This window comes from Talpa occidentalis, unplaced genomic scaffold (genome assembly GCF_014898055.3).
Source record: "Talpa occidentalis isolate TD23 unplaced genomic scaffold, MPIMG_talOcc4v2.1 talOcc4.6, whole genome shotgun sequence".
NCBI classification, from domain to species: Eukaryota; Metazoa; Chordata; class Mammalia; order Eulipotyphla; family Talpidae; genus Talpa; species Talpa occidentalis.
Genome location: NW_023604972.1, coordinates 30751072 through 30870533, shown reverse-complemented (window position 1 = coordinate 30870533; position 119462 = coordinate 30751072). Strand labels below are relative to the sequence as shown.

General features: G+C 36.3%; 2 protein-coding genes and 2 pseudogenes across 7 annotated transcripts; 1 reads left to right on the top strand and 3 right to left on the bottom strand.

Moving 5' to 3' along the window:
* Positions 1 to 4092: 4092 nt before the first annotated feature.
* Positions 4093 to 97127, top strand: CLOCK (clock circadian regulator). 6 transcript variants are annotated; one of them, XM_054688251.1, is made up of 23 exons: positions 4093 to 4186; positions 5410 to 5494; positions 28809 to 28898; positions 34232 to 34321; positions 39623 to 39682; positions 43497 to 43645; positions 48540 to 48631; positions 53611 to 53700; positions 60576 to 60696; positions 61956 to 62069; positions 62208 to 62326; positions 64293 to 64375; positions 64617 to 64723; positions 66515 to 66662; positions 67404 to 67479; positions 71548 to 71689; positions 73377 to 73477; positions 75446 to 75535; positions 78270 to 78422; positions 79223 to 79432; positions 80076 to 80281; positions 84789 to 85059; positions 89489 to 97127. In XM_054688251.1, the coding sequence occupies exons 4-23, from the start codon at positions 34302 to 34304 to the stop codon at positions 89669 to 89671; spliced, it is 2535 nt and encodes an 844-aa protein (XP_054544226.1). In that variant the 5' UTR covers positions 4093 to 4186; positions 5410 to 5494; positions 28809 to 28898; positions 34232 to 34301; the 3' UTR covers positions 89672 to 97127. The 6 variants fall into 6 exon arrangements, with proteins under 6 accessions (XP_054544226.1, XP_037386532.1, XP_037386531.1 ...); XM_037530635.2 differs by lacking the exon at positions 4093 to 4186 and adding an exon at positions 4365 to 4480 and having other exon boundaries at positions 80079 to 80281; XM_037530634.2 differs by lacking the exon at positions 4093 to 4186 and adding an exon at positions 4365 to 4480.
* On the bottom strand, positions 19837 to 20433 carry LOC119260808 (GTP-binding nuclear protein Ran-like; annotated as a pseudogene).
* On the bottom strand, positions 74050 to 75115 carry LOC119261362 (heterogeneous nuclear ribonucleoprotein A3-like; annotated as a pseudogene).
* A 1008-nt stretch (positions 97128 to 98135) lies between the features above and the next one.
* TMEM165 (transmembrane protein 165) lies at positions 98136 to 111846 on the bottom strand (the record flags this gene model as incomplete). The annotated part of the gene is made up of 5 exons (XM_037529644.2): positions 98136 to 98961; positions 100185 to 100290; positions 103831 to 104013; positions 104505 to 104680; positions 111606 to 111846. Coding segments are annotated over 5 exons (783 nt in total), but the record flags the coding sequence as incomplete, so codon positions are not given.
* Positions 111847 to 119462: the final 7616 nt, after the last annotated feature.

The window sequence follows — 119462 nt, the reverse complement described above, 5'->3', positions numbered from 1 at the left end:
TACTAAAATCTTACTGCTTTAAAACTCTAATCTCAGTTCTAAGGGAAGCATCTATGACTAAGCTGATAGCTTAGGAAAGTGTTTTTTTTATTGTGATGACAACTTTTAAGATCTTCTTTAATAACTTTCAAATATACAATACAATATTATTAACTATAATCACCGTGTATGTTACACCCTCATAATGGTCTTTATTGTAGCATTATGCACAGCTATAATTAGTTATACTTCTAGCTCTTTAAATTCTCCTTGTAATGTAAGTTCACATCTTTGACCTTCACCCATTTTGCTGACCACTCAACCCCAATTCTAGGAATCATCACTATGAGTTCAGTTGTATGTTTCAATTTCCATGCAATAGTGAGAAAATATGGATGGTATTTGTATTTTTCTGTCTGATTTATTTCACTTAGCTTACTGCCCTCAGGTAAATAGACTCATGTTGTCCCATGTCAGAATTTCATAATGCTTATTCCTCTAAATTTGCAGATAAATACCCTGAAGCTCAGAGAAATTATTTAATTTGCTCAATGTCTCCAATTTGCCCAGTAGAATTTAAGTCTAAACTTTTAATTACAAGGTTCATAATGCCATCTCACATTATTGTACTTCCCTCCATTTAAAGGGATCTAGAAAGAATATGAATTTACTAAACCATAAAGTTTTCTTTAAAAATAAAACTTTTATGGCCTCCCAGGTGGCGCAGCAGTTGAGCGCTGGGTTGCAAAGCTGCCCACAGCCTCTGCAGCGCCGGTTCGATCCCTGGCTGCTCCCCGGCCACTGGAGGAGGGTCCCACATGGTGCGCAGACCTCTCCTGCCACCCACTGCTCCCCTCAGCAGTGTACTTTCTGCCTGCTCTGCTCCCCGCTCTGGCTCTGGTGAATTCTCTCACCCTCTCGTGCTTCTGACTATACCCAGTGCTTGTATAAATAAATAAATAAATATTTAAAAAAATTAAAAATAAAACTTATATTCCCTATTTGCATATCTTAAACTTTCCACGTTCCAATTCACTTTTTTTTTTTCAATTCACTTTAAATTATGGTGGTAAAAGTAGCAGTCAGTGAAAGAATGGTATCAGAGGTATTATAAAAAAAACAAGATTTTGTGAATGATGAGAATCTGAACAAACAGATGTAAGAATTATACAAAAAGGAATATAAATTAGTAATAGTCAACATTGAAATGTACTGGGTAGTATTTATGTACTCGGAACTTTTATACTCTCTCCATCCTTTATCTAACTACCTACGTACCTATCTCCTATATATTTACTCTCAATTATCCTGAGATGGGATTGTTGTTATCATCACTTTGCAGATGAGGAAACTCAAAAACAGAAATAACTTGCTGAAAGTCCTGCAGCTATTAGTGACAGGACTGGGATGTAAATCCAGCTATTTTAGTGCTTATTTTGTACACTATGTGATAATTCCTCTATGAAGATATTGACAGGAGAAATCAACTGAGAAGCGAGCTGGAAAAGCTCAGTTTAAATGGTAGCAAAGTATGTAAGAATGAATAGCAGTTGAAATACATAATTTATATTTAAGGAGATTTAGGCTGGGGGACACAAATTTAGGATCTATGAGATGGAGGGAAGATTTTTGTTTTAGGGAAAGTGGAATCTGGAAACTGGAAAAGTTATTAGAAATATCTGAAAGTTTTTCTACTTCGAGAGTGGGGGTAGCAGGAAGATAAGTTGGGAACTGTTGAAGCAATAGCAGAAGACTGAGAAGAAAAATGGTCTTGGTAAATGATTAAAGACAGAAAGTGTGAAAGTAGTCAAAGATGAACATGATCCCAGTGACTAAAAGGGCAATGGACCCATTAAAAAGGGCAAAGGTACTTTTGAAGATAGATGTTCCAGATGATGTACAATTTGCTATGAGGGATCACTTTCTCTAGAATAAAATCCAATCAGCCACATCCTAGGCAAAACATTCAAACCCTCTTGTCTTGACTGCAAACTACCGTGCCACTTCTCTTTTATTTTCAGGATTCATGATTACAAGTGACAGAAAACCTCTCTCTGGTTTAAGCAATAAAACACATGTAAGGATTTATTGACTGAAATGTCCAGTTATCTAGTCCACATTAGATTCAGGACATCTGACATGTTTCCAGGTCAAATCTCCACCTTTGAATTTGCTTTTTTTCCCATGCCTTTTCCCCCCTCAGTATCCATGAATGCAAAGATTCTTCAGGCCTCCATTTTTCCTGATTTAAATCCAGGTTGTAACTCCGGGCTAAGGCAGAGGAGTAACTCAAATATGCTTCCCACTGCAGTGTTGCCTAGGCCATATAAGAGTGAAAAAAGGATAGTTTTCCAAAGGAAATGATGAGAATAAGGAATGAATGCTGAACATGCAAAAAATGTCCACTAAAATTCCTTCTGCTATATGATGGTGTAAGCTAACGAATCATGCTTTTTCACTCTCAAAAGGGGAATAATCCTCATAAGTTCCTCAACTTTGATGTTTTCATTTCAAACATGTGAAATGTTTACCGAAGTGAATATTACCTTGAAAGATTTTACAGCTAAAAGTTATCTTTTTTTAATCTTACATCAGTTAGAATGTTTTTATTTATTTCATTTTTTTTACATCACTTTTCATTTTTGCACAATGTATGCATTTTCATCTAGGTTACAGTCCCTATACAATCCCCCTTTTTCTCCCCACCTCCCCCTTTATGGAAAGCTGTGTGGAGATTCCCCAACCTGCTAAAGATGGAGCTTCCATATGATCCAGCAGTTCCACTCCTAGGTATTTACCCAAAGGACACAGAAACATTAATTCAAAAGGGCACCTGCACCCCTATGTTTATAGCAGCACTATTTACAATAGCTAAGCTATGGAAACAACCCAAATGCCCAAAAATAGATGACGGGATCAAGAAGATGTGGTACATATACACAATGGAATATTACTCAGCCATCAAAAAGATAAACTCATGCAATTTGCAGCAACATGGATGGAGCTGGAAGGGATCACGCTCTGCGAAATAAGCCAGAAAGAAAAAGAAAAATATCGGATGGTCTCACTCATAGCAGGAATTTAGACCTAATTAAGGGACCAGGAAAAAGAATAATTATAACAAAGTAAAAAATCAAAATCAACAAGCAACTGAGAGTTATCTTTTGAAACAAGATGGCTATTTCAAATCCACAGCATATTAAAGACAGGAAAACTAGTAGCAATCAATACTGTCAAGCTCTCCTTCCCAATAACTTACAACTAGGATATGTGTTCTCCCATGTGGCCCAAGGGTGACTTAAGCATCAAGGAAAGTAACTCACCTCTCCCCTTCCCCTTGGCCAGGTTAAGCAGGGGCACTCACTTAGTTCCAATAAAAGAAACCCTACAAATTAGGGTCCAGCTTCGTCTCCACTGATTCCTCGCCCATCTCCCAATATAAAAGTCACCTGGCTTTAACGAAAGGCGCGGGGGGCCTGACCTGTGGCCTCCCTTCACCCACCGCAGGTGAGCAAGACCAGCCTTCCCCACTCCCACCCACCTGTGAGGAGCCACCTCAAGCCCTGCCCATCCTACCACCTCCGCACCCCTCCCAGCCCCGTCAAGGAAACGCGAGCGATGCCGCCTCAAGAGGATAAAGTCTTTCGTTTGCCAACACCCGAATATTGTCCTTGGCGTCAGCAAAGGGATTCTGTTTTCCAGAGCGCGATCCCTCATCCGCAGGAAGCTCCTTCTCCTCCGCCTCTCCGCATCCAGGGCGCGCGCCAAAGCCGCCCCGACCTACCGCTAGCGCTGCCCAGCCCGGCCGCACCCTCCGCCCGACTAGACCCCGCCCCCGCGGCTTTCCAGTAACCGGCGCCGGGCCGGGGGCGCCGAGGCGAGCGCGGCTTTTCTCCGCGCCCGGCGGCGGCCGGGGCCCGCGCGCGCGAGCGGCCGTCCCCGGAGCGCCCGGCTCCCCGGAGCGCGGCTCGGCGCTGCCTAACGGGGCAAGTCGCATGCGCAGCGGGCAGCGCCGGGGAAAGCGAGAGTGAGGGGCGGGGCCAGCGCCGGGCCCGGGCTGCCGTCGAAGCCCGCGGGGGTCACCGACGACGCATGCGCCGAGCGGCAGCGCAATCACAGACTGGACTGGCGGCGGCCGGCCTCAGAGAGGAAACCCCCGAGCGCGGGAGCGCCGAGAGATCTGGCGGCCGACGCGTGCGCGCTCCCGGTGAGTGGCGCCCCGCCGGGTGGGCCCGGGTTTGACGTTTGCCGGTAGGCTCGCCCCGGCGGCGCATGCGTGCTCCCGATGCCGGTGGAGGAGGGGAAGGGAAGGGAGGGGGAGGAGGAGCGGGCGGCTTAGCGGTGAATTTTGGGGGGGTGGGCGGGGGGCGCAACTCAGCCCTCGGTGCGGCTGGTGCTGGGAGCTGCGCTTCTCCCGCGCGCGGCCGGGTCCGTGGCTCCGAGTCTCCGCCAGACTCCGGGGTGGGGGAGAGAAGAAGCCCGAGCCGCCGCCAGCCACACGGTGAGGGCGCGGGGAAGGGGTGGGAGCGGGGGGCGGCGTGTGTGGGGCCGGGGGGCGGCGGCCAAGGCAGGGGAAGGCGGGAGCTGAAGCCCAAGTTTTGCCGTCGCCTCAGTGTGTCTTTTCCCGGGAGTTGCGGCGGAGGCCCGCCCTGCCTGGGGGGCCCCTGAGGGCAGCTGGGGTTACCTGCGGGGCAGGGGCCGGGTTGGGGTGCCCGCCGGGGCCGGGTGGCCCAAGCGCGCCCGCGGGCCGGGGCCGGCTCCTGCGCCAGGTTGGCGGGGACCGCCGGCGCCCCGGTGCTGAGAGGGCTTTCGCCGGGGACCCGCTAGGCCTTGTGACCCACTTTATTCCTGTCACAACTCGGGCACGTTTGGAGCGGCGCCCAATGGGGCGCCGGGGCGGCCAGCTCCTCCGGGGAACCCCCGCCCTCGCGGCGCCCGGCCCGCGCGCCGCGGTCTGCGGTCCGAGCGGCGGCTCCTGCCGCCCGTGGGCTGGTTCCGTTAGTGGCCGCGGTTCCGGGGCTCGGTCCCTGCGGAGCGCGCGGCTCGGCGCGTCCGGCCCCGGCCGAGCGCGGGTTCGAGGGCCGGCGGCGCCGGGGCTGCCTCCTGCAATCCGTCCTGTCCTCGCGGCGGCTGCCTCCTGCAGATCCTTCGCCGCCGGCGAGCTGCAGTCCAGCCGACTCGGGCGCCCTGGCCCTCGGCGTGTCATTTCCAACACGTAGCGCCGCAGAGCGTGTGTTCAGGGAGTGTTTTCTTCGCCCGTGCAGAAATCGTCCTGTTAACCATAATAGTAGGATCTTGAAAGAGCGACGCCTCGGCCTCTGACCCGACACATGAAAGATAAGATCAGGTTGTGGTTTCTCACTATTAGGATGTCATGCTAGACGGCTTTAAGGCTTTGCAGCCTTTAAAAAAAAATGTTTTCTTTTGCAGTGAAAGAGAAGCACCAGAAGTAAAGAAACTTTTACAGTCATTCTTGATTTGACTGTTAACGCTGATCCCCCAAGGCAAAGTAAAGGTAAATTCACCTGGAAGTTGCTTACTAATTTGGAGGTTTATGTTTAAGTGATGAAGGGGAGGAAACTGTGGCATGTTTTCCCTTTACCTGTTGAAAAACGTTTTAGGACTAGCATAATTTAGATAAGAGATTTGGCTGTTAAAGCTGATCCCCCAAGTCAAAGTAAATTCACCTGGAAGTTGCTTACTAATTTGGAGATTTATGTTTAAGTGATGAAGGGGAGGAAACTGTGGCATGTTTTCCCTTTACCTGTTGAAAAACGTTTTAGGACTAGTGTAATTTAGATAAGTGAGTTGCTTTCGCCCAAAGTTTTCCCTTTGGTCGCTTGAAATCTGGTTTAAAATCACCTTGAGGGAAGAAAACACACTCGGTGCTAAGTAGTTGACCAAACAGGATGCCATTAAACGTGAGTCTGAAGATGACAGATGAAAATTGTGGCGGAACTAGTGACCTGGTATTGACATGGCTCGAACTCCATAATATGTTAAAAAGTGAAGAAAGGGTGTGAATGATGCGCTACTTCATGTTAAGGGCAGAGGGGTGGAAAAAGAATGTAAACTTGTGTGTGCTGGTTTTTATTTAAAGAAACTTGGGGAGGATAAGGAAAACCAATAGCCATGGAGGAGAGAAGTGGTCTGATGATGTGATGGCGGGAAAGGAGATTATACACGGTGTTGATATTTAAATTTTTGTGTGTGACTAGATTATGGATTCAACAAACTACATTAAACAAAATCCTGTTCAAAAATCTGTTACGTGGTTTTGTCTGTCTTCTGTCTCTGTTCCCTAATTTATGATGATTTTGGCTATTTTCACAATGATCTCAAATTTTTTTGAAAAAATAAAGTAAAACTTAGGATAAATTTGTCTGCTTTTTAAGATGCTGAAGTCACAGACAAATTTAATTCTTAATGTTTAGTCGTATTTTGCTTTGCTAAGATTACATCTTTATTTGACATTTTGGATGGGTTATGCGGGTTTGTAGTACAGTTGGTGACCCCTTTTTTTCTTACTGCAGGAGTCATAAGTTGTATAAAATATTGCTATCATGCTTTTCAACCCTCAAGTTGTCATGACAAACAGTTGGGGAATTGGAATGATAGAATTGGTTATCCAGGTAGTTATATTTTCAGATTGGGTAGCTTTTTTCTCTTAAGGAAATTAGACAGGGTCTCCCCTGGTGGTGCAGCAGTTGAGTGCTGGGCTGCCAGGCTGTCCGGCAGCCTCTGCAGTGCCAGTTGGTTCCCCTGCCGCCGGTGAGGGTCCCACCAAAAAAAAAAAAAAGGAAATTACACAGTAATCCCAGTGAAATGTACGTTGTTACATGTATAGATAGAATTTTTCATAAGAACCATGTATTATGTATTTGGTTCTTAGGAAAAATAAGTATTGAGGCAATGTTCTGTTGGTAACAAAAACTAAAAACTTTTTTTTATGAATTATGGATTGCTGTAAACATGGTATTCAGATATTTTCAGCTCTGCCAGACTAACCTTTTAAATGAGGTTAAAATTGAAAAGGGGATATAATTTTGGGGATAGGCTATTCAGACTCCCTCTAGTGGTGACTAATACTGTATAATCAAAGTAGTGAATATTGCAGTTGGTGACATTTATTGGGCCATTTTTTGTTCCATTCTAGGTATTTTTGTATTGTAGGATAGAATAATTGTAGATCTCTGTTTGACCTATTGGTATCTTACTACCATCTTCTGCAAAATGGCATATATTTTTCATTTGAACTCCATGTAGATAGGTTCAATCTTTTGAAAAATGAAATCACATTTCAAAATTTTACTTACCACTTTGTTTTTAAAATTACATAAGTAAATTTGTGAACATAAAATTTAAACAATGCAATGTATATATAGTAAATGAAAATTCCTTCATGTACTTCCACTCCTCACATCCCTCCCAGAGATAACTGCTGTTTACACTGTTGTCTGACCGTTTAGATCTTTTTCTTTCTTTTTTAAAAATTTTATATTAATTTACAGATACTGAATTTTGAATTGTTTTTAACTGATCATCTGCTCTGTCAGTTTGCCTATACTGTTACTATCCACAGGAGGGGGAAATAATCTGGAGAAAGTTAGAAAGCTTAACATGTGGTATACAACTTAGGATAATACTTTGCACTTTGAGGGGCCAGTTAGATTTGGGGGCATTTGTAGAGTTTGCAATGAGATCATACTGGTGGTGAGCTTTGCCTGGTGTAGATTGAATTCAGGGTAAGGACTTGGATTCAGTGGATTTTATAGTCCACATTCTAGGGTTTTCCTTTGGATTTTGACCTTATCAATGACTCACAGGTAAAACTTAGAATTTATTCTCCTGTACCTGCAAACTACTGGAAAGCCCCCTAAATTATCACATCACGTCTCTCTAGGTCCCCTGAAGTGAACCTGGGCAGGCTCTGTCCTTAACTGACTTGGGTGGAATATGACCTTTGAAGGGGAAAGGGGGGAAGGCCCTTTGGTCTGGTTTCTGCTTAACAGACAGCAGACAAGGAGCATTCATCCCATCTGCACCCCTTGCCATCTCCCCACCTGCAGAGAGAACGTTACTTTTCTGATATGCCCAGAAGGTTTTATTTATTTAACCGAAGCTGCAAAGAATTACCAGCCCTTAATTCTTTTTCAGTGATAGTCTGCAGAATGTTCACAGTATTAATCAAGACTCTTTACTAAGCTATGTGAAATAGAGAGAAAGATGCTGTATAATTAACTCTGTCCCTAAGAGGGTTTAAAATCTGGTGTGGTTGAAAGAGAATGTATGTGATGATTATAACACAAGATAGGAAATGACTGTAGAAGAAACAGTAAAGATTTGTAAGAGTGAAACTATTTCCAGCTTTTATTTTTTTGCAGGTATGGGATTTAAAGAGTCAGTATACATATAAATGTTTTAAATAGTTGAAAACAAACTTAGAAAGCTCAAGTCTTAACTCTATCCCACTAGAAAGAGGCATTTGATACTTTATCTAACAATTATAATACATCAGTCTCTTAGATTTCGAGATTGTTAGAAATATTACATTAGGAAATATAATTCTGTTAGTTAACTATTATCTGCCATCTATATGTCAGGCAGTGTTAGTATTAAAAGTAAATTGTTTCTTCCTATCTCATTTCCTTTTCTCAGACTACATATTTAATGTATCCTCTGCCCCATTTTTATTTCTGGTTCTTTGTCAGATATTTATTGCTGTAAATATTTAAACTGTGAAAGCGAACAATCACACTGAAAAATCAAAGCTCACATTACAGCAAAACTACCTATAATAATTTGTGTCTTTTTCCTTTCAGTTCTTTGCAGCTGCATAAAATAAATTTTTAAAGTGTTGTTTCTTATAGGCATTGTACCAATAGACATTATATTTTCTTCTTTCCTGAGTCTCAAATTCTAGATGAAGTACTATGAACTATTTATAGAATATTTTTAAGTGCAAAGCAATATAATTTGTGCTAATTGACTATAATTATTATAATGGCCCTTATATTTATAGGTTGCTTTACAACCATTTGTCAGTCATTTTTATAGCTCTTTTACGTGTAACTTCTATGAATTAGATGGATAAAAGATTCTTGTTTTTCTCCATGTTTCTGATTATGCAAATATTAAATTACCTCGGCTCATCGTAAGTATAGAGTTAACTCTGCATTATTACTTGCTTAAGGTGTGTATTTCACAAAGGTATAATTCTGCTCATTAAGTCTTAGCAATCCACAGAAAAAAATTACTTGTAAAAAATAAATTTTTATGAATTGCTTTTCTCTTTCATAGTATAATATTTAGGATGTGATTTACATTTTAATTCTTAGAAATATTTTCCTTTTTACATTAATAATGTCAAATAATAAGATAAAAATTCCCATTTTTTTCAAAGTTCACATTTAATGTGGTAGCCAAATTTTTAATTCTCACCCAAAAACTTTTTGAATCTGGAAAATGAAAATATAGGTTGATTTGTGTTCAAAGGTTTTACATAAAAAAAAAAAAAATGGGGTTGTACCAGTGAGGGTGAAACCATATACCTAGCTGAGAATTTATCATATGTATTAAAATATGTCTATAATATAGTTTCCTTTCTTTCTTAATTTGTCCTCAGTTATAAAACTATTACATCCCAAATGTAGAAAGCTTGGGCAACAAAGTATAAAATAAATTTAAGTATCGCTGGAAATCCCACCACCCAGAGATGCCATTATTAAGTTTTTGCAGTACCTTCTTGCTGCATTTATTTTGCATTATATTTGCACACTTATAGACACAGTGTTTACACAATGAACTCATAATGCATCCACTGTAGTGCAGACTATTCACTTAATCTTGGACATTTTTATGTCAGTATTTTTCTATGATATTTTAAATAGTTATATAATATCTGTGTTTGTGTAATAATTTATTTACTGGTCTTTCAGGCACTTAAGTTTATAAATTTTTAACTCATTAGTGATACCATCACTTTTAGAAATGACAGTATTAATAATCAGGTAGAATTGATACTTGAAAATAAACTCAGTAGAATATTCTTAAAGAGAATTAAAATTTAGGGGCCTCCCTGGTGGCGCAAGGGGTTAAGCACCGCACTATGAAGCTGTCCACGGCCACTGCACCACAAGTTCAACCCCTGGCCCACCAGGGAGCAACCCACATGGCGCAGCAGACCTCTCCTGACTCGCCCTCTGGTCCTCTCAGCAGTGTATTTCAGTCAGTCTGCCTGTTCTGTTCCTCACTCTGTCTCTGGTGAATCCTCTCACCTCTACATCTCTGGCCTGTACCCCAGCTCTTGTATGCATAAATAAATCTGTTAAAAAAAAAGAATTAAAATTTAGGTAGAATGATACTGAATTTGTATTAATATCCAGATAAAACAAATTGCATGCTTTTCATTGAAAAAATATGCCACGAGACCCATAGAATAAATAATAATGAGGTGAGTCCAAGATTTTTATAATGGTTTATTTTCTTTCTAAGGTATGTTTTACTTTGAATTATTTTAAGCTAACTTTGCATTTCATGAACATAATCATTTGGATAGCAATGCTCTTAACCAAACCTAAGTGGGGTTGCAATCCATGAAGCAGTTCCCACACACAGCTAAAATTTGAATGATTTTTTTTTGTTTTTCCCCATCACCATCCCTTATATCCCCTTGGCCATTTCTCCTTCCCTCTTTACATCACTTTGTTTATTAATGTTCACATGTTTTTGTAAGTATTTTATTTCGTTGATTAATTTGGTTTGTAAATTTCCACTATTTGTCATTCTGACTTGCTTTATTACATTTAATTCTTCAAACTCCTTCTGTTTTGTAAATGGTAGCATTTTATCTTTCCTTATGGCAGAGTAGTATTTCATAGTGTGGATATAGCACATCTTCTCTTTTTTTGTGTGTGCTATAAAGGACAAAATTTAATTCATCATCTTAATTGATGCAAAAAAAAAAATTTCACAGGATTCAACATCTATTTATGATCTTTTTTTTTTTTTTTAAAGCACATCTTCTTGATCCAGTAGTCTATTCATGGGCATTTAGGTTGCGTCCATGTCCTAGCTATTATAAATAGTGCTTCAATAAATGATATAGAGTATTAACATCAAAATAGCAGGAGGAAAAAGACCAATTTAATTATGTATGTACAAAGCTATGGGAAATCTTCAATGACATTAGAATTCCAAAGATAGTGAGGCAGAATGGAGTATATACCCTAAACTAAGGAATTGGTTGGAGCCTTGGGCTTTCCAGAGAGTAAGGGAAGGAAACTCATGTGACAGTGAGGGGGCAATTCACATGATGTAGGGCAAATACTCTGTGACAGATATTTGCCCTGTCAGGTAGATAGGTTATTCAGATAGAAAGGTTATTGTTGGTAAAACCCTAATTCTGGGTAAGGCACCAATTTTCATTCTTCTAGGTAGTTAAAAGTTTCTCTTGAGCCTGTATGGACCTCCCTTGACCTCAGCTGCATGTCAAAGTGGCACATCTTGGGTATGCCTCTCCTGAACACCTTAAGATCAAAGAATTGACATTCAGGATATTTGTAACATTTTATATATTCAACTTGTATAGATATAAGGTATCTACACCCCTTGTAAACTGAGGAGAAAACTGTTATGTTAAACTTTTTTTTCCAGAGAAAATAGGTAAAATTTAATGCAATAATTTTAATGTCTTCTGTTAATTTTTGGAAAGTACACATTTCCTCAGGTTCTAAGAGTATTTTGAGAGTGACTGCTTTTTACTTTTTTTGTCATGAAATTGATATAATGTATTTGAAACTAGAGTTTTTAGATATTTATTATTCTATGTATTCTCAGAGACATAGCCATATTGTTAGAATACCTGGTTTTCGTCTAAATAAAACTTATTTATTGTCTGAAACTTATAACACACACAGCAAGTTACTTCAGCAAGGCCTAATTACTTATAGCATGGTGTAGCAATTAAGGATATAGGGCTCTATAGCTAGCATGCTTACTCAAAATCTGTCTCTATTGCTGGCTGGCTAGCTGATTGTCTGACCTTTGACAAGTGTCACCTCAATTTCTCATCTATAGTATAGAGATAATACCAATTCATATTATGTGAGGATTAAGTGAGATTATATATGCAAAATACGTAGAATAGTAGTTATTATATAGTTGAGTGTTCAATAAATGTTAGCCATATTGCTGCTGTTTTGTTAGTTTCATAGTTTGTACTAAATGTGGTAGGTTGTTTAGAGTTTTGTATTGCTATAGAGAGTTTGGGAGTACTTAACCTTTTCATGTGACTTAGAATAATAAAAAAGTTACAAAAGCATGTTTCCCAGATGTGTGATATTATATATTTCTTTGAAACCCCTTGGTCAAGTAAAAGTTTGATTTATGAAGACAATGATTTCTTCTGTGTTGAAAGTTAGGTTTTATAGTTTAAAAAATACAGAAGAAATAATTTAGGGGAAAAACCCATAAATTAAAGAAGTGTTAGGACTTAAATTATGTTTTACAACTTTAGCTTGTATAGTTCAATAGAAATTTCACAGATTTTTATTAGAAGAAAGAAGAGAAATGACAGAAACATTAGTTAATGGGAAAAACTATTTCTAACTCTTACCTGATTTTTGGTCTGCATCAGAAAAAATTGATATAATATATTTGTAATTATAAACGTGTCTTGGTTTTACCAGTAGTTTACTGTGTGATATAAGTTTACATTGTTTGGTTTCTTTTTAGACTTGATCATGTCCTTTTTTTTCTCTTAGTCTGTTACTTTATTGGAGCTGACCATTAGTAAAATTTGTAATACTTTTTCTTTTGAAAATAATTTTGAAGTTTTGTTAAAAATGAGACTTGCACTGAAAAAGTTAAAGTACCAGCAACCACAAAATGAAAGTATGAAAATTTTCCCTAAAATCTTTGGGATAAGCTCTGTTAAAATTTTTCAGCATTTTCAAAGGTATTTGTGGAGGGGGTGGGTATGTGGGTCTACCCTGTAGATGTCTATGTTCCAGTTTGTTTTATTGCAAGTAGAGTAGGTGCATTTTTATAAACTATTTTCATGTTGCTGGATATACTTGTTTGTGAATAGATTTTCATTATTTTAATCTATTTTGGTCTTTGAGTATTTAGTTCATTTAAGATTATATCTTCTCTTTGAAAATCATTTTTCCCTTTGAGTCCTCTGTTTTGCATTCCTTTTTGTGCTTTTTTGCTTTCTTTTGTGTTAAATCACTTTTCTTTCTTTTTCCTGCTATTAATTTGTTATATGTTCTTTCATTATATCTTTAGTGATTATTCCAAGATTACAATAAGTATACTGATTTATTAGTATAATATAAATTTCTACTTTTACCATTTTCTAATAAAACCTGTTTCTTAGACTTTAACTCCTGCAGACTTTCTGCATTTTTTTTCATTTTATTTATACATATTTTAAACTTGATTAGACATTATTAATATGGTTTTGGACTGTCAGTTTTTGATCCTGTATACCCTTGGTATGGCTCTTCTCTCCTACATTTCTGTGTTTCTCCCTGGGATTATTTTCCTTCTGAATAACAAATAACTATTTACAGTATGTATTTTAATTTGACCTACCTACTGACAGTGCAGTATTGTTTGAATATGTATTAATTTCACTTTTTTTGAATATTTTCACTGGATATAGAATTCTAAATTGATAGTTATTTAAAAAAATGTTTTGTCTTCATGGCCCAGAATTTGATCTCTATTGGTAAATGTTGTATGTGCACTTGAGAAGAATATGTACTTCATCACTGTTGAATGGAATTGTTAGGTAAATGTTAACTAGGTCAAGTTGGTTGATTGTTTTGTTTATATCTTATAATTTTTTATTGAACGCTAGACTTCATGAAATATAAAAGACAGTAAAGCAAACATTACCAAGTGTGTTCTGGCAGAGGGGCCTTAACCTTTTTTTTCACAGCACATAGAAATAGGAGCCAGTCATCTTGATTTATGAGGCAACTGGGTTTCTGTTTTAGTAGTTTGAACATACTCATCCTCTTATTTGGCTTGTTTATAGTTTTTCAATTCAAAGCCTGGTTCTTTCTGCCCTTAGTAATGCCCGAAGTGGGACTTCCACTTTGCCTTTCAGTTTTAAAAATGGGAGATTTTTAAAGCTGGGAGATTTAAAGCTGGGAGATTTCTTGACCTACTAAAGATAGAGCTTCCATATGATCCAGCAATTCCACTCCTAGGTATTTACCCAAATGACACAGAAACATTAATTCCAAAGGGCACCTGCATCCCTATGTTTATAGCAGCACTATTTATAATAGCTAAGCTATGGAAACAACTCAAATGCCCCAAAATAGATGACTGGATCAAGAAGATGTGGTACTTATACACGATGGAATATTACTCAGCAATCAAAAAAGATAAACACATGCAGTTTGCAGTAACGTGGATGGAGCTAGAAGGGATCATGCTCAGCGAAACAAGTCAGAAAGAAAAAGAAAAATGCCAGATGGTCTCACTCATAGCAGGAATTTAGAAAACCTAAATAAGGGACCAGGAAAAAGACTAATTAATACAAAGTAAAAATCAAAATCAAAAAGCAACTATAAACCAGAGACATACTGCAAGCGGGGGAGAGGCGAGGAGAGGAAGGACTAGGATCAAAATAAGGGGGTCGGGTGCAATTGTATGGGGAATATAGTCAAAATGAAAATGCATACATTGTGCAGAAATGAAAAATGATGTAAGAATTATATAAAATAAAGTATTAAAAAAAAATAAGCTGGTGTCTTGCAGGATATACTATCCTTGAGCTTGAGGTCCCTTTGTTTGCCCAGTTTTCTCATTCCAGCCCTGTGGGAGAATCAGATGTTCTCCTGGATTTTTATTTTCTCAGCAGCAATGTTTTACATAGGAGAAAAGCAAATCAGAATGAAGGAGGTGGAGTTTATGAGTGTGCATTGTGGGACTTGGTGGGATTTATCATATTTAAAGTGGGTGGCTAGAGAGATATTTGAGAAATCATTATTGGAACCTGCTGTCCCTAATAATATTATAACAAACACTGTTGGAGGAAAAGGGGGATCTTGATTATGTGTGCTAAGTGTGCTAGTTGCCTCCTATAATAACTAGGAAGTAATAGCACTTAAAATCAACAAGTGTAGCAATAGGCACATAACTAACGGCAGAAAGGTAAATATTAAGAAAGATGTTTTTGGTTGAACCGTAATGATGAGAAAAAGGAGGAAAAAGATATACATCTTAACATAGATTATAATAGAGAACTAATAGTCATGTGAAGAAATAGGGAACTAAGGTCACTATATATAGATATGGTTATAAAGGTATCCATTAATACAAAAATAAAAACCTTATTAAAATAACTAAAATACAAAGAGAAGTTAGTATTAAATGAGATAAAGATGGATACTTTATGATTATAAAGTTTATAAGTTACAATAAAAAGTGTCATATTTGTGCAAAAATATAATAAATAAACAGACAAAAAAAAAGATACTGGAGAATTTTTCAAAAAAGCCTTACTCTGGAGCCTCCCCTGTGGCACAGTGGATGAGTGCTGGGTTGCGAAGCTGCCTGTAGCCTCTGCAGCGTGGTTTCAATCCCTGGCTGCTCCCAGCCATCGGAGGAGGGTCCCACATGGCGCGCAGACCTCTCCTGCTGCCCGCTGCTCCCCTCAGCAGTGTACTTCGGTCCTTCTGCCTGCTCTGATCCCTGCTCTGGCTCTGGTGAATTCTCTCGCCCTCCTGCACGTCTGACTGTACCCAGTGCTTGTATAAATAAAAAATAAATAAATCTTTTAAAAAAAAAAAAAAAGCCTTACTCTGACAGAAGACCTTAATGGTTCCCGCTTAGATTTTTATATAGTAGTTTCTTATTTAAAAAACAAGTGAAAAACCTGCTTGTTTTATTCCCTTGCATAAAATGAAAAAAAACCCACACAAAACACTGTGCACTTTAGATTTATTTGATTACAATTAATTTATACTGAAAATATACTGAGTTTGGTTTGTTCCCCTTTGTTGAGGATTTTTGTGTCATTGTTCATTAGGGATATTGGTCTGTAGTTTGCTTTTATGTCTTTTTTTTCCGGTTTTGCTGTCAGCATAATGCTGGCCTGATAACAATGAGTTGGGAGCTGTTCCCTCCTCTTTAATTTTGTGGAAGTGTTGAGGAGGATTGGTGTTAATTCCTCTTTAAATGTTTTCGTGGAATTTTTCTGTGAAGCCATCTGGTCCCCAGGCTTTTCTTTTTTGTAATCTGCTTTTATTTCTTGATTATTTACTTCCAATTATGACTGTCTGCTAAGGAAATTGAGGATTTAGTTTACTTACACTCTCCTCTGTCTCCTTTTTTCTTCATTCCAAATTTTAAATCATATTACTTTATTTAGTTCTTTTAGTAACTTAATGAAACAAATGTAAAATAAAATACTTAAATTCCTTGAACATTGTCTTTTAAGTCCCTCTTATGTAGCTAAGGATAGTAGCACCTTTGTCCATTTTTCTATTTTGTCTTTCCTGCTCCCTCACTTCCATTTTCACCTTTTCTTTTGTGTTTGACCAGATTGTTAACATTTACATTCTGTTCTGTAATGAAAATTAAAATGTTCAAACTTGTCAATAGAGTGATTCTAAAAGCTGAACAGTATAAACTGCAATTAATCATTGACCTAATGTTAATTTTTCTTTTCAATGGGTCTGGAGTTCTAATGCTCATATAACTCAAAAGTATTTGATATCATGATAAGGTTTTCTGATCTTCAGTTACAGTTCACAAGTTTTTCAAAATCATGCTTTTGCTTTATATTGTTTATCTCCCTCCACCCGTGTGATCTCTAATTACCTTTTTTCCTTGATAGAGATATTCTCAAATGTTTCTTGTTTGGATCATAATATCTGCTATATATTGGATGGAATTCTCATTTCCTGGAGATAGCTCTTTCAGAGCACTCCTACTTCCTGCGTGAGTCTTGTTGGGTTGGAAGCCTGTTGTTAATCTGTCATTCTGAGATACTCCTTTTTGCATTTCTGCATTAGATTTGCTGTTTCTCAGATCTTCTGTTTTCTCTTTGCATTCTCGCCCTTTTTGCTAAAATGTGGTCTGAATTAACATCATTATACAGGGTACTCAAAATGTAAATGTTCTAAATTTCTCGCATGTCTGAAAATAGTTTTGGGGTGGCTCATAATTGCTTGATAGTTTGGCTGGATGTAGAGATTTGGAGTCACATTAATTTTCCCTTGGCACTTAAGAGTTTTACACTCTTCTGTAGAAATTTAATGATACTGTCAGTCTTGTTATTTTCCTAAATGTCCCTTTACTTTTCTCTTGGGAAGCTTCAGTACCTTATCTTTGTCCTTGTAATTCTGGAATTGTTAGTTATGTGTCTAGATATGAGTGTTTTTGTCTTTCTGACTAGACTCCAGGTCCTTTCAATTGAAATGTAAATGTCTTCCTCCAGGTATGGGAAATGCCCTTTTATTTTTTCTTGGGTAGTATTTCTTGGTTTTTTTGTGTTTTCGTACTTTGACATTTTGGAATGCTCCTCAACTGCTGCTTTCTGGATTGATCCTTATGTCTTTTTCTTTTTTTCTTTTTCCTGCTTAGAAGAACTGAGGGGTAGGCCACAGGTGTGAGGGGTGAGAGGACTGACCAGAATGGGGAGCAGAACAGGCGGATCTACTGAAATACACTGCTGAGGGGAGCAGGGGGTGAGACAGGAGAGGTCTGCTATGCCATGTGGGTTGCTCCTTGGCTGGGATCAAACTCAGTCTATAGAGGTGATAGTGCTACCAGGACTTAACCCCTAGGCTACCAGGGAGACCCCCTTTTGTCAATTCTTATGTTTTCTATCTTTGCCTTTTTATTTTGTATTCTAATAGATTAAGTTTACATTCTTGTTTTTCTATGAATGACTGTAAACACGTTGTTAATATTCTAGCAGCCTTGTGTATTTTCTGCTGACATCATTTCAGCAGGCAACATGTAGGAATTAAAAGCATGTACAGTAGAACCAGAGTGCCAGATTTTGGGTTTAGATCGCGATGTACTACTTAATAACTATGTGACCTTGGGCAAATTGTTTAACATCTGCACTTAATTTCTAATCTACAAAATGAGGATAATAACTACTTGTGGGTAAAGGTGTTTATATTTGTAAAGCATTTATAACAGTTCTGGTATGCCAAAATCTGTGTTATTCTTAAATATATAACACCTTCTTAAAATTTTTTAAATGAATTTTAATTTATTCAGGAGTGAGTGGAAGACATTTTCTTTTGTTTTTGAGTTTTCTTCTGTATCTGGGATAATCTGATTTTCCAGGGTTAGTTGGTTAGTTAATCTACTTGTTCAGTTTGGTCTCATTATTGTTGGTTTATGTTTATTGCTAAAGGATTATTTTGATTATTTTAGGTAGCTGCTGTAGCTTTCCTGGTTGGGAATTCCTTTATATAGATGGAACATCTTTTCTGCTGGTGAGTTTAGGTGTAGAGCAGAAGAGCATGGACCCTGTTATTAATCTCAGGAGCTTTACCATTGTCATTTTGTTATAGGAGAGGGAGAGGGGCCAGGGAGAGGGGCAGCCCAAGCCCCGCAAACCTGCCTATTCTAAATGGGTTCTGCCATCCGCCGCATCAACACAAAACATATGAGACTTTAATGGGAAGGAACTTTAATAAAACTAGGAAACAATACAGGTAAGGCAAAGAATCTAGTTTCTAAATGAAGCACCCAAAGCTACCCATCCCCTCGTGGGTAAAAGTCCATCCATATGGGATTGGCCCAGAACAAGGCCCCAAAGCCTGCTGCAAGTCTAAAGCATCTTCCAGTGGGGACCCACAGAAAAGGGTCAAAAACAACCAGACAAGGAAGGAAAGGAAACAACCAGGAAGGAAAAGAGCAAAATCAACATCAAGATAAAAGCTGCCATTGTCACCTCCCCATGGGTCTCACCCAGTCCACGAACAAAAGACAAGCGCAGTTTCTTCATGTGTCTCTAGGCTCCACGCGCCTCCTCCAGGTCTCCTGGCTCAATCCTGCTTCCTTCCTCAGTCTCTTCTGCAGCTTCTCCTCTTCCTACTCAGCTCCACCCTCCCTTGGGTGGGGCAGGGAACCTCCCCCTTTCCTGGGGACCACCCTGTTACAATTTGACATGGGCTCCATGGATATTAACATTCATGCCAGAAACCATGGCATGTTTGTGAGTAATGTGTTGGATTTCTTTAGAAAGAGTATTGCAGTTTGGGCCTAAGGGTGGGACTGGGCCTTGCTTAGAAATAAAGACAGTGGGGCTTTGCTTTCCTCAGTTCTGTTGAACCTGTTAACACATTTGGATCTGCTTGCTTTGTCTCGAAATCTTACTGTAGATTTCATCTTTTAATAACTTTCTTCTCCATTCTTTCCTTTCCTTTTTTTTTTTTTTTACTTTGCTGTCTTACTAGAAGATGAGGGAAACCTCAATGGTTGTCATCTTTCACCTCCAGGTTTCCTTTTTCCTTTTTTTTCTTTTTTCAAATACTTTGATTCTAAATGAAAAGGAATGGGATGACACAAATAAACCAGATTTCACCATTGACATTGCTATGTGACTGTAGCAGTGTTTTGAAACTCAAGAAGTAAACAACTGCATTCCAGATAGCTAAATAGTGCAGGTCCAAAAAAGAAAGTTGTTTTTTTTTTTTTAGCTACCACATTCACTTGGAAGCCCATTTCTCTCTTTCAGGATCCCAGAGATTTTATTACATGCTCTGCTTATCTATCTGATAAGGTGGCAAACATTCAGATATTCACCACTGACATTACTGGACAGTTGCCTATAAAACTAGACTTCTGACTCTGGATAGCTTCATCATCTCAGAGGTCATTTTCCTCATCCAGGAGAGCAGTCGTCTGAGCAGTCTCTAAATCCTGTTCATACTGCCAAACCTGGGTCCATGACAACCTCTTCTGGGGTAAGAGCAGGCATGATAATGAACACCAAGTTGAGGTTTCCAGTTAGTTTTCTAGCAAGCCAGAAGAAGGGATTTTCAGTTGTAGTTACTTTTGGCAGACATGTCATAGTATTGAAGATTCTTCTTTCAGTAGAAGACAATTGATTTTGGCTTAACTTTCCACTTTGTTGCCACACAGCACATTAACAAGCCATATCTCTATGTCATTGGGTATATTCTTATAACTTACTCTTGATGTTGCAACAGACATAATAATGGCATTCTGGACTTGGCTATAATAGCCATCTCTCAGACCATCAGGAATTTCCAGACCAGCCATAGACCATACATGGTACGTAATAGTCCTCTGTTTGTTTGGAGCACAAGGGAATAGACTTCATCACCCAAGGTAGCTGTGTACTTTCTCATATTCACCAGTCACGAATGTATTTTTTCCAGTACTACCATCACCAACAAATACAAACTGGAACTGAACTTGGGATTCTCTTTGGGTAGCCATCCTAATGTTACTTTCAAAGTGTCTTATCTGACTGAGGGCTGGGAATGTGGTTGAAACACAATTCAAATGCCTTGAGACATAGCCATGTAGATGAATGGGACACACAGGGCAATTGCACAGCATGTGGCCCGCATGAGGCAGGAATATGGGCCTGATACCCACAGATTTTCTATAAAAAGGAATCGAAAGAATGAAAGAAATTGCTGTTTCATCCCTCAACACTTGTATACTTTAAAAAGTATTTTCTTACATAACTTCACTATCTTTACCACATTTAGCTAAATTAATGATTATTTCTTGCTATTATATAATGTATTCTCCATACTCATATTTTTTCCAGTAGTTTCAAAAAATATCTTTTTGTTGGTTTGTTTGAATCAAGATTCAAGTGAGACACCTATATCCCAATTGGTTATATTTCTTAAGTCCTTTTTTTCCTTGTTACAATTTATTTGGAAGAGGAGTAGCATTAGTTTGTAGCTCATCTTTGATGGAAATGAACAAGTTCTATGTCATATCATTCTATATTAATTTCTGGTGAAAGTAAAATCTTCAATTGACATGTTTTAGTGGAGTATTTTTAAGCATTTACAAGAGTATATGGAATACAGTAATGATATCCCATCTGCCCACCAGCCAGCTTTAATAATTAGGTCCTGTCTGCCCTTGTCTAGCCCTCATCCACTTACCCTCTGCTACTGTTATTTTGAAACATATCTGTTAATATTTTTAAAGTGTGTTTCTAAAAATTAGACTCCAAATTTTAAAATTAAGAACAAATTGTTAAGCTTCCTCACCCTGCCCCCTCCCTTTTCCTCCATGTTGAAGGAACCTGGGTCACTTGTTCTGTGAAATATATTATTTTACATTCTGAATTTGTCTGATTGTTTTCCTCCTGATGTCCTTTTTCTTATTTCTTTCCCATATAAACAGCAGTTATTTCTAAAGCAATATTTCTCAAATTTTTTTTTCATTATTACTCCCTTAAAGGACCTTTTTAGACTTCCCCCATCCCCTTACTGTTGGCCCTCCCAGCTTTCTACTCCCTCCATCCACTCTTGCTCCCCCCCCCCCATAGATACAGCATTGTGCTTTGGGAAGGAGAAACTTTTTTTTGTCCCTTGAATGTGACATTGCTGCTGTTAAGATTATATGGCTGAAAGGTTTGATTTGAAAAAAGTTTCCAGTCTTTTTTAAAGCGTATTTTGTAAGCCGTACTATGTACTACATATTTCATTATGTCAACAGTTACATAATATCTTCACTTTTAGTGATAGTAAAATTGATCTTACTAGTAAGATTTTTTTATAGTTAGATTTATTTCATCATAATTCATGCAATTGGTAACACTATGATCCATTGTGAAATTCACTATCACTTTTTCTCCTAATGGTTTTAAAATCCATTCATAATTGTTGCCGATCTGTTTATGTAATTTCTTTTGTTTTTATTAGCTGAAATTCTTTGAGGGATTAGCCCTCACCAGTTAAATCTCTGGCTACTTGAAATACAACTTGACAGAACAGGCAAGAAAAATGCCTTACTTCCCTTTTACTTAACCAGTTTTTGATTAAACCCTTCATCTACCACCAATATCTATTGAATTTAATTTTAACTTTTTTACTTTTTTGAGCATTGCTAGCTACATATTTGTAAGGACTAGTATTTTATGATTTTTATTCTTTGACGTCTTCTAAAAAACAAAGGCAGATTCTTTTTAATTAAGAAAAAGCTCATTCTGTCTTGCATCACTTATATTCATTATTCATTTACCTTTAAACCTGCTATTTCATCATTCTAAGACTTACTTAATCATGACTCATCAGTTATTTTCATCTCCCTTAACAAGATAATAGAAGAATGATGGAATGATGGAAAAAGAATGATGAATGATAGAAGGGTGATACAATATAGAAAGATTGCCACTATTGCATGTTTACTCAGTTTTTGTTTTAATTTTTGTATTGCTCAATTTTGAAAGGATTTGGGTCTTTGTTTATAAGTTAATATTGTCCTCAGACAATTATCATTTTAGTTATAATATAAAATAGTAATCTGTAGAAGCAAGTTAGAATTTTTCATAAATGGTGATAAAAGTAGTTAAGGATTGTTGATTGGGCTTTGTATTATACCAGTCAATTAAGTTTCAGCACTACTTTATATTAATGTTAATAGACCTATCAGTCCCCAGAATATCTGAGATATCAGATTTAACTAGCCTAGATTCCAAAGTAGGTCAGTGGGTCAATAGGTTATTAGGTTGGAAAAAGATTTATTGTAGTTTCCATTTTTTTTTAATTTTTTTTTTTTTAATAGAGGCATGTTTTATTTATTTATTTATTTATTTATTTATTTGTGTGTTTTGTTTATACATGCACTGGGCACAGTCAGAAGCACGGGAGGGTGAGAGAATTCACCAGAGCCAGAGCAGGGAGCAGAGCAGGCAGAAGGACCGAAGTACACTGCTGAGGGAAGCAGCGGGCAGCAGGAGAGGTCTGCGCGCCATGTGGGACCCTCCTCTGGTGGCCGGGGAGCAGCCGGGGATCTCACCGGCGCCGCAGAGGCCGCAGGCAGCTTCACAACCCAGCACTCAACTGCTGCGCCACCTGGGAGGCCCTGTAGTTTCCATTTTTTAAACCCATGTTCTTGACTTAACCTTTTTGAATTAATCACTTAAAATTATTAATAATTAAATGAAATTAGAATTTTCCATTAAATTATGTGAACAGTACATAGGAAAGTAGTCTGTTATTCATGTTTTATAGTTGTAATGTATTGTTCTGTTACTCATGTTCTTCTGTTTTGTTTCCTGAAATGGATAACGTATATTTTTATGCTCCTTAGGTACAGCTAGGGCCATATTATTGGCTACTTAAGAGAAAGAAAAAAGGCAGCATTTAAGTTGTTCATACTGTAAAAATAATATATATTAATTGGTGAAATTTTCAAAAGTACAATGGAAGAGGTAAAAGATAAGCTAATTACATAGGATTATCAATGTTGATATTTTGAATTTATGTGTGATATATTTTTGATGCCAGTGTTACTGCCATTGCTGTTGGATGCCTAAATTCCAGCTTTACTATTTTAAATAATGGTGGAATGAATATAAAACTTTGGATTCATTTCAGGTCATTTCCTTTTTATTAAAGAAAATTTTTTAGTACAGTGGGCATATATATTTTCAAGCTATTGGTGTACCTCATCAAACTTTTTTCTTTTTTATATATTTTTTTCACTCATCAAAATTTTTTGAGAGATTCCTAATTTATCCAAAGTAGTGCTCAGTTTCTGTTTCAAATCACTTTCACCAAAGTTACCAAATTTTTTGTAATTAAATGTAATGAACACTATTTTTTTATTATTATTTTCAGGTAACATTAGTTTGCAAATAGGCTTCAAGATTACATTTTCTCCCCATGCCTAGCACCAGATTTTTAATCACAGTCCACCACCATCCAGTGGACCCCTTTTTTCATATTCCCCTTCTCTCTCCTTCACCTTTGGAAACCATAAATAAGGGTGTCATTAGAGTCGAAGGGTTTGTTTTCCTTTATATTCTACAAGCGAGTGAGATTGAGTGAGATTGTATAGCGTTTGTCTTTCTTTTTCTTACTTATTTCACTTTAGCATAATCCCCTCAAGGCCTGATGGACACTTTATAGTCATCTTATCCTCACTGCAGTGTTAATGTTGTCCACTTACTTAGACATTCTTTTCCTTTAATGTTAGTGACTGTTGATTTTTCTTTTCTCTGTTTGGTCCTTTTTCATATTATTACTAGTCATACTTAAAACATTTGCTATTTTCTATGTACTGTCTCAAACATGTAACATACTGAATTCAGTCCTCAAAACAACTGTATGTGGCGGGTACATGATTATCTTTACTTTAGAATTAATTAAAAAAATGCATAGAGATGAAGTGACTATCTGTAAGAGCCACAGCTAGTAAAGGGACTAATCCATAACTGTTTCCAGAGCCCATGTCTTTAAATTCTCTTCCTCTCTGCCTCCTCCCCATTTTACTAGCTACTTTTCTGCCTGTCTCTAAAATACTAATTTTTCATCAAATATCAATGTTAACTTTTTTTTCTCACTTTATATTTTCTTACTAGAGAAGACCATACAATAACTTACATAGTTTTGTTGATGTCTCTCGGTTTATATTGTCTCCTGTTATTTCCTGAATGCCAAGCCCTCACCTCCCACTGCTTACTAGACATTTATTTTCTTGCATATGTCAGAGGAATCTTGAACACAACATATCAAAGTAAGTCCATCATCTAAAGTACTTCTGGAGGTATCTAACGTAGTGATTAAGGGCATAGTTCAAGCTGAACTGTCAGTTTTTAATCTCAGTTTTACTGCTGACCTTGGCCATCTGACCTACTTTGTGTTTCAGTTTCCTCCTGTGTAAATGGAGATAATAGAGCATACCTTGTATGATTGTTGAGCCTCTTAAATGAAGAAAAACTGAAGAATGCCTGGCACATACTAAAGTTCAATAAATGTCAGCCATTGCTTTCAGCTCTCCTCTGCCCCCCCCCCAATTTATTCCTCCCGAGTTTCCTTTCCAACTCCCAGATAGGTCCAAACTTAGGTGATACTCCTGACTGCTCTTTTGTCCTCACTTGGATCCATCTCAGCATCTGTAATACATTCCTGTATTTCTTTCTATAACCTCTACCTATATATTACATTGCCTCTCCCTAACTCTAATACTATCTCCTTCCATTTCAGTCTTTCTTGTAGCTGGAATGATCTGTCAGTGTCTTCATGTTGCCAAGGCACCGTCTGCAGTGGCTTTTTTTTTTTTTTTTTAACCTTCATATAGCCTTTCATGATCTACTTCATGAGCTTTTATTTATCCTTCAGATCACAGCTTAGATATCACTTCTTTTAGAAGGCTTCCTTAACTTCTTTCTGTGTCCCACTTGTATATTCACAGAACATTTTGTGCATGTCTCTGGGATGCACCTCAAATATAGTGGCTATGACTGTTTCACCACTTTTAAACTACCATCAGCCTTGTGTTGGATACTTGTATTGGTTCTCAGTAAATATTTGCTGAATGATAGATATATGAAGTATAATTTTTAAAGAATCACTAATATTTAATTAGAATGTAATTTTACTTAAGTTTCTTTGATTTCTAGCCAGGGGTAACTTTTATATCTGCTAACCATTTGTGGGTTTTTTTTTTTTTTTTAACTCTTACATTTTTTGCTGTTTTTAATTTTCTTGGTAGAATTTTAACCTTTTACTGGATAACTTTTAGAAACTCTTATATGGTGAAGATACTAATAGTTAGTCATGCTGCAACTGTTTATTTAAACCTTCCTTTTAGCTTTTTAGAGGATTAGTTGCCCTTTGTGTTTATTTTGTTAATAAATAATAATAGATATTCCTGTACATTATATCCTTTCTACTTCACAGTAAACCTCCTTAGTAAGACTTCTGAGGCTTAGGATAATTAAGTAAATTAGTCCAAAGATTTCCATGCCTGATTGCTCTAGCTGTATCTTCCAGTGCTGTATTGAGCAGAAGTGATGAGATTACACTTTCTTGATTGTTTCTTATCTTAGGGGAAATTTGTCACTTTGCTGAGCATGATGTTAGCTATATATATCTCATATAGACCTTTTATTATTTAAGAAATTTTTATTTTTTGTTCGTTGAGTATTTTTATTATGAAAAGGTATTGAATTATGTTACATGTTTTTTCTGCATTGAGATGAACAAGTCCTTTTTAGCTTTTGGTGTATCATATTGACTTATTTTTGTATGTTGAGCCATTTTTGCATCTCACTTGATCATGGTGTATGGAGCTTTTAAATGTGCTGTCAAATTTTGTTTGTTAATTTGTTGAGGGTTTCTGCAGCTGTATACATTGGAAATATTGTCCTATGTTTTTTTTTAGTTGTGGAGTTCCTCCTGGCTTTAGATCGAGGTAATAATTGGCTTAAGAAAATGAGTTTTTTTGTTCTCTGTCTTGTTTATATCTGCTTTGATATTTATTTCCTTCCTTATAGTAACTTGGGGCTTAATCCCCTTCCGCCCACCCCCCCATTCCTTGAGGTGTAAATTCAAGATCTTTTGAGATCTTTTCTTCTAACATAGTATTTACCATTATAAACTTCCACCTAAGTATGGCTTTTGCTGCATTTTATAGGTTTTGATGTGTTTGTTTTGTCTCAACATAGTTTCTGCTTTGATTTCTTCTTTGACCCATTGATTGTTCAAGAGTATGTTCTTTAATTTGCATATGTTTGTGAATTTTCTACTTTTCTTTGTGTTACTTGATTTCTGGTTTCATCCCATCTTGGTCAGAAAAGATACATGATATGATTTCAGTCTTCTTAAATTTGATAAGACTTTTTGTGTGTGTGACCCATTATGTGATGTGTCCTGAATATTTCATGTGTACTTGAGAAGAGTGTGTATTCTGCTGCAATTGAATGTAATGTTCTGTGTACATCTGGTAAAACCATTTGGTCTATAGTGTTGTTCAAATTTACTTGTTTGCTTATCTGTCTTCTATTCATTATTGACATTGGGTTTATTGACTGTGTTGCTATTTCTTACTTCATTTCCATGAATGTTTGCTTCAAATATTTGAATGCTTTGATGTTGGCTGTGTATAGACGTATGATTGTGATATTTTCCTGATGAATTCACCTTTTAATCGTTATATAATACCCTTTTTTTTAAAGATTTATTTATTTATGCATACAAGAGCTGGGGTACAGGTCAGAGATGCAGGGGGGTAAGAGGATCCACCAGAGACAGAGTGGGGGACAGAAACAGGCAGACTGACTGAAATACACTGCTGAAGGGAGCAGCGGGTGAGACAGGAGCGGTCTACTCACCCTGTGGGTTTCTACCTGCCTGGCCGGGTATCGAACTCATGCTGCAGAGGCTACAGATTGCTTCATAGTGCAGTGCTTAACCCCTTGAGCCACCAGGGAGGCCCTATATAATATCCTTTTTGTCTCTTGTGACAGTTTTTGATTTAAAATCTATTTTGGCTTATATAAGTATGTCCACACCTGCTCTCTTCTGATTACCAGTTGTGTGGGCTATCTTTTTCCAGTCTTTCACTTTTCTGTATCACTAAATCCAAAATGAGTGTCTTGCAGGTAGCATATATAGTTTCAGTCAGTGACCCATAACATTTCAGTCAAAGATGACCACATAAGTGACAGTGCTCCCTGTATACTGCCTATGTGTGAAGTAGGCTAACTAGTTTTAAGTACATTCTATGATGTTTGCATAATGGTAAAACTGCCCAACAAAGCAAAACATTTCTGTTAATGTATTCCACCCATAAGCTACAGAAAGACCATAGTGGATATTGGGTTTTTTTTTTGTTTTTTTTAAGCAGTATGTGGAATTTATTTTTTAAATATTTTTATATATTTTTATTTTATGTATTTTTTTTTTACATCGTTCTTCATTTTTATACTATGTATGCTTTCTCCTCTCAGGTGTAGTTCCTGTAAAATTCCTACCACCAATTCTCCTGTGTGCCATCACCATAGTCCCTTGTGCTCCCCTCTTTTGATCCCTTTCCCTCCTGCAGAATGTCTCTGGTTTATAGTTGCCTTTTGATTTTGATTTTTACTCTATTATAATTACTTTTACTTCTTTTTCTTCCTGATCCCTTATTTGGATCCCTTACATTCCTCCTGTAAGTGAAAGCATCCAGTATTTTTCTTTTTCCTTCTGGCTTTTTTCACTGAGCAAGATCCCTTGCAGCTCCATCCATGCTGCTGAGGTTGGGTTATTTTTAAACCTCTTTCCCAGTCTGTATCTTTTGATTTGGTGACTTTAACCCATTTGTGTTTAAAGTACTCACTCTGATAGGGAGGGACCTACCTATGGCCATTTTGTAATTGTATTTGTTTTCTAGCTGTTTGTCACTTGTTTCCCATTTTGTCTTCCTCTGTGTTTTGTTGATTTTTGTTTTTTTGTGGTGACATGCTACAAAAAACTGTTTTCTCTGTGCCTACTGTGGGCCTTATTTATATAAAATAGTTTAGTTTTAACAATCTATTTTAAACCAATAACTTTAAAAAGTCTACTCTTTGACTTTCCTATACCACAGTTTGTTATTAATGTTACAAATTGCTTCTTTTATATTGTTACCATTAACATACTTTTATTTGAGGGAATTATTTTTATACTTTTGTCTTTTGACTTCTATACTAAAGTGTTTTCATTTTTTCTCTATTTTAAAATTAGTTTCTTTTAGAAACATTGTGAAAAGTTGTATATTTTGTTACTTTAAAAGTTGCTTTAAAACCTTCATGTTAACATTCTATATAAGTTCAATAAATCTAATATGTCTCGTTCTTTTCCTTTTTAAAACAGAATTCTGAAGCTGATGGTCATCCGTTTAGAAGAACACATTGAACTTAAAATTTTCTGAAGAATCAGTTCAAAATACCAAAAAAAAAAAAGGTGATTAAAGGGTTGTAGCTTGGACTTCACTTTGAATGACATTTTTCCAGAAAAATATGTAAATTAACCCATAAGCTCATTGACATACAAATTTGAGCAATATTTTATTTAATTTTTTTTTTCTGTTGTATTTATCCTAAAACATGTATGGTGCCAGCTGTGTTCAGATAGCACTTTGGATCCTCAGAATACAGTGATGAAAAAGACAGACGCTGACCTTGCTGTAATGAGCATGCTAAAGGAAATGAGGACAAATTCTATGCAGAGAATTAGAATGGGTAATGCGATAGGTACTGGGGTGCTTTTACTAGGAAATCAGAGAAGCCCTCATCATAGAAGAGTATTTCAGTCAAGATCTGAATGGCAAGAATGTGCCAGCCCTGTGAAGATCCTAAAGAGGAGTTTGACAGGCAGAGAACAGAAGTGATCATGGCATGCCTGGGGAACAAAAGAACAAATGTGGCAGGTGTAAGTGAGGGGAAGAGTATATGATTTCAGGTTGGGGAAGAAAACTGGAAGAGGAACAAATGTATGTGGTATTTTAGACACCTATAAAATCTGTAGAAATAAAAAAAAAATAGTGCGATATATAACTGTGAAGTTGAGTTTCTGGTTAGGGGTGTGAATTTAGGAGTTATTCGCATAGAAGTCAGAGGACATCTGATTTTTTAAAATTAAGTCTTAAAAACTGTATTCCTTGAACTTTGAACATGCATATCTTAGTAAAAAAGATATAAACACTAAATTCTAAAATAAGACAGAAAACCATTGAAACAGGAACTACCATATCTGACAAGCAGCTTTCCTATGAAAGGGAGCAGAAAAGTAGGGCGGTATCTCAGGGGGATTAGTGGATCGAGAAGGTTTTTGTTTCTGTTTTGTTAATTTTTAAGGTAAGTTACTAAGATGTTGATCAGACTAATCTAGTTAAAGAGGGAGAAATTAATGATGAGGAATAGGATACCTTGAGGGGTGACAGCACATAGGATTCATAGGACAAGTAGTATGTCACTAGATACTACACACTTTATTTTTAATACAAAAAGTATTGTTTTATGTATAAGCGTTCTTTTTCAAAGTTGGACTGTCTGGCACAGATCTTCTGTTAATTATGTCTGATGTTACATGCTGAATTAAAAGCATATCTGCTTCTGTATTTGGTAAAGTTGAAATTGATTTACAAAGTTTTTTGATTGCCAGTATCTTCCCATTTAAACATATTTTTTAAAGCTTGTTTTAAAAATGAAGTTTATAATAGAATTATCCTACCCTTACCTGCCATTGTCACTTAATAACTGTGAACTCAAGTTACTTATGTAAAGGAGTATTTGATTCCTGTATGTAATTTGATCCTTTAAAATTTAATTTGTGATCTGTGTATTCCCATGACTGATTCTTTAAGACATATACCATCTAGTCTGTTAATGTCCATATTTAATAAAAAAGACTTTTAATAATAAAATTTAATCTCTGTTAGATTGTATACTTGAAAGTCAACTCTACGACATCACATGTCTTCTGAAACTGGGTCCTTATAATCCATAATTTGGGCTAATGTGACTTTGGCTCGAAGCATGCATTCTAGGATAGTCTCTAAATAAGACCTTTTAGCTAGTCCCCCACTATCACCTTTTTTAAATTAAAGTTAATATGACACTGCTCAAAGAAGTTAAAAGGAATTTTTCCAACAGTTTCTCTAGCATACTTAGTTTGGCTTATTTCATCTTATCTTTCCCTTTAATATAGCTTGTCTATCAGTGGGCTAGAGAAGTAGAGAAAATATCTTATAACAAAACAGCTAGAGATATATGGTTTTCACTTAATTAGAGATATATGGTTTTCCTTTCAATTAGAGTCCTGTGATTTTCAGTTAGCTGGACAACAAATAATATTTGAAAATACTTTGTTAACAGTAGTAAAATAACCTAGTAGATCATCAGTCTGTATCTTCTAGACAATTTGGAATGGACTCTTTTTATAGTCAGTGTGGACTTTCCTATAGTCTAAAACCTAATTCTTGGGGTTCTTTCCCCCCCACCATAGTTTGCCCTCTTTTCTATCTTTTGATGATTAAACAAGCTTATAATCAGTGCCATGTAAGGCTCAGAACTAGTCTTTTAAATTTTAATCTGAAACTGCTCTGTTTAAATTCACTCAAATTGATTGTTACTTTTTGTGTTATTGTTTTTCTAGTGGTAGAAACTTCTGTTATTACATGATGATGAACATATATGTTGGAACAGAGGATGGTACTTAGGTCTTCTATAAAGTCTCTTCTCACTCTAAAATACTGTATTTCTGTGTTCCATCTGCTGATGCTGACCCAGGCACTTAAAACCAGTGCTACTTCTTTTATTTTTACCTCTGACTCCCCCACTCATTTTCTTTTAAAAATTCCTCATTTTTCACTATCCCACTTGTGCAACTTTAACCATTTGGCAATGCAGTATCTTTTATCTAGGGTTATTCTTTCTTCCTCTTATGAATGTACATTTGAAAACAGTGATAGCGTATTTTAGAATCTCATGTTCTTAGAACACCTTTAATCTTTACTGGTTTAGTTAGAGTTACACATTAATTTATACTATTGTCTAAATTTTGAAGGAAAAACATGGTAGTTAAGGTAGAATGTCTTATGCCTTAGAACTACTAGGATGTATATTAGAATTAAGGTGATTACTCATTATTTAATCCATGATTATAGGACATAAGTATCTTGGATGGATAAAACCTTCCTTACATTTTAGAAAAACTGATATAGAGAATATAGAGAGATAAACTTTAGACTTAAGAATCATTTCTAAGGGGAGGGAGATAAGGAAAAAAAGCATTTTTAAGGCAGTACAATTTGTTTTATTTTCAGTACTTATCAGTAGTTCATTTTTATTAGTGAGTAGTATCCCATTATATAAATATACATTTAGCTTATCATTTCACTGGTTCATGCGAATTTTGAGGGTTACCAATTTTTGTCTATAATTGCCAAAGCTGTATCATTATACATTTCAACCAGTAATGTTTGAAGGACCCATTTTCTCTACATGCTTGCCAATGTTCATATCTTTTTTTTTATAATTAATGACATATTATTGTTTCACTTCCTTGTTCGTTTTTTCACAACATAGGATTTTTTCCTTCAGGTATGTTCACTATACTTTTCCCACCACCAGAGCACCTATAGCCCTGCATCATAGTCCCTTGTGCTCTTCTGCCTCCGTTTCCTTCCCTCCCCCTCCTCTCCTGGATGGCTCAGCTTTCAAGAGTTGGTTTTAAAGTTTCTTTGATCCTTCTGATCTTTTGTTTGCTTTCTCTATATTACACTTATAAAAGAAACCATCGGTATTTATCTTTTTATTTCTGGCTCGCTTTACTTATGATAATTCCTTCCAGTTTCATCTCTGTTGCCACAAATGAGATGAGGTTGTTTTTTTTTTTTTTGATCACTGAGTAGTATTCCATTTTGTGTGTGTGTATGTGCACGGGTGCACGCATGCGCATGCACCGTGTTTTCTCTATCCACTCGTCTGTTCTAGGGTATTTAGTTGTTTCCATATCTTGGCTATTGTAAATAGTGCTGCTATAAGCATGTGAGTACAGATTTTCTTTTGAATTAGCATTTTTTTAAAGATTTATTTTACTTATTTATGCATACAAGAGCTGGAATGTAGGCCAAAGGTATGGAGAAGAGAGGGGGTGAGCCTATTCAACAGAGATAGAGTGGGGAACAGAATAGGTGGATTGACTGAAATACACTGCTGAGGGGAGCAGCGGGTCTGACAGGAGAGGTCTGCTCCCCTATGTGGGTCAGCTCCCTGGCCAAGGATTGAACTTAAGCTGCAGTGGCTTACAATAACTTCATAGTGCTGAGACTTAATCCCTTGTGCCATCAGGGAGGCCCTGAATTAGTATTTTTATGTTCTTTGGGTAGATACCTAGTAATGGAATTGCTGGATCATATAAGAGATCCATTTTTAGTATTTTGAGGAATCTCTGCACTTCAGAAGTGTGTTCCAGGGGCTGGACAATTCCACATTCCCAACAATAGTAAAAGAAGGTTCCTTTTTCTCCATATCCTTACTGGTTCTGGTTTTGGTTTTTTTGTTTGTTTGTTTTTAATGTGAGCCATGCTTACTGGTCTGAGTAGCTCATTGTGGTTTTGATTTGCATTTCCCTGTTGACTAGTGATGATGAACATTTTTTTCATATGCCTGTTGGCCATCTACATGTCTTTTTTGGAGAAGTGCCTGTTTAGTTCTTCTGACCATTTTTGTTTTCTTTTTGTTGAGTTGTACGAACTCTTTGAAGAATTTTGGTATCAGTCCCTTGTCAGATGTATAGTGAAGGCAGTACATTTTAATTCCTCCAGTGTGGGGTTAAGATGTTTTGATGTAAGGCTTATCTCTACTTGACTTACTACCTTCACTACTCTACCACTCCTTTTCTCACTTTGTGATTTGGTAAATAAAAGCTTTGTTGTACCATGCCTAGATTTTTCTCTAAAGGAAATGTTAAGCCTCTTAGTTACTCAAATATGATGCTCTCTCACCTCATAGTTTTGTGCCTTTGCAAATTGCTCTTCTTGTGCCTTAGAATTTGTTCCTTCCTTTCCTGTAGGCTGTTATTTCTCAAATTTAAATGTTTGAACAGATCACATGGGATCTTGTTAAAATGTAAATTATTATTTAGTATTATTATTATTATTTAGTAGGACTGAGTTGGGATCCAAGATTTGGTCTTTTAAAAGTTCTCCGATGATGCTGTGGTCTCTGGACCGTATTTTCAGTAAGAATCTTAGATCACCTGACAAACTCGTCATCAAGAATATTTCCTCTGATTATCCCTTATCTGCTTTTCTTAACTTGTTTATTAATAATTATTTAGGCATCTGTCTCCCTACTCAATTTCTCATATAGTATTTCTCAGGATTACTGTGTTGGACTACATGAACTGTCTTTCATCCTTGTATCCCTAAATCTTAACATCATGTTTAATAAAATAGACTTAATAACAACTGTTTGTTGTCAAGTAGTTGATGTTATTACCGCCTGTTTACAGTTACATAGTCTAGCATACATACTGAATATTGAGTGTCTTTTTTAACTTTGGTTTTATAGTAGGAAAAAAATGATCAGCCTGAATTTTTTCCTCTATACTTTCTTTGGAGGACATAAAACTTCTAATGTGCTATAGGTATTTGCTTGACAATAATGATCCAGTCTTCGGTAGAAACAAAAACATATGAAGTCTCTATGATAGCAGTGTTTCTCAGGATTACTATGTAAAAATAAGATTTTTAGAAAACTAATGACTGTTTATTTTTCCTTTCACCCAAGGAGAAGTACAAATGTCTACCACAAGACGAAAACGTAATATGTTACGTTGTTCACCGTAAGCTGTAATAAAATGAGCTCGATTGTCGACAGGTATGTTTTTAGAGAATCTTTTATTTTTAATTATATAAATCTATTTTATAATTTGCCATTACAGCAGTGGTCTATATCAAGCTGATAAAAAGAGTTTTGCGCTTAAAAATGATTACTACTATGTTTGATTTCTGTAATGAAGTAAGATATGTTAATATTATCTAGAGTCAGCGTTTGAAATGGGCTATAATTTTGAGTGATTTGGTCAGCGCTGCTCTGAAGGAAGTGATAAAATGTTTGCTCGGTACTCTGTAATCTCTGTACTTCTTGTCCTTTTTCTCCTTATCTATTGGTGCTAACTCCATACTTTTATTTATTTATTTATTTTTATTTTACACATATTTTTCATCATTTTTGTATAGTGTATGCTCTCTCCTCTCAAGTGTATAGTCCCCGTGTAAGTCCCACCACCAATTCACCCATGCACTGTCCCCCTAGTCCCTTGTGCTCTTCTCTTCCCTGTTTTAATCCCTTTCCCTCCCCATCCCCGGCAGAGTGTCTCTGATTTATAGTTGCCTATAAATTTTGTTTTTTATTATCTTTTTTTTTTTCCTAATCCTTTATTTTGGTTCCCCTACATTTCTCCTTTAAATGAAACTATCCAATATTTTTCTTTTTCTTTCTGGGTTATTTCACTGAGCATGATCCCTTCCAGTTCCAGCCATGTTGCTGTGAATGGCATGAGTTTATCTTTTTTGATGTTGAGTAATATTTCACTGTGTACATATACCATGTCTTCTTTTTTTTTTTTTAAGGATTTATTTTTATTTATTTATACGAGCACTGGGTACAGTCAGAAGTGCAGGAGGGTGAGAGAATTCATCAGAGCCAGATTGGGGAGCAGAGCAGGCAGAAGGACCAAAGTACACTGCTGAGGGGAGCAGCAGGCGGCAGGAGACGTCTGCGCGCCATGTGGGACCCTCCTCAGGTGGCCGGGGAGCAGCTGGGGATTGAACTGGTGCTGCAGAGGCTGTGAGCAGCTTCGCAACCCAGCGCTCAACCGCTGCGCCACCAGGGAGGCCCTATACCATGTCTTCTTGATCTACTCATCTATTTTTGGACATTTGGGTTGTTTCCATATCTTAGATATTGTAAATAGTGCTGCAGTAAACATAGGGGTGCAGGTATCCTTTTGAATTAATGATTTTGTGTCCTTTGGGTAGATTCCTAGGAGTGGAATTGCTGGGTCATATGGAAGCTCTGTTTTTAGTAGTTTCAGGAACCTACACATGGTTTTCCATAGTGACTGGACCAGTTTGCATTCCTACTACCAGCGTAGAAGAGTTCCTTTTTCTCCACATCCTCGCTAACATTTGTTGTTTCCTGTTTTGTTGTTTGTTTTTTTTTTAAGATTTATTTATTTATGCATACAAGAGCTGGGTATAGGCCAGAGGTGTGGGGGTGAGAGGATTCACCAGAGACAGAGTGGGGAACAGAACAGGCAGACTGAAGCACACTGCTGAGGGGAGCTGTGGGCGAGACAGGAGAGGTCTGCTTCATCATATGGGTTGCTCCCTGGCCGGTCAGGGGGATTGAACTTGTGCTACAGAGGCTGGGGACTGCTTCACAGTGCGGTGCTTAACCCTTTGCTCCACCAGGGAGGCCCTGTTTCCTGTTTTTTTAAATATGAGCCATTCTCACTGGTGTAAGGTGGTATCTCAGTGTGGTTTTGATTTGCATTTCCCTGATTAAAAGTGATGTTGAACATTTCTTCATATACCTGTTGGCCATTTGCAATTTCCTCTTTGGGGAAGTGTCTTTTTAGCACTTCTGCCCAGTTTTTGACTGTTTATTTACTTTGTTTTTGCTTAGTTGCAATCAGCTCTTTGTAAATCTTTGTGATCAGTCCCTTATTAGTAGTATTGTGTGCCAGAATTTTCTCGCAGTCAGTAGGGTGTCTCTTTGTTTTGGTTAATGTCTTTTTTGCTGTACAGAAGCTTTTTTTTTTTTTAAAGATTTATTTATTTATTTATACAAGAACCGGGGCACAGGCAGACACGCGGGAGGGTGAGAGGATTCACCAGAGATAGAGTGGAGAACAGAACAGGCAGACTGATGAAATACACTGCTGAGGGGAGCAGTGGGCGAGACAGGAGACGTCTGCCATGCCCAGAAGCTTTTTAATTTGATGTAGTCCCAGCTGTTCATCTTTTCCTTCACTTTCTTTGCTTTGGGGGATATGTCTTTAAAGATGTTACTGAGTTGTATGTCATGTAGTGTTTTGCCTGTATTTTCTTCTATATCTTTTATGGTTTTAAGTCTTATGTCCAATTCGTTTGTCCATTTTGAGTTGGCTTTTGTGCATGATGTGAAGTAGTAGTCGAGCTTCATTCTTTTGCATGTAGCAGTCCAGTTTTCCCAGCACCACTTATTGAAAAAGCTGTCCTTGTTCCATTGCATAGTCTTTGCTCCTTTGTCAAAGATTTGTTGGCCATAAATATGTAGGTTTGTTTCTGGGTTTTCTATTCAATTTCATTGGTCTATGTATCTGTTTTTGTTCCCATACCATGCAGTTTTAATTATTATGACTTTGTAGTATAGTTTGAAGTCTGGGAGTGTGACACCTCCATTTTTGTTTTTAGTCAGGAGACTTTGCCTATTTGAGGTTTTTTTATGGTTCCATATGAATTTCATCCATATTTGTTCTATTTCTTTGAAGAATGTCATTGACATTTTTATTGGAATAACATTGAAACTGTAAATTGCTTTCGGTAGGATTGCCATTTTGATGATGTTAATTCTTCCAATCCAAGAGCAGGGGATGTCTTTCCATTTCTTTGTGTCTTCTTCTATTTTAACAATGTTTTATAATTTTCTTTGTATATGTCCTTCATCTCTTTTGTTAGGTTTATTCCCAGTATTTGACTTTTTTGTTTTAGTGATGAAAGGGATAGTTTTCTTGATTTCTTCTTCTTCGTATTGATTGTTTGCATTTAGGGAGGCTACTGATTTTTTGTGTGTTGATTTTGTATCCTACTTTACTAAACTGGTTATTTTGATTAATTTTTCTGTGGAGTTTTTAGGATTCCCTGTGTATATTATCATATTGTCTGCAAATGGATGTTGAACTTTTTCAAATGCTTTCTTAGCATCTATTGATATGATCATATGGTTTTTCTTTTTCTTTTTTTTTGATGTGTTGGATTACATTAATTGATTTTCAAATGTTGAATCACCCTTAAGCCCCTGGTATAAGTCCCAGTTGGTCATGGTGAATTATCTTTCTGATTCATTGTTGGATTCTGTTGGCTAGGATTTTATTGAGGATCTTTGCATCAGTGTTCTTTAGAGTAACTGCATATCTTTAAGCATCTTTGCTTTTGTGGCTAATATAATGTAACTATTTTTAGGATTTCATTAGTTGAAATTGTAATTTAAAGTCTTACTCTTTGGAAAAGGATAAGCCCCCTTGCTGCTTTGATATTTAAGAGTCCTATGGTTTTTATATTTATTTATTTTTTAAACATCTTTGACATTGGGGTCATCTAACAATTGACTTATCATAGTTTAACTGTTCACATGTTTTAGTCTTTCTTAGTGGTACATAAAATAGTAAGTCTTACATTTAATAGTGCCTTAAATTTGTTTCAATACAGAAACTTTTTAAAGTACCTACTCTTTTGGTAGCTAATGTATAGCATGCTTTCTATATGTTGTTGCACTTAACCTCACAATATTCCATGAGATTTTACAGATAAGAAACCATAGGTCAGAGTAGTTAAATATCTTGTTGAAGGTCATGTAATTAGTGAGAATTTCTAACTATGATCTCTGTTGCTCTGATGCTAATAACTTTTATTATACTATACTGTGTGGTTCTTCCACAGGAAATTTTTTAAAGAATTTTGTGGCCAGTGTTGTATCTAGCAGTGGCTTTGACATCTGGGGCCTATGTGTCTCCCTTTTGTAGGAGAATAAGCAGTGTAGATCTATACTATACCAGAACTTAAGACCTAAGGCCCAGGGTATTAACTTAAAGAGACCTGCTTGCAGCACAGCCATAGATTTTGGGCTGTGCCATATTTTCAGGCAGGATCTATGTGTAGTCTTCTCAGAAAAGATGTTCACTGGGGGAATAAATATGACTTTGGCATTGTGCTTCTGGAATGATTGCCAATTCTAGACAATATACTCTCTAGGGATGACATCTGTGTTCATACATAAAACAGTAAGTAGTTCTTAATCTCTGTATATGGTGAAAGCTATAGACTTTCTCATTAATAAAATACATATGCATACAGAATTTTTCATAAATTTCATTGCCTACATGGAATCTGAACCTGCTGGACCTGCGCAATACAGAATTTGCAGATGATTTCAATAGTGTGTCCAGCAGGCACTTTAGTGCCACAGACAGTTGTGTTTCATGGACTGTAAGTCACCTAAAAGTAACTTGCTTTGTAGGTTAAGGGGTTAGACACCTGTGCTCTTGACTTCATTTGTTAGAATGACCAACCCCGCTTCTGTTCACTTAGATCTCAGATCAGAATGTCCCCTCCTCAGCAAGTCCTTCTCTTACCACCCAGAGTTAAGCAACCACCACATAACTAAAATATTACCCCTTTAAAAAAGAATTTCATTATTACTTACTTTCATGTTGGTTTCTTTCTACTAGAAAATAAGCTGTAGGATAGTAGGGATGTGTATGAATAGTTAACTGCTCTATAACCATGTCCAGAACAGAGCCTAGCACACTAGTGCTAATAATTATTTGTCAATAAACAATGAAGTATATGTAATACAAATATAGCTGTAATATAAATATATATAAGTGCATTTAATATAAATAAACATGTATTTAATACATATTATTTTTCAATAATGAAAGTATTAATATAAGTTAATATGCTAGATATTGGCATGTTTATGAGTGATTAGTGGTTTGCTAAAGTGAATGTCTCAGAAAATGTTTTTAAAGCTATGCTATTATAATTAAGTGAATAATTTTATGTAATGGGCAAATACACTGGCTTCCTGTAGTTTTTGCTGATTACTAAAGATTTGAAACAAGATATTTAATTTAGGATTAAGTTAAATTCTTGTTTTGCATATTATTTACATAGTACCACTAAGCAGTTTTAAATTCACATGTAATAAAGTTTGAATATTTAATTAAATATAGCCAAACTTTAATTTTCAAGTATTTATTAGAAAACAAGTGAGTAGCTACTGAATTTGAATTTGTACAATCCATCCTACATAAATCTTAGATCAGTAATGATTTGATTCATATCATTGAGAATTTAGTATTGATGTTGCTAAGTCTCTCATATTCTTTATCAACTTCCTTTTTTTTTTTAGAGATGATGGTAGTATTTTTGACGGGTTGGTGGAAGAAGATGACAAGGACAAAGCAAAAAGGTATTTCAACTTAAGATGTAAATGAATAATGAATAAATTTCATAGTAACCAAATAGTAAATCATTAATTTCCAAAGGCTATCTGCCTTAAGAACCTCAATATCTAGATATATTAGTAAAGTGAAAGAGCTTAGACTGTCAGATAAAGTTTATCAATTAAATAAAACTACCCTCTAAAAGTTCCCTCTCTTCATATCATTATTGATGACATTACTGGGGACATTTTGTTAAGGTAGGGTTTGCCTGAATTCATCACTGTAGTTGCTGTTTTTCTCTTACTCTATTTTTTGGAAGCAAGTTAGTGTTGGAATGGCAGGAGATTGGAGTATCTCCTTTTGGAAGAGGGGGTAACCTACAATATTTGAAATTCTTCTATAAGAAAAATTATCTCATATCTGCATGGACTATATATATTCTATCCTTTAGGTTATACTCCATTGGCATATTTTTTATTTTTTGCTCAACTTGTTTTAATTTTGACCATTGGAAGGTCTTGTGTGATTGGCTTCTGTGTCCTTTGATATGCTTTTGTTGTCCAGTAAAAAGGGACATAAAGGAAGGAGGATTTTGGGAATGATATTATCAAGTAAGTGAGGGAATAGGATCTAGAGCTATGGTGGTAGTAGTGAGGGCTCCAACCCTTAAATAGGAGCCTTCACAGTTATAGTATCAGGAGAGAGTGTCCAGGTAGCTTTACAGCCAAGTTTGTAGTCACTGAGAGTGAATAATAAATACTTCTACATCCTGCAGGGGAAGGGGAGGGAGAGGGATTGAAGGCGGGAAGGAGGAGCACAGGGGACTGTGATGATGGTGCACAGGTGAATTGATGGTGGAAATTCTATGGGGACTACGCCTGAGCAAAGAAAGCAAACATTGTTTGAAAATGAACAATGATGTAAAAAATATATAAATAAATAAAATTTGAAAAAAATAAACACTTCGTGTTTTTCCCCTAGCACCATTGAACTGCATGGCGTTTGAACGATGGTAGAGGAATTAGAACATTACACGGGGAAAGGAGGGATCGGGGTCAAAATAAGGGGGTTGCAATTGTATGGGGAATATAAAAATAAAATTAAAATTAAAAAAAAGAAACATAATAAGGAATTGTTTTTGAATGTCTATCTTTAGCAGAATAAAAGGTACTAAAGTATAAGACAAGCCCTTACAGTAACCAGGATTTGCTAAATAGTTAAATAAGTGATTTAGAGTATATTTTTGAAGATTCTGAGTAAAGCTATACAACATTATTCAAGGAAATGAAAAGATTTAGACTTAAAGCTAAAACAAATATACAGGATAATCCCTTAACAAAAACCTTAATCTAATGGGAGTGGGTAGACTTCTTACAAAATCTTTAGGGCAGAGATAAGGTCTCTGATAAGATGGAAAGAATGTCTTGCTTGAATGAAGAGGCAGAACACTAAGGAGTTGGCTTAGAGTCTTAAAGACCAAGTTTATAAATGCATAAAGTGAGCTATGGATATTCTGTTTGTGGAGATTCTGAAGATTTGTTTGATCATGATTTTGAGAAACCAGGATTACTGTGTCTGTAGAAAATCTTGGAGAAAGAATGAATCTCATAACTATGCTGTAAAAATGAAAAACCACCACATTAAACTCTAACAGCAGTGAGGAGTTAAAGACCTTCGTGTTGAACCTAGAACAAAGGGAGTTTTGTACCTACCCCCAAAATGACACATCTGTGATTTGTTATCAGTGGGGCCATTCATTACAAGGTCTGAATACTTTCAACTTGAGTCTAATGTGAATTAAAGTTTGTTTTTAAATGAGATTTGTAAACATTTATAGTAGTGCCTAGCACATAAGTATACAACAAATATTGGCTGTTATTTTTTTAACTTGTGTTAAAGTACTTCATATATACTAATTCTCAGATACTTATTTCTGACTCATCTCTAGAGGAAAGTAATGAAAGCTATATATCTAAGTGCCTCTCATATATGCCCTTTAAAATATCAAATGGACAATTTCACCATATCTCAATTCTTCCCTGAATCATCTGTCCACCAAAACCAGTATCACATGTTGTATTTTACCTTAAGAAACAGCATTAACAGTATTGGGGATCCTCTTAGATTCTTTGATCTCCCCACCAAAATCTAATCCAATCTACCTAAAATTGTCAGTTCTGTCTCTTAACCTTCAACCCACATTGCTCCATTAACACTGACACTGTGGTTTAAAGGAGTGGTGTGACAGCGGTCCCCTAAATGGTTACGTGGCTCCTCAGTCCTATGTGGCATACAGTAACTAATTAGTAGTATTTGCTAAATGAATTTGTTTTGCCAATCATGATCTTTTCATCATGGATGCCAGAATGGTCTTATTAACAAGCAATCTATTCATGTCATTTCTTTGCCTAAAACCTTTAAGTGCCTTCCACGGCTTTCAGGATTAAATTAAAATCCTATTACATAGCATAAAAACTTTCATGATTTTTTTCAGTATTTATTATTTTCACTTCACCCCGACCCTAGAATGCCATCCTTGCTTCCTCCAAGTTTCCATAGGAATTACATGAATTTCTTGAAAGGGCTTGTCTTTCCCATTTTCCCTAGCCCTCATTAGCATAGTCTGTCTTTATGACAAGCTTTCCATGTTTGAAGAAGTTAGTTAATATCTGTTATGTTACTTAAGAGGTTTGAACAGTTAAACTTTTTTTTATTAATACAGAATAAATAAAGTTATCCAATGACACTTTGAGAAAGTAGTATACTTTGTTTAAACAAAAGCTGAATTTGGAAATCTGATTTTACAAAGCAGGTATTCACGGTATTACAGAATGGTTAATTTCTACTTACATAATTGTATTTACTTATCTCAAAAGCTCTCAGTGCAGCTAAGTATTTATTTACTGGCTATTGCTTCACATAGGATAGTAATAATTATTCATTTTAGATTTACATTTTGAGTGCTTACTGTTTATTAGTTATTATGTGACATTTAAATGAAAAAAATTGGCTATATAATGAAGGAGCTGAGAGACAAATGGAAAGGTTGAGATTGGGATGTAGAATAAATGAGAAGAACAATCTGTGATTAAGCTGGGAGGTAGGGGAGTTTTCTACTGTTAGATTTGTTTGTAATTTAAAACTTACAGGCAATGGTAAAGTTTTCCCTATTCAATAATTTTTAACAATTTGTCATCACACATAATAGTATTTGCACAAAATATTTCTGTGATATTCTTAGTAACCATTGAGGAAAATACAATTCTTGGTAAAAAATAGATTAAATAAAGCCTAAGGGCCTCCCTGCTGGTCTCGGGTTTAAAGACACAGCTCTCTCTGTCTATATCCAGCCACTGCCAAGAGTTAGATCCGATCCGAGGCTACGTTGCTTACCTGCATGGCACGGCAGACCTCTCCTGTAGAGCCCACTGCCCCCCTCAGCAGTGTATTTCAGTAGATCTGCCTGTCCTGCTCCCAACTCTGTCTGTGGTGAATCCTCCCACCCTCCCCTCTTCTGGCCTACACCCCAGTTCTTGTATGCATAAATAAATAAATATTTAAAATAAATAACTAAAGCCTGAGATTTAAATACAGTTTGTATTGTTGGCATTTTTTTATAAAAACATCTGTGTAACAGATTCTTATTATGTAAAAGTTCCTTTAGTGATAAACTGGGAAGAAAAATTATTGCCCAAATTAATTGCATATTATTGGTAACTTAGGAGATAAATGTTACTATCGATATCAACAGACAGTGCTCTGTGGTTGTGACAACTTTAGCATTGTTATTTGTGTAATTAAATGGATTGTTTGAAACTGCTTGTTTTTTTATTTCACTAGAGTATCTAGAAACAAATCTGAAAAGAAACGTAGAGATCAATTTAATGTTCTCATTAAAGAACTGGGATCCATGCTTCCTGGTAATGCTAGAAAGATGGACAAGTCTACTGTTCTACAGAAGAGCATTGATTTTTTACGAAAACATAAAGGTAAATTTTTAACTTGTAAAATCCTTTTTTTTTTTTTAAATAGTAGACTCTTAAACCAAATGTAATACAGTCTTGGCAATGATGCTTAAGACTGACTGTTTTTTTAAATTTTTAATGAGGAAGAAATCAATTGCCTAGGAAGTATGTTCTTTCATTCAACAAGCATTTATTTAGTACATACTATATCCTAGATTCTTGTGATGCAAGGTAACATTTCTCACCCTTATATAACTTAAGTCAAGGGAGACAAGCTTGTAAACAGCTAATTACAATGCAGATAATTACAACGTGAGAAGTGCTTGTAAGCTGTATATTTACTGTGAGAACAAAGAGAAAAGGATGTATCAGGGAAGACTTAAAAATAGTTGATTTTCAGCTGAGTTTTCCATTTATGAGGAAACTAGTTATTCATACAGAGAAAATACTGTGTGCAAAAACAGAAGTAGGAGAGTTCAGTGTAACTGGAGCATAATTTGAATTGGAAAGTTATGGGTGTATGTGAAAGAATAAGAGCTAGATCATGAGGGCTTTGTCATTTTAAAAACTTGTTTCAGTGTATATCCAGGGAATAAACACTATATTTTAAAATAAGATGATTATATGTTGGAGACAATGACTTTGACTAAATGGGTCATGAAAAGAAAGAATTGTAAAGAAAAGAAAGAATTGTATTTTGGTAGCAAAGATAATAGATGAAGAACTTGTAAAAAGATACTTCCTTTATCGGATGCAAATGAAACTGGAAGACTTCTCAGGAGAATTTATGACTAGTGCCTCTCTTTACTTCTCCCTAGCTCACTTGATAATGCATGTCCAACCTGGCTTAGGCTTCACCATTCTTTGAAAGTATTTTTGTTGGTTTCACTAATGCCATTACCCTTTCACCATCTCTGTCACCAATAAAGCAATAGCTTATTCTTTTACCTCTTCTTCTGCATGTTTGAAACAGTAGAAATTTTAATCCATCTTCCCCTGGCTGCTTTTTTCTTTGCATTGTGCTGTACTGTACTTACTCATTTACCTCCTCCTTAACTGAAACAAACTTCTTTCCTCTTTATTTTCCTGCCTTTAAGTCAGACTTTCCAAGGTCTTATATTTTTTTTTAAATAATAAATTTTATTTTTATATTCCCCATACAATTGCAACCCCCCCATTCTGACCCCAATCCCTTCTCTCCCGCCCCCCACCCCCAAAAAGTGTCTCTGGTTCATAGTTTTTTGTTGATTTTGATTTTCACTTTCTTATAGTTATTCATTTTCCTGGTCCCTTATTTAAGTTTTCTAGATTCCTGCTATGAGTGAGACCATCCGGTATTTTTCTTTTTCTTTTTGGCTTATTTCGCTGAGCATGATCCCTTCCAGCGCCATCCATGTTGCTGCAAATTGCATGTGTTTATCTTTTTTGAATGCTGAGTAATATTCCATGGTATATATGTACCACATCTTCTTGATCCAGTCATCTATTTTTGGGCATTTGGGCTGTTTCCAAAGCTTAGCTATTGTAAATAGTGCTGCTATAAACATAGGGGTGCAGGTGTTCTTTGGAATTGATGTTTCTGTGTCCTTTGGGTAAATACCTAGGAGTGGAATTGCTGGATCATATGGAAGCTCTATGTTTAGTAGGTCCAGAAATCTCCACACAGCTCTCCATAGTGGTTGGACCAGTTTGCACTCCCACCAACAGTGCAGAAGAGTTCCTTTTTCTCCACACCCTCGCCAACATTTGTTGTTGCTAGTTTTTTTAATATGTGCCATTCTCACTGGTATAAGATGGTATCTCATGGTAGTTTTGACTTGCATTTCCCTGATTGCAAGTGATGTTGAACATTTTTTCATATGCCTGTTGGCCATTCGCATTTCCTCTTCAGAGAAGTTTCTTTTTAGCTCTTCTGCCCATTTTTTGACAGGATTATTTTCTTTGTTGTTGTTGAGTCTCATCAGCTCTTTGCAGATTTTTGTGATCAGTCCTTTATCATTAGTGTTGTGTGCAAAAATGTTCTCCCAGTTGGTGGGGTTTCTCTTTGTTTTTGTTATTGTCTCTTTTGCTGTGCAGAAGCTCTTTAATTTGATGTAGTCCCAGCTGTTTATCTTTGCCTTCACTATCACTGCTTTGGGTGATGTGTCTGTAAAGATGTCTTTGATGTGCAAATCACGTAGTGTTTCGCCTATATTTCCTTCTATGTATTTTATGGTTTCAGGTCTTATGTCTAGTTCTTTAATCCATTTTGAGTTGATTTTTGTGTATGGTGTGAGGTAGTGGTCAAGCTTCATTCTTTTGCATGTAGCGACCCAGTTTTCCCAGCACCATTTATTGAACAAACTTTCTTTGCTCCAATGCATAGTCTTTGCTCCTTTGTCAAATATTAGTTGACCATAAATCTGTGGGTTTATTTCTGGATTTTCTATTCGATTCCATTGGTCTGTATGTCTGTTCTTGTTCCAATACCATGCAGTTTTGATGATTATGGCTTTGTAGTAGAGTTTGAAGTCTGGGAGTGTGATGCCTCCATTCCCTTCTTTTTTTTTCAGGAGAGCTTTGGCTATTCGGGGTTTTTTGTGATTCCATATGAATTTCATCAATAATTGTTCTATTTCTTTGAAGAATGACATTGAAATTTTGATTGGAATAGCATTGAATCTGTATATTGCTTTTGGTAGGATGGCCATTTTAATAATGTTTATTCTCCCAATCCATGAGCAGGGGATGTCTTTCCATTTCTTTGTGTCTTCTTCTATTTCTTTTAACAGTGTTTTATAGTTTTCTTTGTATAGGTCCTTTACCTCTTTTGTTAGATTTATTCCCAAATATTTGATTTTTTTTGTTTCAATAATAAAAGGGATGGTTTTTTTGATTTCTTCTTCAGATTTATTGTTTGTGTATAGGAAGGCTACTGACTTGTGTGTTGATTTTGTATCCTGCCACTTTACTGAACTGATTGATGAGTTGAATTAGTTTTTCTGTGGAGTTTTTGGGGTTCTCTATGTATATTATCATATCATCTGCAAATAGTGATAGTTTGACTTCTTCTTTTCCTATTTGGATTCCTTGTATGTCTTTCTCTTGTCTTACTGCTCTGGCTAGGACTTCCAGTATTATATTGAAAAACAGTGGCGAAAGTGGACATCCCAAGGTCTTATATTTTGTATTTACTTTCTTTACGTTCTTTCCCTTGGTTATCTCATTTCATAACTTCAGCTATTACCCTCTTAAAAACTACTAAATCTGCATTTTTTGATGCAAACTTTTCAGTCTTTGATTTCAGATAACTTCAGGATCTTTCTTTTGCATGTCCTCAAACTCAGTGCTAAAACTGAATTTGTTTTAATGGTGGTGTCAAGTCACCAAAAAAAAATTTTTTTTTTTTTACCATTTTCCACCAACCACCTTTCAGACTGTAGGACTCAAACCTAAAGACTTTTGCATATTTTTCATATTTCTTAGTACAATGTTGCCAAAATCCTTTTGATTCTTTTGTAAATGTGTCAGAATTGCTTGTCTTCATTTTTATTGCCATATTACTATCGTTACATTTCATCTTTATAGACAGTAGTACCATTAGAGTTGTCATTGTCAGATAGCATGTTCAGTCCCTCTGACATTGTAGCTCAATAAATGATTGTTGAATGAAATGAAATAATATGACATGCATGCATTTGCCCTTGACAACAGAAGATTAATTTTGTCATTAAGCTGGTCAGGATTTTTTCAAACCAGGTATATAATTCGTATAAAAATAATTTGAACAAGATTTATACTTATTTCTCCAAAACCTGTTTAAACTTGATGGAATTTGCTGATGGATTTAAATCTTTTTTTCGGAATGTATATAATTGATGTGAATTTGAAAAAGCATGGCTTTTACTTTATGGATTAGTTACCTATACTATTAGTTACTCTAAATAGTCTACAATAAACATTTCTGTTATAGCAGATTTTATGTGACAGGTTAATGTGCTTTATTTGTGTACCTGGTAGCAAAAAAAATCAGAACAATTTGGTCTATACTTTTCACTGCAAAGTAGAATATTTTTTGTGCAATAATGTCTATGACAATTTTTATTTTGCTTGGTTGTTTTAATATGTCTGCATTAAAAGTAGAAATACATTGGTTACTTAAACAGTTTAGATTTCATCAGTTATGAATAGCTTTTTCATAAGTAAATCCATTAGATATATGTAGCAAAATAAACTATAATAGTGTTAAATATGTGCCCCAAGTTAGGGATCTCCAAATATTTGACCATCTCTCTACTACTAAGAAAACGTGTAAGAGGACACTAAGCAGAATTACTCTGGGGTTTTGTCTATAATGGCTTTCCTAAAATCTTAAATTAGGCTCCTTGTTTATTTAAGATAGAGCAGCTCACTCTGCAAAGAATCTTTCTGCCTGACTCTATGCAGGCCTAAAGTCTTCTCTGCTAAAAGGGCAGATTGACTCACCTCCTTGGTTCCTTTTTTTCCAGGTTCACATCTTTATGTCTGCTCTAGGTACTACCATTTCAGTGGCAAGGAAAGGAAGAAGAAAGAGAATTTCTTCATAATACTTGATCTAATATGTTTGTTTTGATTTTTGTTTGGTTATTTTGTCAAGCAGGAAGCACTCATAGGCCTATCAGCAACACAGGCTATCAAGCCTCCCCAGAGAACAATCAAGACTGGTTTTACCAAGAGACCAAATCCAAGAAAATAATTTGTCACATTAGGACAAATATTTCATCAGACCAAAATCTAGACCTCCTGATACCTACCACGACCAATAGATACCTACAGAGCTCATCTTTAGAGTGGGAAGAGAAGAGGCAGTTTGTAGGACTTCCGTGAATACCACCCCACTCCCCAACCCTAGCCCGGGGCTTGGAGTATGCCACTAATGTGTCAAATAATCTGTTTACAGAAATCACTGCACAGTCAGATGCTAGTGAAATTCGACAGGACTGGAAACCTACATTCCTTAGTAATGAAGAGTTTACACAGTTAATGTTAGAGGTATGTCCAGATTTAATTTTTGAAAAGTTTTATTTTCCTCAAAAGTGAAATCATAGGGGTGAATGATTTTAGTATAATTTTAACAATATTAATTTAATACTGAAAACTCTTAATGTAAATCTGTAAACTATATTTTCAATTAAAATTTATAGATGTAAGTATTGTAAACAAATAGTACTTTGTGATAAAGTAATGCAATTTTTCATATTTTCAGTATTATCTACATTTCTGAGAAACTTAATAAAAGTTAGACACCTATAGCTATGAAGTTCTCTACCTGAGGCCACACCGTTAATGTTCAAATGGAGAATAATAAAAAAATTTTCATCCTATTACAGGTTAATACTCTGAAATGTATCCTACTGGACAATAGGATTTTTAAAAACAAATTAACAAAAAAAAATTAATTAAAAATTGAAATTCACCTATAAAAACAATATAAAATGATAACAAATTCAGTATTTTGAAAATAGTAAAACTGAAATATACTTTGAAAGGCAGCTCTTTTTAAGTAGACACTTTCAAAAGAAAATAAGTAAATATTCTTTTTTGACAAAATGATTTTTGAAAACAATTCAGAGCATATTTGCTTAAATTGGAGCTTAGTACCTCAATCAGCTATAAAATCCACAAATGTTTTGAATCATTCATACTTTATCAATTTTATTTTTTCTATTTACTAATCATTTCCTATATTGAGCAATATTGATGTTATGTACATATTTACATATTTAAGTTCTCAAATTTCCATGAGAACTTAAATATGAAATAGAGGTGGTATACTTTAAGGGCAAGAAAAATAGATACATAACAAAAAGTAAACATAGAAGGTATACAGGAAAGCAGCTGAGATGGGAATGTAATATCATTATATACCCTACATCTCTTGTTTGAGTCTAATATATTTTAGACTATAAGTTTTTATGTGTGCCACGTGCATATATATAATGGCCATACCTTAGGTGTCTGTATATAGACTAAAGTCTAAAGTAACACCGAGTGTTTTGCAAATTAATGAGTTATTTTTCTGTTTATACTTTAGATGGAACAGTTAATTACTGGATAAGTAAATCTATATGTATTCAGCAGAAATGTTACTTTATGAAAATTTGTTGGAATATAAATATTTTTTATATATTTAAACCTGTACTTAAAATCTGAAAGATGGGCACTTTTTACATACTAACTTGGTGAATTATTGCAATAATCTTATGAACAGAGGGATTATGAAATTTGCCAAAAGTAACATAGTAAGTAGCTCAGGCTTCATTGCAGATAGACTAGTCAAAAGTCTCTAATCCCATGGCCTCAGCCCCTGTGCATACTGCTGCTCGTGAAACTCCTTGTCAGTAAAAGCTGAGCACGGCACAGAAGTTTTAGCTTAGTAACCAGCAATGAGGACTTTAAGTTAGCAGACATTTAGGTTACAAACCAAAAAATAGTTCCTAATTTTGTCAATTTTTCTCCCTAAAAAGTAGTTTGGTTTTGACCAAAATAATCTCTCTAGATGAAGAAATATGTTTATGGAATGGTGAACGCAAGTTACTGTCCACAGAGGAAGGAAATAACTCATTTAATTACTCTTTATTTTATGTTTCTGTTCTCAGTGCAATTGACTGAGACCCTTTGTGTTAATCATAAACTACTGCTTTACTGATATGAAAAAGTTCTTATAATTTCACTAATTGGTATAGTACCTACACTCATTTAATAACCTTCATGAAGGTAAATTATCTTTTTACTAGTTAGGTAAATAGAAAAGCATTGTGTTTAAATTTTATTTCATAATGGACAGGTTTTTTTTTTTATTAATTGCCAAAACATGTAATACATACAAAGGTATCTAAGAAAGAAATGTTATAAAATTTATAACAATATTTATAATATACCACAGAGAAAATGTACATGTATTTAAATTTTTGAAAATATAAATTGTCTCATGATTTTCCTCACATCTTTTAAGATTCTATTACTGAAAAACATTATATTTATTTTTAATATGTTAAATTTTTTTTTACTTTCAATGAGTATTTACAACTTCTAAGTAAATATATGTTCTAACATTAATATACCAAGATTTTATAAATGTGTGTATATATTATAATATAGATCCTTCTAACCTATAGAAGGTTTGTTACTTTTGGCTAGTCGTGTTGATCAGGTTATAGTTAAGCAGTCCAGATGCCATTTTCAGCAGAATTTCAGATATAGGCTGTATCTTGGGATGTTCTACTAGAGCTGCTAGTAGAAAAGATTATGTATTCAACTCAATGCCTTCATTTTATGGATGAGGCCCGGAAAACTTGCAACTTGTCTAGGGTCAGATAGCTAAGAAATAAAAGAACTGGGATTGAGAGCTTGAAATTCACTTACATTTGCATCTCTTTCCATTCCTCCACTGCCACTTGTCTCTCCCTCTTAAGTCTGTTGTCTGAGGAATATTCCTTGCTATCCTGTTTGTGTGTGTGTAGGTGGGAGGTGGGGGTGGGATATGGGGAGGGAGATGTGGTTGACAGAAGTCAAGGCAGAAAGTAAGTTTAGCCTGGGCAGATCTCTGAACAAAGTGATCTCTTTGTCAAGTCTTCTGGTATGTAGTTCTCCACCTTGGCAGCTGGCAGCTCTCTCTTATTCTCCAAGGGAAGGACTAATGCCCACTAGTGTAGTCTTAGATATGGATCCACAAGAGATACTGTTCTGGATCTACAAAGTACTTCTATTCCATCCTTAAACACTAAGGTATTTAATTCTCAAACAATGAAAGTTTATAGTCATTCGTTATGGGTCAAGTATATATAAAATAGGAAGGCAGTGACTTTTAACTGATGAATCATTTTGATGATATCATTCAGTGAGGAGAAGGAATAGCTTCACATTGTTAGTCTGGGGATGAGGATGTCCTTTTCTGTCTTCTATTCCACATCTCTGATCTTCCTCCTCCAGGCCCCTTTGGTTTTGATGTACCCACTTTCTTAAATAGTCTACTCAAAGAAGTCTGGTCTCTGGGTCCTTTCCTCTGTTAAAGACTTTGGTGAAATGCTGGAAGAGGTTATTCTCTGTTTAGTCTGCCTGCTTTCAAAGAGTGAAACTCATGCTCTGGTTCTGGGAGTGGGATTAAATAAAAGAGTTTTATTTAATTCAAATTTCAGTTCATTCTCTTCACAAAAGAGTGTTATATGCCAATTACTAGCGAATATCCTGGGAACAAATAAAACATAGTAAATATTAATTTGCTTTCAAAGATAATGTAATCTAGCTTCACATGAGAAAAGCATGTTCTCCTTAACATTGTTTTGATTCTTTTCCTTGTGAAATAATAATACAAGCATCATTGTAGTAAGAAGTTTTGATGATGATAATTTCTTGAGTTTGCTGAAATTAAAAGGTAACAAGAGTGGGTTTGTCTGGGCTCTTGTAGAAGATAGTCCTCTATTCACAATAAGTTCTTTTTGATACCCAAATCTCTCCTCCATAGAAGGGGAGGTGAAGTGGTGGGTTGCCTTTTCCTGTACATTCAACACATGTTTCAACAATTACTTTGAATTAGAGGGGAGGTTTTTCTAACTCCCAGATTCATAAATGATGTACTATGGATATTTTTTAATCTACGTATGCTAAGTATTGCAGATACAGTGTGAAGAAGATATATATGGTTCTTATCAGAGATTGTTATCCTTTGAGTGAGCCCTGAAATTCAACAGGCATTCAAATTTAGTGTGATAACTGTCTTGGTAGGAGAACAGGAACACCTCTTACAGTATATCTTTTCTGCTATACATCTTCAACATCTTGTTCACTGGGTCTTCCTTTCCCTCAGCCTACAAATATACTTCAGTTACTTTTTTTAAAAATGCCTTTCCTTGACCCTTGTTATTTACTTGCCTTTCTTTGATTGCTCCTTAAACTTGTCCGTCTTCTAAAGTTCACACAACACTGTTTATCATAGCTTTCCAGTTAATCACTTATCTCTAAACTTATTGTAGTCCAACTCACCTTCTTATCAACACACTCTTTTGAAAATCACCAAATTCATTTCTCATTCTCTTGTTCCTATCCTCTGATCTTATTTTACAATGAACCATCTCTTTTCTTCCTGATTCACCTTGTCATTCTCTTTTCCATTGACTTCCCTGATGACATTATATTCTGTCTTCTCATCGTTATCTCTGACATTTTTTTTTTTCTGCTCTTCATCCTCATGTGCTTCTCTTTTTTGCGGAGCTCATTTCTTCAGTTGTCATAAGATTCTTAATTGAAGATACTTTGTAATATATAAAGTTTGCTTTATTATTAAATATTGTATTAAACTCTGACTTCACATTTCTCAGTATTTGCCTAAGTCTTTTCTTCTCTGTGTTTGCTACTACATATTTCATTCAGTCTCATTAATTTCCCTGAGTATTCCAAAAGTCACTGAGATTTTGCTTATTTAGTTCTTTTTTCCTTCTTAATCAATAGAGTGCTTCCAAATTATTCTTGAGTACTCCTTATGTCTTAATCTCATTTTTAATGTCTTTCTTGATCTCACCTCTATCTACCATTTTAGATTAATTTCCCTTTCACTTTATTCCCCCATATACTTACATCATACGCCTCTCTGTTAACATATCCAAAAGGTGATAACATGTTCTTTTGTGTGCTAAAGACATGCTATTGATGGTGTGTATGCTTTGAAGATATAAACACATTCAAATAATGTCATTTTCAGAAAAAAAAAATATTTTTATATATATATATATGATAAAGGTAGAACAGTGTCTTAAAAACCTATTGTCAAATAGATAGCCATAGAGTAGAGTTCCCCAAAGCATTTAAAAATGCACAAAGATGTAAACTAAAGTATTGTAAAGGGGAAAGTAGTGTTTTGACAATGCTCTGGACATTTCCATATTAAGTCCTTTGTTGTTTATCTTAGATTTTTATTTCTGTCCCGTGAAATACTTTTTTCTTTTCATTTAACTGACCATTATGTTTAATTTCAGGCTCTTGATGGTTTTTTTTTAGCAATCATGACAGATGGAAGCATAATATATGTGTCTGAGAGTGTAACTTCATTACTTGAACATTTACCAGTAAGTATACAAATCTTATGATTTCTTTTATTTAATGCCTACTTTAAAGGTTCCAAGGTACTAGGAAGTAGACCTCTTGAGCAGTGGTTAGAGTAGGGATGAATACACTACGTATGTCTTTGGTTTAGGCTGGACATGTTTTCTGGTCAGTCTTGACTTTAATCTATAGTAGGTAAATATTTAGCCACTCTTCCTCTTGATTCTAATACCAAGTTTTCCGTGTTTCCTTTTTTTAATCAGCCTGATTAAGATGTTGCTAAATCACTGAGACTATTTTGAAAATGACTAAATTTCTACTGCCATACCTGTTGTAGCTAGAGAAACTCAAATTTTTTCTAAAGGATGACTTAAGAACTCAGTAAAAATAATGGATACAGAACTTTTATGCTATGTGACTTGAATTGATAATGTTATAATGGCCATATTTAATTTATTACCAAGATAATTGAAAAGGTAGAGACTTACAAAAAAATTATGTTGCATAATTTTGACTAGGATGGTGAATACCTGAATTATGTGTTTGCTGTTTTATTTACCATATATTTATTGAATTCTGTACCAGACACTGCTAACTGCTCTACTGCAGTTGATGATTTTTATGAATTTTAAGTTTTTACGTAATATGTAATGGTCTTATCTGAGATGGAACTTGTGATATGTATATTCTAAAGTTATTTATAAATTACTCCTAAAATGCCTTATCTTTTGAAAATTTATAACAGCACAAAGCAAATGGTTTTGTAAAGGTCTTTTAAGAGATATTGAAAAGCACTATCTCCTGCCTTCTGATTACTCTGCTTCTTCAATCTTTATAAAGAGAATGGACTTACTGCCATTAAAAGTCAAGATTCTCAAAGAGTAATTTCCTACTAAAATTGAAATTGTAGTAGTTTTCTAATTAACATAAAGTAATTTGCTAATTTCTTTGGGTAACAGAAAATTACTTGACTTTACTGCTTTTTCTAGGGACGGTAAAATAATAAGTTATTAGCCCAATTTTTAAAAATCTTTTTGAAAGTTAACAGTGAGATTATGGCAACATGTAAGTAAACTCCTTTAGACAGAGACAAGGACATACTGATTAACTGAATTTCCTGGCCAACTCTTTTTAAAATGTATGTATACAGTATGGAAAAAAAGATGGGGAAAAAAACCTTTTATAGGATAAAGATAAGATTAAATAAATAAAGGTATACTTATGCCTTTAAACCATATATACGATTGTATTGATTTTCAGTTATTAAAGAAACAATGTAATTTTTAATTTAGTGATAATCAGAACATCATTTGCAATGTGGTCACACTTACAAGCCTGCTTCTTGGGCACTTTCCTGAAACTCCATTCAGAGTAAAATGTCCCTCCTCTCTGTTCTGTTACCTTATATATTGCCATCAGGACACTTACAGTGTTTATTTGGATAATTACTGGATAATTAGGGTCAGCTTCTTAAGGTCAAGAACTAGTGTAGTTAGTTTCTCAGAGAAACACTAATCACTTATGGAATGTGTGAAAATGAGTCTTCTATTTGATGTTTTTGGTTTAAAAATTCTTTCTTGTGAAGTCTAATTGCATTTGAAATAGCTACATGTAGAGACATCTAGTGGGGGTCCAAGTGTTTGATCATTAACATTCCCCTTCAATGAAAGCCTTCTTTATCTTCCCATTTCCTTTTGGATTTGTTTTTGAAACTTTTTTTAGACTTAAAAAAAAAATTGCAGAAAATTCAAGAAGAATAATACAAAGACTGCCCATCTGCCTCAGGCCTAGTTTCCTCTGTTAATAACATCTTCTGAATCTTTTTGTTTGTGTCAGTCAAAGCAAGTAGACTGGCATGTAAATTTTTGGACAAGGAGATTGCTCTGATCCAGTAAACCCATTTCATTCCATACTGAGTTAATAATATTCTTTATTTAAAGACATTTTACTGTTCTGTTGCCATGGATACTTTTCTTTATGTCACTGACATCGCTGAATTGTGTGTTATTTGATGGTTTGAAAACAAACACAAGCTAGTTTTGAGAAAATGAAATAATACTTGGTTAGGATACAACACAATAAGGGAAAAAATGGAATTTTTCTGGTTTGAATTGTCATTAACAAACTGTAACAGATGCTAAACAAAAGATAAAAAATAGTGTGTCCCATTCTTTGTGTTTTAATATATAGAATTATTTTTTCTAATATAATTTTAGCTATTTCCCAGATGGAAAAAATATTAGCAAATCCCTAAGTTAGGCATTAGAGTTTGTATTTCCCTTTATCAGTAGATAAAGGAAATTTTAAATCTATTTGAGATCAAGATCCCTAAGTTAGGCAATTTATGGATTTTGTAATTTGTCTTCATATTAGAAAACTTAAATATCAGTAGTCAATATACCTTAAAGTTTTTATTTAAATTTTAAATCTATAATCTAAATTACAAGACTGATTTTATTGGTCCTACAAAAAATTGTTTTCTTAATGTCATTCATACTTATGAAATTAATTTAGGCACAATTGTGCCTATTTGTGGCTAATAATCAGGTACACAGCTTTATCCATTTTGAGATTAAAAAGGAAATTTATGGATTTTTTTTCCCTCCTAATCAGGTTTTCTGTGACATAATTGTAGGGTCATACTGCTTCAGTGCCGAAAGGGAATTTAGACATCCTTAGACCAGCAAGAAATATGAAACCCAGAGAAATTGGACACAATTATTCGACAGTTTAGTGGAAGTGCCAAGACATGAAAGGGTCTCATTCTCCATTTTAAATTTAAAATTTGCCAAATTTTACAACTTAAGATTGATTTGTTTATGCTTGCTTAAATGTGCTGCAGAGAGTTTATTAAATTTTTTTTAAGAACTCTTTTTTAACTTTTTTTTTTTTAAGATTTTTATTTTATTTATACAAGTGCTGGGGTACAGGCCAGATGCGCAGGAGGGTGAGAGGATTCACCAGAGACAGAGCAGGAAACAGAACAGGCAGACTAACGAAATACACTGCTGAGGGAAGCAGTGGGTGAGACAGGAGAGATCTGCCGCTCCATGTGGGCTTCTTGCGGGCTGGCCGCGATTGAACCTGTGCTGAAGCGGCCTGGCTGCGATTGAACCTGTGCTGTAGAGGCTGCGAACAGCTTCACAGCTTCACAGTATGGCGCTCAACTACCTGAGCCACCACAGAGGCCTGAGTTTATTAAATTTGTAACTATGTAATATAGGGAAGATTGTTAACCACATTCTACAGCCTAACAAAGGCAAGGACTAAAGTTTCCTTACTAAGATACTGAATGAAACTTTTCCTTTCCTACTCTCCTTAATTGAGTAAATTGGAAAATAGAAAAACAAGTATGTCTTAACAAAGCCAGTACTGTCTTTTCTGGTATAAAAAAATATAATTTAGAAATTCTTGAATAGTTAAATGCAGATAAATTTTCTGGTGTGGTTACCCCTTAAACCTTAATCAGATAACTCCTTAATTTAAAATTATTTACTGTGCTAATAACTTACATGATTTGGAAGAAGGATGATAAAGGTGTTAGACATATGATCTTTTGTTCATTTATGGCCCTACACCAGAAATCTAGCCTTTTCCTTTCTGCTACATAAATGAACAAAAAGGTCATGTCTCTAACACCTTTATCATCCTTCCTCCAAATTATGTAAGAGAGTGTGTGTGTGTATAATTTTTTTTTTATATCATTGTTCACTTTTGTGCAATGTATGCTTTCTCCTCTCAGGTGCAGTCCCTATAAAATTCTCACTACCAATTCACCAATGCACCATCACCATAGTCCCTTGTGCTCTTGCCTGCCTTGTTTTGATCCTTTTCCTTACCCCTGCCCTGCAGAATGTATCTGATTTGTAGTTGCAAGCTAATTTTGTTTTTCTATTTATTATTATTTTTTCCTGATCCCTTATTTCATTCCCCTGTATTCCTCCTGTAAGTGAAACCATTTGATATTTTTCTTTTTCCTTCTGGCTTATATCACTGAGCATAATCCCTTCCGGTTCCATCCATGATGCTGCAAATGGCATGAGTTTATCTTTTTTTGATTGCTGAATAGTGTTCCATTGTGTATATCTACCATGTCTTAATTGGTCCAGTCATCTGTTTTTGGGCATTTGGGTTGTTTCCATATCTTAACCTATTGTAAATCAAAAACAAAGTAAACAATTCAGTCAAAAAATGGAAAGAAGAGCTTAAAGGACACTTCTTTAAAGAGAAAATGCATATGGCCAACAGGTATATGAAAAAATGTTCAACATCACTTGTAATCAGGGAAATGTAAATCAAAACCATAACGAAATGCCACCTTATACCTGTGAGAATAGCTCATATTAAAAAAGCAGGAAACTGGGGCCTCCCTGGTGGCGCAAGGGGTTAAAACACAACCTATGAAGCGATATGCAGCCACTGCAGCACAAGTTCGATTCCCCCGCCAGCCAGGGAGCAACCCACATGGCGCAGCAGATCTCTCCTGTCTCTCCCACTGCTCCCCTCAGCAGTGTATTTCACTTAGTCTGCCTGTTCTGCTTCCCACTCTTGTCTCTGGTGAATTCTTTCACCCCCCCACACCTCTGGCCTGTACCCCAATTCTTGTATGAATAAATAAATAAATCTTTAAAAAAAAATAAAAAGCAGGAAACAACAAATGTTGACAAGGATGTGGAGAAAAAGGAACTCTTCTACACTGCTGGCCCAACGTTGGACACTATGAAAAGAAAGCTGTGTGGAGGTTCCTCAAACTACTGAAAATGGAGCTACCACATGACCCAGCAATTTCACTCCTCTTTTCTTTTTTTAAAAAACCTCCTTTATAGGATAAACACTCAAGTAATTTATTTTCTCCACCACCATTCCTAATATTCCCTTTGACTCCTTCTCCCTCACCCTTCCCTCTTAAACTCAGAAAACTGACTTTGTTTATTAACAGCTGCTAATTTTTATTTTACCTTATCAAATCATGTACTCAATAAATATCCAGTATTTGACCTTGTCATTCTGACTTGCTTTACTTCACATAATAATAGGAATTTTTTTAATGGGAAATGAATATGTAATACTTTCTAAAGGAATATTATTATTTTCCTATGGATTATGGTGTTAAGAGAGTGATTTTGGGAGGAAGTAATTTGAACTGGTCTTTGAAAGATAGTGAGAGAGGGAAGGATGGGTATTCCCTCAAGCTGCAGAAGAAACTGAAAAAAGAATGTGAATTTATGGCTTGAGTTTACCTCTTTACTATCTCCTATCATCCCAATGACTGTTGTTGAGGTGTTTTGTTTTGCTTTGTTTTTAAGTAGTGGAGCCTCTTCAAACAAAATCTTAACAGTGTTTAAAATGTAATCACAATGACAGTGGAACTGGAAAGAGAAGGACTCTTCACAATGCCTTCACAGCTCCTTTTTTACTTCCCTTGTCTTCCACCCAACTTGCACAGACTTCATGATACCACCTCAGTTCCCCACACCTCAGGGTTCCTCAGAGCAGCTTGAAAATGTAGAGAAGCCAAATACATGTAAAATGGACTGAATTCAGGAAATCTAAAGTCTCTAAAGTCATTGAGTTAATTGTCAGTGGTTCTTAAGGCTAGGAGCTGTCTTACTCATCTTTGATTCCATAGTCATGGCACATTGTAGGCCAGTAGCCTAATATTGGTCAAGTAATTGTTGATTAATGAATCATAATTAAAGTCACATTTTAGCAATAATTAAATAATGCTCAATGCTTAATACATTCCTCACCTTTCTTTTCTTTCCCTTTTTTATTTTAAGGATTGATTTTCATTTATTTATGCATACAAGAGCTGGGGTATAGGCCAGAAGTGCGGGGGATGAGAAGACTCATCAGAGACAGAGTGAGGAGCAGAACAGGCAGACTGACTGAAATATACTGCTGAGGGGAGCAGGAGAGGTCTGCTGCACCCCGTGGGTCAGCCCCCTAGCCAGGAATCAAACTCATGCTGCAGTGGCTGGCAACAGTTTGGTAGCACTGAGACTTTAACCTCTGCACCACCAGGGAGGCGCTCTTTTTTTTTTTTTTTTTTTTTGTTATCTAAAAGCCAGGCTTGTTGACATTGGGGTACAGGATAGATGCCTGGAAAAGATAAAAGAAAGGACATGACACCAAGGACAGTGGACATGACAATCTTTTCATTTAGCCCGTGGCTGGTCCTTTGTTACATTGTGCACCACCATAGATTACTAGAGGTTTAAATATATGATAAGGCTACATCTGTAGCCCAAGATTTTTTTTTAACTTTGATTGTCTTTTATTCATTCATTCATTTATTTATTTATTTTTACTTTATTTATGCATACAAGAACTGGGGCATAAGTAAGAAGTGTGGGGTGGGTGGGGTGAGAGGATTCACCAGAAACAGAGGGGAGCAGAACAGGTGGATCTACTGAGATACACTGCTGAGAGAAGCAGTGGGCAAGATAGGAGAGCCCTACCTTGCCATGTGGGATAGCTCCCTGGCCGGGGATAGAATTCATGCTGCAGTAACTGGTGATAGCTTGATAGCACTGGAACTTTAACCTCTGTGCCACCAGGGAGGCCAAAGATTTTTTTAATCAACTTTTTTCATCCTGTTATATTTTTAAATGTTCAAATTTGGTGACACCAAGCTTGGCAAGTAATTTATCAGATTTTCTAGGTCATATAGATCTTGAGTCTGATTATACTAGTATCAGAGGCATGGAGATAATGTGAATCTTCTTTTCACTCTCATTTTTTTGAGTTGTGCTCTGTTAAGTTTGCATTTGTCAGTTTTTATAGATAATAAAAAGCTGGTAACGGTATGCTCATCTAATGTTTAAGTCATTATATATTTTTAAAGTAAATGTCTCTTTAAGTCATTAAAATTTGTTTGTTTTAATGTCTTTTTCAGTCTGATCTTGTGGATCAAAGCATATTTAATTTTATCCCAGAGGGGGAACATTCAGAAGTTTATAAAATACTCTCTACTCATCTGCTGGAAAGTGATTCATTAACTCCTGAATATTTAAAATGTAAGTAGTACATTTTAAAAATAAAAAGTTAAATGTTATATTTGATACCATCATCCTTAACTTTTGTAGTTTGTGACAGACTAGATATGCTGAACCAAATCAAAACCACACCGTACTATATACCTTACTTTTTTTGGAGATTGAGAGGAAAGCACATATGTAAGTGTTGAGCAGATAAACTTGGTAGAACTTGGTGTTAGGCACATGTGATCAAGTGGTTAAGGTTTTAAGAAGACAGTTAAATTTTGAACCTGTCTTCAAAAATAATAACAAAAAATCATGAGATTGTTGTTATGAGTGAAGAGCGGTATACTAGTTCTTTAACTAATGTCAGTATTATGTGAATTAATGTTGAAGGAAAGGACCTATTCAAGGACCTGCTGTACTAATATTGGTAATCTTTAGAAGAACAATTTCAGTAAATTTAAGGGTGGAAATTACAGTGCTTGAAGTTAGAGGAAATGAATATATTGAATTCAAAGCATGTAATGAAAAGTAGGGTGATTTATGGTAATAGGAAGAGTTCCGTGAAAAACTCTTTGTTCCATCTTATTTGAAAGACTTAAAAACAAATTTCAAGGTAGAGTGTAAGGACCCAAAGAGTATGCGGATGCTAACAGATAATGTAGCCGTGGTTGGCCATGGTCCCGGAGAAGATAGGAGTGCCTGTTCAAGGCAGAGACAGAAACACTGGATTTAGAGTGGGAAGCAAACCTTTCTCTGAAAGGAGAATAGAAAATAAGAAGGAAGGGCAGGGCCTCCTCTGGTGGCGCAGGTGGTTGAGTGCTGCATTGTGAAGCTGTCCCGCAGCTTCTGCATAGCCGGTTTGATCCCCAGCCAGCTGGCGAGGGTCCCACATGGCGCGGCAGACCTCTCCTGTCGCAACCACTGCTCCCCTCAGCAGTGTATTTCATCAGTCTCTGTTCCCCGCTCTGTCTCTGGTAAATCCTCTCACCCTCCCGCGCATCTGACTTGTACCCAGTTCTCCTATAAATAAATAAATCTTAAAAAAACAAAAAAACAAAAAAAGGAAGGACAGGTAGAAACAGGGAAACATGGAGTTGCTCATATCTGTTTTCTCTATTTAGCACAAGGTAAAATCATCTCCCAAAGGTACTCTATTTTCGTGCACTTAGAAAAGTTTCTGAGGAAGTTCTGTTGGAGAAAGTAATGATTGTGAACTTATTCAACTTTTACAAATTTATTTCATGAGATGTTTCATTCATTGTTATATAGCATAAACTTTTTTTTCCCTTCAGCAAAAAATCAGCTAGAATTCTGTTGTCATATGCTTCGAGGAACAATAGACCCAAAGGATCCATCGACCTATGAATATGTGAAATTTATAGGAAATTTCAAATCATTAAACAGTGGTGAGTTAAAATACTTCTATTACAGTATATTTTAATGTGATTTTTTTTGACCTCTGAAAGACACAGATGTTTAAACATAATAAAAACTAGGTTTTACAGGAGGAACAGATATGAGTATTTATTTCCTTGTTGTTTTAGTGTCCAGTTCAGCACACAATGGTTTTGAAGGAACTATACAACGCACACATAGACCTTCTTATGAAGACAGAGTTTGTTTTGTAGCTACTGTTAGATTAGCTACACCTCAGTTCATCAAGGTATGTTTCTGATTTTATTTTTCTGATTTTCTAATGTATGTCCTTTGCATTATAAATCAGCAATTTATGTATATAAATTATATATAATAAATATAAGATCTGATTATAAATCAGCATTTTCCCATTTTTGTGCATAATTTTAGGATGCTGTTTTCTATAGCTCACAATCTGAATTAAAGGGGAAAGGGCAAAAAATAAGTAATTAAGACAGTTTTTGAAGTGTGCAAGTGGCTTTTTACTGCACATAATTTACCTTTTCAAATTTCAAATTTAAATAAATATTATTATTTTCTGAGCTCAAACAAATGATTAGAAGGAAAGTGGAAAGTAAAATAATTCAACTGATAGAACATAACTGAAAATAAATTAGACTAAGATTTTCATTTTATGGAGACACCATAGTACAGGTCACAGTTTCAAATTTAGCAGTCAAGGATATTAAACAGGTCTTGCTCTGCTTCTTTTGATCTTAGGAAATAATACCTAACATTTATTGAGTACTTTCTGCATGCTGTATGCTTTCACATGCATGATCTCACTTAATTCTGATAGCAACTCTGTAAGAGGCTAGAATGATCCCCATTTTATATATAAGGAAACTGAGGCTTTGAGAAGGTAAAGTTACTTGCCCGAAGTCTCAGCTATCAAGTGATAGAACTGGGATTTGATTCTACATATTCTTCTCTCAAAGTCCAAGCTTTTAATCACTACATTGTACTACAGAAGGTCATTTAAGGACACAGTGGCAGGTTGGAATACATAACTGAATATGACCAGCATCTAGGGTCACTGTGAGTGGGAGGGGATAGGGATATGAGATGAGATGAGATTAGAAAAGTAAGCAGAACACAGAACTGAAAATTGTTTTTCTTTGTTGTTCTTTCTTCATGCTAAAGAGTTTGAACTTTATCCTAGTAATGAGGAGCTATTAAGGTGTTTTTTTTTTAATTAAAAAAAAATTTATTCTGATTTCAGGGTTAAGTTAGATTTTTCCTTTTCCATATGAACACATGTTCCACTTACCCTCTACCAAACCACCTGTGCCAATACCCGCTCCGTATTCCTCTTTCATCCCTCCTGAGTCCTTCCTGTCCCTCTGGTAATCATTAAATTCTTTCACTGAACTCAAGATTTATTACTACTGTATTTTGATCTGTTTTTTTTTTTTTGTTATTTATAGTCTGCAATGAGTAAAGCCATCAGATAATCTGTCACATTCTGACTTCTTTCACTTATTTCACCTTGAGGTCCATTCATTTTGACCCAAAGCCACTATTTTCATCTTTTTCCACAGCTATTTAGTTAAAGTTCTTAAATAGGAAAGTTATGTAATAATACTCGAGTATTAGAAATTAATTGTGGCCCCAGAATAGATGATGAGTTGAAAGACAAGGAAATTTGTTTGGGAGATACTTTGTTAATAATGTGATATGTTGTTGGCATGGGTCTGGAATCTAAAACACTGAAGATGAAGGGGATCAAATAAGTTTTTAAAAAACAGAAGGTAGAATTGAAAGGATTCAGTAGTAACCTTTTACATGTAAGCTGAAAGGTGAAAATATAAGAATGTGCTGTGACTATCAGATTTTTAGACTAATGGTACAACATAGGCATCCCTCCATTATTGAGATAGAAAATTTTATAACTGGGCATGGGAAATAAGGCAGTTAGTTCATTTTTATGACACTGAGTTTGGAAACATCCAGTTAGAAATACAATTGTAATTCAGGAGAGTGATTTGAACTCAGAGTTTGTAGATATGTGAGTGAATGGAGAAATGTGTCAAGTAAGAAGTATTCTCCCTAAAGTTTGCATGTAAAGGTTATTTGTTTTTACATTCTCTAGTACTAGAAAACTAAAATGTGAAAATTGTTCAATGACATTGTGGCTAACAGTATTTAGGATTCTCTAAGGACACAGAAGAGTGTTTCCAAATTTTAATTATTACTAACTTGTTTATTTATAGGAAATGTGCACTGTTGAAGAACCTAATGAAGAGTTTACATCTAGACATAGTTTAGAATGGAAGTTCTTATTTCTAGATCACAGGTAACTCAACTATTAAATTCGTAAAAGTTAATGTTATATAAATTATAAATTTGTGTAAATTTTATACATTATACAAATCTTGAAACTAGATGGATTTCAAGGGCAAATGTTAAAAATCAGGATATTCAAGTCCATTATATAGTCATTAAAAAAAAGAAGGTTCCCCCAAAACTGATTTCTAGTTGCAGTATTTCTTATTATGGAAAACATTATAATATTGATTGTCTTATATGTAATTTAGGGCACCTCCCATAATAGGATATTTGCCATTTGAAGTTCTGGGAACATCAGGCTATGATTACTATCATGTGGATGACCTAGAAAATTTGGCAAAATGTCATGAGCACTGTAAGTAGATTTTAATATTTCCAGTGGGAACTGTTTTTTAATCATATAAACACAATTGTATTAGTAGAAGGTGGTAAAATACAGATTTATAACCATTTTTATGTTTTTAGATATACTGGAAGATTTTACTTTATGTATAAAAACAATCCAGTGGGAATCATAGATAAATTTAAATTACACTTATCCCTACTTTACAAATTTTAGTCTTTAGTAGTAAATAACAGTTTTATAATCTGGCATCTAATAAATCTTGCTCTGAATTGTGTAAGTTCTGCATCTGGAATAAGGTAGAGTCCTTTGAAAATTATAATATATCAAACTATTAGAATACTTCTTCATAACTTTTGATTTCCAGGCATGTAAATCCGCCTAGATGCACATTTAAAGACTCTCTTAGAAAGCTCATAGTGAGTGCTTAATAATGTTACTTACCTTTATTGGTATCATGACAGAAGCTTTCTCATATCATTGTGCCAGGCACTATTCTAAACAATTTACATATAGTATCTATATTATTAATCTTCACAGTGAGGCTAAGTAATATACTTTTAATCCCATAATTTATTGGTGGCAGAGAAAGGATTAGTCTATTCTTACCCTTATAGACATACTATTCATTCTTTGTTGCAGGGATTTGTTTTAATAACACGTTTTATTTACTACTCTGATCCTTCTCCCAAAATCCTACCCTCTTGGGCTTTCTCTAAAGCTTAATTAGATCTTTAAGATACTTTCATGTCTTAGACTGGTCTGTCATTCTCTTTATATGAAAATCAATTGTGTTGTGTAATAGCATCAACTATAAGGAAATTTTTCAGAGTAAAGTCATTTCATTACAAAAGAAAACATTATTAGTGATATGGACATTAAGCTCCATTATATATTGAAAAGATCTGATACTTTTATTAACTGGCTAGGTAATTTTGGACAAGCAATTTCAAGTTTGTACATCTTGACTTCCTCATTAAAAGCATGAGAGAGAGAGAGAGAAAGAGAGAGAGAGAGAGAGACAGAAAGACCGAGACCTAACCAGCATTTCCTAAGGTTTGTTTTCACTGAATAGCAGTCCATTTAAAAAAAGATTTTGTGGTCAAGGAAGACTGGGAAATACTCCATAGTCAAACACCCCGAATCCCTCAAGAATCTTGACATATATTGGAATACTCAAGATTTTGGGAAGACTGCTTAAAACCTATTTAGCAAAGTCTTCCAACTTTAATCTCATAACCCACTTTTTGCTTCATTTCTATTAAAAGACTTCAAAACTTAAAATCAACAGGGAATGTTTTGGGAAACACTGCATATATCAGTTACCTCAAACAATTAAGTTAGTCTGATTTTGGTTAGTTATGATTTAGAATTAAGAGCGCCAAAGAAGCTGCACCTGCCCAGGATTCCTGTGGGGAAAACACAGGTGTTATTACTAATTGCTGTTACACTCAGTATATTTTGGTAATAATTTGAGTCATTTATTTGTGAGTATTTACCAATTTATTATGTATGAAAAGCATGTAAAGTTGCACTATAAGTTAGGTACTGTGGAAGAGCTGTTAATTGCTTGGGATCTTAAGCAGTCTCTACAGAGTAGCATTTTCTTAAAATTGATATACATATAATTTTATGCATAATTATATGTATATGTCAATTATATATAATTGATATATAATTGTTAATGTTACTTGAAAATCCAGGAGAATTGTATATATAGATTTAAATATAAGTAGCTTCGGCTAAAATATGATTCATAACTAACAATATGAATCAAAGAATATTTTTCTCTTTTCTTCTTAGTAATGCAATATGGGAAAGGCAAATCATGTTACTATAGGTTCCTGACCAAAGGACAACAGTGGATTTGGCTTCAAACTCATTATTATATTACTTATCATCAGTGGAATTCAAGACCAGAGTTTATTGTTTGTACTCACACTGTAGTAAGGTAATAATTCTTTTATAGAAGTTCTGAATTACAGAATCATCTATAATTTGCCAATGTAATTTTTATGTGTGACTTGTTAATGAATTACAAACCGATTTTCCTCTATTTTAATACATTAAATTTTATTTGCAGGCATCATATAGAAATATATAGGTACTAAGTAAACATAATTCTTGACATAAATTTCATTTTAATAACTCATTTATGTACCAGAATAGATAAACATATTCTTCCTTAATTGAATTGCCTTTTAACTTACATTAAAACTTTAGATATAGGGCCTCCCTGGTGGTACAGGGGTTAAAGTCTCAGTGCTATCAAGCGATCGCCAGCCACTGCAGCATGATTTTGATCCCCAGCCAGGTGAGAGCTAACCCACATGGCGCAGCAGACCTCTCCTGTCTCGCCCACTGCTCCCTTCAGCAGGATATTCAGTAGCTCCGCCCGCTCTGCTCCCCACTCTGTTTCTGGTAAATCCTCTCACACCCTGCACCTCTGGCCTATATCCCAGTTCTTGTCTGCATAAATAAATAAAAATAAATCTTTAAAAAAAACTTTCAGATATAGAAAAATGCAACCTAGTTAAGGCAGAACACACTATATAGTTAAGATGAGAACATAGAAAATAGTCTGGTATTAGTGATGAACAAGTAAAACACGTAACAGAAACTTAGTGGTTGCACTTATGCAATATTTTAAATGAACAATCAAACACTAAATTCTGTTTTTTTCCAATCATAGTTATGCAGAAGTTCGTGCTGAAAGACGACGAGAACTTGGCATTGAAGAGTCTCTTCCTGAGACAGCTGCTGACAAAGTATATATCCTACAGTTTTTCATTTTTTCCCCAATGATCAAGAAAACACAGTAATTTATAGAAAAATTATTTTTCAAATATTTCATTTCCTCACTTGTGACAGGGTTATAATTATACTATTTATTTTCATTTTAAATTAAAGATTTTAAAACTACCTGCTTTTAAAAAGGAGTCAAAGGGCCTGCTGTTTAGTGATAATTGGATAGGAAACATAGAGGATCTCAGCTAACCTGCCACTTAATTATTGCCTATGTTGTGCTAAGCTCTGGCTAAGTTCTTTGTATGAGTTACAAAATGTCATTTATTCCTCATACATCTTTATCTGGTAGGTAATATGCCCACTTAGAAAATACTGAAACTAAGACTTAGGGGGAGGGGAGACAAAAACTTCCCCTGAAGACACATAGCTGGGAAGTTATAGTCAGAATTTGAAGTCTGGTTTCTCCTTAAAGTAAAAGTGCAGTGTGCTAGTTACTTATTGCTATGCAACAAATTACTCCTAAACTTAAGGTATAAAACAATCAGAATCTTGGCACAGATTAGTTAGACTTTAGATTCAGGCTCTGCTCAAAACTGGCCATGACACTGCATTCAGGGTGCCATCCCAGGGTTCTCACAAAGCTGTCATCAAGGTGTTGATGGGGTCAGTCATCTCAAGGTTCTGTTGGGACAGTCTATTTCCAAGCTCATTCTGGTTGTTGGAAGGATTATGTTCCTTGTGGGCATTTGAACTAAGATCCTTGGTTCCTTGCTGGGTGATGACCAGAGACCACAGCCTCTTTCCAGTTGGTCCTTTCCTTCAGAACAACTATGTAAGAACCTCCAGGGAAAGAAAAAACCAGCAAGGTGAAAGTCAGAGTCTTTTGTAACTCAATCACAAAAGTGATATCCCATCACTTTTGTCTGTTCTGTTCATTAGAAACAAATCACTAGGTCCAGCCTAAACTCAAGGAGAGGGATTATATAAGGGTACAAATACCATTAGAAGTTTGCCCAACATGGGCATTTTTGAATTGTAGAAAATAAGTTAAATAAAGAGACTCAAGTCTCTGTAATTCATTCTCTGTAATTCACACAAAAAGTGAATTACATATGGCGGCATACCCGGGGACAATATGGAGGATATCATTCTGTCAATTCAACAAACCTTATTAAGGACTATCCATGTGCCAGTATTTGAGATAGCCCTTAGCACTGAGAATACAGCATTGACCGACACAGACAAGTTCTCTGCTTTCTTGGTTCCTATATGAAAGAACTTTTCCAGTATCTTTGTGTGCTTAGAGGAGGTAAATCCAATATGTTTTTTAAAGAAGATTTCTAAAAATAAGTGTTTGAAATCTAGGGCTCCTTGAAAGGAGAACCATTATAGAAACTGAAGTAACGTAGAGCTTGTTCCTCCTTAGTTCTTCTTTTTTCCTCACACCAGTATCCAACCCTGCTTTCAAAATATGCTCTAATAGGTCTACTTTCTCACCAAGTTTACCACTACCATGATGATCCACCAGGAGCATAAGGAAGAGATCCATTTGCAAAGTATTTTTGAGAAGCTGGAACCACCAAGGGCAAAGATGTAGACAAGAGAAAATGACTAAGAATCGGGACACCCAACATTAAGAGATGAGGGAGATAAGGAAGAACCAATCACAGAGGAGACCAAGAGACAATAGTGGAAGGACTCCCTGAGAAGGACAGATTTTTTTCAACTATAGAAGGGATTGGCAGACTGTGACCTGTAAATGAAATCTGTCAGAACAACTATTCAGGGTGTATTATACAAGTCTTAATTGATTGAAAAAAATCAAAGTAGTGGTTTGTGATACATGAAAATATTACCAAATGCCATATCTATACTGAACTATTTATAAATTTCCTTTGGCTGCTTTTGTGCTACAATAGTAGGTGGAATCATTATAAACAGAGCCTATATGTCTCTCAAAGCATAAAATACTGACTTCCTGACTTCTATAGAAAGATTTTGGATCCCTGATCTATAGTAACATGAAGAGAGGTAGACTATGTGAGTACAAGTGCTGATAGGTAGGTTGAATTATAACAGTGGGGGCCTGTAGCAATCTCCTCACTCAAAAAGGAAGCATAGCTACCACCTAAGAATGAAATTAGAAGAGGAGCAGTTGGAGGAATGAAAAGATGGAAAAAGTGTTCAGTATTGGCCTAGGAGAGTTGGAAAGTGAATGGAGGAGGGAATTTTTGTGTGTTTGGCTGGCAGGATTAAGAGTCCATTTTTAGTCATTCATGTAAAGTCAGAATATTGTGTTTCTAAAGTCATGTTCAGCTGTGTAGGAATAGATGTAAAATACAAAATTTGGATTTAACTAGCATTTGGAATTTTTCCAAGGAAGTATGATGAAAGAGATAAGGGAGTTGATGATATACACAGGGGTGTGATTGTGATAAATAGTCATGAATGTCAACTAGTTAAGAAAAGCTATGAAATGAGAGAGTAATTGTGAAAATATAGTAGATACATATATTTTAGCTTCCATGAAAGGATTATTAGAGTTGGGAATCTAAAGAGAATGAAAAGAAAATATGGGAGATGGTAATCAAAGAGTAGGAAAAAGGGCAGTTTGAGTGAAGAGAATGATTTTGAGCAGTTCAATGCTGAATTCCAAAGATGCTTATAGGATCTTGTCTTTAAACCAAAGTGTCATCTTTGTTTCTTTTGCTTTTTATACCTTTTTAAAATGTAATATATACATAATAAGAAAGTTAACATTTTAGCCAATTTTAAGCATCCAGGGCATTAAGTACATTCAGACTGTCATGTAACCATCACTAACATCCATCATGAAGACTTCCATTTTCCCAAACTGAAATTTTGTGCCCATTAAACTGTATCTCCTGATTCCTCCCCTCTCTAGCCACGGGCAGCTGTCACTCTGTTGTTCTGTCTTTGTGACTTTGACTCTATAGGTACCAAATATAAATGGAATTATGCATTATGTGTCCTATTGTGACTGGCATATTTCACCTGACATTATTGTCCTAAAGATTCATCATGTTGTATCATGTAATAGAATTTCCTTCCTTTCTGAGGTTGAATATAACACTCCATTGTGTATATATACATTTTGTTTATCCATTCATCTGTTGAAGGACACTTGATTACATTTACCTTTTAGCTGCTATGAATAGTACAGCTATAAACATGAATATTCTCTTTGAATCCTTGCTTTCAATTCCTTTGAGTATATACCCAAGCATGGAATAGTTGTATCATAGCAATTCTATGTTTCATTTTTTTTTTTTACATGTAGTATTTCATATTCCCACCAGCAGGTGCCAATTTCTCAGGTGCCGAAGTTGCCAGTTTCTCCATATTCTTGCCAACACATCCTGATGGGTGTGAAGTAGTAGTATCACATTTTAGTTTTGATTTACATTTTCCTAATGATACTGAACATCTTTTCGTGTATGTATTGACCATTTCTGTATCTTTGGAGAAATGCTTATGCAAGATTTTAGACCATTTTTTAATTGAGTTATTTTTGCTGCTGAGTTGTAGGAATTCTTTATGTGCTCTAGGTATTAATTCTGTACCATACATACGATTTGCACATGTTTTCTCCCATTCCATGGGTTGCTTTCCCACTGTTTATAGTGTCCTTTGATGCATCAAAGTTTTTAATTTTTATTAACTTCACTTTGATTTATCTGTTTTCCTTTTGTTGCCTTATCTTTTACTTTTCACATATCCAAGAAATCATTGCCCAACAAAGTCATTGCCAACAAAGAGCTTTCCCCCCTTTTCTTCTAGAGTTTTTATTTTTAACACTTATATTTAGGTCTTTGGTCCGTTTACTTTTTGTATATGCTGTAAGGTAAGATTCTAACTTCATTCTTTTGCATCTGTTGCTTCTTTATTCAAGAATGAAACCAAAACTTTGTGGCCATAAATTAAACTTGTACTTCTTTACTAATATATACACAGGTACTTTTGCCTTGTTATGAGTAAAGATTGGTGGGGGAGGCAGCTAGCCTGTAGTATGCTGAATGGAATCTCTAATCCACAAGAAAATTTTTATTTTACTCTGTCTTCCATAGAGCCAAGATTCTGGGTCTGATAATAGAATAAATACAGTGAGTCTCAAGGAAGCACTGGAAAGGTTTGATCACAGCCCAACACCTTCTGCTTCTTCCCGGAGTTCAAGAAAATCATCTCACACAGCAGTCTCAGACCCTTCCTGTGAGTATCCTAGTTTGAAATCAGACTTATCAGACTTCCTTTAAGAGACTGCTTCTAAAATGGTTTGTGCTACTGTTTCAGCTTTTTTCATGAAATGCTACTTAGCATAAATTTTTACATTTCTGAAATAATTAACTTTCCCAGTAAAAGGCACATTGTTTGCACTTAGCTAGGCTAAGCTTATTAAGTTTATGAAATAGCCTGTAAAATATGTAGGTAATTATGTTGTTATTGTTTAAGTTGTTTTTAATCCCTCAAAAAGAAAACAAAACTATTCTTTTTTTATTGGTAAAGCTAATAATTGTTCTTTAAATTTGCTTTTTGAAGGTTTTTTTGTGTGTCTTTATGAAGACTTATATAATTATCATTTGTAATTTTTTAAAAACTTTAGCACCCTTATTTCTGAGGATTTTAAAACTGTAATAAAGAAAAAAATGGGTTATGGTGATCTATTCAATATCTTGGGTAGAACATCAGGAAGATTCTTTTTCTTAGGAAAAGATTTCCCCCTCATAAGTATTTCCTTTTGAAATTTTATTTCATTGTGGTAAGAATACTTAAAATGAGATCTACCCTCTTAAATCTTTAACTGTACAATATGTTATTGTTGATTGGATACAATGTTGTATTGCAGATCTCTAGAGCATGATACTGTGCTTAGTTGAAACTTCGCTGGCTACTCATTTTCTGCCCCACCCCTTGTATTTACCATCCTATTCTTTGATTCAGTGAATTTAACTGCCTTAGATATGTTCGTGTAAATGGAGTCATGCACTATGCTTCTGTCTTTCTGTCATTGACTTATTTCTCTTCACATGTTGTCCTCAAGGTTCATCTGTGTTGTCACATATGGCAAGATTTCTTTTTTTAGGGTTGAATAGTATTCCATGGTTTGTATATACCAAGTTTTGTTAATTCATACACCGGTCAATCTGTTTGATGATTGTAAATAAAGCTGTCGTGAATATGGAGAGCAAATATCTCTTCAAGATCCCAATTTCAATTCTTTTCACTTCAATCTAGAAGTGGATATATGTATCTAGAAGCTAGGTCATGTACAGTAACTCTACTTTTAATTTTTTGAAAAACCTCTATGCTGTTTTCCACAGTGGCCACACTATTAGCATCCTCACCAGTATTGCACACCAGTTTCTCCACATTCTTGCCCACACTTGTTGTCTTTTGGATAATAGCCATCCTGATAGGTGTGAGGTGATACCACATTGTGGTTTTGATAGGCATTTCCCTGATGGTCGTGATGTTGAGTAATTTTTCATATGGACAATTTCAGAAATTTTCTACTTCGTCTTTTTTGGAGAAATGTCTTATTCAAGTCCTATGACCAACTTTTTCCCCCCCTTTTTAAAAAGTTTTTAATTTTTACTTTATACATTTTTTTACATCGTTCATTCTCCTCTCAGGTGTAATCCCTATAAAATTCCTACCACCAAGACACCATGAACCATCACCATAGTCTCTTGTACTCTTCCGTGCCCTACTTTGATCCTTCTCCCTTCCCGTTCCCACTGAATGGCACCACTATGACCAACTTTTAATTGAGTTATTACCTTTATTTATACTATTAGGTTATAAGACAGTTTTTATTTCTAAGTGTCTTTTGAGTTTAATCTTTGAGAACAGTTTTTTAAAAAGTGCTTATGCCATTGTTTTTGTTGACTAACCTCAGCAACACCAACAAAGATCCCAACAGATAATAGCACTCCTCCCAGACAACATTTACCAACTCATGAAAAGATGGCACAAAGGAGGTCATCATTTAGTAGTCAGGTAAGCTTTTTGGTTAATATTCTTCTGAATAAAGACTTTTTCTTTGTTTTTGTTTTTTTTTTTAATAACGATTTATTAAAAGAAAAAAAAATTTAAATCTTTAAAAATTCATTATCACTTTAATGATTTCCTCAGGTAAAATGTTAGATATACAATGAATAACTGATAATCGAGAGCTATTTTATAACAAAGTTTAAATGTCAACGTTGCAGTTAAATCCAATCATCTTTTTTTAATTGAAAATTCCTTGAATTTTTATTTCTGGTACCATTACCACAATTTACAGGGCAATGTACCCCATATAATGAAAAGGAAAAGATAAAGCTACAACAGATGAAAGACTTCAGGGATATACATGACTCTATATTTCATTAATCAATAGCTTCACTTTTTTGCAAACTGTAGCTATGACAGTCCTAAATAAGAAAGTTTTCCTATTTAAGCTACTGCAACTTTCTGGCTGTGGATCAGCATACCACTTGTGGCAGTATTTTACAATTCCTCTAATGGATTTGGGGCAGCTGTCTCAAAGTAACATGCAGCTTTCCTGACAACTCCTCATTGCTCTACCACTAAGAACTGTCACCCTTTTCTGCTGAAGTTTTAGAACCTTCTGCTACCACAGTCACCACATCTATCAGCAGATCCATAACCACCAGCACGGGAAATACCTGAGCTTCTTTCACTTGTCCCTCTTTGTGGGTTCATAATTTGATTGCTATTGTCCATATAATTTCCAAAATCATTGTAGTTCCCACCACCTTCATAGTTACTGCTGCCAACATTTCCTCTGTGGTTAACCATTATGTACTCCACCACTGCCACCATGTCTGTAACCTTAGTTTCCATATCCTGGTCCACCACTACCATAGTTTCTTCTAATACTTTAACCAGGACCACTATCAAAATTGCCACCATCACCTTCAAATCTACTATATCCATCTTCTATAACTACCTCCACTGCCACCACCTCAACCACCATATCCTCCTCTTTCACCAAAGTTTCTACCATGGCCAAAGTTACTTCCACCACCTCCAAAATTTCCTCCATGATCCAAAAGTTGTCAGATCCACCTCTCTGACCCTTTGTGATTGAGAAGACTGCATTTCTTGCTTAGATAGGACCTTTTTGACATCACAATTATGCCCACTAATAGTGTGCTATTTCTGAACAATTTTGTCACTCTATCACCTAAAGTTACAAAAGCAAATCCTCTTTTTATCCCACCCTACCTGTCTATGGTTTCAGTCTTGCCATACTTGTCAAAGTAGTCTCTCAAATTATATTCTTCTGTATCTTCTTCAGCACCACCAACAAAAATTTTCTTCACTGTTAAATGGGCATCAGGCTTTACAGGATCCTCTCTAGAAATAGCTTTCTTTGGTTCCTCTACACACACACCAACCTTGTGTGGTTGAGCACACTTGCTGTGTCCTCCACTTCTTCAACACAAGAATAAGCCACAAAACTAAAGCCCCTGGGATGTTTTGTTTGGGGATCTCCATTACCACATAATCTGTAAGTGTCCCCTGGTTCTCAAAATGTTCTTTAGAACAATCATTTATAGTCTCAAAACTCAGACCACCAATGAACAGTTTTCTCAATTCTTCTGGTTCCTTTAGATTATGGTTGTCCTTTCCCTGGTAGTCCTGGGGCTAGGGATAACTGGGTGGCAGTTTTTCTCCTTTAGGGACAGATTTGTCTTTTCCAGCTCAAGTTTTATGTGGGAATGTTCAGTCATCTTTATTGGGAGTCCATACAACATAATGTGGTGGGTCACTTGGAAGATATAAATAGGGAGCAGTTATTTCCAGTGGAGAGGGGAAGCCTTGCCTGTATTCAGCTAAAAAAAGAATGAGTCAAATAGTGATTCAGTAATAAAGATATGTTATATTTCTGGTTGAAGCACTCATGTATGGGAACAATTATCACTTCAGTGTTTTGTTTTGTTTTTTATTTTACTCTAGTCCATAAATTCCCAGTCTGTTGGTCAATCGTTAACTCAGCCAGTGATGTCTCAAGCTGCAAATTTACCAATTCCACAAGGCATGTCCCAGGTATTTTTGTTTGTTGTTTCAGTTGATAAATTGTACTGAAGATAATACAGATTTTTAAAACATACATGTACTTATAGATGCAGTGAATCTCAACTGTAGGCAGTTAGAACATCCAGGTATATTTTTGGTTGTCAGTGTTCGGTTACCACTGGCTCCTAATAGGTTAGGATCAGGGATATTCAGTGTCTTTCAGGATGCCTGACAGTCTTACACAACAAAGAATTATCCTGCTTAATATGCTCTAACACCACCCCCATATAGAAGAAGGATACTAAAGATGAAATACAGCTGTTCATTTTGTTGTTCTATGGATATTGGAGGAATTGAATAATTTTTAATTTATATAACTACTCATGACGTATAAGGATGTCTATTGAGTTCCTTGTATATCATCTGCAATCCTTGTATTGCAGCTGTTGGGTATACAAGGATATCTATGCTAAAAGACTTTATTATATAGTTAAGACGTAATGATATAAGTACAGTATAATATTGTGTATTCTGCACTCAAGGTACCCAAGTTCATATGTGAGCACATTAGATGGACGCTTAACGCAGCCTAAGGAAGCGAAGAAAAGTTTTCTAAAAGAATGAAGTCCTGAAGCAGGCCTAAATATAGAAATTAACAAGACAAGGAGCGACATTACAGAAGTGACTAAGTTACTTTTGATTATAGCTTCCCAACTTGTAATTTATGACTGTGTACCCCTTCAGTGATTCAAACACATTAAAAATACTACTGAGTAGTTGTAAAAATAATCCAAAATTTTCTGTTTTCTTTGTATCAAATATATCAGTATCTTAATATCAAATAATGATAAGTTAACCACTAGGTAAAAATATCTTTATAAAGATAACTTTACTTTATATGATTATTGTTTAAATTTTACATATATTTGTAATTATCATACAATGATACTTGTATAAATATATTGATGATGCTAAAAATTAAATGTCACCCTGATTTCTAGCAACATGTGGTCATATAGTGTTTATAACAGCACTATATTATTAAATATAATAGTTGCAACATTTTTTATCAGCATTGAGTCCTCAAATCCTTTTTATCTGTAGGTTAACAGAATTAGAGTGTGCATATATAGACAGTCACTCAATATTATTAGCTTACTAATCTCAAGATACAGAATAGGCATTGCTTAACATTTTAAAGGGATAGTTTCATGGAATAAGTAATAGATGTTCTGCTAAAATGATAATCAGTATTCAAACATATTTCTTTTCAGTGATAGTCAATCTTTTTGCCTTTTTCTTCTCATGTATTTTTTATTTTGCCTGTGTTTATATCTGTTTTCTTATTTGTACCTGATGGAAATCCTTTAAATTACAATGTTATATTTACCCTAAAGTATAAATAACTTTAGTTGGGATAATATGCTTTTGCTTGCCAAATATTTTGAATGATACAAAAAAAAAAAATAAAGGCATGAGGGAGTTGAGATATAAATTTGTAATCTGGTAATTGTCAGCTTTAGAAGGAAGTGTTTTATACTTTGACAAGTAATATTCATTGTTTCCTCAGTATATACTTTTGAAAATAGAATTAAAAAACCTTGGCGGGGGGCATATTTCTCACTCAGATTAAGGCAGATTTCCAATAAAATGAAATTTTCTATTCTCATGCTGTATCTTGTGCTGAACATTCATGAATACAATGAGCCTATATATATTTAAGTGGTGAGCCATCAAATTTGGCTGAATTTCAAGGAGTAAGAAATAGAAACTGCTTTTGACTCAAGCAAAACACATAAGATTGAAAACCCCAAGAATAAAATAACTGTTCATTCACATATGCTTTCATTCACTCATGATTGTCTGGTCTTAAAAGTCTATGTTTCGTACTTGTCTAAGAAGCAGTTTAGTTGACAATATGAGTTAAAAAGATATTCTGTTATCTCTCAGATTTTCTAAGTTTCTAATGATGTGCTCAAGATGACAGAATTTGATGTGAATAACTTGCTGTAGGCTACTTTTTCCTCTGTTTAAGGGTAGAAATGAAGTCAAGTTTCTTGTTATAGCAAGTGTTAGAACCACAGTATAAGCTCAGGTCTTCTAATACCAGTTTGTACTTATAATCAGTTAAGATCCATTCAGAAGTCGTAAAGGGATTTACTACTGCAAGTAGTTGAGAAATTCTAAAACAATACAGGAATAACAGATGTAGAGATCAGCCACTAGCCAATCCTAAATCAGAGATAAAGTACTCCAGAAAGAACAAGTTGACCCCTCACCCCCATGGGGCAGGCTTAACTATAGCCACTGGATGATAGAGAATTTCACTAAGGTTCTACAGGCCAGGGCTGCCAAACAAGAAGCTACCTGTTGAGGTATCAGTAAGACTTGTTGGGTTGGGGAGATGCTCACTAGGATGGATGTGAGACTTTCTAGAAAGCCACCTACTGTGGTTGCTAGTGATGACTAGCAAGAAGGAAAAGCACCAGAATTAGAAAGATAAGCATCTTCTTTTGCAGCACTCCTTGAGCACCACCTACTGACATGACTAAATTTGTGCCTGCTGGCAAAGAATATATCGGATCCAGCTCCAGTATCACAAAGCCAAGCAAAAGATGGGTGAATTAGATGCTGAGAGGCAATATATTGATAACTGGCATAACATTCTTAGCTCGTGAGACACTGCTTACTTTTCACATTACACAATTATGAGGAATAAGTAATTCTAAAATATGTTATACTTTTTCCATACATGGTACTTCAGTTTCAGTTTTCAGCTCAATTAGGAGCCATGCAGCATCTTAAAGACCAGTTGGAACAACGGACACGGATGATAGAGGCAAATATTCATCGACAACAAGAAGAACTAAGAAAAATTCAAGAACAGCTTCAAATGGTTCATGGTCAAGGGCTCCAGGTAAATTACATAGTTGAATATAAACAAAGCATACCACTCACATTTTGGTTTTTTAGAAAATTTTACCTTTTTAATTAAAAGTGACTTGAGATATATCTTTCCAATTTAGTGCAATACTCATTGTCTACTCAGTATTTTTGCATTAATAATCTTTAAAGAAATTAATTTCTAAGAGTAGTTCTGTCAGCATCCTTGTTTCTCAATATTAGAGTCATTTCTCAGTAGTCTGATTTTTAGTAAGCTTAAATCCATGTTATAAAAATTATATTTTACATTGATTTTTAGTTACATGTAGGCATAGCACTTATAAATCAATCATTTTGTCTTAATAAAATATTCTAGTAGGTATAATTTGACTTAGTCTTACTTAATCCATCATAAGGCCACCCTAAAGTTATGTTTATCATAGGAGACTAGGACTTTGTTAAGGGAAACTTCAACAAAGGGGATGTGAGAACTGCTTTCTAATGCTATAAATTATAAATGATGAGATGCAGAGCTGCCATACCAAAGGACATTGAGTAGCACTGAATTAGCTGATATAACAAACAGTCCCCCAAATGTGAAATGCTCAGCCAAGTAGAGATTTTGAATTTTATAGCATTTTTTCTAACATTAGAATGACTGGAGAACAAATAGTAAGGATCATGTTTTATTTAGGAGTCATTTCTTGTTAATTGTTCATTCAAAATAATTTAGTTGTTCTGTTACTCTTAAAATTTAATTTGTAGCTTGTTTTTGCTTTCATTCTTTGTTTTTAACCTAGAAAGATCACTATAATGTAATCTTTATTTTTAAAGATGTTTTTACAGCAATCAGCCTCTGGATTGAATTTTGGTTCTGTTCAACTTTCTTCTGGAAATTCATCTAGCATCCAGCAACTCACACCTATAAATATGCAAGGTCAGGTTGTTCAAACTAACCAAATTCAAAGTGGAATGAATACTGGACACATTGGTGCAACTCAGCATATGATTCAACAGCAGACTTTACAAAGTACATCAAGTCAGGTAATGAATGATTGAAATGGAGTTCTCTCTCGAACAATATCATATTTAAAAAATTAACATTACTAGTTAGTACAGAATTGAGAGTGATAATGAAAATGTTTTCTGCAAAATTATTAATTGCTAAATTCTTGAATGTTAAATGTTTTAACTATTTTGACACAAAATTTTGTCATTTGCTTAAAATGAGAATACACACTACTTCTGTATGTTAAGAAGGTTTGACTTGTAAAAGAGGCTGACTTGTAAAAGAGGCTGTAAAACAAAACAGTTTAGCACATGTGAAGATTAGATTGTTGGGGCAATGATGGATTAATCAGTATTACAGAAAAACTTGGTAATTGGTATATGATCTATGACTGTAATTCCCAAGGCTTCAGTGAAATATGTAAAAATGTCTAGCGTTGGTCACTCACTTTGGGCAGCAGGATTTTTCAGCTGTTTTATATCATCCTTGTTATGATGTTCTTCTAAAATCATAGCTTATCTTCCAACAAGAGGTTGAAGACCAGTTATTCTCAGTTCCTACAGGTCATTCCTTTGTGGTTAGATTTTTCCCAGGGGGATGTGTCCTGCTACTTATTTCTCTGTCATACTTTCTGAATCAATTTTTTCAGTTTATGTATTAAATCTTCTCTTTTTCCAGCAGAGTCAACAGAATGTACTGAGTGGGCACAGTCAACAAACATCTCTTCCCAGTCAGACACAGAGTACTCTTGCAGCCCCACTGTATAACACAATGGTGATTTCGCAGCCAGCAGCCGGAAGCATGGTCCAGATTCCATCTAGTGTGCCACAAAACAGCACCCCGAGTGCTGCCGTAACTACATTCACTCAGGACAGACAGATAAGGTAGTTTTCATATTCCTTAATCATTCCAGAGTTGTAAATTGGTAAACTGAAAAACCACCATTTAGTCTTTAAAAATATGATTTTAGTTTGTTGCTCACTGCAGCCAGCATTCTTGAATTTGGGATTAAAATTCAGAATTTACCTATTAAGGATTTTATATAAAAATGAGTAGCAACAAATTTTGTTTCCTGTCCAAAAATGTGCTACCAACATTGTAGAATCTACTGTAGCACACACTGTTAAACAGGATTTATGACAAACGTCACTGAAATCTTTTGAATATAAATGCTGGTGAGTTTTATATAGGCAGTGGTTAGGGTGTATACTGCCATAGTCTACGTGTTACGGAATAAAAGTAGATTTCCTTTCTTGAGTTTAAGTACCATACTAAATGTTCAAAATTTATGTCTCATTTAGGGGTTGTTTTTATTAGTTTGTTTTGTTTTTAATATGTGTTACAGTCTCTTTATCTCCCAGCTATGAGAAAAGTGAGCTTTTAGTAGTTTGGCCAACGACCAATAGCTAGTTCAGGGGATGATGAGAATTCTGAATTTAAGCCTCAATATGTGATTCAGAGCTCAACAGCTTAAACATATGCTATTCTGAACTTTTGTGGACCACTCTAGAAAAACAGCCTTGCATGACTTATTTTAATGGGATGTCCCAATAGGAGCCTAGAAACAAAGTTTCTGAAGAAATACCTTTTCCCCTTAATTAGGAAGCTATCTTTTTTTTACAACTGTCAGTTTTTAAGCTGAAACTGTCAGTTGTTTACAACAAGTAGGATCTTTATAGTCTTAAAATCTTTCCTAAATACAATTTATATTTTTACAAAAGTTGCTATTTTGTAATAGAATTTTGCTTTTGTATTAGATGGTGTAATAGATTTTATTAAATTCCTGTTTTCCAGATAGTAAAGAAGCTGCAGGATTACAGAGACAAGGATGGCAGGGAAAGCTCATTGCTTCTCTTGGGAATAATTCCTTCAAGTTATGAAGTCCAGCTTTTAGCTCTAACATTTTGAAAGGAAGTATCAAGAATGTGCTCTATAGAAATGCAGAGAACTAGTTTCAAAGCCTGAGGGAAACTTTTGTGATACTGATGAGCATTTTGGATGATGCAGTTTAGTAGCTGTCTGTAAGCATGTTTTTTGAGGAGGAAAACACATTTTTCAGCAAACATTTGAGAGCCTAGTTAGATGAATACTACATATTTGCCCCAAGAAAAAAATATCACCAGTAAAAGCCATAGAATGCAAATCAGTATTATTTGGTGTGATAAATGCTTACTAGATCTCTAGAAAGCAGGAAGAGAGCATTATATGTGTTGAAGCAAGTAAATGAAGGGAGAACTTTGTCAGTGGAGAGCTTCACAGAAGAGAGGGGTACTGCAACTGAGTCTTAAAGGGCTTGACTTTGGGTGTGCTTGTGGAAAAGGGTATTCTAGACTTTGCAGAGGGGACAGTAGATAGAAAACCACAGAAGTGAGAGTTAAATGGAAATAGATTGTGAATGTGCCTTGGGACCAGAGCAAATGAAGTATTATCACCATATTTTACCAGTAAGCAGTTGGAGAATTCAGGTGTAACTTTGAAAGATTATAGAGAAATTAGCACTCAGCACTGTAAATTTTTTTTTTTTTTTAGCACTGTAAATTTTTTATCCTTTTATGTACGTATTTTTCCATTAAATAATGCATTTGGTCTTAAAATATATAAAAAATAGTCCTTTATTTTCAAGAGTGGCATGGATTAAAGATAAACTTGTCTTGTGGAAAATAATATAATAAGGTATGTGTATAAGTTTACTATTGTTAGGTACTTTTAACAGTTTTATTTGCAGTTTTGTCATATAGTAGAGTATGTCTTGATTTTTTCACTATAATGGTCATTGCTAGAAACTAACTTTATCTCACAGAAAAGACAAATAGGAATAATATTGTTCCCTGAAGAGGCATCATTTCTGTTGTTCTTTTGTTTTTTATTTTAAGATGTATTTATTTATGCATATAAGAGCTGGGCTACAGGCCAGAAATGCAGGGGGTGAGAGGATCCACCAGAGACAGAGTGGGGAACAGAACAGGCAGGCAGACTGACTGAAATATGCTGCTGAGGGGAGCAGCAGGAGAGACAGGAGAGGTCTGCCTCGCCTTGTGGGTTTCTCCCTCGCCGCCTGGGGATCGAACTTGTGCTGCAGAGGCTGCGGATTGCTTCACAGTGTAGTGCTTAATCCCTTGTGCCACAAGGCAGGCTCTTTTATTTTTTTTAAGTTTTTTTAATTTATGCATACAAGAATTGGGGTACAGGCCAGATGTGTTGGGGGTGAGAGGATTCACCAGAGACAGAGTGGGAACGAAACAGGCAGATCAACTCAAATACACTGCTGAGGGGAGCAGCGGGCAAGACAGGAGAGGTCTGCTGCACCATGTGGGTTCCTCCCTGACTGGGGATCGAACTCGTGCTGCAGTGGCTGTGGACAGCTTCATAGGTTTCATCTTAACCCTTTGCGCCACCAGGGAGGCCCCTCTGTTGTTCTTTTATTAAGGAAAATAGTAGGAGGTGTAGCGAGGGAATGTTAGTGAATTCTAACACAGTGGGTACTATACTGTAGTAATAAATTTATAAATTGAAGGTATTTTTATTCATTTTTGGAATGTCATTTTGTTTCAATTATATTTATAACTTTCAGTGTACATCTCTTCTATAAACTAGTTCTAAAAAATTCCCTTGTAATAGCTTTAAGTTAATTCATGATTAACAATGCCACTTACATCTGACTCCCAAGTACCTAGTAATTTTTAAAGAAAAAGTTGATATTTTTTAACAGGTTTAAAATTTTTTATTGTGGTAAGAAAAAGATTAACCATTAAGCATTTTTAAATGTAAACTTCATTGGCACTGAGTACCATCACACCATCATAGCAATCACTGCCAATCAATCTCCAGTACTTTTTTTATCTTCCCAAACTGAACCTCTTCCCATTGAGCAATAGTTCCTCATTCCTCTTACCTCTAACTCTCTAAAACCACCATTCTGCTTTCTAAGCATATAATTCTCTGAGTTTGACTACTCATATACATCATAAAAGTAGAATATACAGTATGTTGCTTGTGACTACCTCTTTTTTTTTTTTTTAAGATTTATTTATTTATTTATGCAAGCACTGGGTACGGTCAGAAGCACGGGAGGGTGAGAGAATTCACCAGAGCCAGAGTGGGGACCAGAACAGGTTGGCTGACGAAATACACTGCTGAGGGGAGCAGTGGGAGTGGCAGGAAAGGTCTGTCGCGCCCTGTGGGACCCTCGCCAGTGGCCGGGGATTGCAGAGGCTGCGGGCAGCTTCGCAGCCCAGTGCTCAACCGCTGAGCCACCTGGGGAGGCCTGTGACTACCTCATTTTATGTGACATAATGTCCTCAAGGTTGTAAGAAGTGTCAACATTTCCTTTTTTAAAGGCTGAATACTATTCCATTGTGTTGATAACACCACATTTTTTGTTTGTTCATCCAGACACGTCATTTCTGTTCATCTTTTGGCTATCATGAGTAATGCTGCTCTGAATATGGGTGTTCAAGTATCTGATAGCTGCTTTCAGTTCTTTTGATATATCCAGAAATGCAATTGCTGGATCAAATGTTAATTCTATATTAACTTTTTGAGGAACCATAATACTGTTTTCCTTAGTATCTGCCTATTTTCTGACCACACCAGTAGTAGACAAGGGTTCCACTTTCTACATATATTCATTAATACTGTGTTGTTTTTTTTTTTTTAAATGATAACCATCCTAATAGATCTGAAGTGGTGCATAGTATTGATTCACAGTTGCTAATGCTTAGTGATATTGATCATCATCTTATGTGCCTACTGCCCATTTGTATGTCTTCTTTGGAGAAATGTCTATTCAAGACCCTTGCCCATTTTTTAGTTGATTGTCTGTTGTTGAATTTAGGATTGATTTATATATTATGGTTATTAACTCCTTATCAGATACCTGACTTGCAAGTATTTTCTCTCATTCAGTGGGTTGCCCCTTCACTCTATCGATATTGTCCTTTGATGCACTTTTTTTTTTTTTTATGAATTCCAGTTTATTTTTTCTTTTGTTGCCCATGCTTTTAGTTCATATCTAAAAAAATCATTGCTCAATCTAGTGTCATGGTACTTACCCTCTGTGTTTTACTCTAAGAGTTTTGTAGTTTTAGCTCTTCTATTTAAATCTTTAATTCATTTTGAGTTCTTTCTTGCAAGGGTTCAACTTTGTTTGCATATGGATATACAAAAGTTTATATTTTTGTTGTGATCATTTCATTTTGCTGTATACATTTCTGTTTTAGTAGGACCCCAGAGGAGCTCTTTAAAAACATGAAACAAAATTGGAACATACAGCTTTCTAAAAACTAAATGGGCAATATCTCTGGGTGTTATCTTAGTGTAGTATTTATTTTCAACCCACTCACTGCCTTTTATAAAGTATTATACTTCTGACTCTTTCTCTTTCCTTTACAGATTTTCTCAAGGTCAGCAACTTGTGACCAAATTAGTAACTGCTCCTGTAGCCTGTGGGGCAGTCATGGTACCTAGCACTATGCTGATGGGTCAGGTGGTGACTGCCTACCCTACTTTTGCTACACAACAGCAGCAGTCACAGACATTGCCAGTTACATCACCACAGCAGCAGCAACAGCAGCAGCAGAATTCCCAGGAACAGCAGCTTACTTCAGTTCAGCAACCATCTCAGGCTCAGCTGACCCAAACACCACAGCAGCAATTTTTACAGGTAATCCACCCCATGGGGAAGTTACTCCAGACTTGTTTATGAACATATATAAAATGAAATTTGCAATAAATGGACAGTTTGTAAGTGGTCTGAAAAATCTTAAAAGCTTATTTTACAAGTTAAATTTCAACAAAGAGAAAACTTGTCTGTATTAGCTATTTTTTCTTCTCTTATACAATCATTGGAAGACTTTTAACCCTGCCATGGACAAATTAATAACGGCTCTGTAGAATAAGTGTCACATCCTGTTCACATCAAGATGCTTGAACTTTACTATGTGGAGCTCAGTTTCTCTCTCTGACCAATTTCTGGAATTCAAGAAAAGGCACCTTTTCCCCCCTTCTCTTCTCTCTACAAGGCAGAACTATCAAAGGGGTTTCCTAAAAATTAGTATAGACATTAAGTTATTTTGTCAGATTAAATGTTGCAAATTTTTCAGAAATAAATTAATATCAGAGGGAAACACTATGAAGCATATGTTGTAGTTAAGAACCTGGGCACAAAGTACTTTGTGACTTGTGGCAGATGACTAAACTTGAGTTTCCTCATGTATATTATAGAGGTGCTAATAGCTTGTAAATCACTGCACATGCTAGAAGGCATATATAACTAGCTGTCATTTATGAGCACTAATTTCAATAAATGTAAGATATTCAGATTAACCAAAATGCAGTCACAAATATGTGGGTGTAGCAGGACTGCTTATCTGAAAGCTACATATAGCAGAAAGTCACCTAGGTTGTCAAATTAAGACAAATTTCTGAACCTTATTACCCACTGGGATGCACTGTAGCAGATAATGACATCTGGAAAGGAAGCTTTTTCCCCTCTGGCCTCATTGGAGCAATTTTGAATGTAGGGTAGCCTAGTTTTGTGTTAGATACTATAAACCAGGGACATGTTACCAGTTTTAGAATTATACAACATCTATACAGTATGATTAGAAGATTCAAAACATACTGTATATTTAGGCATACTCCAGTGTTAATTATATTATCCTTGGTGTCCTCTGCAAACAAAATTCTCTACTTGGTGATGTGAAATACTAAAACTAAATATCTCTCAGTTAAACTCAGTTCACTAAAGCCTTAAGCCTTTATTGCAGCCACTAATGATTGGGTTAGCTGTGTTATAAATGAATTAATAATGAGAAGTTATAGCAAGTTATGAACTATTTTCTAGGAGAATATATTCAAGGAGAATCAAGCAAAAACTTAAAAAGCAAAAAACTTGCCTTAAGATCTCAGTCTTCTAGTCTATCACAGAACAAGGGCCTTTAAAAGTATGAACATTTCATTCTCCCACTTTTAAAAAAAAAAAGCAAGCCATAGAGGAAAATATTTGCCCGTCATACATCTGACAAAGGACTTATAGTCAAGATCTATAAAGAACTCATACAACCCAAAAAAATAAAACCACCCAATTCAAAAATGGGCAGAAGAGCTAAATAGACACTTATCCAAAGAAAACATTCAGATAGCCAACAGGCACATGAAAAAATGCTCATCTTCACTTATCATCAGGGAAATACAAATCAGAGCCACAATGAGATACCACCTCCTACCTGTGAAAATGGCCCATATGAAAAAAACCAGGAACAGGTGTTAGTAAGGATGTGGAGATAAAGGAACCCTCTTAAATTGTTGGTAGGGTTGTAGACTAGTAAAGTCCTTATGGAAAATATAGAGGTTTCTCAAAATATTAAAAATAGATCTACTATCTAACAGCTCCACTCCTAGGTATCTTTTTGAAGAATGTAGCATTATTTACAATAGCCAAGTTATGTAAACAACCTAAATGCCCAAGGACAGATGAGTGGATTAAGAAGATGTGGTATATACATGGATACTACTCAGTGATTTAAAAAAAAAAAAAAAAAAAAGACGCTTGCCATTTGTGTCAGTGATGGACTGAAGGGGATAATGCTAAGCTTAAGTCAAAAGGAGAAAGACAGGGCCTCCCTGGTGGCGCAGCAGTTGAGCGCTGGGTTGCGAAGCTGCCCGCAGCCTCTGCAGCGCCGGTTCGATCCCCGGCTGCTCCCCGGCCACCGGAGGAGGGTCCCACATGGCGCGCTCTGGCTCTGGTGAATTCTCTCGCCCTCCTGCACTTCTTACTGTACCCAGTGCTTGTATAAATAAATAAAATAAATCTTTAAAATAAATAAATAAATCTTAAAAAAAAAAAGGAGAAAGACAAATGTTGTTTGTGGAATATGAAGAAATAAAACAAAGGGTCAGTTAAAATGAAACAAATAAAGCAAATCATCAAAATCTGTAGAATTAAGGTAACCAAAGGGGGATGTGGAGGGAGAAGATGGAGAGCAAAATATGGAGGGTCCCAGTAGGCTGTGGTGGACTGTGGGAGCCTTGGTGGGGGTATGGTGTGAGGGCAGGCACTTCAGGGGTGTGAATCTTTGCCTCTAAGTCATATACACAATCATTGGTGTTACCTTGATTACCACAAAAACATATTTTAAGACATGAGACCCCTAAAGAAATACCATAGACAATGCCCTTCAGAAATGCACTTGCGTGTAGACAGTAAATACACAATTTGGCTTTTCTGTTTTATAACACCTAGTTCCAAAATGTACCACTAATGTAACCCTGTAAGACTCGTAAACATCCTGAATTCTTTATTACAAAATTTTTCCTAATAGTCAAGAGAGAAAGAAAACTCTTAGGTGTCTTGGTAAGGCTTAATGGTCCTTTGTGAGTATGTGTGCATGTGTCCTTTATATATATTCTGAAAAACTCTCCCATTACAAGACCGCTTTAAAATTAGGAGCCCTGCATTAATTTGCAGTAGTAAAGGCTATGTTTTTAAATTCATTTTCTTTTGTAGTAAAAATTAGGTGAAAGAAACCAAAGCTCATAAAGTTGAAACTTGGCCAAGGTCTCACAGCTAATAAATTACAGAGCCCAACTCAAATCCTGGGTGTCTGACTTCAGATCTTGTACCTTTTTTTGTTTTGAGTTTTTTGTTACATCACTCTGCTGCATATAGGATTTAAGTCTCTAATTTTGCCTTTACTTTATGATATTTTAAAATAATAATGTTAATATTTATGTGCATAAATACTGTCTTCATTAAAAAACACACACACACAACTAATAAAGAGCAGAGAACAACTCCAAATCTGGGCTTCTAACTTTTTGTTTTGGTTTGGCATTTTGTTACATCACACTGTTACATATGGCTTGTAAATCTCCAACTTTGCCCTCATTTTTATAGTATTTTAAGACAATAATGTTAATATTTAATCTTCATTAAAGTCCAATATAGCAGGCAATGTGATTGCACTGTTTTGTAAATGAACAAACTGATGTCCACAGAGGCAATAAACTTGAGCAAATCATCCATCTAGTAAATGAGATAGTATGAGATAGAGTTTGAAATCAGACCATGTACCACAGGGCCCAAGCTCCAGCTACTGAATTGCTACTGTAACCAACCAAATGTAGAGGACATTGCTATTTGACCTCAGAGTAGCCTATATCATACATTCTCAGCTATGCTGAAATTTTATTATCTGTTTCAATAGTATGGTCTTTAGGACATATAAAGTGAAGGAATATGTGTGGTTTGTCTCAAAACATGGATTGCTTCCCCCCCCCCCCAAAGATATATTTATTTATAGAAGCACTGGGTACAGTCAGAAGAGCAGGAGGGTGAGAGAATTCACCAGAGCCAGAGTAGGGAGCAGAACAGGCAGAAGAACCGAAGTACACTGCTGAGGGAAGCAGCGGGCGCATCAGGAGAGGTCTGCACGCCATGTGGGACCCTCACCTGTGGCCTGGGATAGAACCGGCGCTGCAGAGGCTGCGGGCAGCTTCGCAACCCAGCGCTCAACTGCTGTGCCACCCGGGAGGCCCTGGATTGCTTTTTGTACTTTAAAATCTGTGGCTCAGGGTGACCCTGGTGGCCTAGGGCTAAGTCTTACCACTACCTCCTGAGTTTGATTCCTGGCCAGGGAGCTAACTCACACAAGGCACAGCAGACCTCTCCTGTCTCTCCCACTGCTCCCCTCAGCAGTGTATTTCAGTCAGTCCTCCTGTTCTCCTCCCCACTCTGTCTCTAGTGAATCCTTCCCCCCACCCCCGCCAAACACACACACCTCTGGCCTATACACCAGTTCTTCTATACAAAAATTAAAAAAAAAAAAAAAACTAAACTAAAAAAATCTGTAGCTCAGGTGCCTTAAAAAATTAAATTGTCATACTTTCCAAAAGAGGTTGTCTCCTTTTGAGAGACAATTTTCAAAGTATTTTTATATGAGAAAGTAAAAATTATGTAAGTTATATGAAACGTAAGGATCTTGTCCCTGTGGAGAGTGGAAAACTTGAGTAACATCAAATGTAGACTGTAGAAAGGTAGGAAAGCAGTAATCCATTCTATAGTCCATTTGCATGATTCATTTGTTTTTTAGACTTCTAGGTTGCTCCACGGGAATCCTTCAACACAGCTTATCCTCTCTGCTGCATTTCCACTACAACAGAGCACTTTCCCTCAATCTCATCACCAGCAACACCAGTCTCAGCAGCAGCAGCAGCAGCTGAATCGACACAGGACTGACAGTTTGACCGACCCTTCCAAGGTTCAACCACAGTAGCACATGTGCCACCTCTCCGACCTCAAGGGAGGAAGGGGTTGGTCCATAAAAAGTTGCTCAGCTGATCTGAGGATAGAAGTTAAAGTCCCAGCAGTTTCATGAGATGCAGTATTGAGTGTACTTTTTCCTGGAATCCGTTAGCAGGAAAAATACTGCCTAGTGCTGTAGATGTACATTGAATACCAGCCAGCAGATGATCATAGGGCGGTAGCCAATTCTGACAGTGTTTTACTTGCCCAGATATTTTCTTTTGATGGAAAAAAGAGTATATTGCCAAATGTTAAGCTCAGCTATGTAACATGACCTCCAGTTAATCAGAGAGGCGCTAACAATGTTAGTGACTTTTAGTGGTTCTGTGCCTGTTTTCAAGTGTTACAGAGGATACGCCACTGCCATGTCAGGGTTTGCTTACAATGATGCCATGAAGACAGTCCAGTAGACTCAGTAGGTCCCCTGCCCCTGCCCCTGTCCGTTTTCAGATAATGATGGAATAGTAGTTTCAGAATGTTGTGTAGGTTCAAATTCTCTATGTGTAGATGCTGTAAAAATACTATGTATGTGTCTGGATAAAAGGTGAGGAAAGCAAAACATTTTGTATGCTGCATGAAAGCATAATCTCCTCATAGGTATGAGTACATTTCCTTAGATTCTGACACTATGTACAAACAAATATATCCTCTGTTTTTCCTTTTGTTTACAACATATAGTATTCTATTTACTTTTCCAGGGCACAAGTCTTTTTGTTCATACTTTGGCTGTGATGTCACAGTTTGTTCAGTGAGGTATGATGTGCTGCTGGGAATGGATTTTTTTTTTTTTTTCAGGTTAAATTATTGAAACAACAGGATTTTCAAGTTACTCAGAAATATCCCTCATTTCATTATTTTTCAGTTACGTTTGAAAATAGGATTTGCACTGCTTTTTTTAGATGGTTGGGAGTTTTGATCCATTTTGATATAGTTCATAGTTGGAAATAGTTGCGTAAACAGTTTTCAACAAGTCTGAAAGTAATTTCAAGAATGTTTCAGTTATAGCGGTAAAATTTGCACACAAAACATTTTGGCACTTTTTAACATTCTCACTGGTGGGAATTTTAACTTTTAAGATTTGTTGGAATCTTTTTATTATCCTTCACAATTTCAAAGCTTCTTTTAGTCAAATAATTCAGGGTTATTTGAGGGGACAAAAAACCCATAGTGCCTTGATTTTGATTCAGGTGATAACTCACCATCTTGAACTCATTGTCTGGTTTCAGTAGCAGTTTTGAAACCTTAGTACATGTTTAACAGCATGTGGGTGTTGGTGCCATTATTACTCTCCTAAGTTCTGTGAAGACTACTTTGTCTCTGGGACTGGAGGTTACAATGTTAGAAATAAAAGATGACATCATACCATTATCAGTCATTAATGTGATTGCAAAGTTGTTTTCCTGAGTCAGCATCTTCCTTTGTTAAAACTAAATAGTCTTTTAAGAATTAACAGTAAATATTTGCTAAATATGATCTTGATATTCCTACAAGGAAAAAAGAAGGGACAGGAACTGGCTTGCCTTCACTACACTAGACTATTGTAACTCACATGCTTTCTAAACATGAACTAAGATTTCATTTGGCCGTATTGTATTCTAAAGATAATAAATTCCAACAGAAATTGCATATACACCCAAGAAATAATTTTATAGGTTTTATGATAATAATAAATCTACAAATGTAGAGCAAAGGAAAATTAATGGAATATATCAGAATATAAAAAAAAATATTACTGAAGAAAGGGAGGACAGCAAGCTGTAAGAAACCAAAATTGACCTTAACAGAAAATGTATAATACAATTTAACATCAAATGAATTGATGTTAAACAGAAAAGGTTTTCTGTTTCAATGAAAATAACCTAATACAAAATTGCTAGATAAAGGAGTCAGAGGAATCCTAAGTCTTTTCCTAAAATCCTGAGACTTTTCTGACCTCAGCTTTGCTATCATCCTTAAAGGATATGCTTTGTCTTTCTGTAGAAAATTGTACCTAGCCATATTTAAATTTAGAAAATTAATGTTGAAAAATGAAACAACCAAAGAAAGTTGGTAGGTACTTCTACAAAAGAAGTGTCACTAGATACCACTTAATAATTAACATATCAATGAGCTTCTTTTCTAGCTAAATGATCATCTAGAAGAGATTTCTGACTTTCTCTTGAATGTCAAGAATGTGTGTACTTGAATGTACACAGAGACAAAAATCCATGATGTAGAATATGGCAAGAGTATTAATTTTCTCCCCTTTCAAATTGCCTTTCTCAACCATATGCTATTCCATATACATCTGAGTTGTGTCTCGTTTATTTACTGGGAATATCTAGTGATAAGGATTTAGCTAACGAAATTATATGAGGAACCATAATATTAAGGTTTATTCTCTAAATACCATACTTAAGTGAGCCGTGAGTACTTGTACTTAGGTTAACAAGAGCAAACAACATAAGCCTCAGGGTCAACCTGTAGACTATTCATGTTCTTCTCTACCAGTCCCTTCATTTTCCATCCTCACAAATATTTGAGAAAGAAAATTAGGTAAGATTTGGCTTGATCTTTCCTGTTGTTCTTTATCCTTCATCCCCCCACCCCCTCTTCGAATTGGTTGCTAAATTTAAAGGAACAGCAGCTAGGTGCTTTTCCTGTGCTGTCAGTGTGAAGTGTTATATTGGAAGAGCTAAGAAGCACCAGCCACCTCTAACTTCTTAGTTTTCCTCCTGCTGCCCCTGCCTGTGAGAATTGGAGACTTAAGCATTCTAATGAAGATGCAGCAGTTAACTAGTTCCTTTCTGTAGCCAAAGTTGTTCATTACAATTCTAAATTTTAAGTCATGAAAAAAATACCAAATGGGAACACCTTTAAACTACTAAAAAAAAATCATTATCTTCCCTCTGCTTTACTGTCATATTCAGTTTTTCTTAAGTATTCTTCTGGCACCTTTTAGGTTAGAAACTGTTGAAGACAAGGAGAAATGTCAGCTGTTCTGCATCGCTTGCTTTGGAGTGCTGTGACACGGGTGTGTCAGTATTATTTAAACAACTGCAGATGAGAATTACAAGGAATAATAATGTTGCTGCTGAGAGTGATGTCAAACCAGAACCTAGACTAGAAGTACTCCATTTTTTTGAGTGGAAAACACTGGCCGGCAAGCAAATATGGGGAACAGGGGGATGTAAGTCAGTAATACAGTTCAGTCTCCAAACTCTGCCCTAGGCTGAGGGGATAATTTGAGTCCTGTGCTCCATTTTGTCATATAAACGTGGTTTAGGGATGCACTAGTAATAAAAGGATGCCAGTGGCTTTAAGCAGTTTGTTATAACACACTCAGTGCAGGATAGTGAAAATGTTATTTGGATTCTTCAGAAGTGCTGTAGTAGTTGGTCAGTGCCTTAAAGCGGTGTGCTTGCAGTTAGGTAAGGGCACTGAAGCAGTGCAGCTCCATAAAAAGGACATTTTGTGTTGAAGGGAGATGACCCCTTAATCGAGAAGCCTTAGAAAGGGGACTCTTAAAATAGTACTCTAGTTAGTGCCCTGCTCTACGTAGGTGAAAGTTATTTTACACTGATATTACTCAGTGTGTTTTAAAATGTTTCTTCTGCATTGAGGTCAATGTTTTGCTTTTAAGCAGAATACAAGTAGCATTTTACTCTAGTATTGCTCATTTCTACTTTTTTTTGGTGATTGACAGTTTGCTGATGAACACTTATGTATAACTTGTTCAAGTCTGTATAACCTTTCCAATATCTGTGACCCTGTTCTTAGTCCCTCAGGAGTCAATGTTGGAAGGTAGGAACACTGGATATTACTGTTGCTGAATGAGTCTGACCAGCAGTAAACTGATTGAAATTTTTAAATTGTGGAAAAGAAACAGCACAAAGGCACTTGCCATCTGAATAGGGATTAGAGAGAAGAGAGCCTTTCAGTTTGTTTGGGTTTGGTGACCTTTCTTCTAAAAGGAGCGTCTGAAGTAATTGCAAAGGAAAAGAGTTGACTATTTTTATAGCATATTTAATATATTTGTATATAACTATGAACATAGTAGGAACCCTCCACATGCCTCCCATTTTTCTAATTTACTCCCCCTTTTGCCATAGCACTAGTATAGCCTCATCCGCATGGGTAATGTGCCTATTGTCAGCCTACCAAAAGATAGTGCTGCTGCTTTTTGAGACAGGTGAGAAGATCGACTCTCATGCCTGGGGATCCTTTATGCAGGAATAGCACACACTTTAAAACAACATACCACAGTCTAAAGCATCATTTTGAAATGTTAACAAGCACTTTATTGCAATTATTCATTTTGATAACGTTTATTATCTTAGGCATTACTATTTCTAAAGGATCCCCAAATCATCACTTAGGTGAAATTTTAAAATGACACATTTCTGAGAAATGTTTAGATCCAGTGAACCAGTAGGTTTATGGGAGTGATTTCAAGGTAGCCAAATGTACTTTGACTTTTGTTTTGAATGTGGTGGAGTCAAAAGATTATTATAGATGCCTAGTTCCATTTAGACACTATTGTAAACCTATCTTGCCTATTGTGTGGACACCAAAAGAGACCAATGAGCCTGTTTATCTTCAGAGGTCTAGGAAAATTGCATCGGTGTGAATAGATGTATAGAACTAACCTAAAAGTGACTGATAGTAATATTTTAGAATACAATAACTTCAAGAATTATTCTGGGTGTTTTAAATGTGCTCTGAAATGTTGGCATGTCATTTCAGCATTTCCGTTTGAATTGCTCTTGTCATGTTTTTGCACAAAAGAACTGAGAAAAATACTACTACTTTGGTTAAAGAAAAGGAAAAGTCTAATTTGGTCTTATTTTAATGTCTCCTGTGGAAACACCGGGGATGAATTTTGTTAGTATAGTTATTAATTCAGGGTATTTAAAACAGCCCACAAAAAATTAAACAAACGTGGATATTTAAAAATTAAAACACCTTCTTTCCATGTGACTGTTTTGCGTATTTCCCCCCATGTCATAATTTAACACTACATTCCTTGTATTTCTTAAATAAAATATTTTGCAGGTTCTGTTGAGTATTTAACAGTATTTTGTAAGCTGCCTGGGTTTTCCTAAGGAAACGTTCTTTAGTAAAATAGGGTATTGTTTATGAAGAGACTATTAAGTGAAATTCCATCACTACCACCAGCAAACACTGAGGGTGCTTGCATTAAGTGACAATCAAAATAGTATTTATGGGAGAATTTAGAAAGTGGTTTTAAAGAAGCAATTGCTTTGAAAGCAGTTCTCTGGGTTTCTTGAATAAAAATGGCTAACTGTATTTATTTATATTTTTTAAATATCTGTGTTGTTTTCTCATCAGAGTGATTTCACAGTGTTATGTATTTAATTTGTGGTTTGTTTTGTTTTGCCTCGTGATCTTTTTTCTTAGAGCACTGGCTCTTCTAATCTGGGGTTCAGTCTCTAGAGTTCTCACAATCACTTTTCTTGGGCAATCCAAATCTGACTTCAGGACAGGAGTGGCGGGCCCAAATCCAGATGCTTCTGCACTTCCGTCCTGTTCTCAAGTAAGAAAAAAAAAAAATAACTCCTTTCAAATCTGCTTCATATAGCTCCAACCTTTTTCTAGTTTCACTTGCTGCCTTTTCTATTTTATGGACACTTTTTATATGATCACTTCCCCAACACAGCCAAAGGCCAGTATGACAGGACCAGTGGCACACATTGCCTCTATTTTGCCCATTTAGGGATGTTAGTAAAATGATCAGCATCTTCTAATGGCTGTCCCTATCCTGTCCATATTAAAGTCATTTAAAGTCCTTAAATATAGATGGACAAAAAATATGTACTCTACACACTGCAAACTCTTCTACAAAAGTGTTTGCTGTCTTTATATAGTGTAATGTTGCTTGGTCCTTTAAAAACAAAACCTTTATACACAGCACTGTCCATTAAAGCAGTGCTTGAAGCTTTGAAGCCTCGAGTTGAGGCTACTTCTTGCTGGTATGCATTGAAATGTAATTCTTCACTCGAGGGCTCTTGAGTCCAACAGGTCAGGGACGGGCATACTCTCTAACTTCTGAGATTCCTTAAAGTATGGCAATGAAAGCATGTCAGCCACAAGTTGGATTTGATGATATAAAAAAGGTTCAACTTTGAGGTTAAATTGAAGGTGTCATTTTCAAATGTATGGTTTTAAATTGCTGAGGAAATTGTGTTATCACTTGAAAAACTACATTCAAATGTTTTATGATGTTTTTAAGTTGGCTTGTACTGGTGCATGTTCACTGCTGGCAATGGCTGTACCAGTACTAGAGTTGAAATGTAGGAAAAACTGTATTCAGATTGAATTTTGTAACTAGACAATCACCATCAAGCAAAAACATTGGCCAAGAAATATCCTCTTTAATACATATGTCAGCCATGACTGACAGTTAGGTCATTCTGGAATTACTTTGATAGCTATTTTACTATGATGTTAAGTTGGGGAAGGCCTCAGCGTGGCACTTGCACATTCACTCTATGTAAAGATTGAAGCCCAAAGATGAGTTAAATTCAGTGCTGTATTAAAACCAGTTAGTGCAAAAAAATGTTCTATCTTTGTAAATTTTTAATTGTTAACATTGGTTGGTAGTTGTAAAAACATACACCAGATTCTTTCTAATGTTCTGTGTGGTTCTTAGTGTGCTACTCTTGACATTGCTGTCTTTACTGCTTGGTTCTTGGTTTTAAGAAAGAATTAGATATAGCCCATCATTCTTACTTCCAAAAGGGTGGCGCTATGAATGGCTAACCATCTTGAGGTAACATCTATTTTTCCTAAAGCAATCCACCCAAATTGATTTACAAAAAATGAGACTGACATTTTCCAGGTATTTGCCCCAAATCCTAAATTGCACAGCAGCATGAAGGGATACTGAATGGTTTCCACGGTGCTATATTAGGTTCCCTGCTGATTTTCATGAGCTATGTTTGGAAATATAACATTGTATAAAATATGTGGATCATTTTGTTATCAGTTAAATACTGCCATTTTAATTTGGTGTTATTAATTGGTTCTACTTGTTTTTCTTCAAAACTATTTGAGAAGAGGTAAAATGTGTTATTAGCCTACCTCCACAAAGGCCTCTTGCTGTATAATCACTTTCCCAGGTTATGACGTGCATAGTTTTTTATAACTACATGTACTATTATAATGCTCTTTCCCATAGACTCTTATAATGTATTCAGAACCTTAAATTAGAGTAAAAGAGCCAAGCAGTAGCATTGTTTTTTTGTAAATGTAATTAGTCAGACTTTGTTTCCTTACTCAATTTTAAAAATAAAAATACCTCAGTGCTATGTTTTTTTCAGTATCACCTGCATTTCTCAAAAAATAACACCTGCTTTATGTGGCACATAACTGGTAAGAATCACATTATTTTGGAATTTAAAAAAGGACTATTAAATATTTTAAAATCACCACCAATGACATTTTCCTTTTGTTTATAAACAGTGGAGTCTTAACTGCAGTAGGAATTTTTACCTTGTAGCTTGGTTCCCAAGCTTCCAAATTCTCTCAAGGTAGCCAAGTCCTGTTACAAGATGGTGGTGCCCCAGAAAGCTAGGCTGTTATTCCACACGGCAAACTAGTCCCGGGAAGTAGGCTGGCTGCCTACACTGCTAATTTGGGCTTTGATTGTACCAGCTACTTTCTAGCAACTTACTAGAGCCTTTCTGTTCTTGAAAAGAAATAAATGTAATTCTTTACTTGCTCATAGCCCAAGGCAATACCAAGAAAATGTAGTCTGAGGACTTAACCTGAAATTTCTTTCTCTTAACTCATGTTCATTGTGTAAGTTTTTATGGTAAAGAACTCCTTAAAAGTTTCCTAAGTAACTTTTCCATCAATATAAGCTACTATTACTTTTTAACTGACACCTACTTTTAGATCTTTCTTTCATAATCTCTTTAATAAATTACTATAGATTGTAGACTTTCAGTAGTTCAGAGTAAACCTGAATTGCTCTAGGTGTGCTAGTTAGTATACTTCACACAAAGCACATGTGACAGTTATTGCAGAGAACTGTGTTTTGGGTTTAAAGAGTCTCTTAAAGTGTGGCTACATATGGAATAGAACATGTCAGGCTGGGGAAAAGCAGTTGTGCTGCTTAGCTGGAATACAGTTAGTCAAGTTAGAATAGATGCTTAAATGACCATGATTACTGAAGCTGCTGTGATAAAATGAGGTAAACCTTACTATAAGATCAACAGTTAGGGACTCTAGAATTAAACAGTCTGGACTGACTCTCTGCCCTACCACACAACCTTGGGTGAGTTTCCTTTTTTCCACACCTTATGTTAGTACCTACAACCTCAGCACTGTGAGAGTTAAGTGCTTTTGGACGATGCTTAGCCCTTGTTTCTTACATCAACTTTAGAAACTCATCTATAAATATAAATACTATTTTGATAACACACAAGGAGAAACAAGCACTGGTCATACCACTTTTATTTACATTGCATCTATGTTACATTGTTTATTCAATATAGAAAAAATATGAATACACTCATAGTATTCCTTTTAATTTGGTAATTCCACATTGTCAAATATTGACTGTTTTTATATTGGGCTTCCGACCCAATTTAAAAAAAAAAGCAAATGGGCCTGGCAAACAATTGTGTCATGTTGCTATTACAGTAATACATCTCTCTTGCCTTTTTTAAAACATAAGCTAATTTTGAAAAGGTTTCTGCTTAAACTACTGCTTATTGGCTCAAGGAAAGATTTTAAAAGAGAAACTCATTCTTCCCAAGAAAAAATCTTAAGGTCAACAGCTTAAACACCTCTCTGATCCAAGAGAAAATTTATATTCCTTACAAAGGGGTCAGTGCTAGAAGAAAATTGAGTGGTAGACCCCACTGCACAATGGTTCTGCATATCCCTCCCCCCCTCCAAAAAAAACCCCAAAAAACAAAACACCCAAACAATAAAAGGAACATAATTATGCTGGAGAAAAGAGAAATCCACACTTAGACATGAGGTTTCTTTTCAAAATCCATGTTGCAAATAGAATCAATGATTATTTCTTTAGGACATAATACTTTCATTAAATGGGTCAAACTCACAAATCAATGCTACAAAATACAGTTTTTTCCATCACTTTTAGTTATAATGTACACTATGTACATAGAGTTACCTATCTTATACTAAATACAAATGAACAAGTAGCTTGTTAAAAACCAGATTCAGGACTTATGAATAGTGCAGAAAATGCAAACGCCAAAAATATGATGCCTCCTATGATTGTCACTGTAAGAGAAGAGAAAAAAGTTAAGATAAAATCCCTGTATTTTGATACTGTACAAAATGATGAAGGAACAAAAATACGTATTCGTCCAACCTAGTAAACCCCAAAAACAAACACAACCCCATTCCCATAGCAAAGAACATTTAACGTGCCTGATTATCAACAGTAAGAAGCAGTTTGTTCTCCAGCATTGTTTGAAAATAATAATTCTATTCAGGAAGTGTTGACAAGCAACAATAGAACTGTAACTCATCTTAAAACCCAGTTTTAAGAATGTTCAACAGAGAAACTGTTTTCATCACATTTTTATTTTTTTTTTTTTAATTTTTTTTTTATAGAGGCATGTTTTATTTTTATTTGTTTGTTTGTTTTGTTTTTGTTTATACATGCACTGGGTACAGTCAGAAGCGCAGGAGGGTGAGAGAATTCACCAGAGCCAGAGCAGGGAGCAGAGCAGGCAGAAGGACCGAAGTACACTGCTGAGGGGAGCAGCGGGCGGCAGGAGAGGTCTGCGCGCCATGTGGGACCCTCCTCCGGTGGCTGGGGAGCAGCCGGGGATCGAACCGGCGCCGCAGAGGCCGCGGGCAGCTTCGCAACCCAGCGCTCAACCGCTGCGCCACTGGGGAGGCCCTTCATTACATTTTTAGGACAACCTAACAACTATGTGGGAAATTTCCAGCAGAAGGAGTAAATATGGTTTCCACCTATGATTCCCAGTCTTGTAAGACACATTATAAGGCCCAAAATTTCTCACATTTCCACATGATGATTCTAATAACTTAAATATGTTGACCCAAGATTAGCATTACAGACCAAGTCAGTCTACCTCAGGAGTAAAAACTTAAACTCCCTTTTAAAAATCTCAGTGGGCCTCCCTGGTGGTCTAGGGGTTACATATGTCAGTTCTGCCACCATAAGGGCCCACTGCCACGACCTGAGTTCGATCCCCAGCTAGGGAGCTAACCCACATTACGCAGCAGACCTCTCTGATCTTGCCGGCAGCTCCCCCTCAACAATGTCTTTCTCTAGATCTGCCTATTCTGCCCCCTAATCTGTCTCTGGTGAATCTTCTCACGATCACCTCCCCGCCACCCCTCACCTCACCTCTGGCCTACATCCCAGTTCCTGTATGCATAAATAAATCCTTTTTAAAAAACAAAAATCTCAGTGATTTTTTAAGAGCTAAAACAAATGGTATTTTCTTTATAAAAATAAAAGAACTTACCTGTTCTGACAGAGATTTTTTGTGCTATCATTCTTCCTCCAATTACTGCCAGTCCTGTGCACAAGCAGTGTCCCACTGTTCCGCCCACAGCTACACCATAGGGATCCTGGAGAGACAAGGACAACTATATTAATTTAAAGCCAAGGTTGAAACTGCTCACTGAGAAAGCTAACTATTAAGTGCTAAAAATTAAGTTCAAAACAACAAAAAAATCCCATAGAACTATTCTAAAAATTCAGGTGCATAATAAACTTATGATAAGTAGGATAGACGCTTAAAGGAATACTACCAATTATGAGTGCACCTAAAAGTAGAAAAAACTTAGCAATTTGCAAAATCAAAATTTAGTTTACAGGAAATGCTTTGCTCCTATGTGAAAAGTGCCGAGGAGGCTTAATTTGGACGTCTCTTCCCTCGTAGTATGTGATGCTGTGAGGAAGCTACACAAGCCTTACAGTAGAGTCTGACTGTGCTGCTTAAGTTCAAAGACTCTGCCGCCCCTTATTCTCCACGGTGCCCTCTGCTCTAGCCCAGCAGCAAGAATATTCATTCCGTACAAGCTTGTTACCAGAGCCTCTGGGAGTGCTCAAGATTGGAAAGACCAGAAAAGACAGCTCTAGAGAACAAGCAGGAGGACTTCCCATTGTTTTGCGGGAGGGAACGCACTAGTAGATGACAACAGGTCAGCAGTAAAAACCACTGCAGTCGTTTAGCCAATGCTAGAGAGCCAATGAATGCAGCAAGGGAAGTGGCGGGGCTGTCATGAGGCACCCTGTAAACTACACTCTGGTCTGGTTTTAGCTGGGGAGTGACAGAACAGATTCACGCTTTAAAAGTGCAGAGTAGAGAATGAAATGGCGGGGACAAGACTGCAAGGTGGCCGAGGGGCTAACGCAACAGCCCTGTTAAGAAACAACGCTGACCTGGATTGCAGTGGGAGAAAATAGGCAGACAAATGCAGATGGATTTCAGGGAAACTAAGGACGCATAATTAATATACCTTAGTGATAAGTGCAAGGTGTTATGAAAGAAAAAAAAATCAGCCATGACACACAAGTCTCCCACCTATAGTTCCCTGGGTAAATTATGGCAATACCAATGTAATGTAAAAGATCAGAGAAGCAGGGGAGAAAGGGCTTATGGATGCCGACAGGAGTGAAAAGTGAAGAGGCTCAAGAGCCAGCTGACTTCAAGGATGAACAAGCTACGGGATTAAATGCAGTAACTATAGGAGAGCATGCAAGGATACTGACAACACAAAAACGAGGGAAGAAAGCAAATGCTAAAGTGGTGACAGGAAGAGTAGCCCACAGGAGACTGAAGAGGGGGCCGGGCGGCGGAGGTGCTAACATGACCACAGTGGACCTGCTGGCGGCTGCAGTCACTTGGTATGATGTATCTTCAAAACCAAAAGCAGGACACATTATCTGCTAAATGTACTGACCTGGATCCTCCCCCCCTTCTTTTCCCTTGCCTAGTGCTCATAAACATCTCAGAGGACCCCAGGATTCTGTGAAGGTCAATGTAGAAACACGAAACTTAAAGGCAGAAATTTAGACTAAAGTGGATTAAACTAGCCTACTGCATAGTTTATACAAAACAAACAAAATGAGGCAGATTAAGGGAACAAAAACAGACCACCGTATTTCTCCCCTGAGGGGTCACTCCATAGCCCAGGATAACACGGTGCTCACAACCAAGGACCTACATGCATTACCTTCCTCCACAGAACAAACCATTAAGTAGGAAATCCCCATTTTCAGGTGAGGAAACACATGGTGGTGCATAAATATAGTTATACAGGAAGAGATGCAAACCTAGTCACATTGGCCAGCTGCTAGAACCCAGTGGACCAAGGCAACTCTTGAGCCTCTTAAGTCATTCTGTGCCATTTAGAAAAGGAATTAAGAAAAATGCAACAATTCTGCCCTGACAGCGCAGCACAGCAGAACCTCTATCTCCGCCAACGTGTGTCACTTACTTTCAAGTCCCAGTTCTGGCAATCTGAAAGCCAATGAAAAAGGCTAGAAATCAAGAAAAAATATAGGGCACAGGCACATTTTTATAGAAAGTTTGTCTTTTTATAGAAAGTTTGTTTAAAACACGGGAACAGAATGAAAAACCGTGTGTGTGTGTGTGTGTGTGTGTGTGTGTGTGTGTGTGTGTGTGTGTACAGAATGAAAAACCAAGAGAGAGTGTGTGTGTGTGTATTTCTCTTCAAAACACAGCATTTTTGAGGCCTCTCATAAAATAACACTGTCCCAACTATCCTGGTCCTGGCTTTCAACTCTTGTTTCACATTTAAACTAGAGACTCTGATAAGGAACATGTTCTTTTAAGTAGACATTTCCTAGGACTTAAAACCACATTCAAATTAAGCTCATTTTAACCCAATCATCTGATAAAAATAGTTTAATAGATGTAGTAATTGACATGTGTTAACTATAAGAGACCTTAGGTAAAACTTTACTATTCCCCCCAGAATACGAGATTAATTTAAAAAAAAAATAGGTATCTTTTAAATAAGTGGCATTTGACAGCTATGACCAAGATATAGTAGAAAAAGCTAGAATGGGGCCTCCCAGGTGGTGCAAGGGGTTAAGCACCACACTATGACGCAATCCTGGATCCCTGGCCTGCCAGGGAACAGTCCACATGGCGCAGCAGACCTCTCCTGACTGGCCCGCTGCTCCCCTCAGCAGTGTACTTTGTTCAATCTGCCTGTTCTGTTCCCCACTCTGGCTCTGGTGAATCCTCTCACCCCCCGCACCACATCTCTGGCCTGTACCCCAGCTCTTGTATTCATAAATAAATTTTTTTTTTTAAAAAAAGAAAAAGCTAGCATGCAGGCAGCCTCAATTTTAATCCCTGTCCCAGCTTACTAACTAGCTATGTCGTTGGGAAAGTCACCCCATCTCTCTGGACTCAGGTTCTCTAACTGCAGAGCAAAGACTAGAATAAAGCAGTCTGAGGTCTCGTCTATCATTTTAGGATTTAGCATTCAAGATTTAAATGTTCTGCCCAGAACCAAATAATGTACTGGTAGTAGCAGTGCCCAGAGACAAGCACTGCAAACATTCTGATTTCCTTAAGTCTTTCTTCACTGAAGACTGGCACCTTCAAGAGCTACATAGAAATTTATAAATAATTGGACTAATTTTCTGCAGGACAGTTAGGCTCTTTCTAATTTCCCACAAAATATTACTTTATAAGTAGCCTTTAAAACACTCAATTTCTTTAGCATAAGGAGTGAAATAACCCAAATATACCCACTTCAAATGAGTTAAGATAATACATTGCCAAATTGGCCTTCAATAATAATATACTAGTTCATACTCTCCACAAGTACACAAAAGAAATTTCTGAGAAAAGAAAGCCAAGGCAATTGCCATAGCATTATTTTGACAAAATTCCGGGGAAAGTGAGTCAAATGAGAGCAATTTAGTCTGAACACAAGAATACCATCTGATGATAAAAATTATGTCAATTTTAAAGACCAGCAGGATTATTAGACCTAAAACAGATAGTCTGTTTCATATGCATATTCCTCGGCCCTCTCTGACTTGGGGTCCAGTGTCCTCTGGAGCAATGTACCATTAGTTATGCTTAATGTTAATACAGGCACAGCCTCTCAAGTCTCACTTACCTCTCTGGCTGCCAAAACAATTGTAGTTAGCTGGGAGCGATCACCCCACTCTGCTAAGAATGTCAGTGTCAGAGCTTGAACAAAGATGGGCGAAATAAAATGCAGCCACTTTTTCTGAGGTATCGTTGTGCTTGTACCTGTCTCGACATCACCTGGTCCATTTAAGAGTTTGGTTCGTTGAAACTAAATTTAAAACAAAAACATTAATTTCAGGAAGCAAATTAAAACAGTACAAAATACCTTTTTAAAAGAGTTTAAATTCTATAGAATAAAAAAATAAATAAATTCTATGGAATATGTTCCTTTTGGATCCTGGTCTCACAGAGCAGCAGATGTTGTATTCTCAATGCTTCTGTTATTCTCCAACAAAATAAGTCAAACTGTTTTACTCCTCACTTGCTATTCTATTGATAGTGTGGAAAGGATTATGTAAAATTATAAACTATGGTTCCTGCTTTTCAGGAGCTTACTATCAAATTAAGGAACCTGATTACAGCGGTCAATCCAGTGCCCTTTCTGCACCACACTCACACTAACCCAGAGTCACGTTAGCCAGTGCAAGCACGTAAATGCAGAAGAGGCACACCACAGACATGGATGGCCACTGTGAGACCCCTGGGTGTTGGTTATTGAGTGCCTTTTTGGTCCAGATAGTTAACAGTGCCAGAACTTACTTCTTCATCTTTTTTCTTTAATTCTGCTTGAACTTCTTCCAGTTCCTCTTGACCCTCATCTGGACTCATCTTTAAGCCTTCCCGAAGCATTCTAATGCCAAAAATGGCAAATAAAGCAGTTGAGACATAGTATGTATACACCCTGGGGATGACTGTGGTGGCATAACCAAACAAAACTGGAAAAAAAAAATGCAACAGTATATCTGGTTAATTAGCAGGCATCACAACCAACCAGAACAGGTAACTTGGGAAATCTTAATACTTTTCCTTCCACCAATATTGAAATCTGAGTAATCAACGACACAATATAGCTTATGATGAAACCAGTGATTCCGCTGAAGAGAACCTCTGCAGACATGCACAGTGGGGGGCATAGCCCCTTCACATGTAAGTGGCATTTCTTAATCACAAATTTTTGAATTACAAACCACCAGAGTGAAGAATCATAGTAAGATTCTCATACAGCATGATTCAAACTCTGTGCCTTTGTCATTATTTAAAATAAGTATATCTGGGCCTCCCCGGTGGCGCAGCGGTTGAGCGCTGGGTTGCGAAGCTGCCTGCAGCCTCTGCAGCCGGTTCGATCCCCGGCTGCTCCCCGGCCACCGGAGGAGGGTCCCACATGGTGCGCAGACCTCTCCTGCCGCCCGCTGCTCCCCTCAGCAGTGTACTTCGGTCCTTCTGCCTGTTCTGCTCCCCGCTCTGGCTCTGGTGAATTCTCTCACCCTCCCGCGCTTCTGACTGTACCCAGTGCATGTATAAACCAAACAAACAAACAAATAATAAATAAATAAATAAGACATGCCTCTAGAAAATTTAAAAAAAAAAAAAAAAATTTAAAAAAAAAAAAAAAAAATAAGTATATCTTATGAAAGAAAATGAATTCCTTATACATTTATTAAAACATTTACAACACAATATGACTGATAAGGGCTATTAATATCAAGATACATTAGAAAACACACAATTCAACAATAACAAAAACAAGCCAATTAAAAAATGGACAGCAAATATCAATAGGAAATGCACCAAATAGGATATCCAGAAAGCTAAAAGACATGGAAAAATGTTCACCATTGCTTCTAAGAAGAGAGAGGTGGTTAAAACCCCACAAGATACCATAAGGTACCATCTAAAGCCTGGCACATACTAAAAACATCTCCAACACTAAGAGAATGCAGGAAAGAGTCTATTATACGGCAACTGGTACAACATTATGGAAAGCAATACAGAATTATCTTAAAAATCTGAAAATGGAAATAGCATCCAAACCTGCAATCCAACTCTTGGGCATCTATCTAAGAACATGAAATCATGGGCACGAAACCCTGTATGTTCTAGTGTCCACAGCAGCCCTGTTTACAGCAGCCAGGACACGGAAGCAGCCTAAATGTCCACTGACAGAAAACTGAATCAAGATGTGGTGCAGCCACACTCTGAGGGACTACTCGGCCATAAAAAAGGATGAAATGCAGCCATTTTTTAACACAATGGAGGGCGTCTGAGAAAACTCTGTGTAATAAGGCAGGTCAGAAGGATAAAAACAAATACTGGACATTTACATAGCAGACAGCTATATAAAGTGTAAAACTTTCAAAAACCCCTGAGGGGCGGGGAAGGAAAGGAATAAAGGGAAAAAACACTGGTTTCTGAACAAAAGGAAAGAGAGTAAGAGCGTGGCTCTGGATGAGAGTCTGGCATCGGGAATGCTATAGCTAGTCTGATCATCTGACCAGATCGTTGAAATCTCTTAATAACAGTTCAGGCTGTTTCACTTTCTTATCAAAGATATGTTCACTATCTTAGCACTTTTAATTTCCTTCAATAACTTCCTGTGCATTCACAACCTGTTTAACCATAAGATGCAGGTTAGGACTTCAGTCTCCTGACACAACAATTGCCCCACAACAATTATAATAGCAACCTCAAAGACCGCGGATCACAGATCACGGTAAGAGAGAATAATAAGCTGGAAGAATTGGGAGCGTTACCAAAATGTGACCAAGAGACACAAAGTGAACAACACGTGCTGTTGGACAAGTGGCGCAAGCACCTCCAGGATGCAGGCTTCCCACAAACCTTTAATTTGTTTGCAAAAAGCAACAAACCAAAGTACAATAAAATGATTTATGTCTGTATCCTTTTAAAAAAAGTTTGTATGATAAAACACAAAATAACAAACTGTGGGAGCATTTCAGATTAAGAAAACTAAAAAGAACTAAATGCAATACCTGACACTTAGATAGCTCCTGTACTGGAAGGGGAAAAACTGCTAGAGAGAAAAATGACTAGGTCAAATGATAAAACTAAAATAATGGGTGGATATAGTATCAATCTATGTATACAGAAATATATATTACATGTACACATTTATATTTAAATCCCTAGATATAAATTATGTGCGTACATACACACGCATATTATTATTCAGATATAGCTACATTACACATGCTAAAGCAAATGAAGTAAAATGTGAACAGGTGAAATGTGGATAAAATGTACACCGGTGTTGTTTGTACTGCTTTATTTTTGCAACTTTTTTTTTCTTTTTAAATTAATTTTTTTTTAATTTTATTTATACAAGAACCAGGGTACAGGCCAGATGTGCGGGAGGGTGAGAGGATTCACCAGAGACAGAGTGGGGAACAGAACAGGCAGACTAACTGAAACACACTGCTGAGGGGAGCAGTGGGCGAGAGAGAGAGGTCTGCTGCGCCATGTGGGTATCTCCCTGGCCGGCCGGGGTCAAACCGGCACTGCAGAGGCTGCGGACAGCTTCACAGTGCTGTGCTCAACTGCCTGCGCCACCAGGGGAGGCCCTATTTTTGCAACTTTGTGAATTTAAAATATTTTCCATTAAAGTCTAAAAAAATTTTTAAGAAATATATAGCAAACACTTCCAAATTTCTAAACTTAGATTTTTTTTTTCCTTTCAGATCATCTAAAACAACTGTTTTACTACTTACTGACACTTACAATCCCACCTTTTCTGTCTTGACATCTCCATAGAGAGCAAATTTACTTGGTATTATAACTTTTTCTTCTGGTCCTTCTATTTTCTCTTTCTTTGGAAACCTTTCCTCAGACACTGAAGTGCTTTTCCTCTGGCAACGAGAGGTTATTCTCTGTAAGCAATTGCTTTGCATTAAGTCAATGCAGCTACAAATGTATTGAAGATCAAGAAAAATACTGGGAGTGAAGATATAGATTTGGGAATCACTGACTTACAGGTCATGAAGCTGAGAGCCCCCAGCACAAGAACATTAGTGTGCTGGCGGGGGGGCGGGGGGGGCGCAGGAAGGGGAGGAAAGGGGGTGGGTCAAGGAGAATTATCAATATTTTTGGCACCAAATTTTTTTTTAGAGAGATAGAAATTTAAGTAGAAGCACATGGTGTCATAGAGCCCAACAGAGCAAATAGATGGGAATACCCACAAATGTGTTCTGCGGGACTCATTAAAATGAAAAGTGAACCCTCTAATAGGGAAAGCTGATTACTGAAGCCTTTACAATGGTGTTAGATGTAGAAGGCAAGTGAGTGAGGAGTGAAGCGGGAGGACAGGGAACAGCACCAATAATAAAACTCAGATATGATTTATCCTCCCTGTTGTCAGAAGGCACTGAGGCTAGGTAAACCCCCAGCTACACCAGGACAGAACATAAACAGGACAGCTGCGTGCAACAGGCAAGCAAGAGAGGCAGGTGAGCAAGCGACAAGGGAGGATGATATGCCCCCAGGATTACCCAAGGACTTTACAAGGGGGCATGGACGAACATCTTGGGAAAGATTCTGTTTTCAAAAGTTCAACTTCCATTTGTGCTTTCCTAAATCTCATGTGCCTGAAAATAAGCTTGTGCTTGAGTCATGCGGGTTCTCCTTTCTTACATCCCTTCTCTTCATAGCTACTCTTTGCCCACATTATCAAGTTGCCTTCTCCTGGCCTCCCACGGAGTGTTCCCCACGGCATGGAAAATATAAGCCCTAGGGCTCCACAGAGGGGGTGATATACTGAAAGCAGAGATGAAGTTTCAGGTCATAACTCATGTTTCTGATAAGATCACAGTAGCAGAAGTTGGGTATTTTGGCCATGGTGGGAATGATTAATTTCACTTAGAATTCTGCCTCACTCAGCCAGCATTTAAAAAATAATGCATTTCCCTAAGACAGTCTTGCTACAGCAAAGCAACGAGCATCAGAAAGAAATGCTAAAGCCTAGAGACCTGGGTTCCCTGCCTCACCCTTCCATTTTAGAATTAGAATTCTAAAATAGATGGTTGTCATGGGGATATGTATTATGTTTACTTAAATAAAAAAACCCAACTCAGATAGTTTACTATGGATTTACTAGGACAGCCACATGGCAGTTAGTAACAAGGTAGCCATTTTCCATAAACTTAAGGGGTTAAATATGTAGCCCCAACATTCCAGCAAAAATATATGCTGTGATAGGATTAAAATGAAATCTTTAATTGGCAAAAGTACACTGAAATCAACAATATTTTAATTTTCTCAAGCAGTTTAAGAAGGACCTTCTAAGTAAAAGACTAACATGTATAAAAAGTCATTTGATAAATTTCAGAAAAAGCTTTTTTTGGTATACTTAATGGTTTCCAATTCTTTGCTTGCAACAGAATCAATAGAAGAACTTATTGTCAGTTGGTAAATCACTAAAAATCATTTTTTATGACAGACCACTATGTGATTTTTAGTATATAACTCAGGAGTTCAATAAATCAAGTGAAATGTCTATAATAAAATTTCTTTCAACGTATTTGAATAAAATTTCTCAGCCCTAACATCTATTTTTTTCAAAAAACAAATCAGAGTTGATGCAAAACCTTGCCTTATTAGAGCAATAAACATCATTCATGGGCCTATAAACTAATTTTAAAAGAACAGTTCTACCTAAATGTATCTAAGAGATGCATTCCCCACTCACATAGCATATTTAATTATTTTGTGGTATATTCGATTTGATAAACTGTGTACTAATAATAACTTATAGTTCAATCCATACAAATGTTAAATTTAGAGGCTTACAGGAAAATTTCAGCACTAGAAAATTTAATTTATATGCATATTTTTGCTACAAATAATGGCAGTGGGTCCATTCAACATTTTTTTTAAGATTTATTTATGTGTACAAGAACTGGGTACAGGCCAGATGTAGGGGTGGAGGGGTGAAAGGATTCACCAGAGACAGAGTGGGGAGCAAAACAGGCAGACTGATTGTAATACACTGCTGAGGGGAGCAGCAGGTGGGTCAGGGGTGGTCTGCTGCGCCATGTGGGTAGCTCCCTGCCTGTGGATCAAACTCGTGCTGCAGTGGTTGTGGATAGCTTCATAGGTTGCATCTTAACCCCTTGTGCTACCAGGGAGGCCCCCATTCAACATTTTTAAGCAAAAACTTATCATTAGAATTTTATGAAAATAAGAATGAAAGGAGAAAAAAGGATGCACATTTCCAAGTGTTTATTCATTTTTTAAAAAACAATGATGGTATGGTATCAAATTGTAGTAGTAATTAAATTCACCTGGTTCTATTTAAAAGAATACGAATTGCAGTTTAATTTTACTGAATATCAAATTGTACTTAAAATGAAAAGTTTCAAATAACATCAATGAGAGGGGCTAGATAGCTTATCAAAGTGATCTGAGAGGTAGACAAGGAAAAAAGGTTTGGAGACCACTAATACTGAGAAGAGTGAGACAGGTGAGAAGAGCAGACAGTCAGGACCAGCAGGCAGGCTGAGGGTTTAGATAGAGACTGATCCAGCTTTTACCCAAACAAAAGGAACTTAACACATAAAGAGGTGGGGGGAACTGATGGAGACAGGGTCTAAGGAGGGAATGGTTACAGCTTTCTCATTCTAGAAGGTAATATTTTACTTATTTCTAAAATAAAATCCTCTAATATTATTCAAACTTACTCCTGACAAGTGATTTCACCATTTGCAACTCCTCTCCCACTCCTTTCCTATTTCCTATGGCCAAAATTTGCTTTTGAAGAGAATACTAGACATTTATTATGAAACATGAAAAATGTTTATACTAATTTCCAAAACTGAAAAGTAGTTATTTTAATCAGTGAAATACTTATTAATAAGACTTGGGCCCCCCCCCCGGTGGTGCAAGGGGATAAGTCTGAGCACTATGAAGCTATCCTCAGCCACTGCACCCTGAGTTCATCCTGGGCCAGGGAGGTGACCCACATGGTGCAGCAGATCTCTTCTGTCTCTCCCACTACTTCCCTCAGCAGTGTATTTCAGCAGATCTGCCTGTTCTGCTCCCCACTCTGTCTCTGGTGAATCCTCACACCTCCCCCCCCACCTCTGGCTCTTGTATGCATATATAAATTAATCTTTTAAAAAAATAAAAAAGACGTAAAACTTGAACATGGGTCTAAGCAGCCTGAAGCAGAACTTGCTGTACGTTTAGAACTGAATTTCATGAGAAAACTACAACCCTATGTAGATCTTATCTTCATTTAAAGATGGGGAAACTGAGAGGTGAAGTAACTTATCATTAGGCTAATATAGAGCAGAATTAGCCTCTAAAGGGAAAGTTACAAATTCCTACCAAAACAGGGAGTCCTTTAAATCAAAGAGTGAGCCATAACTAATTATTTAGTATTAAGTTTACTTTCTCATGGTCTAATTCTTCGAAAAACTGAACCCTACGGAATAGTAACACAAACAGGGAAAATGTACTTTAATATAACAGGTACACAATGAACTGAAAGTAACTTCTCAGTTATTGATTACCAAAGGTCCTTCAACACGGAAAATAAGTGTTTTCTGTGGTTGCTGGGTCATATTTCTAAAGTATAAGATATAAAAAAGTATATCTGGACTGAAAAAATAAAACAGCAAAAGCAAGGATAAAAAGCTAGTGAAAAATGAATACGTATCTTGACTGTGGACAGTTACAAAATTTTTAAAGTGCAATATGGTTTTTTTAAGTTTATATACTAAAACCATTTTCTGTTTACTAAGTTCTGAAATATGGACCAAATTCCAATATAACTAGCTGAATTATTCAATGACTCAATGCCATTCTCTTAATTCAATAAACTCATTACAAGGGAAAAGGCATACTCACCGGATAAGCACGTCATCAAGCCCAAGGCCAGCATAGCACCAGCCAATACTGTCAATCGGTTATAGCGCATCGCCATGATGGCGGCTATGAAAAATGTCTTATCACCCAGTTCAGACACAATGATAACTGATATGGCAGCGACAAATGCATGGATAAAGCCCAAATTAGTTTGTGTAGCTGGATCTTCTTTATTGGCATGAACTGGAGCAACTGGTGTAAATCCTTTCTGAAATAAAAAAATATAAACATCAGCTACTTTTTAAAAAAGTATTCAAAATTCTTTTATTTTGCATGTGAGTAAGAATTCTTTTGTCATGGTCATTAGACTGACTTACTGTCTAAATCACTCTGAAAATCATTAGTAATGGCAGCAACCTGATGGATGGGCTGCCAGAATGCAGATCCAAATATAATTCTTTTAAAAAGAACCAGCTATATTTACACATTGAGATTATCTAATTTTCTAAGTATCTGTGATTTGAAATTTAGTTCTTAGCTATGTCTCATTCAAATTTTTATTTATAACTTGGATGGAACACCTGGTTATGTTTATCAAACATTCAAGTAACAGGAAGCTGAGAGAAATTTCACTAATGCTTTAGAGGAAAAAGTAAGATCCAGAAAATTTTCAACGGGATAAAGCAAGAGATGGCTCTAGCTAAGATGAGGCCTGGTATAGTCTGATGTATGAACCACCCTATTCTAAAATTAAAAATATCCTCGTAGGTAATGCAGACTAATAAAAAAGATAAACCAAATGCTGGGTTGGCACTAAGGCCAAGTTAAGTTGAAAATGTGGCAAAAGCTCCCAAAAGACAAACATCTTAAGCACTTAAAGAGTTAGTGACAGATGCACCATTCTCTGCTGCTCAACCCTTACGGAAAGTTCGGTACTGGCTCTAAGGCACTACTTTTTAAGAAGGTACTGACTGCCCTCTGAAGATCACACCAGATGGAAGAAAATCTAAAAGTAGGATTAGCTAGCAATGGCTGAGACCAAGTCAGTCTGTGCCAGCTAACAATGTATTTAAATATTTAAACATGCAAAAAATAAACTGAGGGAGAGAAAAGGAAAGGAAAATTACGCAATAGAGACCTTATATAGCCTACAAAATATGTGGCCTGCAAAACCAAAAATATTTATTATATGGCCCATTACAAAAAAAAGTTTGCCAAGGCTCTAAAACAACCACAGTAGGAACTAGAAAAGATTTGATACCTATGTTCCAATATCTGCAAGTGTGTACCTACACTATGCAGTCCCAAGCCGGAGAGCTAAAAAGATGCAGGTGGCACATTTTACCTTAACACAGAGAAAAGATTTCTAACCCAAGAGAACCACCTAAAGCTGAAATGGACTGCTATTAAGGGGACAAACTCCCCCTCCATGTCAGCACTTCAGAGAAGGAAACAGCCACTTACAGGACATGAACTTATAGTGCCCCTCAACTAGGGCAATTTTGTCTCCAATGGGTCTGTTTGCAGTATCAGGGACCATTTCTGGTTTTCACAACTGAAGGGGAGCTACTGGTATCTAGTGGGTAGAGGCCAGAGAAGAGATGCTGCTTATAGACAGCATTATATTTCACAGCACCCTCATAACAAAGATTATAAATCCAAATATAAATAGTTTCCAGGCTGAGAAACCCTGGACTTAGATGAATCATTTCCAGAGGTCTTACCAATCCTAGTAGCCTATCTTCAACTAAACAGTACAGCCTATGAATATCTAGGAACCCAAGTTAAAAAGAAAAAGAAACCCAAGAACATTTGACAGGGTAAAAGAGAAGTATTTTTATTTACAAAGGTCCCAGTCAGAGATAAGAATAAAATGTTAAATTTTTAGTGTGCCTTTCTTAACACACAACAAAACTATGACTCCCAGGTCCCATAGTGAAGATCAGAAATTTTTAAGCATTTCTCAAATTAGACTTCGAGCAAAACATTGGCGAAATTTAACATTTTAGAAAATGATTGGTCTTAGTGTTAAAGGCAAAGGTCAGCCCTGGAAGCCAGTTCTTGATCAAGCATGTACTATTTTTAAGACATTCTAGCTTTTGCCCCATTACCATATTAGTTCATCTATGCTGGCATTTCTTTAAAAATGATCTTTCTTTCTCTTTCAATACCCTATGAGAAGCACCATTTCATTCACTCACATATATGTACAATCTAGACACATAAGAGCTCACTACCCATTCTTAAAACCTTCGTTTATACAGAACACAAGAAAATTCAACTTACCACTTTTGTTATAAATTATAAGCTGGTCCCAGGGACTCAAAATTAGTGTTAAGCTACCACCAACCATGGTGATAACAATTTAAAACAAAAATATCAAGGTATTATGAAGACAGAAAATGTTTAAAACTACAATGCGAATCAATAGGTTCAGAAAATGGTCAGTTATTTTTTTCTTTTGTTGCCCAATTCTCAAGTGCTTGCTATGTGCAAGGATGATGACCTTTTCCTAACTCACCTTCAGAGTGACATAATTAAGTGGTTTACTACATGAGTTCTGGAATCAGACTACTGGGTTCATAACCAAGGTGGTCATTATCAGTTACTTTACAGGGGGCAGTAACATTACTTCCCTATAAGTCAAATTTCATCTGTAAGATGAAGGGCCTACAACTTAAGGTCTGTTAATATACATGACCCCTTAGGATGGTGCCTGGTAAACAGTGAAAGTTTGTGTAACACACCACCTCGTGACAAATTTAATCTTCCTAAAACTCAGTTAATCACATTACTTCACTGTTTAAGAAATGCTGCTCCCCTCAGCAGTGTATTTCAGCCTGTTCTGCTCCCTACTGGTGAATCCTCTTACCCCCTGTACCTCTGGCTTGTACCCCAGTTCTTCTACGCAAAAATAAATAAAATCTTTAAAAAAGGAAAAAAATCACAAAGGTATTTTAAGTTGAAGGAAAAAAAAGTACTTATGTGTATGGTGGATGGGGAGACAGGTAGATAAAAATATATACACAGCTGTTTTAATGCCCGCCAAATCTCAAAGAAATAGTAACAGTGAGTGTTTCCAAAGAAGGAGCCAATATGATTAATACAGGGGTCATTTTTTCTTTAAGGGCCCAATATTTAATTTAATGGGTAATAAAATCTTTGTGATAACCACTCAACTCTGAGGCTGTAGCTTGAGGACAGTCACTTGTAGATTGAGGAGAGACAATACTTAAAATGAAGTATGGCTTTGTGCCAATCAAATTAACAGTAAAAGGCAATCTAGTGGTAAACTACAGTTTGCTGCCCCCAACTTAGAATACAAGAGAAGGAAGACACAATTTACTGTGAATTCATCTGTACCTTTTGGATATATTTTTTTTTTTAACCACAACAGGATTACAGACACCGGTTTTATACCACTTCAAGATCTCTTGATCCGATCCTTGTAAGGTGTAATTGGAATTAGGTCCAAAAAGAAAGCCCTGCACTTGCTCATTCACTACCCAGAAGTATGGAGGAGTGAAATGAAGATTGCAGGGCAACTTTTGACCAAAAGGGGAAGTCAGTTCTGAGGTTCATTTTGTAAGTCTCCTTGAAAGTCTCAGGGGGATTCAGTACTAATCACTTATGGAGCAGCTAACATGAGACTGCTTTGGGGTACATGTATTTACCTTCTTCCTTGAACTGACAATTTGAAAGAACACAGGCATTTTCCAAGAACAGGGAGTAAACTACCAGGTGAATGGTTGGGGTAAAATGGGAATGATAAACTGGACCCGGACTAAAAATCTTACATGTGTATGGACTAGGTTAGAGGCAATCGATAAGCTTTCATGTTTTCAAGTAGTAAGCCTTAAACACAATTTAAGTCACCATGACTGACAGATCAGGGCATATATTACTCAATTAACTAGGAGGGCATGTGCACAAGATCAATGTTGAAGATAAATTATGAAGGAAAAAATCCTGCACATGATAGAAAGGAAAAATTGACAGAACTTAAAAAAAAAAAAAGGTGTTGAATCAAAGATGATGGTAATGTTTTTTGCCTGGTTAGCTGGAATAAATATTCATATTCCCACAAGTGGGAAACAGGGACTAAACTAAGGGGTTTGGTTTCAGACATGTTCAATTTGAGGTGAAGGTTTCTAAAGGGCATGAGAAATGGAATAACTGAGTTTAGATAGCACAGCCTCCAGGTATGTATCTTGTTGCTGGCAGCCTACGTTTATCAGTTAAGAGGGCTGCAAATAGGTAAGATTTCTAAGGGAAAAGACAGAGATTAAATGGAAAAATGAGCCTTAAAGAATGTCCATATTTAGGAAAAGGGTTAGGGGGTGAAGGGAGACAAAACTGTGTTAGATATTTCGAGAGCCAAGCAGTACAGCTTCATAGATGACAGGTCAAGAGCAACCATCACTTGCTGAACTACTAACTTGATGCTAAGTGTGTTGATATACATAGTTTTACTTGACACACAAAAACCATTAAGAACTGAGAAATAATAGGACTAAAAATTTCTCAAGATCATACAGCCTAGATGGGGTAAAAAATAAAAGACTGAAAAATAAGAAAGACCCCTGGATTTAGCAATTAGAAAGAATACAAGTATCTTTCAAAAATGAAATTTCACAAAAAAAAAAATCAGGGAATAAAGCCAGGTAATGGAATACTAAATGAAAAAGCAGCTAATTTTCAGTAAGAAATTCGATTCATAAAACTGAAGAACAGAAAATAATGCAGTCAAGCAGAGTTAAATTACAGGCTATTCACCCCCATCTCCCACCCCAAATACAAAAAGCCAGCAGGCACGCATATGTAAGCTGACAGAAAGGAACCACTGAAAGGGAGAGAATAAAGTTACTAGGGAAGGAAGTACTAGAGGTCAGAAGAAACCAGGCACAGGAACAGGGACTCAGAGAGGAGGTATGACAAAAAGGTAGTTTTGTCCAAAACATGGCACTGGCAGAAAATATGGGAACAAAAGCGAATATTAAGATGTGTACAGGAAGGTCAGGTGCAGTGACTGTATAATTCAAATTTTGGTATTCCACTATCAGTTACAGTGTTATATTATAGTAAGTAATGAAATACCAGTGTTTTCTTTGGGATAAATATCATTTCAGTATTTTAAAGTCTAAATTACTTCCATCTTGAGAGCAGAATCAACACTTTTTTTTAAAATCTTATTGGCTAAAACTCTTGTTAACCAAAGTTAAAATTAATTTCAAATTGAAATGTTGTAGGGAAAAAATACCCTCCTTTAGAAAGTATGCTTTCATGACCTTCAAAAGAAGGCAGAAAATGACAATCAACAAAGAAAAAAAATCCTATTCTAGTTCTAGATTTCAAATGGACAAATATGTGACTATTGAAACTGACACACAGATACCTGCATCGGAATCTCCATGTACACATGATGAAATTAGAGAAGATGCAGAGATGCTTTCTTTGAAACAAAATCTATAGCCTGCTACCAAGAAAAAGACTGATGTTCCCGCAAAAAAAAAAAAACAACCAAAAACAAAGTTGTTCAACAAAGTTATCAAACAAAAGGTGAGATTATTTGAAGACAAAGGAGACGGAGGGAAATACTCAAGTTGGCTTAGAACTGCCTCACCATTTATCATAGTCTGAAAAGCTTTTCTGAAGTTGGAAAAATGTACACAACATACATGCAGCTGAATGATACCATGAATTTAAAAAACTGCATTAAAATAAAAAATATAGGGCCTCTCTTGGTGGCGCAAGGGGTTAAGTCTCAGCACTATGAAGCTATCAGCAGCCACTGCCCAGCCAGTGAGCTAACCCATAAGGGGAAGCAGACCTTTCCTGTGTCCCTGCTGCTCCGCTCAGTGTTGTATTTCAGTCACTCTGCCTGTTCTGCTCCCCACTCTGTCTCTGGTAAATCCTCTTACCACCCCAGGCAGGATACCACCAAACAAATTCAGTAACCTATTGATCATTTCATCCTGGCACCGCATTCATGAGATAGTAAAGTCCTCATATCTCAGAGCCTCTCCATCTTAGCTGTAAAGAAGCTAGCACTGGGAGGTTGGATGGAACTGAACTACAACTTAATGAAAATGGAAAATATCATGGGGAAGGTGTTCTCATAGTCAAAAGACAATAAAAAGAAATGCCAAGAAACAGTAAAGCAGAATACAATAATAAGAATTTGTACTGGGTAAGGTAATAATAGGCTTTCAGACTTTCATCAAACAGTGCTGTGCAAACATTTTTTTCTTTGGACTTCCAAAATAAAGGGCAATTTACAAATTACTTTTATTAAATCTATCTGATCTCTGCCAACTAAAGGAACTTAATACATCCTGTATTACATATTCTGCCCAGGGAAGAAATAAGGGAAAAAACTAAGTCACCAGAAGCACAAATTGCATAAAAGAAAGAATCCAAGCAATCAACAGAATTTTTTCCATGGGTTTGCAAACTGCAGTTCAGAGTTAACTCCCCTAGCTTTATCTTTTACCTTTAATACAGAGAGGGCAAAACATGCCCAATGCAGAAAGCCTTGTTAATTCAGTTATCTTGCTTTAAAGCACACTACAAGATATGACATTTTTATAGTCAAGCTTATCCAGGAATGCCTACTAATGAGAGATTCCCCCCCTCCATTTCCCAGAAGTGCATTCTCATACAGTGGCATGAAGAGAAAATTTAAATGTCCTATTCTGTTAAAAGACCTACTGCATATAGTTGCAAAGAAAAAAAGTTGAAATTTCCAGGGATTTAGCAATGTTGAGCCCTACTTATATGACTATTAAACTGAACTTTGACCATTTCTTAGCTTTACCAAGTATACCCCCCCAAAAAAGCAAATAATGTATTTACATAGTTTTAAAAACGTAAAAGAAAAATCCCTTCCAACATATTGTAGCATTTTGAGGAAAAAACACTATCAAAGAGTTATATGAACATATAATTAAAACATACAATTAAGACAGTTAAATTTTGCTACCATAGATAGTAGAATAAACTCATTGTAAAAAAAAAAAACCATCAACATATCAAAATATTAAAGACAGGTGGGGGGCAGGAGGGGGAAAAAAATCCCAAAATAATAAAGACAAAAATCATATTGCGGGCCTCTTCTCTCCAAATTCCAAGTTATGAAGATAAAAACCCTTAAGATTGTTTACATACGGTCACTGGACACCCCTGCATTTGATATTTTCCCCAGCTGTCTAAAAGGATATTAATCTCTATACCTACCACTATTTGTATCTCAAAAATCACCCTATGACTCATATAGACCATATGCTACACTCATCAATTTCAATCAATCAAATTGATAGAAAACTACATTCATAAGCTATCAACTCTCACAAAATTCTTTAATCCCAAAGAATTACTGCTTTAAAATAAACTGCAGTTGAAGTAAAATGACGGAAGACTAAATGCTGAACACTAAGACTACAATTCATGAGTCAGCAGCTCAGTTCGATTTCAGAAGTGGAAATGATTCAGAGGAGTCCAGGAGAGAGAATCACTTTTAACCAGGGCATTTCAGGGACACCTTCACAGAAAGGAGGTTAAGTGCAGGTCCTTGAAAGGTAGGTTTCTGACCAATGAGCTAGGAGTTCCCCGAAGGCCTGTTTTTTAGGGAGGTCTTTTGTTGGCGAATAGGAGAGCACATGGCAGTCCCGGGTTGGAGCACAGCAAAAGCGCAAGGGAGTGGTGGCTAAAGAGCCTAGAGGTAGATGGAGAAACCTGAACATCCTGCTAGAGAGGCTGGCCTGAAATGAGATGCCAGGCGACTCACTGCACATTCGGGACTAGTAAAATGCTAGGGTTCAATATTTAGGAAGATTATTAGGTGTCCACAGCTGAACATAGCCTGGGGTGGCAGTGGTGGAAGACACTGAAAGACGCTGA

Excerpts from the sequence above, each read along its gene's own strand:
- CLOCK (XM_054688251.1), top strand. The coding sequence starts at position 34,302 with ATGAGCTCGATTGTCGACAG. Across the intron at positions 48,632-53,610 it reads TTACACAGTTAATGTTAGAG|GCTCTTGATGGTTTTTTTTT; the intron begins GTATGTCCAGAT and ends GTTTAATTTCAG. Across the intron at positions 53,701-60,575 it reads CATTACTTGAACATTTACCA|TCTGATCTTGTGGATCAAAG; the intron begins GTAAGTATACAA and ends TGTCTTTTTCAG.